This window comes from Neoarius graeffei, chromosome 2, assembly GCF_027579695.1.
Source record: "Neoarius graeffei isolate fNeoGra1 chromosome 2, fNeoGra1.pri, whole genome shotgun sequence".
Lineage (NCBI taxonomy): Eukaryota > Metazoa > Chordata > Actinopteri > Siluriformes > Ariidae > Neoarius > Neoarius graeffei.
In genome coordinates this window covers 51,116,117-51,260,295 of record NC_083570.1, presented here as the reverse complement: position 1 = coordinate 51,260,295, position 144,179 = coordinate 51,116,117, and the positions used below count along the sequence as shown (strand labels likewise).

Below are 144,179 nucleotides of genomic sequence, written 5' to 3'. Positions count from 1 at the left end.
CCAACACACAAAAAAAACCCTTACTACTGCCCTCTAATGGCCATCCCACTTCTGACACCAGTTGTGAAGGTAGCTGAGTGGACACTGTTGAGCGGGAGTGGATTTGGCCACAAAAAAATCAGTCAGTGTGAGAATGGACAATATAATTTAATATCAAGCTTAAAAAAATAAACCAAGCAATAAATGTTCATAAGCAAATTTCAAATCAATCAGTAAAATTACAAAAAGAAAAAACAAATAATCAAAATTCAGAAAAATTAAAAAAATCAGGAAACATACAAAATACTGCCAAATTCAGAATCTGCTAACCTCTAAAATGCAGAAGATTAATTGTAACACTCACAGAGCCTCAGTGCTCACATGCAATATTAACCATCAAGACCCCAGACATGAGACTAAACATATAGCAGGTGGCCAGCACTATTTACAAACAACAGTGAACACATAATCAATTAACACATAAAAAAAGAGACTCTGAGACAAAAGCACAAGTTCTTATACATGCAAACAAGCAGATTTACTCAATAAATACAAAGACATTCCATCCTAATAGCACATGAAAAGACACAATACAGAGGTGGTTTGATCAAGGCCACCTCTGTCATCCCCATGGCCACAACCAGGATGAACTAGCCCAATTAGGCCCAGAATCAAATAAATACTACATCGTTTCCTGCCGGCACCCTTTTACTGACGGACAGATGCTGCCAAACCGAAAACCGCAACAAACATCAACCGCCCAAACAGTAATCATTTTATGCTCAAAAACATTTCTTTTGCGCTCAAGTTTGCTCCCCTACTTAAGCACAATAAATGTCCACAGCATAATAAAGTAGTCTTGCGTGTTTCTTTCTATAACATGACATTTGTTAAAGCACCAGTCCAATGTTCACTCAATAATGTTATATGTGAACGCAAATGTAAAAGTCCATGTACAAGTATGGGCTTATGTGTGTGTATGCGAACGTCTGTGTGTGCACATTTATGAGTAGAACAGTCTCTATGGAGGGCTTCTCTGTGCAGTCACTTCATGACCGTCACAGACTTAAAAAAAAAAAAAAAACACGTCATGTCTTCAAGTAATGATGCCCATAACAAGCCCGTTATCATTGATCATTGATAGGAATAAAGACTCAATGAAAACTTGCAAGGCTGAATGTAAAAGGATTCAAAATAATCATCTGAAGGGTAAAACTTACAAAAAAAAAACCCTCTTATTTTAACATGATGGATCATTTGGAAAGCTCCCTATCTTGCATGAGCATTACATGCTCTAGCCTTGGTAGCAAGCATGCATGTGTTTTGGGTATGTGGCTTTGGGCTGAAGATTGAAAGAAAAGGATGAGTTTAAAAACAGTTTGTGATTCCTTAGATTAAATTTTACGCTACACCACTATGGCATATTTCTGAAATAAGTCAGTAAATATCCATATGGCAAATCATGATAACTGGTGGCTGCCACCCCATGTCATTCAGAATGTTCTTCAGAGCAGTGTTTCTCAACCACTGGGCTGTGGGCCACGAATTTGTTTTCAAGTTGAAGCTAATCTTTAGTAGGGCACAGCTGCTAAGTTGCATCCAACATCACATCCACCTCATTTGATATGCAAGACATGAAGTGGTGGTCAGCTAAACTCACTGTTCATATCTGGAGGGCCTTGCTAGTTGTTAAAATGCCCTATGCTTGCTTTATTTTGGGCTGTTTGAATTGAACAAACTATGAAACTGATAAAAGTTTCTTCTGTGTTCCCCGTGAAGTGATAAAAAGGGTAAAAGGGCAAAGGATTTTACCAAAAGATGATGAGAAAGGTGGCTCTTGAACCTTTTGCTGTGATGGAAGGGAGCTGATTCGAAGAACACCTGTGAAAAGTTTGTAAATTCCTCTGATTTATTTTGTTTGGATTCGCAAATCACTTTTCTTGACATTTTCCGTTATTTTGTGATGTTTTGAAGTTCAGGAGATGCTTAAATCTTCAGATGTCTTTTGATTTACTGTTGGATCATGGTCACCATATTGTAAATTAATGCATATATAATATGTGGAATACCCAGGTCTTTAAAGGTTTTTTTTTTTATTTTGTGGATCTTTGTGAATGATTTGTCTGGAAGAGAAAAGCAGGGAAGATTGAGGATCAAGTGGCTGTGATTTGTTTACACCTGATACCAAAACTTGTAACGTCCTCACAATCATCGCAAAGACGTACAAAGAGCCCCAAAATGCCTAATTACCTGTGTAAAAACGAAACAGGATTTATCATGTAATGTCTTGATCCACAGGTCTTTAACCCAGCCACATATAAAAAGTTGTACGCCTTCATGCTCTTCCAGGTTTTCATCTGTTTGTCTGTGTAGAACAATGTCTGCAGCACCAGGTAATTTGAGATGTCAGGGAACTCAACAGATGGATAATTTTCCAACTCATAGGAAAAATCCTTCTTTGTTAATGTGTAAGGATCTATCCAATTGAGTGATTTCTACATCCACTTATTTTGAATGTACTTCATGGTTTGAAAAACTTCATTGTTTGCTGTACACAAACATGGCAATAAGTTCTTGTGTTAACTGACCAGACTTCACTTTTGGATCATTAATCCCTTTTTACTGAGAATGCCCTGCATGCATGGTTTTATATTGGCTTCTGGCACATCAATACAGTTTCAAATACAATACCTACAATTAAAAATAGTTTGGTTTTATTGCATTTATTTAATTCCTGGACTCCCATCTGTAACAGAGTGATGTTGCATCTCATTAATACACTTTAACATGACAATGATATCCCCTAATGCCAATAGCCTCATTCAACTGTATAATGCATGCTGCCACACTGCAAAAAAAAAAAAAAAAGTTCAGGAATGGTTAGAGGAACATGACAGTGTTTGTGTTGATTTGACCTCAAAATTCCCCAGAATTCAATTGGCTAGAACATTTGTGGGATGTGCTGGACAAACAAAGCTGATCCATTGAAGCCCACCTTGCATCATATAGAATTTAAAGGCTCTGCTACTAATGTCTTGATGCCAGATACCATAGCATACCTTCAGAGGTCTTGTCAAATTCATGCCTTGATGGGTCAGAGCTGTTCTGGTAGCACAAGGTGAACCTACGCAATATTTGGCAGGTGGTTTTAATGTTAATACCTGATTGGTGTGTATATAGACAACCTGGTGGCTAGTTGAATTTATCAATCTTAACAAGAGCATATAAAAAAGCTTCTTTAACTGCACTTTTACAGTTACAGGCCTGTGTGGCTACTGGTTCTGTTCTACTATAATGAACTTTAAATACTCATGCAACACTTTGGACTAAATTGCAGTACAGTAATAAGAGACAACAGAAAGTAGCTTAGCAACAAGCTAACTAGTGGATCAAAGTGAAAAGTGTTTGCAATAAGCTTACCATCTAACATCAGTTCTAACTCTATTGTTGATGAGTATCTTCTCAAAACAGTGATTTATATTGTCAATGTTTAACTAATTTAAACAGTAGGTTTACCCAAGTAGTTTGTATGTATACAGTATTAATTGATCTAAAATTAAAACTGCTATAAACACATTTCAAAGTAGAGAAGGGGAATGTTCTGTCAGGTCAGTGCTGGTAATAATGATCTTCATGATCACTTGCACCTGTTTCATCAAATTAGCACTATTTTAGTTTAGTGTTTTCTCTGTTTATTTGTAAAGTTTTTATTGTGTGTCATGACATCTCTGGTTGTATGTTTTGTATCTCTTTTTTGTTTGTTTGTTTGTTTGTTTGTTTGTTTTGTTTTTTAAATAGAGTATCAGTCCAAAATTTGGACACATCTTCCCATTGAATATTTTTTTCTTTATTTTTTATTAATTAAAAGACACTCCATGTCTTAAAGGAACAGTCCACCGTACTTCCATAATGAAATATGCTCTTATCTGAATTGAGACGAGCTGCTCCGTACCTCTCCGAGCTTTGCGCGACCTCTCAGTCAGTCAGATGCAGTCAGACGCGCTGTCACTCCTGTTAGCAATGTAGCTAGGCTCAGTATGGCCAATGGTATTTTTTGGGGCTGTAGTTAGATGCGACCAAACTCTTCCACGTTTTTCCTGTTTACATAGGTTTATATGACCAGTGATATGAAACAAGTTCAGTTACACAAATTGAAATGTAGCAATTTTCTATGCTATGGAAAGTCTGCACTATAATGACAGGCGTACTAACACCTTCTGCGCGCTTCGGCAGCGCATTGATATCTGAGCTCCGTATCAATGCGCTGCCGAAGCGTGCAAAAGGTGTTAGTATGCCTGTCATTATAGTGCGGACTTTCCATAGCATAGATGACAACACACTGTGGCAGTGGAGCATCTTCAGATCCAGTCCATGAAAATCCAAACTTTAAATAATCGTGGTCATACTTCCTTCTTTTTCCAGTCCCCCAGGATTCTGCGGGCCTTTTCTGTGATTGTTGTGGGCTAAAATGTCTGATGTTGCGGGGGGTTTTCCAAAAAAAATTGCGATGAAAGTCGCAGTGTTTTTTAGGTTTTTGTTGCGATTACATTGTGGGAGGAAGTGAAAGTTGCGAGAAATTGTTGCGATTTTCTCTTTTTGTGATTAAAATTGAGTGATATGTTAAATATTAAGTTATTACTGAAAAACTATTGATTAAAAAAACAAAGAGAAATGGTCCAACTTTACCAATATAAAAGATTACCAGGACTACAAAAATGCAGAAAAATAGGCTTTACTTATCCAAATGCACCTGTTGGTTCAAAAGTTAAAGTGCATAGAACCTCACAGCACAACATGAAGTTCCCTTAAAATATAATATAAATGCCTCAGCTTTTATGTAAGAAAAAAAACTATTAATACTAGTACTGTGTGCAGGCAGTCTCTCCTGAAGACTAAATTAAACAATAATTATAAACTAATAAAATAAATGGCTCAGGCTTCATAGAAGAAAAAAACAATTTGAACAGAATCTCACAGTATGATGCTGAAGCTACCTAAACAATGGAAAATAAAATACCATTTTGGCAAAAATGTTGGCATCCATTAACTTCTTGTATTAAGTAAAAAAAATAATAAAGTGCACACAGTCCTTCACTGTAAACATAACACACTTTCAGTGTTGCCAGATACTGCTGACGTTTTCCAGTCCAAAATAAGTTCAAAACCCGCCAAAATGCACTTGAAATAGTCCAATCTGGCAACACGACGCGCATGCTGCTTCTCTTGAACACACGGAAGTCAGGCGGAAGGTAGTTTGTCGACGTCACCTCAAGACAATGCCAATGATTGGTCAAATTTGCAGGAAAGTTGCGGTGATTGGATATAATTGCAACACCGCCCTGAATTTACGGGGATTGGTTGAATTTGCGCTGAAGTTGCAAATCACAACATCCTGGAGGCTCTGTTTTTTTGCTTGGCCCAGACTTTGTCTCCTCACTCACTGTAGCTTTAGGTACTAAAAACCGATCCATTTTGTCTCTCACATTGCACCCCCCCTGAAGAACTCTGGCGCCCCACACTTTGAAAAGCCCTGTTTTAACAGATTAAAAATCTTGAGCCCCAGCATTCCATCAAGTTCAAAAACTGTACAACACTAACCTTACTCTCTGCTTACACAGTATCACCCTGAAACCATGCAAAGATCTCTATTTAATATATAAGCACACTTTAAACCTTTCGTACTCATAACTTTATTGCAGGATCTCACAAAACAGCTTTCAAGCCCAGCAAGCAAGGGGTCATAAATGATTTAGCCTTGAAAACAATAAAATGGAGAAAGCTTTAAAAAATACACTTTGCTTTTTCCTAATCAAATGAGGATCACCCACAGTGAACCTTTAATCCTGTGATTGATATTTATGTGCATGAAAACAATTAACTGGCATTTTCTGGTGTGCAGTTTTCCCAAGACAATTGCTGTGGAGTGAAGTCACTGTCAATAAACAACAATAAAATATACCCAAGCAGAAGGCACAAGGAGAGCTGGTGTATGCTGTGTTGTTAATTTGTGGAATGGTTCATGTTAACTGGTTCTTGTTGTGTCTGGATGCAGCCAGACTGGGTGAGAACAGTTTCCATGGAGACGATTAGTGTGTGATCTCTATATCTGGACCTGGTCTGAAGTATTACTATCATGCACACAACAGAAAAGCATGTTTTCTGTAATAAACTCCTTCACCTTTATCAATCCATTGTTGTAAATCTTATTTTAATTATACACTTTCTAACAATATACACTAGTCAGTGTCTGCTATTTCTATATAGATGAGTCATACGCAAAGAATATTCTTTAGCATAAAACAGAGGTACTTGTTTTGGCCAGACCTCTGAAGACTCAGGTACACTCTGTACTATTATGCAATTGAATAGTGTCTGGTCTGGGACATTCAAATGTAATAAAAATATATAAAATGCTATTTACATAGTAAAATGTTACATGGATAAACTTATATGCTCAAACATGACAATGTCCTTTTTAATTCATTAATCTGTGAAAGGCTGCCAGATATACAGTATAGAGCTGGAGCTAGCATAAAGTATGAGTGCATCTCAAAAAAATTAAAATATCATGAAACAGTTCATTTTTTCCCTAATTTAATTCAAAAAGGTAAATTTTCATATAGTCTATATTCATGACATATAAAGTGAAATGTTTCAAGCTTTTTTTATTTTAATTTTTATGATTATGGCTGATAGCTCGTGAAAATCAGAAATCCATCCATCCATTATCTGTAGCCACTTATCCTGTACAAGGTTGCAGGCAAACTAGAACCTATCCCAGCTGACTATGGGCAAGAGGCAGGGTACATCCTGGACAAGTCACCAGGTCATCACAGAAAATCAGAAATCCAGTATCTCAATATATTAGAATATTTCATTTTGAGTTTGAGTAAAACAGAATAAATACTGTGTATCTCTCAGTCTAGTTCAGTACATGCAATCACAATCATGGGGAAGACTGCTGACTTGAAAATTGTCCAGAAGATGATCATCAACACCTCCCACAAGCAGGATCAGCCACATGAGGTCATTGTTGAAAAGGCTGGCTGGAAAAGGTGCACAAGCAACAGGGATGACCACAACCTTAATAGGATTGCCAAGAAAAGTTGATTCAAGAACTTGGGAGAGCTTTACAAGGAGTGGACTGAGGTTGGTGTCAGTTCATCAAGGGGTACCACACACAGACATCTTCAGGAAAGGGGCTACATCTGTCACATTCCTAATATCAACCCACTCCTGACCCAGAGACAACATTGGAAGGGTCTTTCCTGGGCTAAGGAGAGGAAGAACTGGACTGTTGCTCAGTGGTCCAAAGTTCTCTTTTCAGATGAAAGTAAATTTTGCATTTCATTTGGAAATCAGGGCGGCACGGTGGTGTAGTGGTTAGCGCTGTCGCCTCACAGCAAGAAGGTCCGAGTTTGAGCCTTGTGGCCAGCGAGGGCCTTTCTGTGTGGAGTTTGCATGTTCTCTCCGTGTCTGCATGGGTTTCCTCTGGGTGTTCCAGGTTCCCCCACAGTCCAAAGACATGCAGGTTAGGTTAACTGGTGACTCTAAATTGACCGTAGGCGTGAATGTGAGTGTGAATGGTTGTCTGTGTCTATGTCTCAGCCCTGTGATGACCTGGTGACTTGTCCAGGGTGTACCCCACCTTTCACCTGTAGTCAGCTGGGATAGGCTCCAGCTTGCCTGCGATCCTGTAGAACAGGATAAAGCAGCTAGAGATGATGATGAGATGAGATGAGATGAGATCCTAAAGTCTGGAGGAAGAGTGGAGAGGCACAGAATCCAATGTGTTTGAAATCCAGTTTGAAGTGTCCACAGTGTGGAATGATTGGGGTGCCATGTCATCTGCTGGTGTTGGTCTACTGTGTTTTATCAAGTCCAAGGTCAATGCAGCCATCTACCAGAAGATTTTAGAGCACTTCATGCTTCCATCTGCTGACAAGCTTTATGGAGATGTCAATTTCCTTTTCTAGTAGGACTAAGCACCTGCCCACAATGCTAAAACTACTACCAAATGGTTTGCTGACCATGATATTATTGTACTTGATTGGCCAGCCAACTCACCTGATGTTTAAGGATATTTTTTAGGGATATATATATTTTTATGGGATATTTTTTATGACCAACTCAGCTGCAGAAAAGAACCTCTTGGTTGGAGCCCCAACCAAGTACTGAGTGTATAAATGAACATACTTTTCAGAAGTTGGACTTTTCTGGATTGTAAGTCCTTGTTTGATTGATCTTGGAAAATATTCTAATAATTTGAGATACGGGATTTCTGATTTTCATGAGCTATGAGCCATAATCATCAAAATTAAAACAAAAATGGCTTGATATATTTCACTTCATGTGTAATGAATATAATATGTGAAAGTTTACCTTTTTGAATTCAGTTCATTTTTTCATGACATTCAAATTTTTGGGGGGATGCACTATTATATTCAGTAGTACAACCCCGATTCCAAAAAAGTTGGGACAAAGTACAAATTGTAAATAAAAACGGAATGCAATGATGTGGAAGTTTCAAAATTCCATATTTTATTCAGAATAGAACATAGATGACATATCAAATGTTTAAACTGAGAAAATGTATCATTTAAAGAGAAAAATTAGGTGATTTTAAATTTCATGACAACAACACATCTCAAAAAAGTTGGGACAAGGCCATGTTTACCACTGTGAGACATCACCTTTTCTCTTTACAACAGTCTGTAAATGTCTGGGGACTGAGGAGACAAGTTGCTCAAGTTTAGGGATAGGAATGTTAACCCATTCTTGTCTAATGTAGGATTCTAGTTGCTCAACTGTCTTAGGTCTTTTTTGTCGTATCTTTTGTTTTATGATGCGCCGAATGTTTTCTATGGGTGAAAGATCTGGACTGCAGGCTGGCCAGTTCAGTACCTGGACCCTTCTTCTACGCAGCCACGATGCTGTAATTGATGCATTATGTGGTTTGGCATTGTCATGTTGGAAAATGCAAGGTCTTCCCCGAAAGAGACGTCGTCTGGATGGGAGCATATGTTGCTCTAGAACCTGGATATACCTTTCAGCATTGATGGTGTCTTTCCAGATGTGTAAGCTGCCCGTGCCACACACACTAATGCAACCCCATACCATCAGAGATGCAGGCTTCTGAACTGAGTGCTGATAATAACTTGGGTCGTCCTTCTCCTCTTTAGTCCGAATGACACGGCGTCTCCGATTTCCATAAAGAACTTCAAATTTTGATTCGTCTGACCACAGAACAGTTTTCCACTTTGCCACAGTCCATTTTAAATGAGCCTTGGCCCAGAGAAGACGTCTGCGCTTCTGGATCGTGTTTAGATACAGCTTCTTCTTTGAACTATAGAGTTTTAGCTGGCAACGGCAGATGGCACAGTGAATTGTGTTCACAGATAATGTTCTCTGGAAATATTCCTGAGCCCATTTTGTGATTTCCAATACAGAAGCATGCCTGTATGTGATGCAGTGCCGTCTAAGGGCCCGAAGATCACGGGCACCCAGTATGGTTTTCCGGCCTTGACCCTTACGCACAGAGATTCTTCCAGATTCTCTGAATCTTTTGATGATATTATGCACTGTAGATGATGATATGTTCAAACTCTTTGCAATTTTACACTGTCGAACTCCTTTCTGATATTGCTCCACTATTTGTCGGTGCAGAATTAGGGGGATTGGTGATCCTCTTCCCATCTTGACTTCTGAGAGCCGCTGCCACTCCAAGATGCTCTTTTTATACCCAGTCATGTTAATAACCTATTGCCAATTGACCTAATGAGTTGCAATTTGGTCCTCCAGCTGTTCCTTTTTTGTACCTTTTAACTTTTCCAGCCTCTTATTGCCCCTGTCCCAACTTTTTTGAGATGTGTTGCTGTCATGAAATTTCAAATGAGCCAATATTTGGCATGAAATTTCAAAATGTCTCACTTTCGACATTTGATATGTTGTCTATGTTCTATTATGAATATAATATCAGTTTTTGAGATTTGTAAATTATTGCCTTCCGTTTTTATTTACAATTTGTACTTTGTCCCAACTTTTTTGGAATCGGGGTTGTACACAGATGAGGCCTAGAGATAAATTCACCTGTTTAAAGGTCCAGAGAAATGACTGCTGTTAACAATGAATCCTGCATTATTGTGTGTTGTCCTCAGTCTCCTCTGCAAATTCTTCATTTTTAAATAAATCGCATGTTTTTTTTTTCTGTGTGACCATTTTTATTGCATATAGCCTGTGTGTGTGTGTGTGTGTGTGTGTGTGTGTGTGTGTGTGTGTGTGTGTTCCTCTATGGCTCTGGTTCTCACTTCTGCAGGCGCGGATCCAGGAAAATGGGGGGGTTCAACCCAGGAAGGCCAGGGGTCCAGAGGCCACCAGATGACCCCAGAAGCTCTGCAGTTTTTAAGTGCCTGGAGATGCATTTTGAGCTGCCAAAGACATGCTGTAAATGAAATCCCTTAAAGAAAATTACCATATCAAAAATATGTTTTAAAAGTAGGAACTCAAAATTTCAATAGGAACTTTTATTAGTCACTGAAAATTATATTGTCAGAGTTGCAGGTATATGCGTAGAACAAAATTACAATTGATATATGGTAATATTTATGAATGTTGCCTTGTCATAAAATGCATTACTGCATGACATACTACAGTGTAGTACACTGACCACAAAACACCTTATATCAACAAATTATTACTATTTTAGCAACTGCAATCTGAGCTTCTGCTCAGGACATTCAGTGTACATATAAGACAGTGAATATACCCAGGGAAACTGAGGTAATGTAAGTGGCCACTAAAGACAGAGCTTAATACCGAGATAACTGTAAACAAAGATTGCAAGAGTTCCATGTCTATAATATGAAGTCAGTAACTGCAATCTGAGCTCCTGAGTCTAATCGACTGAGATAATTATACAATGATTGTGTGAGTTGCATGTGAACAAGTCCTGTAATAAGACTTAATTCCCAAGATTCAGGGGATTTCAAGCAGATTTTCTTCAGAGCTGTTGCAAAATCAACATCTCTCACAGATCTATCCAGCCGCTGTCATAAAAGTTAAAGTGAGGCTCATCCCCAAAATGGTACATGTACCATGTACATACATAGGGTATAGTAAGTGCAGGAATACCCTATTAATGAATACAAGCAGTAGCCGGACAGCCAACACGTGTGTATGCAGTAAGCCTGCTGCAGCATCTTACCATTTTGGCTTGTGAACATGCGTGTTCATGATACCATAAACATAAAAGGATGGTGCACACCCTTTACATGTAGTCTACAGTGCAGTCTGGGAATACAGTATGTTATTATGTAGATGCACAAAGTTCCCGCGCCCTGTAAAAATCCAACAGGACTCACCCAGCTTGCTTTTCACTGCATTCGTGTCACAAGCCAAAAACCTAAGCTATCGGACATACTATTAAATGTAAATTTATACCATAAACTCTTCATCTCAATCCCACATAACTTATTTTGTTTATTTTTTAAACCTTAGGAATTAAAAAAAAAAAAAAAAACGGTGGGCATATCAGTATCTGCAATACAATCAAGTCACAATTCCAAGTAGCCATGTACGAAAACTTTTTTTTGATAGGGTGCACGCCTGGTCCACGCCAGTCCTGTGTGGACTTTCTCTGACATTTAGATGAGATAGTTGGGTGCATTCATTGTTGGCTATTGGAGCTTCGAATAACTTCTAGAGTAAGCTAAGTTTTCTGCATTTTGCCAATTGTTTTTTGTGATTGAAATACTGTGTGCTTTTCTGCTGCTTATACTTGTACCTGTCAAATACTCTGCTTATCTGCTGCTTGTTAGGCACATGCTACTCCTTGTTTACCTTGTGTTTACATCTGGTTTACTACTAGATGAGATTCGCCCATCAGTTTCAATTGTGCAAGCAATCAACTGTTTTTTACTTGCTAATTAGCTGGGCTTTCAGTGTGGTTTCAAGCGACTATATTAAATTGAGCTTACTGTTGGAGATCAGTTGAGTGCATTCATTGTTGGCTACTGGAGCTTCAGATCACTTCTAAAGCAAGCTAAATTTTCTGTGTTTTGCCAGTTATTTTTTGTGATTGAAATGCTGTGTGTTGCTTGGACCTGTTGAATACTCTGCTTGTCTGCTGCTTGTGTGTGCTATTCCTTTTTTACCTTGTGTTGACAGCTGGTTTGCTGCTAGATGGGTTGTGCCCATCAGTATCGATTATGCAAGCAATCAGCTGTTATTTACTTGCTAATTAGCTGGGCTTTTATCGTGATTTCGAGTGATGCTCCTTCCCAAAATTTCTTCCCCTCTCCTACATCTCACATAACCTGCTCATCATGTGCCTCAACTCCATTCCTATAGAGATCTTGCAGTCACGTGACCGGAAAGTACACAACCGCCATCGTGTCAGTCAAAAACACCGCTGAATACTGCTGCTGCACTCGTGTACAGAATGGATCAATTTCAACTGACGGACTACACGGTTCATTTTTCTAATGAACAGATAACTAGATATATGTCTAAAATAAACGATCTACAGATTTGTGACCCTTATGGCTTTCCGGACGGAGTTTTCACGACCGGATTTTGAACTGCCAGAGGAATACCCGGACGTGTATGATTACCTCATCAACTTTCCCTCTCTGTTCAGTGGTGAAGCACTGCGTGCTTATAAATCTCTGGACAGTTTTCTTTACAGAAATTCAGGATTTGTCAGCAACTCAGATGTGGCATCTTGTAAACAAGAAAATGATCCTCACTGGATGGGTAAGTCACTTAAGTATTGAGTATAGCACTGACCAGCCGATTATAGAATAGAATAAGGTAATTCCAAATCGTCCGTGTTGTTTACATGGATCTGGCGTTGGAGAGGTAGAGGCTTGGCAGTGGAGATTTGAGTAGCTGTTTTCTGAGCTTAGTCAACAGGCCGGCTCTGCCTGTAGCCTCGCTTTTGCTTCGGCTTCCGGCGCCGCCTCCTTCGCTTTGCTTCCAATAACAATCCACGGAGACCCCGCTGGTCTCGCAATCTGGTCTCGTCCGGAATGCTTTTTTTTTTTTCTCGTCCGGAATGTTGTGCATGCGATGGAAATCGCTACAAACCGTCATTTTCTGCTGGAAACCAATGTCCAGTAAGTCCATACGGTTGTAGTGGATATTGAAGTCCGGTACAGACGAACAACACGCAAAAATACACACAAAAAACATAAAAACCGTGCACAGGTAGGGAGAGCTTGTAGCCACAGCCATTGTAGTAGAATTGTATATAGTAGGGTTTTCCAGAAGAAAAGGTAGAAGTAAAAGCAGAAGTAGAACCAGAAGTAGAAGTAGAAGGCGGAATATGGCGTTTGACCAACAAAATGGCGTCTGTCACAATCTGGATCGGCTGTGACGTCACATGCAAGTGCTCCATTTGTTCTCTCACCCACAAGAGGTGCTTCCGTCATTATGGTCCCCCATGAGGACTTTGCCTCTCTAACCTCATCTACCCTTCAGCTACTTCCACTGATACCTTCTGGATCACTGCTGGACTATGGAATTGCCAGTCTGCCACATGGAAGGCTGACTTCATCTCTGCCCATGTCTCCCTTCTGTCCCTCCACATCCTTGCACTGACAGAGACCTGGATTTCACCTGACAACACCACAAAACCTGCAGCCCTCTCCACATCCTTCTCTCACACCCCTCGTCCATCTGGTCATGGTGGTGATGGCACTGGTTTGTTGATTTCTCTGCCGTGGAAGTTCTCACCTCTTCCACTCTCCCACCTCTCCATCTCCTCCTTTGAATTTCATTTTACAACCCCAATTCCAAAAAAGTTGGGACAAAGTACAAATTGTAAATAAAAATGGAATGCAATGATGTGGAAGTTTCAAAATTCCATATTTTATTCAGAATAGAACATAGATGGCATATAAAATGTTTAAACTGAGAAAATGTATCATTTAAAGAAAAAAATTAGGGGATTTTAAATTTCATGACAACAACACATCTCAAAAAAGTTGGGACAAGGCCATGTTTACCACTGTGAGACATCCCCTTTTCTCTTTGCAACAGTCTGTAAACGTTTGGGGACTGAGGAGACAAGTTGCTCAAGTTTAGGGATAGGAATGTTAACCCATTCTTGTCTAATGTAGGACTCTAGTTGTTCAACTGTCTTAGGTCTTTTTTGTCGTATCTGCCATTTTATGATGCGCCAAATGTTTTCTATGGGTGAAAGATCTGGACTGCAGGCTGGTCAGTTCAGTACCCGGACCCTTCTTCTACGCAGCTATGATGCTGTAATTGATGCAGTATGTGGTTTGGCATTGTCATGTTGGAAAAGGCAAGGTCTTCCCTGAAAGAGACGTCATCTGGATGGGAGCATATGTTGCTCTAGATCCTGGATATAGAGGTCTGCGCGGGTCGGATTTTTCAGTCCCGCTCCTGCCCGCGCCCGCATTGTGCAGTCCCACTCCCGCCCGCGCCCTCAAAGAATTATGATTTTCTGTCCCGCTCCCGCCCGCGCCCACAAAAAAAATTATGATTTTCAGTCCCGCTCCCACCTGCGCCTGCCATATTTTGTCCCACTCCCGCCCGCAAATCCCGCATGATGCAGACGTTCGAGTTATTTCTCAGGAAAGTTCTTGTCTTGACACAGCGTGATAGTGCCCCGCCCCCTACTTCGAGTGGATTTGAGCATAAATATCTACAGCTCACATTTGTTATCGTTTACCTTGTTTCTGAATTCAGCATGTAGTGTCTCTAATAATAATAATTAGTGCTGTCAAACGATTAAAATATTTAATCGCAAATTTATATTACATGAGAAACCATTGTAATTCTCTGATCAGCATAAAAAAGTGAATGGGCTTGCTTTGTACCAAAGTTTTGTTTTTTATTGCAAAGCAGAGCTAGTAAAAGAAGTGAATTGATTTACTGTTTGCGTTAGTCTACAACTTTAATCAGAGAGACATGTTACACAGTGACGGTAGGCTTGACTCAATGCTATCCCAGAAATCCTTCCTGTAATATGCAAATTTGGCCGCCTCTGATTGGACAGCCAAATTTGCATATTACAGGAAGGATTTCTGGGATAGCATTGAGTCAAGCCTACCGTCACTGTGTAACCTGTCTCTCTGATTAAAGTTGTAGACTAACGCAACAAGTAAATCAATTCACTCATGGTTCTCTTGTTAGCTGGGTGTGAACTGCGAGTGATTAAAGTGATCAAAGAATTTCTCCTTAGGGTGATCAATGGCAAGTTTAAGATACCATTTCTCACTCAATCTGGCAATCTGACTTTCTCTGCAAATTTTGCATCTTAGTGTTTTTATTAATGCCAAATAAAATATCCAGCACAAATTATATATGATAGACATAAATTAATAATTTATAAATTTTATTTCAAGCACGTTTTTAGTTAGCGGGACTGCAGCTTATCACCGCTCCCACCCGTGCCGCATATGTGCACTCCTGCCCATGCGTGCATATGTGCACTTCCGGTCCCGCCCACGCCCGCAATGAGCTTTCAAAATTTGTCCCGTGCCGCACTGCTTTGCGGCGGGTCCCGCGAGTCCCGCGGGACTCCCGCGGGAGTGCAGGGCTCTACCTGGATATACCTTTCAGCATTGATGGTGTCTTTCCTGATGTGTAAGCTGCCCATGCTACACGCACTCATGCAACCCCATACCATCAGAGATGCAGTCTTCTGAACTGAGCGCTGATAACAACTTGGGCCGTCCTTCTCCTCTTTAGTCCAAATGACACAGCGTCCCTGATTTCCATAAAGAACTTCAAATTTTGATTCGTCTGACTACAGAACAGTTTTCCACTTTGCCACAGTCCATTTTAAATGAGCCTTGGCCCAGAGAAGACATCTGCGCTTCTGGATCATGTTTAGATACAGCTTCTTCTTTGAACTATAGAGTTTTAGCTGGCAACGGCGGATGGCACGGTGAATTGTGTTCACAGATAATGTTCTCTGGAAATATTCCTGAGCCCATTTTGTGATTTCCAATACAGAAGCATGCCTGTATGTGATGCAGTGCCGTCTAAGGGCCCAAAGATCACGGGCACCCAGTATGGTTTTCCGGCCTTGACCCTTACGCACAGAGGTTCTTCCAGATTCTCTGAATCTTTTGATGATATTATGCACTGTAGATGATGATATGTTCAAACTCTTTGCAATTTTACACTGTCGAACTCCTTTCTGATATTGCTCCACTATTTGTCAGTGCAGAATTAGGGGGATTGGTGATCCTCTTCCCATCTTTACTTCTGAGAGCCACTGCCACTCCAAGATGCTCTTTTTATACCCAGTCATGTTAATGACCTATTGCCAATTGACCTAATGCAGGGATGGGCAACTGGCGGCCCGCGGGCCGCATGCGGCCCACCTCCTTACTCAGTGCGGCCCATAGATCATTTATTAATTATCAGGAAAAAAAATTAACCGCGGCCTTTTTTTTTTACAGTTCTAATTACATTGTTGACCGATAGAGGGCGCCTCCTTTAGCTCACGGTGCTAAAGGAAGCCACATCATTACATTGTTGTATACGTCATTACGTCGCTGTATATGTCAGTTACGTCGTTGTATACATCATTATGTCGCTGTATACGTCAGTTACGTTGCTACGTTTGCATAAACCTTGGCACGAATATCGAAGCAAAAACAACACGGAAGAAGCAGCAGCAGCAACAACAATAATAATAATGGATGACTTCGCATTTGTACAGCTGCTGCTTCTCGGCGCTTAAAAATGGCGATCTTTCGTGGTCTTGTTATTGTTGTTGGTCTTAACAACTCCGCCCCCCGCTGACGTAAGCGATTCTTTCCTCTGGCCCAGCAGAGAGTTGGTGCTAGCCTGGAACCGGTTTTTCTGGCCCCAGAGCCAGTTCTTTGTCAGTGGAAACAGAAAACCCGGTTCCAAACTAAGCACTGGCCCCAAACCAGCCCTGGAGCTGCTTTGGTGGAAAAGGGGCAACAGAGGTTTCGCAGGGCTCCTCCGACAGAGCGGGGTAAACTGCCCTATACTGCACTGTCTCATACATCAGGTGAGTAGCCTCATATTAACTGTGAGATGTAGGCCTGAGTTTGACATGGCAGGACAAAAATATTTTTTTAACATGCCATGCATTTTATCTCTCCAGGAAGCCCTCTGCGCGAAGACACTGAACTTTAGCCACGTTATGGATTTAGTGACCAAAGTAACAAATCTCATCAGAGGGGGGAACAGGTCCCTTTGTCACAGGAGGTTCATTGCCTTTTTGGATGAAGTGGACGCCGCATATGGGGGATTTACAAATGCACGCTGAGATCAGATGGATGAGTTGAGGAAAGTGTCTGGAGCGTTTTTTTGCGCTGCGCTCTGAACTACCAGTGTTCTTGGAGAACAGTATTAGTGGTGATACAAGCGCCTACTGCAGAAAACTCAAAGACACACAGTTTATTTGCGACATGGCCTTTCTGACAGACATCACCTCGCATCTCAACCACCTTAACACACACTTGCAGGGGAGAAACCAAACTGTTTGCTATCTGTATGCACACATAACCACATTCCAGCATAAACTTGACCTGTTCATAGAAGGATTTTCTTCCCATCGTCCAAATTTGGCACACTTTCCCGCTTGTGAGGAGATACGTAAAGATAACCCCAGGTGCAAGAAACTACTTCAGAAGTATAGGGCCGACATCAAAAAATTGCAGGAGCAGTTTAACGATTGTTTCCAAGGTTTTCATGTGATGAAACCACGAATTGTGCTATTCATGGACCCCGTCTCTGCTGCTGTCAGCGAGCAACCATCAGAACTGCAGCTCGAACTCTGCGAGTTGCAGTCAGATCCGTATTTTCAAGCAAAGCGCAATGAGAGGGGAATTTCATTTTGAAGACTGCTACCAGAGGCACATTTTCCACTCCTCAGAGATTTTGCTCTGTCAATGGCCAGCATGTTTGGGAGCACTTACATTTGTGAGAGCAGCTTTTCACCAATGAAGCACAAGTCAAAAGAGAGGAACAGATTCACGGATGATACTCTTTTTCATTTGATGCGGATTGGATGCACAAAGATTGACATTGATATCCAGTCTATTGTGCGCCAGCAGGTAAAACCACAAGTATCTCATTAAGTTGCACTTAATGTTGGGCCGCTGTTTTTTAAGTTTTGTGCCTCATTGAATGTGAGCCCTTTGCACTTTGTTTCTTTTAAAACAAATTTGTGTTTGTCGTTTAACAAGACGAGCATTATGTTAAAAATGCATTTCAGTGTGGAAAATATAAAATAAATGTATGTTGGTTCAATAAACATACAGACATAAGAATATACAAATATTTTGTTCTTATTTAAAATTCTTTTGTAACTTCTCTCATATCTGATTAGTTGAAGTGCGCGGTCATGTGGCCCTCTGATGGTGGTGATGAAAAATCGTGGCCCTCTTTATCATGCAAGTTGCCCATCCCTGACCTAATGAGTTGCAGTTTGGTCCTCCAGCTGTTCCTTTTTTGTACCTTTAACTTTTCCGGCCTCTTATTGCCCCGTCCCAACTTCTTTGAGATGTGTTGCTGTCATGAAATTTCAAATGAGCCAATATTTGGCATGAAATTTCAAAATGTCTCACTTTCGACATTTGATATATTGTCTATGTTCTATTGTGAATACAATATCAGATTTTGAGATTTGTAAATTATTGCATTCTGTTTTTATTTACAATTTGTACTTTTTCCCAACTTTTTTTGGAATCGGGGTTGTAAATAGTGTTGTCCTAAGAGATTTTTTTTTTGTCCTTCACTTATCAAACCATTATCACACAAGTGAAAGTAAGAGTTTGACATGCTTAAGTAAAATCTCAGGTTACCACTTTATATTTTAACTCTACATATTCTGTATTTAACTCTACATAATCTGTATTTTAGGTTAAGCTAAGAGAGATGAGACTGAGATGGTATGGGCACATTCTGAGAAGAGATGCAGAGCATGTGGGATGGAAAATGTTGAGGATGGAGCTGCCAGGCAAATGAAAACGAGGAAGGCCAAAGAGGAGATACATGGATGTGGTGAGAGAGGACATGAAAGTGACAGGTGTGGTAGAGAAGGATGTGGAAGACGGGTTGTATTTCAGTCTCTTCTCCTGTCAGCCTTTTTATCATTGTTGTTTATCACCCTCTTGGCCCTGTGGGATGTTTCTTTGATGAACTGGACATCCTACCCAGCTCCTTCCCAGAAGATGGCACCCCACTGGTACTCCTGGGAGACTTCAGTCTCCACCTAGAAGCCTCCCACTCTGCTGCCTTCCTTCCCCTACTCCATTCCTTTGATCTCTCCCTGCTGAACTCTCCTCCAACCCATAAAGCTAGCAACCTTCTAGACCTGGTCTTCCTCTGAAACTGCTTTGCCTCAGATCCCCCAGTTACCCCTCTCCATCTGTCTGACCACCACTTCATTTCATTCTCCCTCCCTCTTCCTCTCCACCCATCACCCCCCCCCCCCACACACACACACACACACTATTACAGTCCATCGAAACGTCCGCTCCCTCTCTCCCTCCTCTCTTGCCTCCTTGGTCACTGCCTCCCTCCTCCTGCTTGAATCCTTTGCCAGTCTCCCCACTGAATCTGCTGCATCCTCCCTGCTCTCCTCTCTCTCCTCATCACTGAACTCCTCTTGTCTCCAGGCCAGCAAGATCTTCTCCTTCTAGTCCCTGGATGTCTGAAACACTTTGCTCCTACAGAATCGGTCTCCATGCAGCAAAGAGGAAGTGGAGAAAATCTAGGGCCCCTGCTGACCTTTCCTGCTACCAGTCGTGCCTTGCTGAGTTTTCTGCCTCACTCAATTAAGCCAAGATTAAGTTTTATCTCTTCAAAATTCACACCTCTATCTCCAACCCTCATCAACTGTTTTCTGTTTTCTCCTCAACTCTCCACCACTTGCACCTCAGTCCTCCATCACTGCGGAGAACTTCACAGTCTTTTTTGAGGAGAAGATCATGGCCATCCACAGCGCATTCCCCATGCCTGCCTCACCCTCCCACCCCCTCCCCTCATCTCTTCCCCCTTGCTCTCTGCTTTTTCCCCCTCTTTCCACTTCTGATGTCTCCCAGCTCCTGCTCTCTCACCATCTGACCACCTGTGCCCTTGACCCTATCCCCTCATTTCTCCTCCAGACCATCACTCCTGACATCCTTCCATTTATCACATCTCTCATCAACTCCTCCTTGTCCTCCAGATACTTTCCCTCCAACTTCAAATGGGCCCACATCACCCATCTGCTGAAAAAACACTCACCTTGACTCCTCTGTCATCCAAAACTACTGCCCTGTTTCTCTTCTCCCTTTCCTGTCAAAGACGCTTGAATGTGCTGTTGCTAATCAACTCTCCTCTTTTCTCTCATGGAGCAACCTCCTGGATCCTCAGCAGTCTGGCTTCCAGCTTGTCAAGAAGTTCAGGGCTTTGTGTACCTGACTTTTGCACTCATTGTACATTGCTCTGGATAAGAGCATCTGCTCTTGTATGCCATGTAATGCAATGTAATGAGATGCAGATTTAGCTCTCTTCCATTTCTCACCTGGGTAAAGGCATGGGGATATATTGTATGTTCTAAAAAGTTTTTCTACTCTGCTGGTGCTGCTATGATTGAAAATTATATGATTGCATTCCTGCATGCTGATTGGCCAAAGCTTGAAATGGTGTTCGTGAACCTTACATGCTGTGCTGTTTTACCTATCAGTATCCCCCAATCAGTGCGCAGGAATGCAATCATGTGATTTTCAATCATGGTGGCGCCGGTGTAGTAGACAAACTTTTCAGCTTGATTCAGAAAATTGGCAGCAGGAGACATTAATATTGATTTGAAGTTGCTGATGTGTTGATTCGGGAAATTGTTTTGTGATCAAATGGAAACTAACAGATTGTATGTGGAGTGGACCATTCATTAATTACAGCTTTGGGGATTTTTCTGTGTCATAACTTGTAGGAAAAGAAGACTGAGGAGGATTGTGTATTGTGACATGTAGCAACTGTGTCCCAATCTGGATCACTGATCTGGAATGATCTGTGAAAATCCAGATTTTACAAAATCGGCCATAACTTAGTCAATTTTCAAGATTTTTTTCGATCTCTCTTTTTAATTTTGTTCAGCATTTCAGGGCCAAAATGATGTTCGCTAAGCAACCACAGCTATCTGTTACTATTCTGGATCTAGAGGTGTCCACAATGGCTGCTGTCAGGAAAAAATCAGAAATCGACCATATCTCGGAAAGTAATTAAGATATTCAAAATCTGTAAAGTTCTGCTTCACGCTTGCCGAAAAGTAGTTACCAGATGTTACACAAAAGTCCTATTTCTAACGGATCTTGAGCTACAGGAATCTAAAGAGTTTATTATTAATTTGGGCTAGTGAACCGAGCAAAGGACTATGTCATAGCTACTTAATAGACTTAAATTTGGACTGTATATGATAACTAATCAAAAATTACCTTGATTGACCTTGACATTGATTGACCATGCCCTTTAAATTTGACCTTGACAATCATCTTTATGGTTTGGACTATATCTGTATATTGTCATCAGCACATCATGAGATATGCAACTCAAGGACACAAAATGACCTTCACCTTGTCCTTCAATTGACAAAAGTCAGCTAGTGCAAATTACTGTGACTTTAGTCACAGTCTCTCTCGTTATTACTTTGCATTTGTATCTGAAATTTGTGAACTCCATCAGAGTATGTTTGAAACTCAAATAACAATTATCTGAATAAATAACGAGGCAAATGTTGCTCACATTACTTAATTTAGATATCTTTTGTAATAAATCATTCAAAATGATTGTAAATAGGAAAGTAGGGGAAAAATCCTCTTCTAAATCATTTATTCCATACATATGGGATTGAACTACCCATTTTCGAGAGAAATATTTAGAAATATCATGAACTTGTAATATTGCCTTTCTATCCATGTGATTGGTTTTGCTAAAATTAGTTAGGCAATACACACACATAGTTAGTGTCAGTAATGCTGTAGAGAGCGCCAGTCCAAAATCAACTACAAAGGTCTCAAGGTCTTTATGGTGACTTCCTGGCCAGTGCCCACTTCAGTCAAGGAGCTCCAATGCTTCCTAGGTTTCGCAAATTTCTATCACCATTTCATTAGAAATTTCAGTACTCACGCAGCGCCCTTGACCTCCCTGTTAAAGAAGGGACCAAAGCACCTCCACTGGACCCCTGCAGCCAAAGAGGCCTTCAACAAGCTCAAAACCACCTTCACCACAGCCCTGATCCTCCAACACCCTGACCCTACCCAACCTTTCATGGTGGAGGTGGATGCCTCTGAGATGGGTGTAGGAGGGGTCCTTTCACAGTGCTTTGGTGAGAAGTGCTCATTTTGGTGAGAAGCTAGTCACATTCTTCTCAAAGAAACTCACCTTAGCAGAGAGGAACTATGACATTGGGAACAGAGAACTACTCATTATCAAGCTTGCTCTGGAGGAATGGAGACACTGGCTGGAGGGAGCCACTTACCCCTTCATCATACTTATGGATCATAAGAACTTGGAACATCTCAAAAAGGCCAAGAGACTTAACCCACACCAAGCCCGATGGGCTGTTTTTCACATGCTTCCACTTTACAATATCCTATTGTCCAGGCACAAAGAACACTAAGGCAGATGCCCTGTTATGTGTCTTCAGCCCATCTCCTCATGACCCTGAACCTCACTCCATCCTCACGCCCGAATGCTTAATCCAAGCGATTTCATGAGACCTCGACAAGGAGATAAGGGAGTCACAACCACAGACTGCTCCAGCTATCAGCCCACCTGGCCACCTGTATGTCCCCAACCATCTCCGAGGTAAACTCATCACTTGGGCACATGCAGCTCCTGCCACCGGTCACCCAAGCAGTCATTGTACTCACCAACTGCTATGGAACAAGTACTGGTGGGAGAATATGTTGACTGAGATCATCCATTTTGTCTCTTTGTGCACGGAGTGCGCACAAGCCAAGGTACCTCAAACACCTCCCACTGGTAAACTATGCCCTCTCCCTGTACCTTAGAGACCCTGGTCTCACCTGGCCATCAACTTTATCACCAACCTACCACCATCCCAGGGCAACACTACCATCCTGGTCACCATCAACAGGTTCTCCAAGGCATTGAGACTCATCCTGTTACCCGGCATCCCCACAGCTTTCCAGACTGCTGAGCTGTTATTCCAGTATGTTTTCAGATACTTTGGCATCCCAGAGGACACAGTCAGTGACCGTGGCCCTCAGTTCATCTCTTGACTATGGGCCAGTTTCATGGAGCTGTTAGGTGTCTCGGTGAGCCTCACATCCGGATATCACCCCCAGTCCAACAGCCAGGTAGAGAGGGTTAACCAGGAGATAGGATGTTTCCTCAGAATCTTCTGCATGCAGAACCAGGGAGACTGGGCCCATTTCATCCTGTGGGCTGAGTATGCACAGAACTGCTGAAGCACTCTGCTATATAACTAACACCCTTTCAGTGCATACTTGGCTACCACCCCCCCATTTCCATGGGACAACTCACCCACATGGGTGCAGGCAGTGGAGGAGTGGTTCTCATGCAGCCAGTCAGTTTGGAAGGAGGTTCATCAATGCATCAAGTCTGTCAATGCCAAGTATAAGGAATACACCAACAAGCACAGGAGTGGCAACCCTGAGTTTTCTCCTGGTGACTGGGTATGGGTGTCTACTGAGGACCTCAAGGAACCCATTACTTGTAGGAAGCTACAGGCACGCTACATCGGACCTTACAAGGTGCTCCAACACGTCAACGAAGTCTCCTACAGGCTTGAGCTCCCACCGCACAGTCGTTTGTCACTCATGTATCATGTCTCCTGCCTAAAACCTGCCATCCAAGGTCCTCTGTCCACAAACACACTCACCCCAGACCACCCATCACCTTGTCCAGAAGGGGATCCCAACTACCAGGTAAACAGAATCCTAGACTCTAGGTGCAGAAGAGGTCAGCTTGAGTACCTGGTAGATTGGGAGGGCTATAGACTTGAAGAGCAAAGCTGGGTAGGAGCATAGGACATTCTGGACCCTCTCCTGACTCAGGAGTTCCACAGTAAACACACTGACAAGCTTGCACCCAGAGGGAGAGGGCATCCCAGGAAGAATGTAGCTCCTGGAGGGAGCTTCTCGGGAGTGAGGTTCTGTCAGTAATGCTGTAGAGAGTGCCAGTCCAAAACCAACTACAAACATGGGCACTCAGAACTACAACACCCACAAACCACAGCGCCCTCTATCACCTGTTTATTAAATACACCTGTCACTCATTTCCTGGTTCATCAGCCCCTGCTATATAAACACCTCTCCCACTCTCACTCGATGTGAAGTATCGTTCAGTGTTCATTCCTGTCATACTGAGCCTTTATTCTACTGCCTGCTTCATTGTGTTATAGACCCTCACCTGTCCCATGACCTTGATTCTAGTCTCATGTTTTGGCTTTGTTTCCAGTTTGCTTTCCCCGATCTCTTCTCCACATCCATCCATAAGTGCCTGCACCCTGACAGTTAGGCAATACCCCCCCCCCCCCCCCCACACACACACACACACACATACACACACATATGTCTCTCTTGAACTTCTTCACTTGATTTACAGTTTAACCTCAATAATATTTTGTCCTATTCTTGAATACCCAGGTCTCATTAACCCAATAGAGTGACTCACTGGACATTCTAGAGGCATGGCAATGTTTCCTCAAGGTCTCCTCCCTTTGGTTTTTGCTTCTTTCCACCTCTTGTGCCTACTTATTTAATAATTATGATTTTAGTTTCATATGCAGCCTAAGGAGGAGGACAGCAGTGAACATGGATATAACAGACAATGTGTTTGAAACAGACACAAATACAAATATGAATAAGAATCAAGGGTTTTGTGTTTATGAATTAATTTAGTTTTAGAAATCTTCTCTAGAGTTTAGAGTTGTGTATTATGAACTGGAGTGATGTAGCAGAGGTTGAGGAACAGTCAGAGTCAAAATTCACACACTATGCTGACACAGCTGACATTTCTACTGGTTGGATTCTGTTGGATACAGTGTTTCTGGGGGAAGACTGGTAGGATTCATTTAAAAATGACAGTGTCGCATTTTTTCAGCTGACCGATTCATTCCTGTTTGTAATTATTTACAATTATTAGTTGTAATTATACTTCCAATATTTTTCATTCAAATCTGGAACAACCATTCAACCATGTCAGGTAAAAGGTTGTGGGGTTGAAGGTTTTGTTCAAAAATGTCTAATAATAATAATAATAATAATAATAATAATAATAATTATTATTATTATTATTATTATTATTATTATTATTATTATTGTTGACCTAGAAGTGATTAAGTAATTCAGAAAGTGATAGGGAAACAGGAAGAGGTTATACAGTAAAGTTAGAGCAGTGATTCTAGAATTCAAAATAACCAACAGACAGATCAGAACTGGGAACAACAACAACAACATTCAGGAATTTCTAAACTAAGAATATGCAAATATAAATAGCATAAATTGCAAGTGGAAAAAAAGACTGTAATTTCCTTGGGTTCTGTTTAATTATAGAAATAAGCCACATTACATACAATTTGCATTCTTTCTCTCTCTTGCTCATTTCTGTGGGCCTGCCTGACTGTCTGGGGGAGTGTGTTTGTATGAAATTGACTGGCAAGGGGAAGGAAATGGCAGAAGGACTAGCAGTCCTCTCACCTGCACATTATTACTACATAATAATAAGCAGCCTTTTATTTTTCATGGTCACATAAGCAGACGTCTGTGAAGATTGTCAATCATCCAGGTCATAGTAAAACCATAGGTGCTAAAGAAGGCAACTGGATTTACTTGAAATTTTTGAAGGCATTTCACCTCTCATCTGAAAGGCTTCTTCAGTTCTGTCTAACTAGTGGGGAGTTCCAGGTATTTATTCTCTAGTGGACCAAAAGCAACCCTAAGGAGAGTCGTTGAATTCACATGGGTCATTGAGTCATTCTGTAGGTGTAAGTCACTGGGGACTGGGTGTGAATGGTTTTAGCAGCCTAGAGAGTTGTTAGGGTGATCTGTGGCTCGTTGGCACTCTCTGCCATCATGTGAGTCATTGAAGTCAGCTGAGGCCCTGTCCACACGGCAACGGATTCAGGTGAATCTGATAAAATTGATTATCATTTCGGCCTGGCGTCCACACGGCACTGGCGTTTTGGGTGCCCCAAAACGCAATCTTTTGAGAACGGGTTCCAGAGTGGAAAGATCTGGCAACGGCACTGTTGCGAAGTCGTCTGGATGAGTAGAATGGATTTGTTTACGATGACGTCACAACCACATGACTGTCAGTGCTTCATGCCGGGTAGAAGTGTAACGAACTCGATGCGAGTTGTCAACAACTCCTATAACTTGGTTCATGAAACGCGCTTACAAAATATTTTCACTGTGAATATTTATTGTATAATGGTGCAAAGTGAGAGAGAGAGAGTGAGAGACTCTGCCCTTAGGGCAGAGTCAATCCCGCCAGCAAAAATAGGGAAAAAAAGGAGCGATCTCACCTCTTCAGATGTTGGTTTAAGTCCTACAATACATTCCTCAAAAAGGGCGTAGAAGAACAAATTAATCCATCAACGTGTAGCATTCAATTTATTCCGGACCATTAAAGACGCCGCCTTCCACGTAGAATCATACATCATCCTTGCCGCCATATTGGATGGGGCAAAGAGGAGAATAAAGATGCCTCATTCATGTGCTGCGTTTAACTGTACCAACAGCTTTACCGTCCAAACGAGATCACATGGGATTACCTTTCACAGGTGAGACTGGAAAAATACTTTTCATTGTATTTGGTCATTATAACGTAACTTTACGAACAGATTTTTCTGACTTTGTGGCTAATATGAAGTCTCGCGCATAATAGTTTATGCGCATGCGTCCTTACTACTTCTATTGTCCTGGTGTCTCCGATGGGACCGTCTTACAGCGCACCTAGAGGTGTGGCATGTGTATTGCATCATTTTCAGCAAGCGTTGCGTTGCCATATGTACCTGATATTTTACTGATCCGTTGCCCATGTGGACGCGATATTTTTTTTAATAACATCTCGTTGCCGTTGTCGTGTGGATGTAGCCTGAGTCTTGGTGTGGATGTGTATTCAGTTTTTTAGGAAGTGTGCCAAGGACTGCATTGTAGGTGGCTGATAAGTGGTGTCTCAGACCACCTCCTTTGTTCAATGATGGTCGTTCCAGGTTGACGAAGATGGCTTCTTTTACTCCTCTTTCAAACCACTGGTCTTCTTTGGCTAAAATGCATACCTTGCAGTCCTAAAATGAGTGTCCTTTGTTACTGAGATGAAGATAGACTGCAGAGTCCTGGTCTGAGGAACTGGCTTTCCTGTGTTGAGCCATGCTCCTGTAAAGTGGTTGTTTCATTTCCCGAATGTACAGGTCCGTGCATTCCTCACTGCATTGAATTGCATACACTAGGTTGTCCTGTTTGTGTCTGGCTATTCTGTCCTTAGGGTGGACCAATTTCTGCCTCAGAGTGTTACTGTGTGTGAAATGTACATGAATGTTGTGTTTGTAGAAGATCCTCCTGCATTTCTCAGATAGTCCAGAAATGTCAAGCTAAGTCAAGTTTATTTTTATAGCACTTTTAACAATAGACATTGCCACAAATTAAGCATGAGCTAATTTTATCCCTAATCTATCCCCAGTGAGCATATCTGTGGCAATGGTGACAAGGAAAAACTCCCTCAGATGACATGAGAAAGAAACCTCGAGAAGAACCAGACTCAAAAGGGAACCCATCCTCATTTGGGTGATAACAGATAACATGATTATAAATAACTTGCTTCTATAACAGTGTCCTATATAGTCACAAAGTATAACTGTTAACCAGGAAATTCATTATAGTTTTAACATGAAGTCTGTTTTGGTGAAGTTATAAAGTATAGACAATAAAAAAATAGCAATTGGAGTATTTGTGGACCTAAAAAAAGCATTCGATACCATTGATCACAGTATATTATTAAGTAAACTAGAAAAGTGTGGTGTTAGGAGAGTTGGGTGGAGCTGGCTGCTGAGCTATTTAAGAAATAGGCAACAGTTTGTGCAGATAGGTGACCATAAATCTGATTTCATGAACATTACATGCGGGGTACCGCAGAGGTCAATATTAGGTCCAAAATTATTCATATTATATATCAATGACATATGTAGAGTTTCACAAGTACTGAAATTTGTTTTGTTTGCAGACAACACCAATATTTTTTGTTCCGGTGAGAATTTGCAGCAAACTTTGGAGACAATCACAACTGAAATAAATAAACTAAAACTATGGCTTGACAAAAATAAATTATCATTAAATCTAAGCAAAACAAAGATCATGTTGTTTGGGAGACACAAAATAGATTGTAATGTAGATTTGATAATAGACAATACTAAGATAGAAATGGTACAGGAAATTAAATTTCTTGGTGTGATTTTGGATCATAAAGTCTGCTGGAAACCTCATATAGGATACATACGAGCAAAACTGGCAAAGTGCTCGGCAATTCTGTGGAAAACAAAATATATTCTTGATTGCAAATCTTTGCGTACTCTATATTACTCGTTATTTTTGCCATATCTGATTTACTGTGTCGAAGTCTGGGGAAACACCTACAAAACCACTCTGCAGCCGATATGTACAATACAGAAAAGAGCAATAAGGACAATAAACAAAACAGGATACAGAGATCAAACAAACCCACTATTCATAAAATCACACATGTTGAAATTTATGGATCTGGTCAAATTCAGAACAGCACAAATAATGTACAAAGCGAGGAATAATCTATTGCTAAAAAATATACAAGGAATGTTTAGTGAAAGAGAGGGGGAATATAATCTAAGGGGAGACCTAAATTTTAAAAAAACAAAGGTTCCAACAAATATGAAAAGCATGTGCGTATCGAGCTGTGGGGTGACTTTATGGAACAGACTGGAGACAGAAATAAAACAAAGTGTAAATATAAATCTGTTTAAAAAAAAGGTACACAAAAATATTTTAAAACAAGTACATGGAAGAGGAAGTATGTTAACGGAGGATGATGAGGGATAAATCTATAAATAGAATAGGGTTGATTGTTATATTAGAACTAACTTAGTATATGGTATATATGGTATATATTTATTTATGGGAATAGTTTATATATTTACAGGGATATGTATGTAGTATATATTTATTTTTGTAATTATATATTTATATAGATATTTATGAAGTCTATATATGGTATATAGTATATATATATTTTTGTAGTTATTTTCATAAATATCTATATAAATATATAACTACAAATATATATATATATATATATATATATATATATATATATATATATATATATATAAACCATATATATATATATATATATATATATATATATATATATATATATATAACCCATATATACAGTACACTTCATAAATATCTATATAGTGTATATATGGTATGTAGTATATATTTATTTTTGTAATTATATATTTATATAGATATTCATGAAGTGTATATATGGTATATATTTATATAGGTGTATTAATGTAGTTAGGATTTTGGGGTAGTTAAAAAGGGGTGGGAAATTAAAAAAGTATTGTACTTCTTCCCACTCCTTTTTCGAACAATGTGCGGTGTTTTGTAATGTCTTAGCTTTTTATGTTATTTTATTTTTTTTAATTTCTCGTTTTCTTTCTTTTGTATGTACAAATAGTTACATTTTTTATACATGTTCAAAATAAATAAATTCATTCATTCATTCATAAATTGTATAAACTGTTGATAGAAACTTGAGTGCAAAACTATTCATGACAACAGTCTTAAAGTTAGCAAGTTACCTGTATTTCTCAGCCATAAAAGCATTACTGTAAGCGTCCAGAGCCATCTTCCAAGTGTGACTTTTGATTGTCCATATGAGGCTGTCCTCCACAGGAGGAACATGATGAGACTCCAGCCAAATGTAGGGCATCAGGATGTATCAGGCATTACATCTGCTTTCCCATTTAAACTAGCCAGCCCTACAGACCACCCCAGTGGAAATTAATTCCAAGAGAGTCAACACTTGGATGAGTCTATGAATGACTTCATGTACTGCTAATGTATCATGAATCATTGACTTATCAAAGCCCACATAGCCTGTGAGTATTTGAACACTGAGAAAGTAATTGGCTGCAGTGTCTCACATTTTAGACCCATATGAATTTAGAAGTGTTGTGCTTAAATGGTTTTGTAATCCAGCTTGAACTAAAATTTCCCACCAAATGCACAAATGTTTCTGTAACTAAGCTTTTTTTAAAATGCATGTGTGTGTATGGTGATAAATGTCATTAACCTGTAAAGTATGACATATATTCACAGAACAGCTGACATAGTGATATCCACAGAATTCGAGAAAAAGGTCTCCATGAGCTGAATGGGGAAGACCACAATATAGCAAGAGTGGCTCCCAAGTCTCCTAAATCTTCAAGTTATGCCAGCTCCACCATTGAAGTACATCAGCTACTACAGATACGGGCAAGCTTTTCCTCCTGTTACAGGACTCTGTCTTTTTTTTTTTCCAAATTAAATGACAAATCCTACTAGTCTTAATTTTATTCATTTTTATGGAATCCTTGAACATGAAGCAAACTTTTATTAAATTTGTGTATTCAAATGAAATAAATAAGCAGTTTAAACTGGATCACATTTGTATTTGCTATATTACAATTTTGTACATGGGTGGCACGGTGGTGTAGTGGTTAGCGCTGTCGCCTCACAGCAAGAAGGTCCAGGTTCGAGCCCCGTGGCCGGCGAGGGCCTTTCTGTGTGGAGTTTGCATGTTCTCCCCGTGTCTGCGTGGGTTTCCTCCGGGTGCTCCGGTTTCCCCCACAGTCCAAAGACATGCAGGTTAGGTTAACTGGTGACTCTAAATTGACCGTAGGTGTGAATGTGAGTGTGAATGGTTGTCTGTGTCTATGTGTCAGCCCTGTGATGACCTGGCAACTTGTCCAGGGTGTACCCCGCCTTTCACCCGTAGTCAGCTCGCCTGCGACCCTGTAGAACAGGATAAAGTGGCTACAGATAATGAGATGAGATGAGACAATTTTGTACATTTATAAGTAATTATTCTCCATTTATAACCTGACTGACAAAATAAACACAACACAATGACTATTTTCTTTCACTGAAGAGACTTGTTTATGTTGACATAAATAAATGATATATGAAGTGCTGGAATAGGCCATGATGCATCAGGTAAAAGTTTCAGATGAGGAAGGTAAGAAGCAGCAACTGGGAATGAATGATAGTCATTATTATTGAGAGGAAAAAAAAATACAGCCATAAGCAGCTTGTAGTTCTGCATGTAAAATGTATAAATTACTGATTGGATAATAGGGAACTACTTAAACTGTTGCTGTGTATTAACCAGTCTTCAGTGGTAGGCAAGAGTGACTTAAAGGAAAACAAAACCCAAAAATAAATGCCATTTGCCAATCACGGCAAGTGCCTTGATGTGCTCCCCGCACACTTAAATTAAAAATAAAACTTTATAAAAATAATTAGACATTTTAAGAGTTATGATACAGCTAAAAATAGGTTTACCAGGATGCAACCATTTGTGCTGAAACCAGATATGCGCTTGTGACTGTGGCAGCGGGGGTGTGGCCAAGCGTCGGTCTGTGAATGGAGGGCGGAGTCAGGGAAGGTAAGTGGTGGAATCATTGCACCTGATGGGGATTAACCTGTGTTTGTGTGTCTTCCCCAGTGACTGCACCCTTTAAAAGGAAAGGAGAGCAGAGAAAGGGAGCTCTCCCCAACCAGAACACTTGTGTGTGTGTGTGTGTGTGTGTGTGTGTGTGTGTGTGTGTGTGTGTGTGTGTGTGTGTGTGTAGCTAGGAAATGAGTGAATGAGCTGAAAAGCCACACATAGTGTTAAAAATAAATAGTTCATTGAGAACTCAGTTCTGGCCTGCCGTGCTTCTGTGCTCCACCCACCTGGTCCAATACCACAGTGACATAACAGGATAACTAGCATGCCTTCGTTACACAGAGCCATCAAATAAAAGCTTCTAATTCTAAAAAAAATCCCCAGGCACCACTGCTCTCTCTCTCTCTCAATGGGTTTCCTCTGGGTGCTCCAGTTTCCCCCACAGTTCAAAGACATATGGTTAGGTTAACATGGGGCGGCCTTGGGCTGAAGTGCCCTTGAGCAAGGCACCTAACAACCAACCGCTCCCTGGGTGCTGTAGCAAAGCTGTCCACTGCTCTGGTTATGTGTGTGCTCATTGCTCACTTGTGTGTACATGTGTGTGTTCGCTGCTTCAGATGGGTTAACTGCAGAGGACGAATTTCACTGTACTTGAGTCTGCCTGTGACAAATGAAAGCGTCTTCTTCTTCTTCTCTCTCTCTCTCTCTCTCTGTGTGTTCACTGCTTCAGGTGGGTTAAATGGAGAGAAATAACTTCACTGTGCTGTCATGTATATCTGACAAATAAAGGCTTCTAATTCTAAAAATTTAATCAGAAATTTTCAGTAACCATGCTATTCTTATTGGCAACAAAATCCATGAATCAACAGACTTCACTTTTATGAAATTTAAATCTCACTCGGCTAGATAGCACATACCTGTCAGAGTGCAGGCACTTACAGATGTAATTGCAGGAAGAAGCGACAAATAAACAGCATAGAGCCAAATTGAAAAGCAGAAATTGTAGTTAGTAGGTGGGCGAGGGTCGGTCAATCAGCAAATGGAGCAACATAGACAAAACCAGGAAGAAGAAACGTGAGAAGGATAGTGAGAGTCAAAATAAGGAGCAATCAGGCAGAGAATACAAAGTCTTGGTATGAACTGGGAAAGCAGAACAATACTTTGCACTGAGGCAGCGTTAGAGAGGGGCTTAAGTAGTGTGGTGGTAATTGACCTACTGACAGACAGCTGAGTGACAGGGGGCTCTGTGACAGGTGACAGGGGGCTCTGTGAATCTTGGTCATTGTAGTCTTTGGCGGCCATGTTTGTAGTTTGGTTAGTGCTGTTGGTTTCAGTACTCCTACTGACAGACCCCCCCGAGGAGCTCCCTCTGGGAACTATACTTTTCTTGGGGAGCTCTCTGCCCCTAGGTGCAGGTTTGTCGGGATTTTGAGCGTGGAACTCCTGCTTCAACAGGGGATCGAGGACATCCTTAGGACATACCCAGCTTCTCTCTTCAGGCCCGTAGCCTTCCCAATCTACCAGATATTCAATCTGAGCTCTTCTGTGTCTGGAGTTTAGCAGTTGATTTATCTGGTAGATGGGTTCTCCCTCCAAACTCAGTGGTTGTGTTTCTTGAATGAGAGAGTTCTCAGCTAGTGGGCCTGGGATGGCTGGCTTGAGACAGGAAACATGAAATGTTGGCGATATCCGACTCTGCGGGGGGAGTTCTAACCTGTAGGAAACTTTGTTGATTCGTCTCAGGACCTTAAATGGACCAATGTACCGGGCTTGTAGTTTTTGGCAGGTGTTAGATGGTCTGAGATTCTTGGTGACGACCCATACCCTGTCACCAGGTGCAAAGTCTGAGTTGTTACCCCTGTGTTTGTCAGCATATTCTTTGTATTTTGCGTTGACTGTTTCAATGTGTTGATGTACCGCTTCCCAAATGGCTTGGCTGCATGTGAACCGGTCCTTGACGGCTTGGACTTGCATAGGCATATTATCCCAGGGGAACAAAGGGGGCTGGTAGCCAACTATGCACTGGAAAGGAGTCAGCTGTGTGGCAAAGCATTTCAAAGAGTTTTGTGCATACTCAGCCCATGGAATGAAATGTGCCCAGTCCCTTGGGTTCCTCATGCAAAAGATCCTTAGGAAGCATTCAATTTCCTGGTTGGCCCTCTCCACTTGTCTGTTAGATAATCAGGTCTACCTGATTGATACCCTGATGTGAGACTGACCAGTACTCAAAGTCACTCTATGAAACATGGCCATAGATGGGAAATGAATTGAGGACTTCTGTCGCTATGTCCTCGGGAATGCCAAAGTACCTGACTATGTACTGAAACAGAAGTTTGGCAGTCTGGAATGCAGTTGGGATGCCAGATAACGGAAAGAGCTTTAGTGCCTTTGAAAATCAGTCCATGATCACAATGATGGTGGTGTTTCCCATAGAAGGTGACAGGTCTGTGATGAAGTCGAGGGCTATGTGTGACCATGGTTTCTGTGGTGCAGGAAGTGGACAAAGCTTACCCACTGGTGGAGTATGAGGCACCATGGCCTGGGCACATTCTGAGCAAGATGCAATGAACTGGTGGATCTCTGTGGGCATATTTTCCCATCAGTACTTGCTGCTTAGTAACTGGTGGGTTTGTTGGCTACCTAGATGTTCTGTAGTGGGAGACGTGTGGGCCCAGGTGATGAATCGTCCTCTGAACTGCTTTGGAATGTAAATAAGACCAGGTGGAAGGCTCACTGGAGCGGTTCTGGGTTGAGTGTTTTGTATTTGCTGGTCTAAGTCCCAAGTGATAGATTGAACAAAGCACTTGGGTGGAAGAATTGCGGCAGTGGTGGATTCTTGCTGTGAGGAGGTGCATGACAGAGCATCTGCCTTCATATTTCTTGACCCTGGATGGAATGAGATGGTGAAATTGAATTGGATGAAGAAGAGGGCCCATCTGGCTTGGCGCAGATTGAGATGTTTAGCTTTTTTGAGATATTCTAGGTTCTTGTGGTCCATGAGTATCATGAAAGGATGAGTGTCTCCCTCCAGCCAGTGTTGCCACTCCTCAAATGCAAGTTTGATGGCTGAGTTCACGGTTACCTATGTCATAATTTCGTTCTGCAGATGTGAGCTTTTTAGAGAAGTAAGTCACAGGGTGAAGTTTGTGCTTCTCTCCACAATGTTGGGACAAGATTCCTCCACCACCCATGTCAGATGCCTCAACTTCCACAACAAAAGGTTTGGTTGGGTCAGAATGCTGCAGAACTGGGGCTGAGGTGAACATTTTCTTTGGCCGGTTGAAGGCTTCCTCCACAGAGGGATTCCATTGCAGATGTTTAGGTCCTTTCTTCAGCAAAGCCATTAGCAGTGTGGCAATGGAGATAAAACCTCGAATGAAGCATCGATAGAAATTTGAGAACCCCAAGAAACATTGAAGTTCTTTGATCGAGGTGGGTACTGGCCAAGACATAACTGCAGCTACCTAGGAGGAGTCCATGCTGCTCTGACTCCTTCAGAACTAATGATGTGTCCTAGGAATGATATTTGCTTCTGATGGAATTCACACTTTTCGGCTTTGATATAGAGGTAGTTCTCCAATAAACATTGTAGAACTGCTCTGACATGTTCTCGATGGCTTTCTTCATTGGGGGAATATATCAAAATGTTGTCTATGTATGCTATGATGTAGTGGCCTAGCATGTCCCTCAGCACATCATTGATCAGACATTGGAATACAGTGGGAGCCGAAGAAAGGCCATATGGCATTACCCGGTATTCGAAGTGACCAGTGGTGGTAGTGAAACACAGTTTTTCATTCATCACCCTTCTTGATTTTTATCAAGTTGTATGCACTGCACAGGTCAAGCTGGGCAAACATCTTTTCTGAGTGGAGCTGTTCTAGAGCAGATGGAACCAGAGGCAAGGGATATGGGTATTTAACTGTTAATTTATTAAGCCCTCTATAATTAATACATGGTCTAAGGCCGCCACCTCACTTCTCAACAAAAAAGAAGCCTTCTGAGGCTGGCGACTTGGAGGGATGGATGTATCCCTGATTGAGGGCCTCTTGAATGTACTCTTCCATAGCCATGTGTTCCTTCTGGAAGAGAGGGTAAATATGCCTATGGGGAGGTGACATACCTGGTATAAGGTTGATGGCACAGTCATACACTCTGTGAGGAGGTAACCCACAAGCTTTCCCCTTGCTAAAAACCTCTTGCAGGTCAAGGTAGCACTCAGGGACGTTCTTGATGGAGTCTGGTTGGGGGCTTTCCACCAATATGGAAGCCATCCTGAGTTGTGGGTGCACAAGACAGTTTTGGAAGCAAGTAGGTGACCATTGCAGAATTTCCTTGTTATGCCAGGAGATCAGAGGATCATGAAGTTGTAGCCAAGGATACCCCAGAATGATATTGTGATGTTCAGTAGAGGTTACATAGAGAGAGATTTGTTCAGAATGGAGTGCTCCTACCTGAATGTGAATGGGAGCAGTTCTGGAGGTTATCTTGCCTTCACCTATGGGTCTTCTCTCAATAGTTCGGATGCTGATGGGGCTTTGTAGAGGGATGGTGGGTAGGTTGTAAGTCTGGATGATTGTGTCATTGATGAAATTTCCCTCTGCCCCCGAGTCTATGAATGCAGACAAGATGTGTGTGGAAGATACCAAATTTAACAAAACAGGCACTTTAAATGACTGTGCATTAAGTTTTCGATCAGGACTCACTGCCTGGGAGGTGGGTTCTACGAGCTTGGAATGTGCAGGTTGGATGGGACATTGCTTTATCTGATGAGCAGAACTTCTGCAGTAGAAACAGAGACCCTCTTTCTTTCTCCTTTCTTGCTCCAACCTCTTGAAGTGAGTGTGAGAAACTTCCATGGGTGCACCTTCCTCAGTGTGTGGAGCAGACTTGGAGGTTTCTTTGATAGAGGGCAGCTGGTAAGCAGATGGTCCAGCTGGATGGTGAGGTCTATCAGGGAGTCCAGTGTCAGGTTGACGTCCCTACATGCCATTTTGCTAAGTATTTCAGGACAGAGGCGCTGATGGAAAATGGCTTTCAATGCTGGTTCATTCCATCCACTGGCTGCAGCAAGCATCTGAAAGTCTAAGGCGTACTCCGCAACTTTTCTAGAGCCCTGCTTCATGTTGAGGAGACTCTCTCCAATTTCTATGCCCTCGGGTTCATGATCAAATACTTGCTTGAAACACTTGAGAAAATTTTCATATGAAGTTGTATGTTCACCTCCTTTACAACATACAGCACTGGCCCATTGTAGCACCTTACCAGTGAGAAAGGACAAAAACTTGGCAATCTTGTGTTCATCTGAGAGATGAGGCATAGTGGAGAAGTAAAGCGAGCACTGAAACAGAAACCCTTTACAGGCAGTGGTGTCTCCAGCATACTTCTCGGGAACAGGAAGTTGTAGCATGGCATTCGAAGCTGTCTCAGGGTGTGGAAGGAGGGCCTGTGACATCACAGTTGCAAGTTGTGTCATCCGCATGTTGAGATCAACAAGCATCTGTTGATGTTCTCCTAACAATCTTCCCTGAGCATTCAGAGTGGTCTGTTTGGCTACTTCCGCTACATCCATTCTATGGCAAAGTACCGTCAGAGTGCAGACACTTATAGATGTAATCGCAGGAAGAAGCGACAAACAAACAGCGTAGAGCCAAATCGAAAAGCAGAAATTGTAGTCAGTAGGCGGGCAAGGGTCGGTCGATCAGCAAATGGAGCAATAAAGACAAAAACAGGAAGAATAAATGTGAGAAGGATAGCGAGATTCAAAATAATGAGAAATCAGGCAGAGAATGCAAAGTTTCTGTATGAACTGGAAAAGCAGAATGATACTTCGCACTGAGGCAGAGTTAGAGAGGGGCTTAAGTAGCATGGTGGTAACTGACCTAATGAAAGACAGCTGAGTGCAGTACCCTGGTGATGGGGGGTGCTGTGAATCTTGGTCATTGTAGTCTTCAGCGGCCATATTTGTAGTTTGGTTAGCGCTGTTGTTTTCAGTGCTCCTACTGACAACACACAGTACTGACACAGATACTAGCAAACAATCTCACTATAGCAATGCAATTCTTGCTGTCTAAAAAGATCGCTTTTCTCAGTGAATGAAAACAAGCAAAAGCATGTCACATAAAAATTCAAGGAAAATTTTAATTTTTTGGAGGGAAAAAAACACCACTGTGAGCAGCCGGTGATGGAGTTTATAGGCAGCAAACAGCCTCTTGGCTGGGTATGTGTTTGCTTACTGTTTACTTGTGTGTGTAAAAGGTGTATGGAATATAGTATATAATGTGTTACAGAATACAGTGTAGAATCTGTATTAGGGCAGTGGGCATGTGGCATCCTTGACCCCCATGCAATGGAATAGTAAGGTGTCTTCTTCCCTCCACTAGCCTGGGGTGGTGCCTTGAGCAAGAACTAGCAACCCCTCGCTCCCCCTGGTCAGGGTTATGACCGAGGACTGGACTCAGCAGACCGCATGGAGGAGACCACCAACTGGTGGCTCAATGGGCAGGAAGGTGGACCCAGCAAAGCGTTTGTGGAGAGCGATCAGGGCACAGTGCAACACATAGAATACTGTTGGCCATCCACTGCATCCCAATCTAGCTACAGCCATCTTGATTCTGTCTTGCCCTTGGACCCAATTAGGTTGGGATGAGAGAGTGAGACTGATGGCAGCACAACTCTCCCTCACTCTAATCCAAGTCACGTGCAAGTCATGACTTCAAATTCAAGTCCTGTGGTGATGGGCAAGTGTTGAAGCAGCAAGTGTGGAAATACTGGAAGCTTTAGTTGTGAACCTGCACACAGGTGGCCCAGGGTATAGGGGCAGCTATGTCCACATTGGACATATGTTCTCTGCTGGAATGAAGCAGCAGCAGAGTTCGGCAGCCCCCTGGTTGTCTGAGCAGCCCTATTTAGGATTCACTCTGCTCACTTCCATAGAGGAAGGGGCTAGAAAAGTTGCCCCAAACATAGTCTGCTTCAACTCATCCTGGCCAGCACACTGTGGCTGGTGGGGATCCCACTCAGCAGTCAATTTACAACAAATAAGAAAATAAATAAGATAGCGAAGGTACTCAACCTTGGCATGTGGAACATGCACACTCTACTGGATAACATCAAAGCAGACAGGCTGGAGAGAACAACTGCACTAGTCAGCAGGGAACTAGCTCACTACAATGTGGACATAGCTGCCATCAGTGAAACATGTCTAGTGGACAAGGGCCAGCTCATGGAACTTGGTGGTGGTTATACCTTCTTCTGGAGTGGTCGTAGTAGCACTGAACGGCAAGAAGCAGGCGTTAGATTTGCTGTAAAGTCCCACATAGCCCAGAAACTTACCAAATTCCTGGAGGGCATCAATGATCACCTGAGGACACTTCAGCTGCCACTTGGAGGCAAGAAGAATGCGACATTTATTAGCGCTTATGTTCCCACAATGACTAACTTAGAAGGCATTAAGGATAAATTCTACAAAGAACTTGACTTCATCATTGCAGCAGTCCCACAGTCAGAGCATCTCTTTGTTCTCAGAGACTTCAATGCCAGAGTGGGGTCCAATCACCAGATCAGGGAAGGGATCATAGGAAGACATGGCATTGGCAAGTGTAACAGCAACGGCTTACTGCTCCTCAGAACGTGTGCTGCTCATGATCTTATCATTACCAACACTCTATTTTGACTCCCGACCCATAACAAGACATCTTGGATGCACCCTCATTCCAAGACATTGGCATCTGATTGATTATATTATCACCAGGAAGAGGGACAGGCAGGATGTGAGAGTGACAAAATCCATGTGTGGCACTGACTGCTCGACTGATCATTGTCTCATTGTATTCAAGTGCAAACTTTGCATTCTGTCCACTTGAAGACTCCAAGGCCAGAAGACTGCAAAGAGAATCAACGTCTTCAGGCTGACGAACAGCAAAATTGCAGTGGAATTCACCAGTGACCTGAATAGCAGGTTACTCAATATATCTTTAAATCAGGCCAACATCGAAGAGCAGTGGGTGGCCTTTAGAGATACAGTCTTCTCTTCCACTCTTGAACACCTCAGACCAGCTACCTGCAAAAACCAAGATTGGTTCAATGAGAATGACAATGAGATACAGTCATTACTGTCAGAAAAACATCAACTGTTCAGAGCTCACCAGAATGAGCTCTCTTCACAAGCAAACAAAGACATTTTTGCCAGTGTAAGGCAAAAAGTGCAGAAGAAGCTCCATGAGATGCAGGATGCCTGGCTCAGCATGAAGGCCGATGAAATCCAGGGCTATGCAGGTAGCCACAATAGTAAGTGATTCTATGATGCCCCGAAGGATATCTATGGTCCCCAGCCATCTGGATCTTCTCCCCTCCTCAGTGCAGATGAGACCCAGCTACTGACAGAGAAGCAGGTCTTGGAGTGGTGGGCTGAACATTTCAACCATGTCCTCAACTGTCTTGCTGACGTCAACAACGAGGCCATTGCACACCTACCACAGATGGAAATCAACATGGACCTCAACAGCCTCCCCAAAGAAGATGAAGTCAGAAAGGCCATCAAACAGTTTTCCTGTGACAAAGCACCAGGATCAGATGCTATCCCTGCTGAAGTTTACAAAGCAGGAGGCCCAGCTATGATGCAGAAACTGACTGAGCTCTTCCAATCTATGTGGAATGCAGAACAGGTCCCACAACAGTTTAAGGATGTTAATATATTCCACATCTACAAGAGGAAAGGAGACTGCCGGTCATGTGATAACTACCATGACATCTCCCTCCTGTCCATAGTGGGAAAGAACCTAGCTCATGTAATGCTCAATTGCCTGCTCCAAAACCTCGAGCAGGGCCTCCTTCCTGAAAGCCAGTGCGTCTTCCATGCTGAACAGGGAACAGTGGACATGATATTTGCTGCATGCCAGCTCCAGGAAAAATGCCAAGGGCAACACAGTGACCTATTCATGACCTTTGTTGACCTGACAAAGGCCTTCGATATGGTCAGTAGAGAAGGCCTATGGAAGATAATGGAGAAGTTTGGCTGTCCCAGCAAGTTCATCAGGACAATGTGGCAGTTTCACAATAGCATGATGGTCAAAGTACTGGATGATGGTGATGAGTCAGAGAAAATCCCAGTAACAAACGACATGAAGTAGCACTGTTCTTTCCCTTACACTCTTTAGCATGGTCTTCTCAGCTATGCTGACAGATGCCTTCCAAGATCATCAGGATGGGATATCCCTCAGATATGGGACTGATGGCAGTCTGTTCAACCTGAGGCACCTGCAGGCCATCACCAAGGTGAAGGAGACTGTCATCCGAAACTTTCTGTTCGCTGATGACTGTACCCTCAACACCTGTACAGAGCAGAAGATGCAGCAAAAAATGGACTATTTTTCACAAGCCTGTGACAATTTCGGTCTCACCACCCTACTTTAGGCCTGTGAGACCTGGACTATCTACAGCAGACACACTAAGCAGCTCAATCACTTCCACTTGACCTGCCTCCACAAACTCTTTCATATCAAGTGGCAGGACAAAATCCCAGACATGAAGGTCCTAAAATAGGCTGGACTTCCTAGCATTAACACTCTTCTGCAGAAAGCCCAAGCCAGATGGACCGGCCATGTTGTCAGGATGCCAGACAGCCAACTGCCCAAACAGTTGTTGTATGAAGAACTGTGCTAAGGCAAGCGCTCATCTGGGGGGCAGAAGAAACGCTTCAAGCACAATCTCAAAGTGCCCATCAAAACCCTAGAAATCAATCTCAATTCCTGGGAGTCGCTTGCTCAGGATCATCCAGTATGGCAAGAAAAGCTCACTAGTGGTGCATGTGCAGCAGAGATGAAATGCATCACCAAGGCCAAGAAGAAACAAGCTGCATGGAAGGCTCAAACTATTGCCACCCCCATTACAGCACCTACCCACGTCTGCCTGACATGTGGGCATACCTTCAAAGCTCAGATTGGCCTCATCGGTCACCTCCGGACCCACAACCAACACCCACCAAATTGAAGTCATGGTCATTTTCGATCCTGAAGGACGAACATCAGTGATCATGTGTGTGTGTGTGTGTGTGTGTGTGTGTTCACTGTTTCAATAGTCTGCCTTATTTTTACAGCCAAACATTTGACACTTGGCCATTTTCAAGGTTGTTTACAACAATTTAGAAGTGATGTATCCACTACATCTCAACCTGGGTAAGTCATGTAGTAGGTAAGTGACGTCATAATCTGACATGTGAGCACAATATTTGAACTTCGGTTAGAGTAAGATGTCTGTGCCCAGGGACATTTTATTTTAAAAGAAAAACAATCTTTATTCAGTATACAGGTACAAATATGAGCAAGTGAACATTCAACCATGTCTTGTGTGGATATTATCTGTCAGTATAAAGGAGTTTATTTTTTGGGCTTTGTTTGATTTTAAGTGTAAATGAAGCACTATTCATCATTAATTTGTGTTACTCCCTACATAGTTAAAGGAGAATTCCAGAATAAAACTAGAATTTAATATGTTATTTGTCATGATATGTAGTATTCTGTTGCAAGGGACTATATCGCTTACTCCGGTTTATCAGAATTCATTATTTTATTATGTTTTTTTATTTTCTTGAATGCTACAATACCCAGAATTCAATACGTCAATAATTCAACTTTTGGGAGATCCTACTGTGGTCGACCAACGATGACCTCTGAGTGAAACTTTTGTCTTTTATATCTCATGTGATATCAGTTCAAGAATGGCATTGTAAACATAGCAGAGTGTGGAGGCGGAGGCATGGTTGAGCATCTGTTTGTGAATCGAGAGCAAGGCCAGGGGAGGTGAGTGGCAAAAGTGATCACACCTGGGTTTGTGTTTGGCTGATGAGTGGGTGTGTCTGTGTGCCTCCTCTTTTTCAGTGAGAACAGGAGAGGAGAGAGAGAGAGAGAGAGAGGCATGACCTGCAGAGCAGTGTGTGTATGTACACTTGTGTTCAAAATAATAGCAGTCCAACATGACTAACCAGATCAATCACTGTTTTTGGTGGAAATTATATTACTACATGGCAAATAATTTACCAGTAGGTGTAGTAGTCATAGAAAACCAACAGACCCAACATTCATGATATGCATGCACCTGAGTCTGTGTAATCGAATAATTAAGTGAAAGGGACGTGTTCAAAATAATAGCAGTGTGGAGTTTAATTAGTGAGATCATTCATTCTGTGAAAAAACAGATGTCAGTCAGGTGGCCCTAATTTAAGGATGAAGCCAGCACATGTTGTACATGCATTTCTCTCTGAAAACCTGAGAAACATGGGTCGTTCCAGACATTGTTCAGAAGAACAGCGTGCTTTGATTAAAACGTTGATTGGAGAGGTAAAACGTATACTGTAAAGGCCCGGTCACACAGCGCTTTACGGCTTTATCACGGCCAAAACCCGTCAAAAAGTGCTCTCCCGTGAAGCAGACGATGTTGTTCGTGTTGATGTCGAACTTAAGACGTGTTACAGTCGATATACAGACGTGACAGGACGCAGGGGAAAATCGGAACGGCGTCGGACGCGGCAAAAAGTTTTGGACTGCTCAAAACTTTAGACCGCGGACAACCACGGCCGGCACACGTGGTAAAGACGTGCAACACACGTGAAAAACACGTGATAATCAGTGTCCCGGCCGTTATTAAAACTTGGGGAGACGTGGTAAGACGCGAAAGTTTGGCGGTCTATCACGGGCAGAGCACGGTCATCGGACGGGTGTTACGCGTTGGTATCACGGGATATAGCGTGTGTTTAGCGGCTTATCACTGAGAAATGGATTTTTCCGCGTACATACCACTGTCTAAGCCCGTTAAACGACGTCTCAAACAAGTTCTAAATTCGATTGATCACTGTCTAATCACTTCTGCATCACTTCTGATTTGCGGCATGTAAATACCGTAATTTTCTGAGACCTCGGCACTTGCAGTCTAGATGTCAAGGGGTGAACATGAACCCTCAACGCTGTGATGTCCTCATCTTAATGCTCCAGCACCAACAGAACCAACTGATACAGGCTCAACATATCCTACCGCTTTTATATGCGCAGCAAGCCGCTCTTCCAACGATGCTGAGCCGCGGTTACCCGTGATTTGACAGTGCTGCAGCAGTGAAACAGCCGCCGACGGCCATACCCCGTACAAAGCACGGCAAAGCCAAAAATTGACCAAAAATTACCACTTACGACCACGTCCACCAGATTTTTGTATCTTTTTGTACGTGATATAGACGCGGAGTGCTGTGTGACCGGGCCTTAAAGAAGTGCAGAAAATGATGGGCTGCTCAGCTAAAATGATCTCCCGTGCTTTAAAATGAACAGCAAAGCCAGAGAGACGTGGAAGAAAACAGAAGACTACCATTCGAATGGATCGAAGAATAGCCAGAATGGCAAAGACTCAGCCAATGATCAGCTCCAGGGTGATCAAAGACAGTCTGAAGTTACCTGTGAGTACTGTGACAATTAGAAGATGCCTGTGTGAAGCTAATCTATCGGCAAGAAGCCCCCGCAAAGTTCCACTGTTAAAAAAAAGACGTGCTGAAGAGGATACAATTTGCCAAAGAACACATCGACTGGCCTAAAGAGAAATGGAAAAACATTTTGTGGACTGATGAAAGTAAAATTGTTCTTTTTGGGTCCTAGGGCCGCAGACAGTTTTTCAGACGACCCCCAAACACTGAATTCAAGCCACAGTACACTCTGAAGACAGTGAAGCATGGTGGTGCAAGCATCATGATATGGGAATGTTTCTCTTACTGTGGTGTTGGGCCCATTTATCGCATACCAGGGATCATGGATCAGTTTGCATATATCAAAATACTTGAAGAGGTCATGTTGCCTTATGCTGAAGAGGAAATGCCCTTGAAATGGGCGTTTCAACAAGACAACGACTCCAAACACACCAGTAAGCGAGCAGCATCAGGGTTCAAGACCAACAAAATGAAAGTTATGGAGTGGCCAGCCCAATCCCCAGACCTTAATCCGATAGAAAACTTGTGGGGTGACATCAAAAATGCTGTTTCTGAGGCAAAACCAAGAAATGCAGAGGAATTGTGGAATGTTGTCAAATCATCCTGGGCTGGAATACTTGTTCACAGGTGCCAGAAGTTCTCAGAAACTGTGGATATACAACTAAATATTAGTTTAGTGATTCACAGGAATACTAAATCCTTAAGATTTTTTCAGTTTATACAGTATATATTTGGAGTTTGTAATGAAAAATGCAGACACTGCTATTTTTTTGAACAGCCCAATGTTCATTTTTCTTCATTTTCTGTAAAGTAATTAAAATATTCATACATTTTTCTTCATGTTTTGATGTAGAATATAATGTGCAGTGTTCCCAATGCATGGAAATAAAAACTATTATAAGGATTTTGAGCTTTACTCACGTTTTTAAACACACTGCTATTATTTTGAACACAACTGTATGTCTCAGTGTGAGTGTGTAAGCTGAAAAGCCAAGTAAAAATAAAACACCATCTAAAGTATCCTGCCTCTCCCAGTCCTTCGGTGTCTGACTTACGTCAGTAAAGTGTTACACAGGGCTTTAGTGATTTTTAAAAAACAAGCGAGAATGATTTTATTTGTAAAATGTCACATTGTGCACACTACAGAACCAGACATGTTTCCGAGGCAAAATGTGTTTACTGGCAGTTCAGAGGGATAATGCTGGTCCAAGTTACTCCGTCTTTGCAGCCTCTATTTAATCTCAGATTGTAGTGAACTAACAGTAAATTTGGTATGCTAATTGAGAATTTAACAGGCTTGAATTGCTAGTTAACAGACATGTCGAGTTTGTATAGCTTTAGCAAAACCTTTAAAAGCTCTACATCAATGACGTTCTTATTGAGGAGTTGCTTATAATGGCCGTTTAGCAATTGTACTTCACATTACAAAAGAGTTCATAGCATCTACTGTGACTGTGCATCTGTACAAACATCCTTAATGTTGTAATCATAAGACAAAATGTGTCATGCCATTTATAAATAAATATACCATTTATTTATTTGTTTGTTTGTCCGTCCAGGAGGATATATATGTCTGGGCATTGCAGACTAGACCACTGTTAAGCATCATGTAGCCACTGACAGGATGCCAAGCCATAAAAACCTTCTAGAGTTACACCATTTTAAAGTGTCAATTTAGCTAAATAACACTCCCTGTGGCGGCACGGTGGTGTAGTGGTTAGCGCTGTCGCCTCACAGCAAGAAGGTCCTGGGTTCGAGCCCCGGGGCTGGCGAGGGCCTTTCTGTGTGGAGTTTGCATGTTCTCCCCCTGTCCGCGTGGGTTTCCTCCGGGTGCTCCGGTTTCCCCCACAGTCCAAAGACATGCAGGTTAGGTTAACTGGTGACTCTAAATTGACCGTAGGTGTGAATGTGAGTGTGAATGGTTGTCTGTGTCTATGTGTCAGCCCTGTGATGACCTGGCGACTTGTCCAGGGTGTACCCCGCCTTTCGCCCGTAGTCAGTTGGGATAGGCTCCAGCTTGCCTGCAACCCTGTAGAAGGATAAAGCGGCTAGAGATAATGAGATGAGATGAGATGAGAACACTCCCTGTCGTGGCACGGTGGTGTAGTGGTTAGCGCTGTCGCCTCACAGCAAGAAGGTCCGGGTTCGAGCCCCGTGGCCGGCGAGGGCCTTTCTGTGTGGAGTTTGCATGTTCTCCCTGTGTCCGCGTGGGTTTCCTCCGGGTGCTCCGGTTTCCCCCACAGTCCAAAGACATGCAGGTTAGGTTAACTGGTGACTCTAAATTGACCATAGGTGTGAATGTGAGTGTGAATGGTTGTCTGTGTCTATGTGTCAGCCCTGTGATGACCTGGCGACTTGTCCAGGGTGTACCCCGCCTTTCACCCATAGTCAGCTGGGATAGGCTCCAGCTTGCCTGCGACCCTGTAGAACAGGATAAAGCGGCTAGAGATAATGAGATGAGATGAGATGAGAACACTCCCTGTCTTTTCGAGCTAATTGATTTTAATCCATGAATGCTATTTTAACTAATGCCAATCCTAACATGAGTTAAAAAAAATTAAACATCATAAATAAACATTTCGATAGATTCTTCAGTCAGATTATAATCAAGCAGCTTATTTGTTTATCACATCTCATTTTCAGGTTGGAAATCTCTTTTTGCTTACAAACACTAAAGTGGTCTCTACACTCTTTAAAAATGATGGATATTTATGAGTGTATAGTCAGCAGTTCAAATCAGAAGTTTGAACGTGAAGCTGCTGGATCTTCCAGTGAAGAAGACACTAAAGAAAATGGTGTTTCTCTCTGTAATTCCTCCAAAACAGAAAGCAGGGAAACTCTATACCCCCCCCCCCCCCCCCCCCAAAAAAAAGGAGCTGAACTGAGGCAGGAGAACTAGCTAATCTCTACGAGCAAATGCTTCTCCTCACTCATGTAACTACTAGTAAGGTGAGTAGTAAATTCATTAACACAAAGGTAATCATATAACATTACTAACCAACATTCTGTTTTTGCTAACTTCAGTTATTTGGCTCAGTGTAATTTGAAAGACATACGTACAGTTGTTCTGTGCTTGCCTCCTGTTTCTCTGGTGCAGTTCTTCTGTATATTCTGGCTCAAACATGTACAGTTGGATGTCACTGTGTAACAGTAAGTTAAAAAAAAAAATCCTCATCCACTGAGTCATTTTTATTGCTTGAGTATCTTACTCCCCGACAATACTCATTTTTTCAGTTTTGCAAAATTTGCATCCACCTCCAAGATACATGATCAGTAGGGGGTTTTGTCAGTATTCAATCAGAAATCTCAACTACAGAGCCCGCTGTGTCATTGTTGTAAGACACAAGTAGGCATATTTACATCAGCTATCACTGACTAAAGTTTAGATTTTCGCCAGATTGTCCCTTTAACCATGGAATAGTACTGTAAAGTGTTACTAAGTGTAAGATAAGTATTGAGGCTCAGACTGCAGTTCCTGACAGACAGTGAATGGGATTCTGTATATTCTTGACAACTTTCTATCCATTTCATGTATTTGCTTACTGATATTTACTGTAGAATTGCCTGGAATCAGTGAATATTGTAAACTCCACCCTGTTGCATAGTCATTTTTATTAATTTCCTTCCATAACATAGAATATATGCATGTTTTCTTTGTTAACCTATGGTGTCCTGCTGTCTGCTGCAGGACAAATTCTGTGGTATGTAATGTTGAATAAAAGTGCTTTTTGTATTCCTGCTCTTGTTTTCTCGGTCACAAACAGTCTCTGCCAGTCAAACATAATCATGATGAAAGCATTTATTTGATTGCAAGGCTCTACATATACTGATACAGCTTTCACTCTTCTTTAAGCATCCAGAACTTTCTCTGGTTGTGAAGTTTAATAATTAAATAACTCTTTAGAGATGTTAATAAAGCAGGAAAGAAAGAAAAAATACTTCATTGACTTGAAAGAGGGAGTCAGAGAGGCATCTGCATGATCTAAGCTTGTGTGAATCAGTCTACTGGTAATTCAAACACAAAACAGTAATTTTCCATTCATCAGCTAAATGAATTCTCAGTGTCTCTATGTCTGCTGGCTTTTATGCCATTTTGTGAGACAGTGAGCATTCTCCAGAGTTCATCTCACTTACTTTCATTCCAACAGAAGAGATTTTCTCACCCAGAAGATCCCTCCTTCATTTCTGTCTAAATAATTGAGAGCCCACCAGAGCTGATGACTTGTTTTTAGCCAGTGTGTGAAAATATCCCTCCAAATACATTTTTGTCTCTTTCTTTGTCAGGCTGACCAAGGAGCTTGCCATTAATGCCGTTTTAGCTTACAATATCATAGCTGTACTTATAAAATAGTAGCTCTGCTATACAGTGCTAGTCAAAGGTTTGGGCATATTATGAATGAATAAGTGTGTCCAAACTTTTGCCTGGCACTGTACATGTTAACATATTCATAAAAGGTTGTACATGATAATAAACACAGTCATAATTTAAAAGATAGCAATATTATAAAAAAGCAAACAAAGAATAAACATCCTAGACAAAAAAAAAAAAATTCACGTCACCCATAACAGCACCTTTTCATACACTCTCAAAAGGTTTCGCATCTACATGACTGTAACTTCAATGGATGACGATAGCATAAATCCAAATCCAGATTACCAGTTGTTGGCCTGCCACATATATACACTTACTGGCTAGTTTCAGAGGAATAAATGTACCCAATTCATACAATTATCCAATCATGTGGTTGTTATGGACAGGAAGTTAGGTTGGATACAAATGCAGGTAAAAGGGTTTATTTATCAAACAGGCAGACAGAATCCAGCAATGTTGGAAAAATTGTGGTCAAAACAAGCAAAGGTCAGGGCTTGGGTGTGAGCATAGGCATGATACTGGGGGCCACCATGTCGGTCTCTGGCCTGGGCATGGTCATGACATGATAGACTGCCATGTCAGTCTCTGGCACAGGAATAGGCATAGACTCAGGCGCAGGTATGGACTCAAGCATTACATTATATTACATTACACTATAGGCATTTAGCAGATGCTCTTATCTAGAGCAACATACAACAAGTTCAACAATTTTTATCTCATCTGCATGTCTTTAAAGTGGGAAGAAACCCACGCAGACATGGCGAGAACATGCAGATTCCTCATAGACATGGGTCTGAACTCCAGCATAAGCATGAGCATGAAGTCAGGCATAGGCATGGGCACCAAACTGGGCATAGGTATGGGTATGGACTCAGGCATGGACACGGACATGGACCTGAACTCAGACATGGGCAAGCACATGGAACAAGACAAGGGCTCAGTCATGGGCATGAACTTGGGCATGGGTATGGATCTAGGTATTGGACTTGGGTCACTTTTTCCAGATTCAGCAAATGGAGTAGCAATGATGCCCTTGTAAATGTTAGGAGGCAGAGTTACAACATCATTCTTGAAGCCAGGAGGTGGAGAGAGCTCAGGAGAGGGCCTTGTCAGCCTTTAATAAGAGCTCAGGAAAGGAGGCTGCCCTGTCAGCTTTGGGTGAGAGCTCAGAGATTAGGCTACCCTGTCATCTTCTAGTGAGAGCTCAGGATAGGAGGCTGCCCTGTAGGCCTCTGGGTTGTCCATGCATGCTTCATCCCTCCAATTTTTTTTCTAGAGGTTCCTCCTTCTGGAAGGCTTGGAAGAGCCATTTTGGCATACCCCCGGCATCTCTAATGGATACATACTCAATGGTGATCAGATACTCAGCCCACCCGTGTGCTGGCCCAGTGAGCCAGTACATCATGCAACCCATCCATGTTCTCTGCAGGCCTGGTCTCCACCAGGCTCTCATAAAAGAACTGGCACTGGAGAAGGAACCCATCAGGGGGTAATCAATGCCATTAGAGGGAACCGGAACATCCATCCATGTTGGAGGAAGCATGGAGATTTATAAGCCGGCCTGGAGGACTCAGCATTGCACCGTTCTTGTTTACCTGCTGCATCCATATTACATGACAAGATATTCTGTCATGTACAGGAAGTAAAGCAGGTAAAAGGGTTTATTTATCAAACAGACAGAATCCATAAACAGTGGCAAAATCATGGTGAAAACAAGTAAAGGTCAGGCAATTGGCAAACAATAATATCAGGACAAAATACAAAAACCAGAAAATAGGGCAGGATCAACAAATAAAAAAAAAGCAAGATCAAAATACAAATGGCTGGGCAGAGACACGCTCATACAGTGGTGCTTGAAAGTTTGTGAACCCTTTAGAATTTTTTATATTTCTGCATAAATATGACCTAAAACATCATCAGATTTTCACACAAGTCCTAAAAGAAGATAAAGAGAACCCAGTTAAACAAATGAGGCAAAAATATTATACTTGGTCATTTATTTATTGAGGAAAATGATCCAATATTACATATCTGTGAGTGGCAAAAGTATGTGAACCTTTGTTTTCAGTATCTGGTGTGACCCCCTTGTACAGCAATAACTGCAACTAAATGTTTCCGGTAATTGTTGATCAGTCCTGCACACCGGCTTGGAGGAATTTTAGCCCATTCCTCCATACAGAACAGCTTCAACTCTGGGATGTTGGTGGGTTTCCTCACATGAACTGCTCGCTTCAGGTCCTTCCACAATATTTCAATTGGATTAAGGTCAGGACTTGACTTGGCCATTCCAAAACATTAACTTTATTCTGCTTCAACCATTTTTTGGTAGAACGACTTGTGTGCTTAGGGTTGTTGTTTTGCTGAATGACCCACCTTCTCTTGAGATTCAGTTCATGGACAGATGTCCTGACATCTTCCTTTAGAATTCGCTGGTATAATTCAGAATCCATTGTTCCATCAATGATGGGAAGCCGTCCTGGCCCAGATGCAGTAAAACAGGCCCAAACCATGATACTACCACCACCATGTTTCACAGATGGGATAAGGCTCTTATGCTGGAATGCAGCGTTTTTCCTTTCTCCAGACATAACGCTTCTCATTGAAACCAAAAAGTTCTATTTTGGTCTCATCTGTCCACAAAACATTTTCCCAATAGCCTTCTGGCTTGTCCATGTGATCTTTAGCAAGCAGCAATGTTCTTTTTGGAGAGCAGTGGCTTTCTCCTTGCAACCCTGCCATGCACATCATTGTTATTCAGTGTTCTCCTGATGGTGGACTCATGAACATTAACATTAGTCAATGTGAGAGAGGCCTTCAGTTGCTTAGAAGTTACCCTGGGGTCCTTTGTGACCTCGCCGACTATTACACACCTTGCTCTTGGAGTGAACTTTGTTGGTCGACCACTCCTGGGGAGGGTAACAATGGTCTTGAATTTCCTCCATTTGTACACAATCTGTCTGACTGTGGATTGGTGGAGTCCAAACTCTTTAGAGATGGTTTTGTAACCTTTACCAGCCTGATGAGCATCAACAATGCTTTTTCTGAGGTCCTCAGAAATCTGCTTTGTTCATGCCATGATACACTTCCATAAACATGTGATGTGAATATTAGACTTTGATAGGTCCCTGTTTTTTAAATAAAACAGGGTGCCCACTCATACCTGATTGTCATCCCATTGATTGAAAATACCTGACTCTAATTTCACCTTCAAATTAACTGCTAATCCTAGAGGTTCACATACTTTTGCCACTCACAGATATGTAATATTGGATCATTTTCCTCAATAAATAAATGACCAAGTCTAATATTTTTGTCTTATTTGTTTAACTGGGTTATCTTTATGTACGACCCTGATTCCAAAAAAGTTGGGACAAAGTATAAATTGTAAATAAAACCGGAATGCAATAATTTACAAATCTCAAAAACTGATATTGTATTCACAATAGAACATAGACAACATATCAAATGTCAAAAGTGAGACATTTTGAAATTTCATGCCAAATATTGACTCATTTGAAATTTCATGACAGCAACACATCTCAAAAAAGTTGGGACAGGGGCAATAAGAGGCTGGAAAAGTTAAAGGTACAAAAAAGGAACAGCTGGAGGACCAAACTGCATCTCATTAGATCAATTGGCAATAGGTCATTAACATGACTGGGTATAAAAAGAGCATCTTGGAGTGGCAGCGGCTCTCAGAAGTAAAGATGGGAAGAGGATCACCAATCCCCCTAATTCTGCACCGACAAATAGTGGAGCAATATCAGAAAGGAGTTCGACAGTGTAAAATTGCAAAGAGTTTGAACATATCATCATCTACAGTGCATAATATCATCAAAAGATTCAGAGAATCTGGAAGAATCTCTGTGCGTAAGGGTCAAGGCCAGAAAACCATACTGGGTGCCCGTGATCTTCGGGCCCTTAGATGGCACTGCATCACATACAGGCATGCTTCTGTATTGGAAATCACAAAATGGGCTCAGGAATATTTCCAGAGAACATTATCTGTGAACACAATTCACCATGTCATCCGCTGTTGCCAGCTAAAACTCGATAGTTCAAAGAAGAAGCCATATCTAAATATGATCCAGAAGCGCAGACGTCTTCTCTGGGCCAAGGCTCATTTAAAATGGACTGTGGCAAAGTGGAAAACTGTTCTGTGGTCAGATGAATCAAAATTTGAAGTTCTTTATGGAAATCAGGGATGCCGTGTCATTCGGACTAAAGAGGAGAAGGACAACCCAAGTTGTTATCAGCGCTCAGTTCAGAAGCCTGCATCTCTGATGGTATGGGGTTGCATTAGTGCGTGTGGCATGGGCAGCTTACACATCTGGAAAGACACCATCAATGCTGAAAGGTATATCCAGGTTCTAGAGCAACATTTGCTCCCATCCAGACGATGTCTCTTTCAGGGAAGACCTTGCATTTTCCAACATGACAATGCCAAACCACATACTGCATCAATTACAGCATCATGGCTGCGTAGAAGAAGGGTCCGGGTACTGAACTAGCCAGCCTGCAGTCCAGATTTTTCACCCATAGAAAACATTTGGCGCATCATAAAATGGAAGATACGACAAAAAAGATCTAAGACAGTTGAGCAACTAGAATCCTACATTAGACAAGAATGGGTTAACATTCCTATCCCTAAACTTGAGCAACTTGTCTCCTCAGTCCCCAGAAATTTACAGACTATTGTAAAGAGAAAAGGGGATGTCTCACAGTAGTAAACATGGCCTTGTCCCAACTTTTTTGAGATGTGTTGTTGTCATGAAATTTAAAATTACCTAATTTTTCTCTTTAAATGATACATTTTCTCAGTTTAAACATTTGATATGTCATCTATGTTCTATTCTGAATAAAATATGGAATTTTGAAACTTCCACATCATTGCATTCCATTTTTATTTACAATTTGTACTTTGTCCCAACTTTTTTGGAATCAGGGTTGTACTTTTAGGACTTGTGTGAATATCTGATGATGTTTTAGGTCATATTTATGCAGAAATATAGATTATTCTCAAGGGTTCACAAACTTTCAAGCACCACTGTATGCACTAAACAATACCTCACCATGAGAGTGTATATACCGAGTCCTTAAGTACTGCGTCCCTAATGAGCCATGATTGTCCAGAATGTGGAATGGGTGTGTGTAGTGAACAGGTGCAAGGGTGAGTTCATCGTGCATCCTGGGGACTGAGGTCCAGACAAGCCATCCAGTTCCCATTTCCATTCAGCTGTGCTAAGTTTTCAAGGTGTGTAGTGGGTCAGTGGGTCCCATACTAACACCTCTTACTTGGGAGTAAAACCTGGAAGCTCTGGTAATTTTTAAAATAATTTAAATGAGTCGATCCTTTTCCAATCGCACGTATTGGATCGAGGTTTTACTCTAATGTAAGAGGCATTAGTTCCATCAATTCATTGTTCATACACACCTTTAGTGGGTTTCCTTGACCACAGGCTGGTATTCCAGGACATGATCCTCCGGGATTCCATCATGTTGAAAATTTTTAGTAAAATGACTTCAGCAATTTCCATGACAATGGGGAGATTTTGTGGTGGGACTAATCATCAGGCCATATAAAAATAGTCAATAATTATTTCAATAAAACTTTTGGAGACAGAAAGACCAGTGATAAAATCAACAGTGATATAAGACCAGGGAATATAAAGTATGGGAAGGGGATGAAGCAGTCTAGTGAGTAGATGGTTCTTCTTGAGCTCTCATGGCAGAATGGTTTGTTCACTTGTCTTCTCTTGAGTTCCATCATGAAATCTCAAAAAGGCATAGGCTTTGGTATTCTTGAACACTGGATGGTAAATCAGTTTCAAATTCTAAATGGTAGGTATGAGTAAATTTTTAAACTGTGTGAAGAAGAGAATCTGTCTGTCCTAACACTGGTTTGACCTTATTTTGCTGATTTAACATATTTCAGGTGTCAGTGGTCAGTTAGGATTAAGAATTGATGTACTGCTCTTTCCAGCCAATGCCTTCATATGTCTCAGGTTGCCCTAATTGCTAGGGGTGCTTTGTTTCCTTTGTAAAAATACCTTACTGCTGGGCATAGCTTCCTCGAATAGAAAGTTCATGGGTTCATTTTTGAAGGGTTTCCATGGTGTTGAAAGAAAAATCAGGTGAGGTGTCTTGATGGAAGGAAAGTGTCCACTTGTGAATTAGTTTTTGAGCATTTGAAATGTCTTGGATTTTCATTTTGGAAGTGAGGTTAATGGATCTGATATTTTTCTCCACAAAGATGATAATGGCTGCAGTTGGTACCTCCTATTTGGCTGGAATGCAAACTTGCAGCTATACCAGCCCTTTGTGGACATGACTGAAGACCCATGCAGTAGTTTGATCACTATAAAACGGTGGTGTAGTGGTTAGCGCTGTCGCCTCACAGCAAGAAGGTCCTGGGTTCGAGCCCCGGGGCCGGCGAGGGCCTTTCTGTGTGGAGTTTGCATGTTCTCCCCGTGTCCGCGTGGGTTTCCTCCGGGTGCTCCGGTTTCCCCCACAGTCCAAAGACATGCAGGTTAGGTTAACTGGTGACTCTAAATTGACCGTAGGTGTGAATGTGAGTGTGAATGGTTGTCTGTGTCTATAAAGCTCCTGTATAAAATGTAAATTAAAAACAGAATACAATGATTTGCAAATCCTTTTTGACCTATATTCAATTGAATACAATACAAAGACAAGATATTTAATGTTCAAACTGATAAACCTTTTTTTTCTAAATATGCACTCATTCTGAATTTGATGCCTGCAACAAGTTCCAAAAAGTTGGGACAGGGGCAACAAGACTGGGAAAGTTGTGGAATGCTCAAAAACACGTTTTCAAGATTCTACAAGTAAATAGATCAATTGGTAATTGGAAAGGCTTAGTTGTTCACAAGCAAGGATGGGGAGAGGTTCACCACTTTGTGAAAAACTGCATGGGCAAATAGTTTGACAGTTGAAGAACAATGCTTCTCAATGTACAATTGCAAGGAATTTATGGATTTCAACATCAACAATCCATAATATATTCAAAAGATTCAGAGAATCCAGGGAAATTTCTGCACATACTGTAAGGGGCAAGACTAAAAATGAAGCCTGAATGCTCATGATCTCCAATCCCTCAGGCAGCACTGCATTAAAAACCAACATGATTGTACAGAGGATATTACTACATGAGCTCAGGAACAATGTTCATCTACTGTGCAAAGTGAAAGTTATATATTGACAACATCCAGAAATGCCACCGAATTCTCTGTGCCTGAGTTCATCTGAAATGGACTGTCGCAAAGTGGAAAAGTGAGCTGTGGTCTCACAAGTCTTCATTTTTGACATTGGAAATCATGGAAATTCTTTCCTCCAGGCAGAAGAGGAAAAGGACCATCCAGATTGTTATCAGCACAAAGTTCAAAAGCCAGCATCTGTGATGGTATGGGGTGTGTTAGTGCCAATGACATGGGTAACTTGCACATCTATGAAGGCACCATTAATTTTGAAAGGCACATACAGGTTTTGGAACAATATATGCTGCCATTCAGATGATGTCTTTTTCAGGGACATCCCCGCTTATTCCAGCAAGACAATGCCAAGCCACATTCTGCATGTGTTACAACAGTGTGGCTTCATAGTAAAAAAGCGTGGGTGCTAGACTGGCCTGCCTGCCTCTCATTGAAAATGTGTGGTGCATTATGAAGTGCAAAATACAAAACGCAGACACCAGACTGTTGAGCAACTGAAGTCATATATTAAGCAAGAATGGTGAAGAATTTCATGCTGGAAAATGATTAGTGTCCTCAGTTCCCAAACACTTACTGCGTGTTGTTAAAAGAAAAGGTGATGTAACAGTGGTAAACATACCCCTTTCCAACTTTTTAGAATGTGTTGCAAATATTACATTCAGAATGAGTGTATATTTACAAAAAACAATAAGGTATATCTGTTTGGACATTAAATGTCTTGTCTTTGCATTGTATTGAAATGAATTTGGTTCAAAAAAGGGTTTGCAAATCAGTGTATTCTGTTTTTATGTTTTACAGAGCATCCCAACTTTTTTTGAAATCACACTTACAAAAACAAACCATTAAAAACTGTCAATTAAATTGCTTTTGAAACTTCAAATTCAAGTTAGACGGAAAATGAAGATAGGAATGAAAACCATAAGCTTTATGTCTAAAATAACAGTCAACAGTACTACTCCATTGTTTCTGACCAAAAGTACATCTTCCTGTCAGCCTCCTGTGGATCTCATTCCTCTCAGTTGTGAACAACAAGCAAAATTAAGAAAATGCTCTGTGACTAATCACCAGCTTTGCCCAAGTGAGTGATGTATACCCAGTTTACAGATGACACTCTTAAATATATCCCTGTAAAGAGAACATACTCATCAGTCTCTAAACCACTGTTTGGCGAGGTAAAGAGTACATTCAGGAATTACTACTGAAAAGCTGGATCATTAAATCCAAACCCCTGTATTTGGCAACAGTGGGGTGCATAATAAATAAATAAATAAATAAATAAATAAATAAATAAATAAATGGGACCGCCATCCAAGTTTGTCAGTCCAAGGGCACTGCACAAGATTGCCATGCAACATTGAAGGGGCTTGTTAACCACATAACCTCAACTTTCCCTGATGCCTGCAGCATTTCTGGCTAAATTACATCCAAAACACCACATATTTCTCACATTGCTTTAAGAAGGGAGGGTATGTCTACTGGATGAAAGAGTTCCTCAAAGTGCACTTTCCCTCACTCAACAATATTCCCAGTAGTGGGCAACACTACCCCACACTTGCTAAGATGTTGAATGCCTTGTTAGAACATCATTGGGGGCACCTGAAATTCTTTTTCCATGGCCTCTATAAACTCTTCCAGTGCTCAAGCTTTTGCCTCTGCAACTATTTTGCCACAGCTCTTCTGGATCTCTTATATGTCTCAATTGAATCAGGAGAGCTCTCTGTGAGCAGAAAGCCTCCTTCTTCAACTTTATAGCTCCCCTCACTACTGGTGTCTACCAGCTATGATAGGCACAGATAGCCCTCCAGCCACAGCTTCTTGCAGCTACATATATGACTGAGGCTTTTAACATGGTCCATTCAGAGCCAATTTCCTCACCCTTACAAAGTACACAGGAGAAGTCTTTTTGGTGGTGTGACTTCATTGTGTCCCTCACTGAAGCTTCTGCCAGATGTTCCCAGCAACTCAGAAAGCTCTCCTGGGTTTTACAGAAAAATCTGTTTGGTGCCCTGTGCAATGTGTAGCTCTCATCACCAAGCGGTGATCAGTTGACAGTTCTGCCCCTCTTTTTTACAAGAGCTTCCAAAAGTCTCAAGTCTTATATGTACAATCACAAAATTAATCACTGACCTTTGGCCTAAGGTGATCTGGTACCAGTTACAGTTATGAACAATCTTGGAACAAAGTGTTTCTTATTGACAATTCATGGCTTTGACAGAAGTCTCTAGTCCATCTAAGACTGTTCATCCCATGGCTGCCACCTGACTACCACTGTACCTGAGCCCTTCCCTTCATCTTGCAGGTGGTGAGCCCATAAGATGGCTCCATGTTGCCATTTCAGGATGAGCCCAGCTGGGTTATATAGGTTGGTTCAGGCAGGGTACTCTTATCATTTTTGTACCTTTCATAGGGGTCATTAGGATTGCTCTCTGTCTGACATCTCTCCTGAGGTCTGTTCACCTATTGGAAATATAAACCTCATGATGGCATAGCACTGAAGGTTCACTGAAGCTCCTTCACAAACATAGTCTTGTTCCTCAAGGAGCTAATAATATTGTACATATTTTATGTTATATTTTCCCATGTTATGTGTCCTATTTGTTTACAATATATTATATCAATTTGAGAGCAGGGAATAAGGTCGTACCTGGGATTTTAAGATATTGAGCCATAAAGTTTTTCATAATTCATGTGGTACAAAATGTTTGTTCTACCAAAGATTTAAGTACTTGAGTTGAACCTGCAAAAACATGATTAAAAAAGCTCAACATGGCTAGTAGATGACATTTAAATTATCATGAAGCTCCACTGTAATGAAGAACGTGGTGGGTGTATGACAGTAATGCATCTAGCACCCTTTTCCAAACGCTAAAGGCACTGAGTACAGCTATGTGAGAACTCATTGTCACTTTGCAGGGAGCCATGTTGTATAACTACCCTGCCCTCACACAAGCTGCTTCATGAAACTCATCAGTAAAAGCAATAAAATTGACTCATATCTCTTAGCAAAATAAGATTTAAAATCCTAAAACTTTATAATCATTAACAACACATTCTTCTGGCAAACATTATGTTCAGAGGCTCTATTAACAAAAATGTAAGAAACTTAGCAGTCTTCCTCAGCTCATTCCCCAAAAATCGCAGAATAAAATCCAACAATTTCTCTTTCAGATAAGACATTTTGAGATGAGGAGATTTGGATGGAATTTTGGATTTTTTAAAAGGAAGATAAATGAATTTTATATTCTGATGGTAAATAAAATTTACACAGGTATTACTGCAGTAACTGCTGTGAGACTGTACAACCGGCACCTCACCAAGCACAGCACCAGACACTCCTCACAATAATGAACAATACTGTCCAGATCACTTCTACATCCACAGAGACCCCTCTGAATGTATACTGTGTTCACTGACTATCAGCATCAGTACTTTACAACAAACTGCTAGCTACACACTGATAAAATGGCTCCTGTGCAATATACCTACTTATTTGTGCAATACTACTGGTAATTCTACCTGTGCAATACTTACACATGCAATACCATCTGCATAATACACTTATGTTAACTGTATATTTGCAAACCTGTTAATTTATGTTAATTTGTTAATTTTATCTTCAATTTGTAGTTTATTTCTTTTCATACCTTTTTTGTATACTTGGTACTTTTTGCACTACTCCTTCACTGTCTTATCTTCTTTCTTTCCATATCTTGCTGCCTTTTTGCTGCTGTAACAATGTAAATTTCCTCTTGTGGGATAATAAAAGGCTATCTTATCTTATCTTATCTTATCTTATCTTATCTTATCTTATCTTATCTTATCTTATCTTATCTTATCTAAAATTGTGTTTACACATTTTGTTAGAATTCTTCCAGTCACTCAGTGAATGTCAACTGCTAACACACTGTGTGTTCCTGCAAAGTAAATCTAAGCTGATTAGTGAGGTCACAAACAAATTAAATTTGTAAAAAAATGCAATTTGTGTAATTAAACATCCTACTTTTTTTAACTAAATGATTTTCATTATAGTAATGATTGGTTGAATTGTTAAATCAAGATAGGCTTTTTTGTTATTTTTATGAAATCTCAATAGCGTTTAATACAACATACCATATTTTCAACAATTCAACATCAATAAAACGGTTAATTAAAATTAAAAAAATGCATATTACCTTTTATTGCACAAAACAATCAGAACATTTTTTTTTTTTTAATATTTCAGATTTCCCCCAATATAAAAGATTGTTGTGGACCACATTATTTAACAACTTCGGATATAGGTAGAAAGAAATTAGTACATAGCATTTTCTTGGTCTTATCTGAAGGGGAGGTTGCACAGGATGAGCACAGTAGGTTTGCAGGTTTGAAACATAAAAAGTATCAACAAATGGCATTATAAGGTTTCTGAGCATCTCACTTCTGTATGTGAATAGAATTTTATTTTAAATTTATCCACATAAGTGAAACCATCTGTGCTCCTCCATCATCTATGCATCCCATCAGTATAAGAACACCAAAATAATAGCTCTGGCATTTAATCCACTTTGTCTATAAACCGACAGTCAATCCTTCTTTATCCCCCTCACATCCACAAAGCTCTGACAACCACATTAAAAGACTTTCACTTAGGTAAGAACATCACACACATATACTGTCCTGAAAACCCAGAATCATAATCAGTATAATTTCATTATCCACTCTTTAACTACTTGTGCAACTCATATTATTATGGAAAAGTATTTAATTTTTACAAGTTATATTTAAAAAAAAAAGTTGTTTGGGAATGTTTATTCAAACAGTGACAGATTGAAATTTAAACATTTTTAAACAAATCAGTCATTTTTGGATCATAAGACTGTAACAAATTTGTACAGACAACATGAACATCAGGGTTGTCAAGCACATTAACTTTTATGAAATTAATGCTTATCCATACTCACACACTCAGTAATATATCTGCTACAATGATGAAATTGTAAAGCTTTTAATCCAAAAATAGTAACCAGGAGATGTCTTATGTAAAAATAAAATGGTATTAATAAATGCCAAAATAGAACTGGTGTCACTCTGTCATTTCAGGACCAAACATAGCATATATAGCAACTTTTGTAAGTTGGCTAATATATCATAATTAAAGGTGCTGCATAAATGAATCATAAAACCATAATATAATACATAATACAAAAATATGGCTCCTTTAAGCTCCTTGAATTTTGTTAGATCCATATTCTCTTAGCTAAACTTTTTCAGCAATGAAATATTAAACAGAATAAGCATTATTATTGCCTATGCCACTTAATTAGATGCAAAGAAACAATCATGATGGCCCTTTTTCATTAACATTGTCCATAAATGAGTGCAGACATCTAAACTGTTCTTTTTCTGATTTTTGAAAGTTTATAGGTTTATAAGTTTTATTTTATTTTAAGGTTTTTTAAAACTCTATTTAATGTGTTTGCTCTTTATGTATATTTTATGTTCTTAGCTTTTAGTAGTTTTCAGTACACTACTATTGCCAAAGATGGACACAGAAAAAAGCAAGAGGCAAAGAAATTTCACTGAAGATGAGCTGGCAGGATGAATCCAAGTAAAAATGTATCTTTTTGGTTGTCTCAAAAATTACTGCATATTCAATCAAATTAGGATGAGTAAAGCTAAGAGAAGCTAAAGGAAATGTAAAAAGCCATTTTACAATTTAAAAATACCTACAGTATGAGCTTACTCACACCTGTCCCCTTCCTCTGATAAACCTATATTATTATCAAAGCTGCAAACAGCATTTTGAACAAAATAAAGCTCTGCATGTTTGAGTTTCAAGTTGATGGGATTCCAGTGGCTCATCCACAGCTCCTTGCAGATGTGTCAGATGAGTTTACTTAGTCACTTATATATTCCACATATCTCTCATAAAGTCTCTCATTAGCAATAAGTAGGCAGAAAGATTATGGCCACATGACAGCATGAGTCATAGTGCAAAATATTTCTGTCCACCATGACACATCAGTGATTGTAATGTTAATGCAGCAGTTCCTATTATAAGACAGACTGAAACAACATACTGCAATATTATGAAACATTTCCTTTTACCTCTCATTTTATTCATTCTATTATATAAGAACCCTAGCTAATGTTACATTGACTTTTCAAGCTTGCTGCTCTGTCTAAATAGTTAATGTTAGCCTTATCAGCTACTAGTCAGTGACAGATGTTAACTAGCATTCAGATAGAACTCAGCAACAGTGTGCAATCAGCATAACAGAAGGCAGCTGTGACACTTTTAGGTAAAGTACCTTTTATCTTGTATCTGTACGTAAATACAGTTTAATTTGTTAAACTCCAATTTGTTGCTTTGCATTTCAGTTGCTTTGAATTCAGAATGAACCTTTTATAGAAGCCTATCACTGTCTGCAAAAAAAAAAAAAATCATTAAAACTGTCCTAAATTCAATGCACCCTCCAATCCAATAAAATATTTTTCTTTACACTAGTTAGAGCAAGGCTATTTATATTGCTCTTTCACAACACTCACAAGCATTGCATGAATATATTAGCTAGGCTAATATCTTAAAGATTTATCTCAGGTTTATGTCAAAATTCATAAGATGAATTTTCTTGAAGCATATTGCTTTGTCTTTACATAAAAGAGGGATAAGAGAAAACCCTCAATTACCATTATGCCTTGAGTTTTTATGACCATATGTAAAAATTGTTAACCTTATTTTGGAAGTCATGTTGTCTTTACTAATAACACATTCACTGGAATATTCATGAAGTCTACCACCTTTCCTTTTTGACAGGTATACTTACTTTATCTACTTTCTTCTAGAGTAGGATGGAATTGAAAACTTGTCAACTAAAATGGTGGTCTATTTACTTTCAAAACTATTATGAAGCACTATTCTTCACTACTTCACTGATTTACAAATCTCATATGCCAGTGAAATTAATGATTTTTAATGTCCTCAAACAAAAATGTGAAACAATTATAACGCATATACGTAAGCACTGTTTTGGATAACTTTTAGACCTGTCATGAATGTGCTGTTTATAAGACAAATGGTATTTTTTTGTTGTTGTTGTTCTTTGTTTGTTTTAGGTAAAACTAAATAAAAAACTCTGATGTCACCTTAGAGTTGAAAGGAAGTTTTTATCTGACTTTTATCATAAATATTTTATAAATTCTCCATCACGGCTTTATACAATAACTTATGCAATGCTTATGAATGTGTTACACATTACCTATGCAATTTCCAAATGTACAAATAGTGTTATCGAGTTTAACTAGTTCTAACACTGGATTCACACATCTGAAAATGAGCTTCCTCTCTAACTGTTGGGAAAAGGTATAGTCTCCTGTAATTCATGCACCCCTCTGTAATTTGCATGGCCTGTATTTGCATATTGGAGCCTAATAGGCTTTTATAGTCTGTGACATACTAACACTTGCAGTGTTCCAGTGCTGCAAAAACCTCTGCAAATACATGTTCCTTGCTTTACAGAATATTTTTGCTCAGAAAGGAATTTAAAAGTATGTAATCATGTAGGTATGTCAAGGACGAAATTATTGAATACCCATACTGCCTATACAATTTGCATATTTTGAGTTTACATTCAATTTCCAAATGTGTAATTGACCAATGCATAGTCCAGGGCTCACAGAGCTGAAAAGAAACCATACTGAATGGAAATCAAAAGCCATGCAGCTTCATTATATTGAGGAATCTAGTGTGATGGCACCACATCTGGCATCCTGTAGGAAAAGCTGAAGGTGCTGAACACAGCCATGCGAGAGATGATTGTCACCTTGCAAGGAGCCATGTTGTGTGATTTGAAAAATTAAATTTCAATTGCCTTAAGGTCGTGTGATGTATCAGTGGATTCAGACTTCAATTTTTTATTCTCAAAACTACACAGATATATAAAACTGATTTTTAATTTATGCCAACTAATTCAAACATGGTGATTTCCAGCTATACAGTGGATATAAAAAGTCTACACACCCCATTAAAATGATAGGTTTTTTTAATGTACAAAAATGAGACCACGATTTTTTTGTACAAAAATGAGACAAAAATGAGACCACCATAATTTCAAAACTTTTCCCATCTTTAATGTGACCTATAACCTATACAATTCAATTGTAAAGCAAATCTGTTAGGGGGAAAAACATTTTTTTTTAAATGTACAATAAGCTGGTTGCATAAGTGTGCACAACCTTAAACTAATACTTTGTTGAAGCACCTTTTGATTCAATTACAGCATTCAGTGTTTTGGGGTACACACCTGCCATCAATTAAAATGAATCTGATTAACCCCAAATAAAGTTCAGACATTTACTCAGTTGCATCCTCCAGCAAAAGCCATGGTTCGCAGAGAGCTTACAAAGCATCAAAGGGATCTCATTGTTGAACGGGATCAGTCAGGAGAAGGGTACAAAAAAATTTCCATGGCAAATTTCCATTGGCATACCATGGAGCACAGTGAAGACAGTCATCAAGAAGTGGAGAAAATATGGGACAACAGTGACATTACTGAGAACTGTATGCCCCTCCAAAATTGATGAAAAGACAAGACAAAAACTGGTCAGGGAGGCTGCCAAGAGGCCTGCAGCAACACTGAAGGAGCTGCAGGAATTTCTGGCAAGTACTGGTTGTGTACTACATGTGACAACAATCTCCCATATTCTCCATAAGTCTAGACTACGGGGTAGGATCAAAGAAAAACATCCAGGCCCAGCTAAATTTTGCAAAAAAAAAAATCAACTCTCCCAAAAGCATGTGGGAAAATGTGTTATGGTCTGATGAAACCAAGGTTGAACTTTTTGGGCATGATTCCAAAAGGTATGTTTGGTGCAAAAACAACACTGCACATCACCAAAAGAACACCATACCCACGGTGAAGCATGATGGTGGCAGCAAGATATTTTGGGGTTGATTTTCTTCAGCTGGAACAGGGGCTTTATAAAGCCAAGGTGGAGGGAATTATGAACAGTTCTAAATACAAGTCAATTTTGGCCCAAAACCTTCAGGTGTCTGCTAGAAAGCTGAAGATGAAGAGGAATTTCATCTTTCAGCATGACAATGACCCCCAAAAAAGTTTTGGAATGGCCCAGCCAGAGCCCAGACCTAAATCCAATTGAAAATCTGTGAGGTGACTTGAAGAGGGCTGTGCACAAGAGATGCCCTCACAGTCTGACAGATTTGGAGCAGTTTTGCAAGGAAGAGTAAACAAATATTGCCAAGTCTAGATGTGGTAAGCTGATTGACTCCTAGCCAAAACCACTGAATGCTGTAATTAAATCAAAAGGTGCTTAAACAAAGTATTAGTTTAAGGGTGTGCAGACTTATGCAACCAGCTTATTGTAGTTTTTTTATTTTTATTTTTAATGTTTTCCCCTCTCACCGATTTGTTTGTTTTTCAATTGAATTGTATAGGTTGTAGGTCAAATTAAAGGTGGGAAAAGTTTTGAAATTATTTATTGTGGTCTTTTTTTGTTGCTTTTTTTCCATCAGAAAAACTTATCATTTTAATGGGGAGTGTACACTTTTTATACCCACTGCACTTTTTTGTGTCTCTACACATGTTAGTATTACAAATGTAATTAAAAGGAAGGAATAAAAAATAATAATTTTCAACTGAAAGTAAAAGGACATCAAGACAGTGTCTTGAAAAAATGCTCTGTACAGTGTATGTGATAGTGCAGTATTTGACTTGGATACCAACAGTATTCAAGGAGTATGGCAGTGATCATCTGAAACAAATTATATTTTTAGCATAGCACTGAACTAGTTAATGTGCTCATCAACCCAGAAACGTCTACTGCTGCTGTATGATAAAATTATCTTAGTTTGAATATTGAAAAGAAATCATACAATAACACATAATGCAGGCAAAAGGACAGCAAAGAGGACAATGATCTTTTGTGTTTTGGCGGATCACATGAACATTGAGAAGGGTTCATTAGTCTTTTCCTTTTGCCCATAAAATTCCACTTGAATGTTTTACAACAAAATTGTCTCTCAAGAAGTGGTCCCTGAAGGCCAAGCAGAAAATGCCATCACAGAGAAATGAAGTATTTTTCTCCTCACTTTTCAACATCAAACACACATCATTAACACTTCCTCTATAAGCACGTTGCAGGATCCAGTGGTTAGTCAGGGTGGGTTTCATATTTTACTCACAATCATTCAGTGTTTACTGTCTTTTACACTCCTTGCATGGATTAAATCATTTTCATATTAAATTTACGAGGTGCATCAGCATTACCACTGCTTAGTCCTGCATCTGATTTACGTGGTACGTACTCAATCTCGATGTTGTGTTTAGTGTTACCTTTACCCCGGCTCCACAGGAATAGCAGTACCAAACAGAATAATACCACACCAAGGAAGGAGATGAATCCCATGGTGGTGGCAATGATAAGAGTCTTTATATCAAAGGGGAAAGGAACAGTAGCTTTTGTCTCATTGGCTCCGCTGTCAGTGGGCTGATTAGAAATAAAAGCAAAGGTTTTGTTGGACTGGTTGAGCAAGTCAGGAGAGTAGCTGTGAACATGAAGGTGAGCAACAGCAGTGTCATTTCCACCTGCATTACTTGCAATACACACATATGTCCCATTGTCTTGGATCTGAGCATAGCGCACCTCCAAAGTACCATCAGGAAACATGGTAAGTCTTCCTATAGTTTTTGGGGTAACTAACTGTTTTTGTGGAGAAAGCCACATGATAACTGGGGCCGGATCGCCATCTGCCTGGCATGCAAAATGCACAGTGGTTCCCTCATCTACATACGTCTGCTGTGCTTTGCGGTCCCGGATTCTTGATTTGCGACATGTAAAATAATTAGGCTGTAATATGTCAGGGAAATCTTTGAATTCTTTTCCTTGAACAAACTCAGGTGAGGCGCATGTGGGTTGCTGGCGGTTAAAGTTGAGCCTCCATCTGCGACGGAATACCCAGAGAAGCCTACAGTCACATGCCAGAGGGTTGCCATATAGCACCAGTGTCTCCAAGTTCCCCACTGAGTGGAAAGCTGATTCTTCCAATGTAGTTAGAGCATTGCCTGACACATTCAGGATCTTTAGATAGTTGAGTCCTCTAAATGAGTATGGCTCTATTATAGCCAGTCTACCACCAACCAAGTGAAACTCCTGCAGTCTAAGCAGGTCATGGAGCTTGTTCCCCTCAATGATTACAATGGGATTGTAAGACATATTTAAGAATCGCAGGTAAACCAGGTGCCGGAGTGCCACATATGGGATTGAAGTTAAATTCGCATTGGTGATTGTTAACGATGTAAGATTCAAACCATATAAACAGTTAGTAGTCATTGTGTCTAGGTATGGCCAATTAGCGATCTCCAGAACTTTGAGACGGGAGAGGCGTTTGAAGGAATAATCTCTGATGCTGTTAATGTTGAGGTTGCGCAGACACAAAATGTTGAGGCTGTGCAAATGAGTAAAGGCCTCTGTGGGAACAGAGGTCAAGTTGCACTTTTCCAATGTCAGGTGTTCCAGGCTGTTGAGACCATGGAATGCTCTGTGGGATATAAACACAAGGTCGTTATCACCCACTTCCAGAGAGCGTAGATTATAGAGATCCTGGAACATGTAATCTAGCAGGATAACTATTTTATTCTCACTGATATCCAGCCTTGTAAGGTTGCTGAGGCCTGTGAAAACACCCAGCTGAATAAGTTTAAGCTTGTTGCTGCGCAGCCCGAGAGTCCGAAGGCCATACAAGTTGTTAAAGGCCCCAGGTTCAATGGTGGATATGGTGTTTTCATTCAATTCCAGCTCCTCCAAGTTGGGAAACCCAGAGAACTCCTCTGGGTTAATTGTTTTAATGCGGTTCTTACTGAGGTCTAGGAACCTTGTCTCAGATGGAATACCCTCAGGAATTGACATCAACTTTTTACGGTGGCACACAACAGCACGCTCCGGGGCATTACACTCGCAGCGGGATGGACAGCCTGTGGTAGAGCCGGATAGCACAGTGGCAAGCATTAAAATTAGGATGGGCTGCCAGCATGCCACCAGGTAGCTGTGCCCACTTACTTCCACTGCCACCATCCTACCGGTTACCTGCACAAAAAAGACAGTGGTGGTAAGAGGGGTATTCAGCATTATCTAACAAAGAAACTTTTTGGTGTAGTTCATGTATAAAAATAGTAAAATATTGATTAGTTTTGTTTAACAACAAGAGTTTGGAATATAGTCTTTCTGATTTTGTGTTGGAAATGCTACAAAATTTTGCAAATTTACAAAAAATTACAAAATTAGCAGGTTTTAAAAATGCATTTAAACAATCTCCTCTGTGTTAAAACAGCAAAGATAGTTCAAAGTTTAATTAAAATGACATAACAATAGTGTGGCACAGCGGTGCAGTGGTTAGCACTGTCGCCTTGCATTAAAAAAGTTCTGGGTTCGAACCTTGCAACCGACTGCAGCGTTTCTGTGCAGAGTTTGCATGTTCTCCCTGTGTCTGCGTGGGTTTCCTTCAGGTGCTCCAGTTTCCTCCCACAGTCCAAAGACTGTATCCATAGGTGTGAATGTGAATGGTTGTTTGTCTTTGTGTTAGCTCTGTCATAGATTGGTGTACCCTGCCTCTTGCCTGAAGTCAGCTGGGATTGGCTCCAGCTTCTCCCATGACCCTGACAGATAAGTGGTATAGATCAGCGTTTCTCAACCTTTTTTCAGTCACGGCACCCTTCAGAAGTATGCAAATTCTCAAGGCACCCCCATATAAAATATACGCAATCACGCTGACCATACGCTGACCCCGGCAGTGACGTTGTGACATGGGAAAGGGGGCCATGAGACAAATTTTGATGATGCATGAGGCGGCAATGATCTGCATTAGTGTAACTATCGTTTTTTGGAATTTTAATTCATTTTATTTATTTCAATGTTAGAATATAAAATTTTTTGATGGCACCCCTAACGAAGCCAGATGGCACCCCAGGGTGCCACGGCACCCCAGTTGAGAAAGGCTGGTATAGATAATGGATGGATGGAATATGTGTATAAAATTATTGTTTCAAAGTTTGTTCAATAGCATTTTATTCAGAAACAAACTTGCAGATGTATGATTCATGAAATTAAATTCTTGACATTTCACTGAAACATTCATTAAGACGAGGCAGGCAGGAACAGTGTGCGTGTGTGTGTGTGCACGCACACATCATAGTAAGGGCTGGCATATTTGGATTTTGCCTCAATTCTCTGTGAAGTTTAACTTCAAAGGCCTTCTCCACACAATAGTTGTAGTAAGAATGAGAACACTGCGTTACCATTATAGCATATGCAGTATATGACATACCTAAAGCCATGGTGTAGCTGAACAGTTCAAAACAGGAATTTAGTAATACTGTATCCCAAATTATTTGTGTCCCCTCTATGTACCTCTTTTAAACCAGAGCAGTGCTCAGCAGTTCTGAATCTGTTCATATAAAACAATGGTATAATATGGTATGCAATGCTAATGTTGCCAGCAATTTCAGAGAGTAATTAATAATCTAATTCATGCAGTGTGAAGCTGCATGTATGGACGAACAGCTGTATCATGCACCACCGCATCAACTCAGCCAGAAAGGAGAAAGAATGGTATTTTTTCCAAAAATGCTAGTGGTGATAAATGTGTCACTGCAGAACAGAACTTTTACAGCTACAGACAGCTGGCTGTAGATATACTGTAATTTGCAGGCAGAGAGATTGATCTGCCAAGTTAAGGGCATTATAATTCATATCACATATTACATATTTGTTCAGCATAGCTTTCAGTAAAATACTTCACAAAATGTACATTGTTATTGCTCTTTATAATAGAATGCCATAATAGAATGAAAATTACAAAGATACAAACCATTGTTATGTAGACCAAAATACGTCATATTTTACAGGGCAGAGGAAATTAAACTACAGGTGACCTACAAAGAACATTAGGAGCATGCTGGCTTTCTTTAGTTAGTTTTTTTTTTTTTTGGTAAGTTGGTGCGTGCTGTGAGTGAAAACTCAATGTCATTGGGTCAGTGTGATTGAACTCATACACCACAGGGGTCTATTTACAGTTTGTGAGCACAAAACATAATGCAGAATAAAATGTCAGACTGCCTATTACATTTTGTTCCACTTTCACTGGTTTATAAAAGTATTTTCTCCTTACAAGCAAATCAGAGAACTGTTTTCAAGAAAGGTGAATTTCTATTTCTTAACTGGACCTGAAAAGAACTTCTTTAGTCAGACTTACTGCATGTGTCTGATCCCTGCAGTGTACATGCAGAGTTCACTAAAATCATCATTTCTAAAAGCTGCTGTGAATATTTAATCACCACAGATGGACCGAAGACGGACAGAAGTAGTGAGAAAACCCCCCAATACATCTCCTACTCAGCTTATTGTTTTCATAACAACATGAACTGTAGTGCCTTTAAAATCATTTAAAATAAACAAACACATTATGGATAGTAGAGCAGCACGATGGTGTAGTGGTTAACACTATCGCCTCACAGCAAGAAAGTTCTGGGTTTGAGCCCAGTGGCCAACGGGGGCTTTTCTGTGTGGAGTCTGCATGGGTTTCCTCCGGGTGTGCCAGTTTTCCCCACAGTCCAAAGACATACCTAACATGCAGGTTAACTTGTGGCTCTAAATCAGTGGCGGCTGGTAGTCTTTCAAACAGGGGAGGCTGGTCGGTTACAATATTTCCAGATTTTAAAAGAAAAAACACATCAATTTTGCCCATACTCTTGCCTCTGATCTGGCTGAATGTTGGCAGGGTCACAAACTGTGAAATAACAGGTTCTTTTGGCTCATTAGCCTACTGTCCAATATACATGATGGTGGTGTTGGGGGGGTATATTTTAACATTTTATATTTTAAAATTGTGGCATGTGGCATGTTGTTTAAAAATTGATCATTATTGAAAGCAGCTCTTTGTCAGGAACCTCAGCAGTAACAGCAGAGTGTTCTGGAATAGGCACAAGCACTGACCTTGGGGAGCCAAACATAGACCTGGGTGCCACACATTTCATTCAATGACACTTTCCCTATATTTTACTTATTTTGACTGAGAAATGTTTTATTGACAATTTTGATAACCCTTCACTTTTAATCCAGGTCTGTAGTGTGAAATGTTCTCGGCTGTGTTTTTGTTTCAAAATGTTTTCCAAATTGTAGCTGTGTTTAATTCATATCCAGAAAAATATATATTCCAATATAATATACTCAGCATAAACATTTTAAATAGATTCTATATTTTTGGTCCATCCATGACATATTACTAAAGTAGCCTATTTACTGTTGTTGATGTGGGTCACCACCATATCAGTATTATTTAAAAGAAAATTCTGCCCTCCTTTCTTTTTCTAGAAAATGTTCAGTTACCCTGTCATACCAGGTGGGAGTCTTCTCTAGAGACTTCACTAACTTCCTCTCAATTGCAAGTAGAGCAAGGTTGCTGAGTCGACTTTGACCCATGGTGTTTCGGCTGTATGACTTCACCTGTTTCAAACAGGAGAAGCTCCTCTCTACGCCTGCCGACGTAACCCCAATGCTTGGCATCCGTGCGCAGCTTTCTTGCTAGCTGACTAGCCCCCTCAAGTTCAAGTTCAGTCACTCAAACGAAATTTCTGGAACTAAGATAGCAAACTTGACAACACTATATTTACACTTTATTTACAATGAAAATATATACAAACTAAAAAAGCTGGTAGAAACTGTATGTAATGAATGAAATCGAAATGTAAGCTGATCTCTTACAATACACCACACCACTTGCGAATCCGCATGGGACAGAACAGAAATTCACCGCTGCCTGTCTATATTTGAAACGAGCTGTCAATCAAAGAAAATATCCAGCCGCTTTCACCAATCAGCAGTCTCCTCGCGGAAAGCTTTGCCATGTCCCTCTCATTGCCTCCCACTGTGAGGCTGGGAGTCCGTGGGAGTCCGTGGGCGGGCGTTTTCGCAGTATTTGTTCAATAATCGTCTTGCATTTTGATATTGAAAAGCGCATAGCTCCCAAATGCCATTGAAGTCCACTGAGGCTGGGCTGCATCACGCTGTCACGAGGGGGAAAAACTCACGCACACATTAGGCGAACTGGGGAAAGTTATAACGGAATGATTTCGCACTGTAGTTGGGTTGAGCACATATATTTCTATGATTCTGGATCTGAAATAGCAATGTTATAAAGTCGGCTATAACATAAGCCTAGCGCAATTCATCCTACACGATGTTCGTCATTTTTAGAGGAGGCTGAGCCTCCCTCGTTGTCTTAGAGCAATCGCCCGTGCTCTAAATTGACTGTAGGTGTGAATGTGAGTGCGAATGGTTGTTTGTCTCTATGTGTCAGGCCTGCAATGACCTGGCGACTTGTCCAGGGTGTACCCTGTCTCTCGCCCATAGTCAGCTGGGATAGGCTCCAGCTTGCCTATGACCATGCGCAGGATAAGCGGCTACGGATAATGGATGGATGGAAAAACATTATGGACAGTAGGGTGGCACGATGGTGTAGTGGTTAACACTGTCACCTCACAGCAAGAAAGTTCTGGGCTTGAGCCCAGTGGCCAACAGGGGCTTTTCTGTGTGGAGTTTGCATGTTCTCCCCATGTCTGCGTGGGTTTCCTCCAGGTCCTCCGGTTTCCCCCACAGTCCAAAGACATACCTAATATGCAGGTTAAGTTAACTGGTGGCTCTTAATTGACTGTAGGTGTGAATGTGAGTGTGAATGGTTGTTTGTCTCCATGTGTCAGCCTTGCAATGATCTGGCGCCTTGTCCAGGGTGTACCCTGCCTATCACCCATAGTCAGCTGGGATAGGCTCCAGCTTGCCCACAACCCTGCACAGGATAAGTGGTTACAGATAATGAATGGATGATGGACAGTAAATGTATGCTTTTCATACTTTATTAACAAGGTCACTGAACTGTAGCAAAGGTCATAACAAGACATTCAAAAGTCCTGACACCAGTAACATTTTTTGTTTGTGACAGATGTTTTGCTGTTCCTGGCATTCATAAATTGAGCGAGGGAAGAGAGATGATGTGTTGAAAAAGAGACTGGCCAAGGGCAACAGGCATTTTACTCACTGAGCCATGCCAATCAATTATCAAACATTAGTACCAAGACAGCGATATGGGTGGATGCTAATGATACCAAAAAAAAAAAAAATCACTTGACTGGCAGGTTGACATTTGTCCCCAAAAATTATGCCAGAGTTTCTACTGCAAACCATGCTGTTTATGGTAATCCAAAAGAAATAAAATGCACCATCTGTGAGAAAACACAAGTGACAATCCCTCTTAAATGCTCTAGCTAAATATGTATGATCTGCTTAGAAATCCCTCTAAGACTTCTGTCACTGCTATTAGTGCTAAGAGTTAAGAACCAAAGCCATGACATTTTCACTCACACTTCTCACAATCTCTAATCCTGCAAGAGTTTTGCATCATTTTTCATTTGCATGGCTTTGAAGCTTCAGCCCCCGTGTAGTGCTCATATGCAGCCTGAGTAAGATTGACAAATTAATTTCAACACCTACCATCCTTTATTGCCCTTACATTTTATCACTTCTACTTTTCTCTCTTTGTGGCCCAGCACTATAAGAGAGAATCCATTCTCAGTTTGTATTTAGTTTTGTACTCTTGTATTTGCCTCCTGTTTTAAACAGAGCTTAAGACTGCCCAACAATTTTTAAAAAGGTTCTAGAACAAATGCATATGTCAAAACCGATAACAGCGATCTTGACAGGGATGCCTCCGCCACCAAGTCTGCTCCTTCTTGTTACTAATGGATAGTCCAGAAATACCCTTTGTAGAACTTTGCACGGGTGGGTGGAGCACAGAAGCACGGCAGGCCAGAACTGAGTTTCCAAAAACTCTTTATTTACTCTTTTCAGTGTTTTCACTCTCCCAGACACTCAGACACACACACATCAGCCATCTGGTTGGGGAGAGAGCTCTCTTCCTCTGCTCTCTCTCTCCTTATATCGGGCGTGGTCGCTGGGAAGACACACAAACAGAGGTTAATTGACATCAGGTGTAGTGATTCTGCCACTTACCTTCCCTGACTCTGCCCTCCGGTCACAGACCGATGTTTGACCACACCCCCGCTGCCACATACCCCCACCGCCAGACTCAGGCCGGGCAGCCATCCGGCCTGCAGCCAACTCCCCCCCCACCCCTTGATGGGAGAGGAAGTCCGCCACAACCATCTGCGCCCCCGGCCTGTGGATCACCTTGAAGTTAAAGGGCTGGAGTGCCAGATACCAACGGGTGATCCGCGTGTTGGCATCCTTCATGCGGTGGAGCCACTGGGGGGCACGTGGTCCGAACAGAGGGTGAAAGGGCGTCCCAGCAGGGAGTAGTGGAGGGCGAGGACCACCCACTTGATGGCTAGGCACTCCTTCTCGATTGTGCTGTAGCGCGCCTCATGCACTGACAGCTTCCTGTTGATATACAGCACAGGGCGATCCTCCCCCTCCACCTCCTGGGACAAAACAGCCCCCAGCCCTCTGTCCGATGCGTCCGTCTGCAACATAAAGGGGAGAGAAAAGTCAGGGGAGTGTAACAGTGGCCCCCCACACAGTGCAGCCTTCATCTCAGAGAAAGCCCGCTGGCATTGCTCTGTCCACTGGGCCAGATCTGGTGCCCCCTTTTTAGTGAGATCAGTCAGCGGGCTGGTGACGTCCGAATAATTAGGTATAAACCTACGATAGTAGCCAGCCAGCCCCAGGAACTGTCTCACCCCCTTTTTGGTCTTGGGCCTCGGGCAGGCCGCAATCGCTGCTGTCTTATTAATTTGGGGATGCACCTGCCCATTGCCCAAGTGGAAGCCCAGATACTGTATTTCCACCCGCCCAATTGCACACTTCTTCGGGTTGGCCGTGAGACCTGCTCACCTCAGCGACCCAAGGATGGCCCTCAGGTGCTGCAGATGCCTCGGCCAGTCATTACTATAGATTATTATGTCGTCCAAGTATGTGGCCATGTAGGTGGCATGGGGGCGGAGGACCCTGTCCATGAGCCGCTGGAACATAGCGGGCGCCCCAAACAGCCCAAAAGGAAGTGTAACAAATTGGTGTAAGCCAAACGGTGTGGAAAAGGCCGTTTTTCTTGGGATAATGGAGTCAAGGGGATCTGCCAATAACCCCTTGTCAAATCCAGTGTCGAATAAAAGCGAGCCGTGCCTAGTCGATCCAGCGACTCTTCAATGCGAGGCATTGGGTACGCGTCAAATTTAGACACCGTGTTGACTTTTCTATAGTCCACACAGAACCGGACCGATCCGTCGGCCTTGGGAACCAAGACCACCGGGCTGCTCCAGTCACTGTGGGACTCCTCGACAATGCCGATTTTGAGCATGGCCTCGAGTTCTTCCTGAACCACCTTTTTCTTGTGCACTACCACCCCCGGGGGTGTCTCAATGTGGTGTTCTATGAGGCGGGTGTGGCCGGGCTGGGGCGAGAACACATCCGAAAATTCGGTCTGCAACTGGGCAACCTCCGTGAGTTGGGTCAGGGAGAGGCGGTCTCCACAGGGGACCGGAGAGGTAAGCAATGTCAATATTCCTTTTTGAACCTCCGGACCCAGCTCCGCCTTCTCCGGAACCACCGACACCAACGCCACGGGGACCTCCTCATTCCAGAGTTTAAGCAGATTGAGGTGGTAAATCTGTAGCGCCCCACCCCTGTCCGTTCGCCTCACTTCATAGTCAATGTCCCTGACTCGCCGTGTGACCTCAAAGGGTCCTTGCCACTTGGCGATCAATTTGGAGCTCGACGTGGGCAACAGTACAAGTACTTTATCTCCCGGTGCGAACTCCCTAAGGCGCGTACCCCTGTCGTACAGGCAGATTTGCCGTTCTTGAACCTGCCGCAAATTCTCCTGGGTTAGGTGTGTGAGTGTGTGGAGTTTTGCGCGCAGGTCAATAACGTATTGAATTTTGTTTTTGCTCGGTGAAGGTTCCTCCTCCCAATTTTCCCGCAGTACATCTAGGATGCCGCGCGGCTTACACCCATATAATAATTTGAACGGGGAGAACCCCATGGAGGCTTGTGGGACCTCTCGCACTACGAATAACAGGGGTTCGAGCCATTTATCCCAATTGCGTGCGTCCTCACTTACGAATTTTTTAATTATATTCTTGAGGGTGTGGTTGAACCGTTCGACTAAACTGTCCGTTTGTGGGTGATAAACGCTGGTGCGGATTGGCTTAATTCCCAATAACCTATACAGTTCGCGCAGTGTGCATGACATAAACGAAGTGCCTTGATCAGTCAGAATCTCTTTGGGGATTCCGACTCGGGAGATGACGTGGAAGAGTGCTTCCGCAATACTGTGTGCTGAGATATTGCGAAGAGGCACTGCTTCCGGGTATCGTGTGGCACAGTCCACCAGAACTAAAATAAAGCGATACCCTCGTGTTGACCGATCTAATGGCCCGACGAGATCCATCCCAATTCTTTTGAACGGGGTCTTGATTAATGGTAGAGGGTGCAAAGGTGCTTTTGGAATGGCCGCTGGATTTACTAACTGGCATTCGCGGCATGCCGTACACCACCTACGGACATTGCCGCGAATCCCTGGCCAGTAGAACTGGGCCATTATTCAGGCTACTGTCTTATCCTGCCCCAAGTGTCCAGCCATGGGATTAAAGTGAGCCGCCTGGAATACCAATTCCCAGCGGCTCTTTGGGATCAAAAGTTGTGAGACCGTCTCCTTAATCTGAGTGTCCTGCGTCACTCAGTATAATCTATCTCTCATAATGGAGAAATAGGTGAAGGATGGGGTGGCATTTGGCTGGAGCATTTGACCATCAATTACTCTCACTTGGTCAAACGCATGCAGCAGAGTCTCGTCTTGCGACTGCTCTAACGGGAAATCTTCAAGGGATTCCCCGAGAGAGGGAGGAGGAGCCTGCGGCTCCTCACTCTGATGTGAAGATGACGTAGATGGCTCTGTGACAACTGCTCCTGCCAATGCCACTCCGGGTCCTCCCCCTGCTGAACTATGGCAGGACCCACTCTTTACTAAATGAGTCATTAATTCCCGAAATCCCGGCCAATCAGTCCCCAAAATTATCGAGTGGGTAAGGCTAGGATTAACCGCCGCCTTTAAACGAGATTTCTCCCCTCGAAATAGAATGTGGACCGACACTAAAGGGTAGTTGTGAACATCCCCGTGCACACACAACACCTTCACCAATTGTGCTCCCCCCAATGCCTCGCCTTGCACCAGGCTTTGGTGGATTGAGGTCTGATTACAGCCAGAGTCCACCAAAGCCTGATACGTATCCCCTTGGACACTCACTGGTATGTGATACGCTCTGGCCCGACTGAGGGTGGTTCCTGGCACGTCGGGGATCTGGACCACCGCGCCCACCTCCATTACTGAGCACTGATGCTGGAGGTGCCCCGGCTCCCCGCAGCGCCAGCAAACTGGCCCAGGCTTTCTCTCTGCACCGGCGCTCTGGGGCTCACTCACCTGGGGGGGGGGAGACAGACACGGAAGCAGGAAACGGGAGGGCACTGCGGGTGTGGCGGGCCGGCTGGGGTGGAGCCGGCCCCCGCCTCCGCGGTGGGGGAACGGGGCGAGGACGAGACACAGAAGGGGAGGGGGAAAGAGAGAGAGAGGAGAAGAGGAGATCTGCTGTCCTGCCGTGGGAACAGCCACCAAATGATCCTCCGCCAACTTGATGGCCTGATCCAGCGACGCCGGGCGATGGCACTGGACCCACTCCGCTGTTCCTTCGGAAAGCCGGATGATGAACTGCTCCAGTGCCACCAGATCGATGATTCCCTCGGCGTCGCGGCTGTCAGCCCTCAGCCACCGCCCGCAGGCGTCCCGGAGTTGCTGGCCAAACGCGAATGGCCGGCTGACCTCCTCTAGGCGTAGAGTGCGAAAGCGCTGGTGTTGCTGTTCAGGGATGCGCCCCACATGCTGGAGGATGGCCTGGCGCAGGTACGCATAGACCAGCCGGCTGTCGGCGGGGAGCTGTAGCGCGACCAGCTGTGCCTTGCCTGTTGTTCCACCGGCCAGCACGAGGCCTCTGCTGCTTGTTCGAATAGTGTGAGGAAGGCCTCGGGGTCGTCGTGCGGGCCCATCTTCGTTAGGGTGAGGTGGGGTGGGCCTGCCGCGGTGGAGCTGGTGGACCCCACCAATGCGAGGAGGTGCCGGAATGCCTGACGATCTTCCTGTTGTGCCAGCACCAGGGCCTCGAACCGTTGTTCTTGCTCCTTTCGGAGGCCAAGCAGCGCCTGGTGCTGGCTCTGTTGGGCCGTAGCGAGGGCGTGGATCAGGTCTATGAAGGGGGAGGACTCCATGGGGCTGTTCTCCTCTGTGCTCTGATCCCGGGTTTCAGCACCACTGTAGAACTTTGCACGGGTGGGTGGAGCACAGAAGTACAGCAGACCAGAACTGAGTTTCCAAAAACTCTTTATTTACACTTTTCAGTGTTTTCACTCTCCCAGACACTCAGACACACACACATCAGCTGTCTGGTTGGGGAGAGAGCTCTCTTCCTCTGCTTTCTCTCTCCTTATATCGGGCGTGGTCGCTGGGAAGACACAAACACAGGTTAATTGACATCAGGTGTAGTGATTCTGCCACTTACCTTCCCTGACTCTGCCCTCCAGTCACAGACCGACGCTTGACCACGCCCCCACTGCCACACCCTTAAATATATTTCAAAGGTGAAACTATTGAAGGAAAATTATTTCATACATTTGACCTTGTTGTGACCTTGACCCTGTTTGGATCAATTACAAAATCTGCTGGTTACAATGATAATTCTCCATAAATCCACCACTCGTTCTTGAGATATTTTGTGAACAAGAATCTTAGATGGACAGAGAGATGGACAGATGAGCAGATAGACAACTTGAAAACATGCCTCCCCCACTCAGTGGCAGAGGTGTAAAGATAGAAAAGAGAGAAAGGTCCAAGTACTTGCCCTGAAGGCTCAAAGCATGGCACAATGTTTTCTCTAGTTTAACACAGCTGAATGAACTAGTCACCTAAATATAGTGCCCTGTATGAGTTGAGTCATCAGTTAGAACAGGGGAAATATTACATTGCCCAGGAACTGTGACCCTCCAGGAATGCACGTTTACACCTCTGCTGTACAGGCAGCTTGCAGCTGTTATGTGCAGTGATCACAATTAGACAGGCCAGGTCAGTATGCATGTGTGTGTGTGTGTGTGTGTGTGTATGAATATTTCTCATCAAAAATTTCCCATGTAGGGACTGGCCAAGGAAGGATGGCTCATGTGACATACAACCCCGATTCCAAAAAAGTTGGGACAAAGTACAAATTGTAAATAAAAACAGAATGCAATAATTTACAAATCTCAAAAACTGATAATGTATTCACAATAGAACATAGACAACATATCAAATGTTGAAAGTGAGACATTTTGAAATTTCATGCCAAATATTGGCTCATTTGAAATTTCATGACAGCAACACATCTCAAAAAAGTTGGGACAGGGGCAATAAGAGGCTGGAAAAGTTAAAGGTACAAAAAAGGAACAGCTGGAGGACCAAATTGCAACTCATTAGGTTAATTGGCAATAGGTCATTAACATGACTGGGTATAAAAAGAGCATCTTGGAGTGGCAGCGGCTCTCAGAAGTCAAGATGGGAAGAGGATCACCAATCCCCCTAATTCTGCGCCGACAAATAGTGGAGCAATATCAGAAAGGAGTTCAACAGTGTAAAATTGCAAAGAGTTTGAACATATCATCATCTACAGTGCATAATATCATCAAAAGATTCAGAGAATCTGGAAGAATCTCTGTGCGTAAGGGTCAAGGCCGGAAAACCATACTGGGTGCCCGTGATCTTCGGGCCCTTAGACGGCACTGCATTACATACAGGCATGCTTCTGTATTGGAAATCACAAAATGGGCTCAGGAATATTTCCAGAGAACATTATCTGTGAACACAATTCACCATGTCATCCGCCGTTGCCAGCTAAAACTCGATAGTTCAAAGAAGAAGCCGTAGCTAAACATGATCCAGAAGTGCAGACGTCTTCTCTGGGCCAAGGCTCATTTAAAATGGACTGTGGCAAAGTGGAAAACTGTTCTGTGGTCAGACGAATCAAAATTTGAAGTTCTTTATGGAAATCAGGGACACCGTGTCATTCAGACTAAAGAGGAGAAGGCCGACCCAAGTTATCAGTGCTCAGTTCAGAAGCCTGCATCTCTGATGGTATGGGGTTGCATTAGTGCGTGTGGCATGGGCAGCTTACACATCTGGAAAGACACCATCAATGCTGAAAGGTATATCCAGGTTCTAGAGCAACATATGCTCCCATCCAGACGACGTCTCTTTCAGGGAAGACCTTGCATTTTCCAACATGACAATGCCAAACCACATACTGCATCAATTACGGCATCATGGCTGCATAGAAGAAGGGTCCGGGTACTGAACTGGCCAGCCTGCAGTCCAGATCTTTCACCCATAGAAAACATTTGGCGCATCATAAAACAGAAGATACGACAAAAAAGACCTGAGGCAGTTGAGCAACTAGAATCCTACATTAGACAAGAATGGGTTAACATTCCTATCCCTAAACTTGAGCAACTTGTCTCCTCAGTCCCCAGATGTTTACAGACTGTTGTAAAGAGAAAAGGGGATGTCTCACAGTGGTAAACATGGCCTTGTCCCAACTTTTTTGAGATGTGTTGTTGTCATGAAATTTAATATCACCTAATTTTTCTCTTTAAATGATATATTTTCTCAGTTTAAACATTTGATATGTCATCTATGTTCTATTCTGAATAAAATATGGAATTTTGAAACTTCCACATCATTGCATTCCATTTTTATTTACAATTTGTACTTGGTCCCAACTTTTTTGGAATCGGGGTTGTAAAATAGTTCCACCATTGATGAAGCAATGTATCTTGTGACATCAGAAAAAAAAAATGGATATGGTGTGAGTCAGTCATGGTATATCTTGGATATACTACAAACTGACATCACAATTGACAGAGAACACTGCATTATAGAGGAATGTTAGCGTGGAATTCTTTACCCTGTTTTTTGGTTAATGAAGTAAATGAGAAAGCTTTTAAAATTAAATTAAAACTGTATTTGTTTACTCAAAATATATGATTATTTTCTGTTCCTCTATAAATAGGATATGTGGTACGATGACTAATTGATGGGACCAACATATTTGAAACAAATTTATTTCCTCTTTTGTTTTTGTTTTTATTTTATGTTTTTGTTTGTACAGTCTGTAAAAATGCATGTCTATGTTAAAAAAAAAAAATTTAAGGAATTGTAAGTTTGACCACAGGGAGAACAGCACCCTTCTGTGAAGGGGAAGCTGATGTGGATCAATATCAATAAATAAATAAATAAATATAAATAAATAAATAAACAATTTCAAGCTATATGGCTGACTTGAGTCACAGCTATGGCTCCGTGAGCATTTTTGTGTGAATAGATCTACGTACAGTATCATGATCATACCTAGCGAGGCAGGTGATAGCATGGTACACTGTATATGCACAGGTTGAAAGCCACTCTGATGTAAACAACAAACATGGCTGCCTCCAGTGAGTTTATGCCGAGATTCAGTCTTAATACTTTTAGTTTGTAGTTTTTGATGAGGGATATAAATCAAATATACCATGCACTGAGAGGCACCGGTAATTATGGACTCTCTTCGGTGACTGGCATAGTACTATTTTCTTTGGGGTTGTGCCTCTCAGAAAATAGTACAAAGCCAGTCACCTCAGAGAATCCATAATTTCAACTGGAGCCTCTCAGTGCATGGTATATTTGACTTATGTTCATTTTATACATGAAAAAGCAAGTACTGTACACCCTCTTCCAGTTACATGGCTTTACCAATCAAGACATAACAAAAAAATCATCTGAGCTTTACCAGGTCCTAAAATTATGCAAATCTAACCTCAGCTGTAAAGCAACACACAACAGATTCCACTGTGTCATTATTTATTTAACAAAAATTAAGTGAAAATGCAGAATCCATGTGTGAAAAAACAAGTACACCCCATGATTCAATAGCTTGTAGAACCACCTTTTCCAGCAATAACTTGAAGCAATCATTTTCTGTATGATTTTATCAGTCTCTCACATCATCTCATCTCATCTCATCTCATTATCTCTAGCCGCTTTATCCTGTTCTACAGGGTTGCAGGCAAGCTGGAGCCTATCCCAGCTGACTACGGGCGAAAGGCGGGGTACACCCTGGACAAGTCGCCAGGTCATCACAGGGCTCTCTCACATCATTGTGGAGGAACTTTGGCCCACTCTTCTTTACAACATTGCTTCAGTTCATTCATGTTTGAGGGCATTTGTGTATGCACAGCTCTCTTAAAGTGCATATCATGGGTAAATTCAGGAGCAAGATCAATGTAATTCTCCTATTTTATATTAAACTTTGGTCAAATATCTGTCACATTTTGCATTTTGTGCAATTTTTTTACCTTGCACAATACCAGAAAAATTCAGTTGAAATCAAGCCATTTGAGGCGAATTGGTCCGCCTCTGAAAAAACTTGGCATTTGGATTTCCCAGCAAACATTGATCTTCGTGATGTCACGTGCCGGATGCCTACTTCTGAATCCTACGTCAGTGCTGGTTTGTTTATGAGAAAACGACCTGGTGGGTGCGAGGCACCCGGAAGCCGAGGACCAAAGCAGAGCCGAGAAAAAGACCAAGAAAATCGGCGATTCACAAGTTGACTGTTGCCAGGGTAAGAAATAAGAGAGACTATACTCTAAGTTAGGTGTTCCTGTGTTTGCGTGGTACACGGATAATGTTATTTATTGACACACACAAAAGTAAACAACACGAAAGCGCTGGGCGATAATACACTTACTTCACATGTATCAAGGGATATGTGTGTCAGGGTTTGAGATCTTGGGACCTGTCAAACACAGTAAATGTATATACAACCCTGCTTAGCCGATTCCATGTGTGTAGCTTATGAAATCTTTCTCCTACAGTAGCCAGTACTCTTCTAAATGAAGAAATATATAAACACATAATAGTAATTAGAAAAAATATGATTTATGTAACAATAGATAGATGAGCATTGATACATGAATCCATGGGTTTAGAAGCTCAGGCGACAATTCCATATTTCAATGCAAAATCGCTAGCTGCTAAACTTGGTCTACACAGACTGTGCACTGAAACCGTGCAAGCTCTCTCAGCCTGCTGGCGGATTCGCACGTGATGTCACGAATCTGGCTCCAGACTCCCTTGGGATTTTTTCCAGACGCGTTTTGTTATTTTATTTTTTTCTGCTGTAGACAGATAGCCTTGTGCAAAATTACCCTTCCAGATGAGTGTGTAAAGGGACATACTTTCATATGAAAAAAACACGAAATTGGTCCAGGATATGCACTTTAAGGTCCCGCCACAGCATTTCAATTAGGTTGAGGTCTGGACTTTGACTTGGCCATTCCAACACTTTGATTCTTTTCTTTTTCAGCCATTCTGCTGTAGATTTGCTGGTGTACTTGGGATCATTGTCTCATCTCATCTCATTATCTCTAGCCGCTTTATCCTTCTACAGGGTCGCAGGCAAGCTGCAGCCTATCCCAGCTGACTACGGGCGAAAGGCGGGGTACACCTTGGACAAGTCGCCAGGTCATCACAGGGCTGACACATAGACACAGACAACCATTCACACTCACACCTACGGTCAATTTAGAGTCACCAGTTAACCTAACCTGCATGTCTTTGGACTGTGGGGGAAACCGGAGCACCCGGAGGAAACCCACGCGGACAACATGCAAACTCCACACAGAAAGGCCCTCGCCGGCCCTGGGGCTCGAACCCAGGACCTTCTTGCTATGAGGCGACAGCGCTAACCACTACACCACCGTGCCGCCTGGGATCATTGTTCATGACCTAATTGTGGCCAAGCTTTAGCTGTTGGAGAGATGGCCTCACATTTGCCTCTAGAATACTTTGGTATACAGAGGAGTTCATGGTTGACTCAATGACTGCAAAAGGTGCCCAGGCCCTATGGGTGCAAAACAAGCCCAAATCATCACCCCTCCACCACCGTGCTTGATGGTTCATATGAGGTGTTTGTGCTGATATGCTGTGTTTGGTTTGCACCAAACATGACACTGAGCATTATGGCCAAACGTTTCCACTTTGGCCTCATCTGTCCAAAGGACATTGCTCCAGAAGGCTTGTGGCTTGTTCAGATGCATCTTTGTAAACCTAAGCCGTGCTGCCATGTTCTTTTTAGATAGAAGAGGCTTTCTTCTGGCAACCCTTCCAAACAAGCCATACTTGCACAGCCGTTTTCTAATTGTACTGTCATCAACTTTAACATTTATCATGCTAACTGTGGCCTGTAGAGTCCTAGATGTAGTTCTTGGGTTTTTTGCAATTTCTTTGAGCATTGTATGGTCTGACCTTGGAGTAAATTTGCTGGGATGTCCACTCCTGGGAAGATTGGCAACTGGCTTGAATGTTTTCCACTTCTGAATAATCTTTCTCATAGTAGAATGATGGATTTCAAATTGTTTGGAAATGGCCTTATAACCCTTCCCAGACTGATGTGCAGCAACAATTGCTTCTCAAAGATCATTGCTGATGTCTTTCCTCCTTGGCATTGTGTTAACATACACCTGAGTACTCCAGACCAGCAAACTGCCAAAACTGCTTTTTAAGAGGTGGCCACACTTGCTGATGATCAATTAATCAAATTCCTCTGATCAGCCACACCTGGCTGCTAATTGCCTTCATAATTTTTATGGAAGCAGTAAGGGTGTACTTAATTTTTCACACACTGCTACTGCATTTTTGGCTTACTTTGTGTTAAATAACTAATGACAGGGTGAATATGTCATGTGTTATTGGTCATCTGAGGCTATATTTGCCTAATTTTAAGACCTGGTAAGGACCAGGTGATTTTTTATTTTTTTATTATGTCCTGACACTTAAAACCTAGATGTGAAAGAGGGTGTACTTTCTTTTTCACATATATATTCACATATATATTAGTGCTGTCAAAAATGTCGCGTTATTATCGCGTTAACTTGACTCAATTTTAACGGCGATAATTTTTTTATCACGAGATTAACGCTCTGTGACATGATGTAGGTTTTTCATAAGCTTTTGAAACTGCCAGGAACTTGGAACAGAGACTTTGCTTAGAAAAACGATAGCAGCTAGACTGTAATGCCACGCCCCACACAGCCAGAGTCCTCTGCCCTCCCCCCAAAGAACCAGCGCAGGCAGGGCGCGCTAGCCCCACGCCTCGGGACGAAGAGCCACGGTGCTCGGCTTAGGTTTCGTTTTCCCATCGGCGGCTCCAGCCCGACTTTGCAGTGGCTGTGACAAGACGTGTTATGCTCTGCAATAAAAAAAAAAAAAAACATTGGTACAAAGCAAGCCCATTCACTTTTTTATGCTGATAAGAGAATTACAATGGTTTTTCATGTGACAAAAATGTGCGATTAAATTGCGATTAATCGTGAGTTAACTATGACAGTCGCAACATTAATCGCGATTAAATATTTTAATCGCTTGACAGCACTAATATATATATATATATATATATATATATATATATAGAGAGAGAGAGAGAGAGAGAGAGAGAGAGAGAGACACACACACACACAGAGTCATGTGAAAAAGACAAACTTTTGATGTTTGTCTTGTCACTTTGTGTAGTTGTTGTATTGTGTTGGCAAACGTTGTAAGATGTGCTAAATCCTCACAGTATGTGTGTTTCTTGTACTTTCTGAAGTGAGTATTAAGGTGTTGGCAGGTGTTACTGTGATTGAGATGGACCCCTAGTGGGCTGGTTGAATGCAGTGTGATGTGTAGCAATTTAAAGTAGAGCTGTTGCTGGACAGATGGAACAACCTTTAATCCCCAGCCTGGAGCTGCTGTTTGCAACAAGGTTCAGAGTTCCAACAGAGGGCAACTGCTTCATATACATACTAAACTGTATCAACACACACACACACACAAATGAACATGAACACACATACCCACACAGCTCTCCACACAATGTTTTATGATCATTAATATTCTTTCTCTCTTCCTGCCTTTTCACAGAAAGTTTTTGACCTCTATGCCATCTTTTCAGCTGGCACAAACTGTAAACTTGCAAACATCCAGTAAAGAGTAAAGCTAAATTAGATTTTTCACCATAAATCTCATTTTCTTTTAATAAACATAAGGAAACATTTCATATTAAAGGTGTAATACAAATATTATATTTTGGTAATTTTGACTTCAGAGTAAAGTATGAGGTAGCATAAAATAAAACAACAAAAAGTAGTTTTAGCACCACCTACTTTTATAATTGGCTCTCATAGATATATGCACGTTCACTTGCCTCCTCTATATACAGTATATTGGATAATATATTTGATGCATATTCTTGAATTCTGTGTGATGTCACATGACATAATCCCTGCCATTTTGAAGACTGAATAGGGGACTGACTTCATCAATGTAATTGTGTCTGTGTTACATTAAAAAGAATAATTTTTATTTATACTGATAATCAACTACCTTAATACACTTCACTACATATCTTCAAGAAGCAGCAGTGCAGCAGCTCCTCCCTGTCATGCCAGCTATGCTAGCTAAATAGTTATATTGGGGGACAACTGAGAATTTCTTCTCAGGAGCAAGTATTGCTAACGTTAGCAAATGTTATGTAATATCAATTGACCCTTCCAATAATGAAACAAACAAAAAACAGTTGTTTTTTCACCTCTTGATAAAATATCCTGGGATGCGTATTACCCACATGGTCTTGATAGGCTTGATAGGAGCTGATAGGCTCTTAAATGCTTTGAGGCACTCTATAAAATAGGGGGAGTTGTGCATGAGATAACTATATAGAAAGGGAAAGTACATATGCATCACTTTATCAAAGTACCTTTCATCCTCTTCCAAAGTAATGTGAGTCATTATAGCCATCTTTCTCTTCAAGCTAGCAGTACATCCGGAAATTTGGACCCACATATGGCGACAACCAACCAATCAAATGTCCTCGACATTACTGTGCCATAATCACATTCAACTTGTGTGTGCAAATTGACTGTTATATACCAACATACAATAAAATCATAAAAGTATGATAAAGCAAATACATAAACAATATGGCTTCTATTCTGAAGTAAATAAATAATGGAAAGAAAATTCCCAAACTATTAAGAAAAAAAACCCCATCTTGAACAGTACAAGGCATAATAAAGGGGTGATAATTGGTCCAGAACTGGTCATCGGAATCTTAGACTAAAAAAACCCAAAACCCCTCACTTAAAGCAACACATACATTGCTCAGCGTAAATGAGTACACCCCCTTTGAAAAGTAACATTTTAAACAATATCTCAATGAACACAAACAATTTCCAAAATGTTGAAAAGACAAAGCTTAATATAACATCTGTTTAACTTATAATGTGAAAGTAAGGTTAATAATATAACTTAGATTACACATTTTTCAGTTTTACTCAAATTAGGGTGGTGCAAAAATGAGTACACCCCACAACAAAAACTATTACATCTAGTACTTTGTATGGCCTCCATGATTTTTAATGACAGCACCAAGTCTTCTAGGAATGGAATAAACAAGTTGGTGACATTTTGCAACATCAATCTTTTTCCATTCTTCAACAATGACCTCTTTTAGTGACTGGATGCTGGATGGAGAGTGATGCTCAACTTGTCTCTTCAGAATTCTGCAAAGAAAATAATTTCTTTACACCACAAAGGTGAAGGCTACAAGAAGATCAGCAAAGCTTTACTTATCAGTCAGAATACTGTAGCAAAAGTGGTACAACAATTTAAGAAAGATGGAACTGCAACCATCTCACAGAGACGTCCAGGTCGTCCACAGAAGTTAACACCTCGACAGGAGCGTCTTCTGATGAGAAGGGTTGAAGAAAATCGGCATGCAAGTTCACAGCAGTTATCTAAAGAAATAGAAAGCTAAACTGGGGTGACTATTTCCCGTGACACAATACGGCATACACTGCAGAAGAATGGCATGCATGGATGCCATCCACGAAAGAAGCCTCTCCTAAAGCCCAGGCACAAAAAAGCCTGCCTAGAGTTTGCCAGGGCCCATGCTGACAAAGATGAAGACTACTGGGACTCTATACTCTGGAGTGATGAGTCCAAGATAAATGTTTTTGGAACTGATGGCTTCAAAACTGTATGGTGTCGCAAAGGTGAGGAATACAAAGAAAAATGCATAGTGCCTACAGTCAAACATGGTGGTGGCAGTGTCCTTATGTGGGGCTGCATGAGTGCTGCTGGTGTCGGGGAGCTGCATTTCATTGATGGCATCATGAATTCACAGATGTATTGCTCTATACTGAAAGAGAAGATGCTACCATCACTCCATGCCCTTGGTCGTCGTGAACTTTTCCAACATGACAATGATCCTAAACACACATCTAAGGCCACTGTTGGATTTCTGAAAAAGAACAGGATGAAAGTGATTCAGTGGCCAAGTATGTCTCCTGATCTGAACCCAATCGAACACCTATGGAGAATTCTGAAGAGACAAGTTGAGCATCACTCTCCATCCAGCATCCAGTCACTAAAAGAGGTCATTGTTGAAGAATGGAAAAAAGATTGATGTTGCAAAATGTTGCCAACTTGTTCATTCCATGCCTAGAAGACTTGGTGCTGTCATTAAAAAACATGGAGGCCAGGGGCGCCGTGGCTCAGTCAACTAAGGCGCCATACCATAAATCCGGGGACCCGGGTTCGATTCCGACCCGAGGTCATTTCCCGATCTCTCCCTGTCTCTCTCTCCAGCTCATTTCCTGTCTCTACACTGTTCTATCCAATAAAGGTGAAAAAAGCCCCCCCCCAAAAAAAAATCATGGAGGCCATACAAAATACTAGATGTAATAGTTTTTGTTGTGGGGTGTACTCATTTTTGCACCACTCTAATTTGAGTAAAACTGAAAGATGTGTAATCTAAATTTATATTATTAACCTTACTTTCACATTATAAGTTAAACAGATGTTATATTAAACTTTGTCTTTTCAACATTTTGGAAATTGTTTGTGTTCATTGAGATATTGTTTAAAATATTACTTTTCAAAGGGGGTGTACTCATTTACGCTGAGCACTGTATGTGAGAGTTTATATATATATATATATATATATATATATATATATATATATATATATATATATATATATATGGGTCTGTCTCAGAAACTGGTCTTTCATTTGGGACATTATGGTCAAAAAATACATTTTCTAATTTTACTATTTTTTTTGCATTTACAGTGGTGCTTGAAAGTTTGTGAACCCTTTAGAATTTTCTATATTTTTGCATAAATATGACCTAAAGCATCATCAGATTTTCACACAAGTCCTAAAAGTAGATAAAGAGAACCCAGTTAAACAAATGAGACAAAAATATTATACTTGGTCATTTATTTATGAGGAAAATGATCTGATATTACATATCTGTGAGTGGCAAAAGTATGCGAACCTTTGCTTTCAGTATCTGGTGTGACCCCCTTGTGCAGCAATAACTGCAACTAAACGTTTCCAGTAACTGTTGATCAGTTCTGCACACCGGCTTGGAGGAATTTTAGCCCATTCCTCCATACAGAACAGCTTCAACTTTGGAATGTTGGTGGGTTTCCTCACATGAAATGCTTCCTTCAGATCCTTCCACAACATTTCAATTGGATTAAGGTCAGGACTTTGACTTGGCCATTCCAAAATATTAACTTTATTCTTCTTTAACCATTCTTTGGTAGAACGACTTGTGTGCTTAGGGTTGTTGTCTTGCTGCATGACCCACCTTCTTTTGAGATTGAGTCCATGGACAGATGTCCTGACATTTTCCTTTAGAATTCGCTGGTATAATTCAGAATTCATTGTTCCATCAATGATGGCAAGCCGTCCTGACCCAGATGCAGCAAAACAGGCCCAAACCATGATACTACCATCACCATGTTTCACAAATGGGATGAGGTTCTTATGCTGGAATGCAGTGTTTTCCTTTCTCCAAACATAATGTTTCTCATTTAAACCAAAAAGTTCTATTTTGGTCTCATCCGTCCACAAAACATTTTTCCAATAGCCTTCTGGCTTGTCCACATGATCTTTAGCAAACTGCAGACGAGCAGCAATGTTCTCTTTGGAGAGCAGTGGCTTTCTCCTTGCAACCCTGCCATGCACACCATTGTTGTTCAGTGTTCTCCTGATGGTGGACTCATGAACATTAACATTAGCCAATGTGAGAGAGGCCTTCAGTTGCTTAGAAGTTACCCTGGGGTCCTTTGTGACCTCAATGACTATTACATGCCTTGCTCTTGGAGTGAGCTTTGTTGGTCGACCACTCCTGGGGAGGGTAGCAATGGTCTTGAATTTTCTTCATTTGTACACAATCTGTCTGACTGTGGATTAGTGGAGTCCAAACTCTTTAGAGATGGTTTTGTAACCTTTTCCAGCCTGATGAGCATCAACAACACTTTTTCTGAGGTCCTCAGAAATCTCCTTTGTTTGTGCCATGATACACTTCCACAAACAGGTGTTGGGGAGATCAGACTTTGATAGATCCCTGTTCTTTAAATAAAACAGGGTGCCCACTCACATCTGAATGTCATCCCATTGATTGAAAACACCTGACTCTAATTTCACCTTCAAATTAACTGCTAATCCTAGAGGTTCACATACTTTTGCCACTCATGGCTATGTAATATTAGTTCATTTTCCTCAATAAATAAATTACCAAGTATAATAATTTTGTCTCATTTGTTTAACTGGGTTCTCTTTATCTACTTTTAGGACTTGTGTGAAAATCTGATGATGTTTTAGGTCATATTTATGCAGAAATCTTGAAAATTCTAAATGGTTCACAAACTTTCAAGCACCACTGTACCTAGCACTCAATGTTTCTTTTGTTATGTTGAATAAGAATAAAGATACTATCTTCCTTTATTTGGCCTCCACTGTGGAAAATTTTTTTGATTACAATTCAAATGCTTTTATAAAAATGATTTACATATAAAATAACTACATCATGGGCGGCACGGTGGTGTAGTGGTTAGCACTGTCGCCTCACAGAAAGAAGGTCCAGGTTCGAGCCCCGTGACCGGCAAGGGCTTTTCTGTGCGGGGTTTGTATGTTCTCCCCGTGTCTGCGTGGGTTTCCTCCGGGTGCACCGGTTTCCCCCACAGTCCAAAGACATGCAGGTTAGGTTAACTGGTGACTCTAAATTGACCGTAGGTGTGAATGTGAATGTGAATGGTTGTCTGTGTCAGCCCTGTGATGACCTGGCGACTTGTCCAGGGTGTACCCCACCTTTCGCCCGTAGTCAGCTGGGATAGGCTCCAGCTTGCCTGCGACCCTGTAGAACAGGATAAAGCGGCTAGAGATAATGAGATGAGATGAGATAACTACATCATGAAGAATTAAAGCCTCTCCTTCACAGATGAGTGAAAATATTGAATAAATTTCCTCTTTTTGATTACTTGGGTTAAAAATGCCAAGTTATGATGACTGAATTGATTATTCACTTAAATATGAATAATATGATACATTTTGGGTATTTAATATGGCAATATAGGACACAATGGAAAAATCAAGAACACACCAGAAAGATGAGAATAGCGGCGGTGGTAAAAGAACAGTGACTGTACTGGCTGAAGGTCACGCGGGTCTCTGCTGTGGCACGCGAGCAATGGGACATCACTACCGCACCGGATGGAGCGTGAGGTGGGGGCAGGGCAAAATGACTGGCCGTATATTTTATCAAAAGTTCGATCTAAATTGACCATGGTTGCAAAATATTGGCCAAAAATACGCAAACACTACAAAATATGAAAGTAAGATGAAAAAGAAACATTCTATTGGCTTATACTGCAAGACTAAAACAAAATAAAACTGTCAAAACTCACCTTTTCAATGATAATGTCCAAACAGATCACCCGTGTAACAGAAAGAACGCAAATAGAAGCACAATCAACTTCTAACTGTTGGAGTGGAAAATTCCATTCTACACATGCAAATTGTTAACGTGTGTCCTTCCCCACACACAAATAACACGCTACAGTAAAAAAATAGACCACAACTCATTTTATAGCTCAGAAATTCATACAAGTCCAGTTACCATTGTAACATATTCTGTACGAAACATATTCTATACCTAACTTTCAGCTTTAATTTTAAAAAACAAAATCGCAGATTTATAACTAAATTTTTATATGGCGTAGTGATTTTAAGTTACTACTTTTGGTAAGGTAGTGATCTTGACCCTGAGGCTTTCCGTTTAGATCAAAACACACAATCGTATTGGTTTTGGGTATGCGGAAAATGGAGTTACAATGGTGATCAAATATTTTGCATGATGTTTTATTACGGTTATGATTATTCTGTGAGTGCACCAATCCTTAGGTGTATAAAGTTACAACTTAAAATGCAATTAGTGATAACTGTAGTCTTTTCAGTGGACTACAACCTTTTTAAGGGAATGTGATGTAGTCAACCATTTATCATGTCCCAGATCAAGCCGCCATTTTTCCACAAATTTGCAGAATTTTTGGCAAATTCTGAATAGAGTATTCACATCAAAGATTTAGTTTTATCTGTATTATTTCTTTCATCATTTTATTTCAAATTAAAACCAACATCACCATTCAAAACCGTATAGTTTATTGACTGTGAGTATATTTATTGGGGTGCCCCCACAGTACCCAGTTTCTGAGACAGACACATATATATATATATATATATATATATATATATATATATATATATATATATATATATATATATAAATTTTTTTTTCTCAGGCATCTAGCACCATGACACAGTTTTGCTGTCATTCCCCCCTTGCCGTTAACATTATTGTGAGGGACAATATTGTCCCCATGAATTTATCACAAATAATATAGAATGATGTTATCATTTCCATTTTTTTCATGCACACCAAACAAGTGGCAAATGTATTTATTTAATTTATTTTGGTTCATGTGGATCATCACCAAATGTACCCAAATTTCAAAGAATATGATTCTATAAGCAGATTACTCTGAAGTAATAAGTGCTGCTACGGTACAAGGAAGAGTGGACTAGTGGGAACATGTCAAATGAAAGAGATTGTGGAGTGGCAGGTGTTGTTGCTGCCATTATAAATGCATTGCTTGTGATTTACCCATTATGAGCAGCATTATTCATTCCGCTAACTGCTTAACATTCAGCTTCCCTTTCCAAATCACCATGTGTTCTTGGATGAGATATGCAATGTCAACATGAGACATGGCATGTATGACAGTGCACTTAAGCTAACTTACAAAAGATTGTTATTTGAATTCCCACATATTTATGTAGAAATTTTGTTTTATGTTTCAATGTTCTTCTAGTACATAATGGATTGTGCTCATTTGTTTAACTGGGTTCTCTTTGTCTACTTTTAGGACTTGGGTGAAAATCTGATGATATTTTAGGTCATATTTATGCAGAAATATAGACAATTCTAAATGGTTCACAGACTTTCAAGCACCACTGTATATCACAGGCTTTGGGACTCTCATGATGTATCCTTAAGAGTGAAGGTTGCAGTCTATAATCCAGTTGTCCTTACATCTCTTTTATATGGTGCTGAAACATGGACCTTATACCGTAAACACATCCAACAACTAAATTCTTTTCACATGAGGCGTTTGTATGAACTCTGTCACATAAGGTGGTCTGATAAGGTTAAAAGTAGTGAAGTTCTCAGAAGGTGTAATATCACTGGCGTTGAAGTCATTCTTATGACTATTCAACTGTGTTGGGCTCATCACCTTGTTCAAATGGATGACTCAAGTATGCCTTAGCAGCTCTTTTATGGCCAACTAACAAATGCCACTCAGTGAGTCAGTCGACCACTCCTTCACTATAAGGACAAGCTAAAAGACAATCTAAAACGCTGTAACATTGAACCGAAATCTTGGGACAATATGGCACGTGACTGTCTGAAATAGAGAACCACTTGCTCCAAGAAGGCTATGCATTTGAAAAAGATCGGCTTGACCATCATGATCTCTTATAAGCTAAAACAAAGAAGAGGCATAGCAAACCAACAGCCCATGCACAGTTCACATGTTTTTGTGGTTTCAATGCCCGGAGTAAGGCAGGTCTTGTCCATCATGAGAAAAACATGCTCGCATGCCCTCCAGAGATGACCATAACACTTGTTCCCTCTGCAGCAAAGTCTGTAAGAATGAAAGGGATCTGAAGTTCCACATGAGAATCCATAAGCTGTGAAGTTTGTCAAACCCTTGTTCATCGTCCTCGATGAGAAAGTCCATCCATCTGTCTCAGAAACTGGGTACTGTGGGGGTACCCCACTAAATAGTCAATAGTCACAGTCAATAAACTATACGGTTTTGAATGGTGATGTTGGTTTTAATTTGAAATAAAATAATGAAAGAAATAATACAGATAAAACTAAATCTTTGATGTGAATACTCTCATCATCATCATCATCATCATCATCATCGTTCTTCCCTCATGGCGCACAATTAGGGGCCTTGGGGCGTGTCTGCTGGATTGAATTGAATGTCCAGCAGTCGCATTACTCGATTCAGAATTTGCCAAAAATTCTGCAAATTTGTGGAAACATGGCGGCTTGATCTGGGACATGATAAACGGTTGACTACATCGCATTCCCTTAAAAAGGTTGTAGTCCACTGAAAAGTCTACAGTTATCACTAATTGCATTTTAAGTTGTAACTTTATACATCTAAGGATTGGTGCACTCACAGAATAATCATAACCGTAATAAAACATCATGCAAAATATTTGATCACCATTGTAACTCCATTTTCTGCATACCCAAAACCAATACAATCGTGTGTTTTGATCTAAACGGAAAGCCTCAGGGTCAAGATCACTACCTCACCAAAAGTAGTAATTTAAAATCACTACACCATATAAAACTTTAGTTATAAATCTGCAATTTTGTTTTTTAAAATGAAAGCTGAAAGTTAGGTATAGAATGTTTCTCACAGAATATGTTACAATGGTAGCTGGTCTTGTATGAACTTCTGAGCTATAAAATGAGTTGTGGTCTATTTTTTACCGTAGCGTGTTATTTGTGTGAAGGGAAGGACACACATTAACAATTTTCATGTGTAGAATGGACTTTTCCACTCCAACAGTTAGAAGTTGATCGTGCTTCCATTTGCGGTCTTTCTGTTATGCGGGTGATCTGTTCGGACGTTATCACTGAAAAGGTGAGTTTTGACAGTTTTATTTTGTTTTAGTCTTGCAGTATAAGACAATAGAATGTTTCTTTTTCATCTTACTTTCATATTTCGTAGTGTTTGCGTATTTTTGGCCAATATTTTGCAACCATGGTCAATTTAGATAGAAACTTTTGATAAAATATACGGCCAATCATTTTGCCCCGCCCCCACCTCATGCTCCTTCCGGTGCGGTAGTGATGTCCCATTGCTCGCGCGCCGCAGCAGAGACCCACGCGACCTTCAGGCGGCACGGTCGCTGTTTTTTTACCACCACCGTTATTCTCATCTTTCCGGTGTGTTCTTGATTTTTCCATTGTGTCCTACTGTCCTATTTCGCCATATCAAATACCCCAAATATATCATATTATTCATATTTAAGTGAATAATCAATTCAGTCATCATAACTTGGCATTTTTAACCCAAGCAATCAAAAAGAGGAAATTTATTCAATACTTTCACTCATCTGTGAAGAAGGGGCTTTAATTCTTCATGATGTAGTTATTTTATATGTAAATCAATTTTACAAAAACATTTTAATTGTAATAAAAAAAAAATTCCACAGTGGAGGCCAGATAAAGCAAGATGCTATCTTTGTTCTTATTAAACATGACAAAAGAAAAATTGAGTGTTAGGTAAATGCAATAAAAATAGTAAAATTAGAAAATTTATTTTTTGACCATAATGTCCCAAATAAGAGACCAGTTTCTGAGACGGACCTATATATTAGTGTCACTGGGAGAAAAATCTAAAGCAAAGAGTAGAGCAGCTGTTTAATATTTTTGTGTTTGTGTAAATTTTAATGTAATAAATAAATTAAACCTTGAACATAAAAAATGCACATTGTAAATACACTGCACATGAATGCAATGGAAACCCTTGAAATTCATATAATTCAATATATAATTCATTTTCTGATGGTGGCTTAACTGTGGTAAGAATCGAGTCAAGCTAATTACACTGGGAAAAACCAGGAACTATATGAAAGTCAACAGAAATTTGACATAGCAATTACACACAAATACAAGTTCAAAGACATATGGTTAGGTTAATATGGGATGGCCTTGGGCTGAGGTGTCCTTGAGTGAGGCACCTAACTCCCAACTGCTCCCCGGGCGCTGTTAGCATGGCCTATTAGCATGGCTGCCCCCTGCTCTGGGTATGTGTGTGTGCTCATTGCTCACGTGTGTGTGTGTGTGTGTGTGTGTGTGTGTGTGTGTGTGTGTGTGTGTGTGTGTGGCGCGGGCCAGCAGGTGCGTGAGTTTTCTGACTCTGTACCGAGTGATGGCAAACTAACAAAATCTTAGCACCGCACCCGTTGTAACTGCCGTCGTTAATGCAGCAGAGGTAATATCCTTCGGGAAACTAGTACAGAATGTGCCTAGTCACAGCGTTGCGATCAGCTTTCAAACAAGCTTTGAGAAGTGGCCGCATATACAAACTGCGGCAGCAAGTCCACGACCCGGCCCCTCGGCTACCACTGAATGAAGCACCACTGTGCAATCTAAACACCTACGTGCGCCAACTCCACCAGCATGAATGGGAAGCAGTCGAGATCCACGAAAGACAGTTTAGAAAGACATTGGACACCAAGCTGCTACAAGAAAGAACTTACTTTGCGTGCTCCGGAGACCCAGCCAAATGGAGTAAAGTCATGTCCATCCTGGTTGGAGTATTCTTCCGTAACGGGATATTCCAAACAACGCATACCAACGGGAAAAGTTTTGGATTGCCGTTGCTGAAGTACGCGCTGAGAATACTGAAAAAATTCCCCCTGACAGATAAACATCTAATGGAATTAACACCGGCATCTATCACTTCCTGGATTGAAAAACAGCTGATCCTCGTGAGAGACGTCATCCAACCATCGCTCAGGCAACCGAGAGCTCAGAAACACCAACGACCAGTAAGCAGAGAAAAACTTTCCTATCTATGGCAGCATCGCAGGACAAAGGCAATCGATATAATTCTAAATAATAGTTTTTTCCCCTCGCCACCACCAACTGTTAACAACACCAGCGATGTTTATAATTACTATATGGCCAAATGTCAATCACCCCCGTCACTACCGCTAACCCCGCCCCCATGGTCCACTAGTGTACAGACAGCAGCTCCAACACAATACCCATCCACTGCTCACTTCACCCCAGACGAAATTGAGAAGGTCATTACTCACCTGCCAAACAATAAAGCTAGTGGATATGATGGGGTGACATATGAATCATTTAAAGCCACAAAATCCTGGTCAACACAAATGCTGACCAATATATTTAATATTTGTTTAATAAATGGAAAGGTGCCAGATTCCTGGAAGGGGGCCCTCATTCACAGAATCCCAAAAAAGGACAATATCCCAAATGACCCATCCACATGGAGAGACATCTCTCTCCTCCCCACTGTTTACAAGGTCTTTATGAAGTGCATACTAGCTCGCATCCTCCCATGGCTCGTGGATGCAAACATTCTGTCACCCAAACAAAAAGCCTACATAGACAGACAAGGCATGAATGAGCATGTGTTCTGCCTAAAAACAGCCATTGATGATTTTAAGCATGAATCCTGCAAATTCTACACTGTCTTTCTGGATTTTCGAGATGCTTTTGGGACACTTTCTCACAACGTCATGCTTCGTGCATTGGAGGAAATCCATCTACCTCAGCCCTTCCTGGACATCATCACAGATGTATACCAGGGATCTTTCCTACAAGTCATCTGTGGGAAGCAGCTGACAGAGCCAATACCTCTACAGGTGGGAATAAAAACAGGCTGCCCCTGGAGTGCTGTGAACTTCATCCTGGCCATCAACCAGTGGCTGAAGTGGCTCTGCCAGTGTGCACCTCCCCAACTAAGGTCCCCAAACCCTGTGCAAGGATATGCTGATGACGTCCAGATATCATCCAGGGATGAAAGTGTCATCACAGACATGCTAGCCCGCACTGACAAATTCCTCCAGTGGTCAAAACTGGAAGTGAAGCCTTCCAAGTGCGCAGCTTTATACGAGCGCCGCAGCGGTGGCAACCGCTGGTATAAATCCAAGAGCGACAAACCCCCCTCCTTTACAATCACAGACCATCAGAGTGTACTCACGCCATGAGACATACACTTACCTTGGCCACAAGTTTAACATCGCAGGAGAGTGGAGTGAACAGGTACAGGAGTTGTCCTGTGCCTATAAGACCCGAATCTCTTTGATTGACTCCTCCCCACTAACAATTGTTATGAAAGTACAGGCCATTAGGGAGGTGGCCCTCGCAAAGATTCAACACCTGTTTGCTAATGTCCACATTCCCCAAAATGTCCTGAAAGACCTGGACAATACAACTGTGAGTGCTGTCAGGAAATGGCTGGGATTAAACACACACACCACGCAGGACATTATCCATCTGTCTCACAGGGAGGGGGGCCTTGGTGTGCCTAATGTTGAGTGGATATACAGTGCAACAAGGCTGACACATCTTCTCAGCATGCTCAATAATGATGATGCTGCAGTGAGAGAGTTAGCAAGATCCTCCCTCCTCCTGGACCTACGGAAGAGAAAGGTGCCCCCAGCTATGGGCAGCCAAGATGGCTTCCTTGGTTTCAGGAGGAAAAACAATGGGAAACTTGACACACAGGCCACAGGTTTTGGGGTCCGCTCTGACTGGCCGGACCTAAATGACCTGTGCAACAGGATGGACGTCAACCTGAAATGGACAGAGGGTAATAACAACCAAGCTGGGCCACCTGACACAGTGGTCACAGACCCATCCATCTCTGTGGAGGCCTCTGTCTACAATGATGGATTACATCAAATTCTCCATACAACATCAGCGAGGAGAGTTCTCCTCAACAATAAGCAGATGTCAATAAAACAGCACTGGGCAGGATTGAGGATGCAGGGAAAGCTGGCTGCCCTTGACTCTGCTGACCACTCTGTGTCCCATTGTATGTACAGGAACGCCTCTGTGGGGGAGGACATCCTTTGTTTCATACTCAAGGCCAGGCTGCAGGTGCTACCAACAAAATACAACTTGGCAGTGTGGTACCCAGACCACCATCAACCACACTGCATTATGCACCCTGGGCATGACGTGCACCCTGAATCAGTTGCCCATATCATGAATGGATGCAGCATGTATAAACCGCTCTACATTGCACGCCATGACCGCATTGTGGATCTTATTGCCAGTGCTGTTGGACCACTCTTCCCAAGCAATGTTGCCATGCACAAACACTCACGCATAATGGCAGAGTGGTTCAACAGCACTGAAGATGTGTTTAATGACATCCCTAACACACCAGACATTGTGTTTCAGGATATGGACAGAAGGCAGGCTGTACTACTGGAAGTAGGTTGTGTCTTTGACACGTATATGAACATGGCTTTTCAGGATAAAATGGCCAAATATCAGCCCCTACTGACAACCATCACCAGTAGTGGCTACTCCTGCAGACTTATTGTCCTAATATTTGGTAGCCTGGGGCATGTGCATAAACAAACTGTAAGTGGACTGAGAATGGTGGGGCTTCCTAAAGCAAGAGCAAAACAGCTTGCAAAATTTTGCTCAATATCAGCTGCAATAGGTAGCCTTGCTGTGTGGCGTAGGCGATGCTATTTGTACCCATGATTTCCTGTGTGTTGCCTCTGACAACTATTTGAATCCTGTATATATATATATTTTAAATTGTGGGTTCAAATAAAAGAATTCAAATGTTCACTGCTTCAGATGGGTTAAATGCAGAGAGGAATTTCACAAGTCTGTGATGAATAAAGTTGTGCTTTCTTTCTTTCTTTCTTTCTTTCTTTCTTTCTTTCTTTCTTTCTTTCTTTCTTTCTTTCTTTCTTTCTAAATATGGGCATATACACCTTTAAAAAATGAGGGCCCAGGTTTAAAATGCTGTAGCACATCAGTCGACAGATTAAATCCTGCCATGGTCAGCAAGATGGGAGATGATCTACAGCTACAATCCTATTAGTGCAGGATGCTGTACTGCTCCAATTATTCTAATGGGAGACCAGACACTACAAGGCAACACACATACTGTTTTATTTCTGTTCCCACCATTTACACTTACTGAATAACCACAATTTAGATAACTAACTTTAATCTACCATTCATTTCACCTTCAGAAAAATGACAAGCAGTGAACAAAATTTAAAATTCAATTTTGCTTCTTTGCCAAAATGGTGGAGGAAAAACACAAGCAATTTGCAAATCAGTTGCTGATTCATGGCTAGAGAATTTAGTGCCTCTTGAATGATATAAAACTGCCTCAGCAAAGTCAATACTGTTTACTCATTTAAAATTTATCCCCTCAGATGCAGCTGGTTGAAAAAAAAACCATAACTGCTCGTCTTAAAATGGGAAAGGGCAATAAATTATAACATTAGCCTATAAAAAGACCGCATGATAAGATGGCAAGAAAGACAGAGAGACAGGCAGAGGGAGGCCATACTGACTGGAATGAGAGCAAAACTGATGTGGAGGTTATAAAAACAATTCTAGTTTAATCCCACCTTTCTGAGCTAAGATATGCAGAAATACCAACATCTACAGTTTAGCTGGAGAATTTATGATTTTTGACACCTTTCTATGGTGATACCAAAGATACATGAAAACTACACTCTTCTGCTATCTCAGCTGAAGCAGCAGTCAGACCAAATGCAAATAATATTTCTCTCTGTGAATTCACCACAAGAGAAAGGATGTGGAAAGACATACATTTTCTTCTTATAACAGTTACTTTTGTTTTATGCCAATGTTATTTTTGTGAACTTTGAGAAACAAATTTATGACCCTTGGTCTTGTGAGTCAATAGAAAAGAAATGTGGGCTCTGGACAGCAAACAAATGAATGAACTTTTTATTACAGTGTTTCAGTGAAATTTTGCCTGACTGTTTTCTAACTATTGCTTGGCACACAGCTTTTAGCTAACTGTTGTTATCCCTATATTATCTCCAAAAAAATCACTTCATTTTTAATCTCAGACTAGGAAAATAGTGTGGTGAAAATCCAGTGTAGCAGCTGCCTAACACCTGCAGAATATAGATGCGTGCAACTAGATGGTATCACTTGATCAGTTAGACTGCATGCTACAGAAAGTCTGCCTGGATCTGAGTGGGAGAACCTGATACATTTTATAACTGTAGACAAAAATGGCAGAATGTGCTTGTTTGTATGTTCATAGTAATAAAAACGCAAGGTGGATTGTGTTGTGCATCATCATTTAATATTTTCTTTCTATGTACAAGCTATTGTATACTTTATGCATTAAAAAAATAATAAGCATGTTGTGTACCTATTTGGGCAGTCAAGTTGTTTGATTTAGTCAATGTTTTCTTTTCATGTCTGTGATTAGCATATAAACCTCATTTCTTTGGCCAACAGAACAAATGTTTCACTTGAGTTGTAGACAGTTAATTACAGTATAATATGCAACATCTGAAACGACAAGTCTGTAGACTGAACATGCATTCAACTGTGCAATAATAGTTATAACACTTTGGAATTCTCTGCGCCTGAGCTCATCTGAGATGAAATGATGCAAAGTGGAAAACTGTGCTGTGATCTGAAGAATCCACATTGCGATTTGTTTTTGGAAATCATGGAAATTGTGTTCTCCAGGCTAAAGAGGAAAATGACCGTCCAGATTGTTACAAGCTCAAAAGCCAGCATCTGTGATGGTATGGGGGTGTGTTAGTGGCCATGATATGGGTAACTTGCAAATCTGTGAAGGCACCATTAATGCTGAAAGGTACATGCAAGTTTTGGAGCAACATATGCTCCCATCTCGATGATATCTTTTTCAGGGATATCCCTGCTTATTCCAGTAAGACATTGCCAAACCACTTTCTGCATGTGTTACAACAGTGTGGCTTCATAGTAAAAGAGGGTGGGTGCTAAACTGGCCTGCCTGGCTCCCATTGAAAATGTGTGGTGCATTATGAAGCACAAAATATGACAATGGAGACCCTGGGCTGTTGAGCAACTGAAGTTGTATATCAAACAAGAATGAGAAAGAATTTCACATTCAGAATTTCAACAATTAATATTCTCAGTTCCCAAATGCTTACTGAGCATTGTTAAAAGAAAAGGTGATTTAACACAGTGGTAAACATGCTGCTGTTGCAACTTTTTTTGGAACATGTTGCAGGCATTAAATTCAGAATGAGTGTATATTTACAAAAACAATAGTGTTTATCAGTTTCAACATTACATATCTTGTCTTTGTTTTGTATTCAAATGAATATAGGTTGAAAAGGATTTGCAAGTCATTGCATTCTGTTTTTATTTACGTTTTACACAGCGTCCCAACTTTTTTGGAATCGTGGATGTACCGGTAGTTATTCCTATACTATACTATTATTTACCTTGGACTGAGTACAGTTACAGTGGCATTGTAATCCCTTGTTGTCAATGATTATCATAAAGGCATGATAATCAAGGACAATATACTGGGTACAGGCTGTTATTTTCACTCACCTAGCATTGCCTATAGACTTTTTCCCCTCCCAACCAGAATTTGTTGCTGTGTGCCACTAAAGATGCACTCCTGCTCAGTTTTATGTTTAAGATGAGGTTATTGGTATTGTAAGAAGATGCAGTAGTTCCTCCTTTTGATATTTTCAGAACACAGTTTGCTTTGTTTTACTTGACCTCACTAAATGTGAAATCTGCTCAGATTGATGTTATTTAGTGTCATCTGTTATTAACCATGACAACATACAATACAGTGCAACTTTACATCATATAGTATTACCTGGTATAGGATCCCTAATAATAAACAATGTAAGAACATACCTAAGTTATAGTATAATCTAAATGACCATTAAATTAAACTCTTTTTTCTTTTTTTCCCGTTTTTTAATTCAGAGAAGACATTACTCTTTTAATTTGCAGAGGAACAGCTGCACCCTTGATCTGACAGGGGCTCAGTCTGTCTCTGAAGCCTGTGTGTGTTCTTCTCTGGAACTGCCTAATGCTATTGATCACTGTGGGCTATTCTATTTCCCTGGACTGGGCTCAACTCTTTCATTTGCATTCTTCTCTTTCACATCCTTTTCTATCTCCGCGTTACCAGGAAGAGGGCAAGGCCAGAGGAGTTCAATCATTTCACTCTGAGTGTGGCTGGGGAGAAAAGAGGCCTTAATTAGACCAGACTGTCCAGGAAGGGGTTATTGTTACATGCTCCTGAGTACTTACTGAAGACCTGACACAAAGAGAAAGAAAAGTCAGAATGAAAGAATAAGAATGAGGCTGCAGCAGATCATCCTCATCTCTCATCTGCTCTGAGGGCCTCTTTTACAATCTTTTATACTTCAGCTAAGAGGCTTATGAGGGAATGCTGATACACATGCTATCAATAATTATAAGCTGGAGGAAAATGACAATAATGCAACTGCAATTTGCTGGGTGAAAAACACAAGGGAATTAGAACTAATTAAAGATGAAAATGCTCATCTCAGCTGCCTCATGTCCTTCTGAGCTACCTTTCTTCTAGTTCTTCTCCACCCTCATTATTCAGAGAGCTGAGGTCACTGAAACAGGGCTGGGTAATGGTGGTAGTAGGTAGTTTTGAGGAACCTTGGTCATCAAGTTGTAATAATCTAGTCCAGTTCTGTTTTTAACTCAGGGAACTTATTAGTGTTTTTGTTTGTTTGTTTGTTTGTTTGTTTGTTTGTTTGTTTGTTTGTCCCATATGCAAGACAGGCAAGGTGACCAAAGTTAGGTGAGGTTCAGCTTTGTCTGTGCACAATCACACTGATCTCACAGACGGTCCTGAGCTCAGGGTTAGTGTCTATATGGTGTTTAGTGTATTTTTCCTGTGTTTGTATGGATTTCCTCTGGGTTCTCCAGTTTCCTCCCACAGCCCAAAAAACATGTTGGTAGGTGGATTGGCTTTGCTGATTTGCCCTTAAAGTGCATATTCTGGACCAATTTCGGTTTTTTTATATGAAAGTATGTCCCTTTACACACTCATCCAGAAGGGTAATTTTGCACAAGGCTATCTGTCTACAGCAGAAAAAAATAAAATAACAAAACGCGTCTGGAAAAATCCCAAGGGAGTCTGGAGCCAGATTTGTGACGTTACCTGCGGAAGCGCCAGCAGGCTGCGCGAGCTTGCACAGTTTCAGTGCACAGCCTATGTAGACCAAGCGCTCCTATTTCTCTCTCATTGTCTGGTCTTTTGGAAAACGATGAGCACTAATCCCATCAAGATTGGTGTTGCTTCACCCTCCTACGATACATTTGTTAACCATTTTAATAATTACGTGATAAGGTTGAAGAAATTTGCAGAAAACCACCAGGTCGTTTTCTCATAAACAAACCAGCGCTGACGTAGGATTCAGAGGGAGGCGTCCCACATGTGACGTCACGAAAATCAATGTTTCCCGGGAAATCCAAATGGCAAGTTTTTTCAGAGGCGGACCAATTCGCCTCAAATGGTTTGATTTCAACTGAATTTTTCTGGTATTACGCAAGGTAAAAAAAAAATGCACAAAATGCAAAATGTGACAGATATTTGACCAAAGTTTAATATAAAATAGGAGAATTACATTGATCTTGCTCCTGAATTTACCTGTGATATGCACTTCAAGGTATGAATGTGCAGTCCCTGGAATGGACTGGTGTTCCAGCTACAGTGTATAAGGGTGTAATTTGTTATTCTAAATGAAGTGTTTTCTGTATTCATTAGTTTAGTTGAAGTCCATCTAAAATGCAGCTGTGGTGATATTTGAGTTCACAACTGAGCTAATCTGTACCCCAATTCTGAGTTCTGGATTTGGAGTTTTGCTCCTTTTTTTAAGCAAAAAATTATGAACTAGAGCAGAATAATATTTGACATTAGCATATCAGCCAAAATCTTGGCCTGGGGCAATTGCATTATGACTAGTGACATCCAGTTTTTCAATCAACACTGGCTTCAATGATTTGGAGAGATCACAACATGTGAAACTAAAAATGAAATGGTGAAAATGGAAGTGTAGTGTATTGTTTATTCAAGAAAAAAATAGGAAGACTGTCATAACTTCACCTACAATGCTTCTTGCATCAACAGAAACCTCTAGCTGCTGCTTCTTCTCCTCCTCTCTGAGTACATTAATCTACAGCACTTCTTTAAAGACTGAAACAATGAGTGTACTGTCTATAAAATAGACATCTACAGTCTTAAGTCATTTTAGGTCTTGATATTCCTTTAATCAATCCTTAATCAAAGGTTGCCACTGTCACTGAAATAGACAAAGATGGTCACCATTTCATTTGTTCTAACACTCTCATCAATGCACCCCTCTCTCTTCACTACATTTATTTAAAGTCACACACTGTCCAGTAGTCATTAAAGCTAACACATGCTGACTGAAATGCCAGGGTAAAAGAGAAAACACGATGTAAACAGATAAATATGGTTGCATATAAACATAGAATTTTACTTTTTCCCCAAACCCAGTATGTACAGCGGACATTTTCTGATTATGCTATTTCATTCCTAATTAAGCACAAGAACTCCCCTCCCTAAAAGTGAAAGAACACTGTAATTTTTTTTTCTTATAGTAGAACACTCATTTTTCAGTATTTATATTACAACACTTCTATGTCTAATTTACTGAAATAAGTTGGCTAAGAATTGTTATTGACCAGTTACTGTGAGTTACTGTGAATTGGCTAATTGAATTTCTACAGTGAAAAAGACATGCATTTAGCATAGGGTGACAAGATTTCCCTAGTCTGAAACCGGGACAGGATAAAGCGGCTAGAGATAATGAGATGAGATGAGATGAAACCGGGACACTTTTGCGCGCGACCATGCTCGTGCACGCACACCTTTTTTTTACGTAAACATGACACTCAGAGAGGTACTCTTATCATTTTGTTGAAGCTCACATTTATCAACATCTCACATGAAATAAAACAAACAGGCATTTTGTTATCTAGTAGCATAGTGGTATACAGATCAGTTAAATTATGGTCAGACAACAGATTTTGTAATGGCTGAGAATAGGCCAGGCTATGTCCATAGGCCAAATTTAAACTGATTTATTTCACCTGTTTGTGAGAACACCAAGAAGAATGCATATGCACATGTAGGCTATCTCATCTCATCTCATTATCTCTAGCCGCTTTATCCTGTTCTACAGGGTTGCAGGCAAGCTGGAGCCTATCCCAGCTGACTACGGGCGAAAGGCGGGGTACACCCTGGACAAGTCGCCAGGTCATCACAGGGCTGACACTTTAGGGGTGTTCACACGGCACATATTTGCATCGATGCTGCACCGATGTATTTTGTTGTGATATATCTTACACCGGTGTAAATTTTGTGTAGCGTTCACACGTCACAAACCTGCTTACTAGAGAGAAGCGTGTTAGCACTGGTGCAGCCCCACTTGCGTTCACATGGCAGTTTTTGCGACCGTGCTATACGATAGTAATAATGCGGAAATGAAATATGTGCATGCGTGAAAATGTACTTCCTTTTCCCGGTTATCATGGCATCACCAAGCGCCGGGAAAACAACATGGATGAAGACACCAGTGTTGCCAGATACTGCTGACGTTTTCCAGCCCAAAATATGTTCAAATCCACCAAAATGCACTTAAAACCGCCCAATCTGGCAACACGCCATTTTGGAAGCGCAAAATACCAGGATGCAAATTATGCAATGCCCGTATGTAATCAACTCTCCTCACGCGTAGCGAGTCTACCCCTGTAGCGTTCAGATGTCCCATTTTATATCGGTGCTGCCCCACAAACTAGCATTTACTCCGGAGTAAATTTCTTAAACCACCTCCCGAGCAGGGTTAGATTTGCACCGGTTTAAGCAGCTTTCAGGGGCTACACCGGTACACTTTGTACAGTGTGAACGCTCTACCGGGGCAGCCCCGGTGCTACACTGGAGTAAAAGTTGCCGTGTGAACACCCCTATAGACATAGACAACCATTCACACTCAATTTAGAGTCACCAGTTAACCTAACCTGCATGTCTTTGGACTGTGGGGGAAACCAGAGCACCCGGAGGAAACCCACGCGGACACGGGGAGAACATGCAAACTCCGCACAGAAAGACCCTCGCCGGCCACAGGGCTCGAACCTGGATCTTCTTGCTGTGAGGCGACAGCACTAACCACTACACCACCGTGACGCCCACATGTAGGCTATATTTCTAAAATTGTATGCACTATAGCACAGGCGATTGCTCTAAGACAACGAGGGAGGCTCAGCCTCCTCTAAAAATGACGAACATCGTGTAGGATGAATTGCGCTAGGCTTATGTTATAGCCGACCTTATAACATTGCTATTTCAGATCCAGAATCATAGAAATATATATGTGCTCAACCCACTACAGTGCGAAATCATTCCCTTATAACTTTAATGTGTGCGTGAGTTTTTCCTCCTCGTGACAGCGCGATGCAGCGCAGCCTCAGTGCACTTCAATGGCATTTGGGAGCTATGCGCTTTTCAATCTCAAGATGCAAGACGGTTATTGGACAAATACTGCGAAAATGCCTGCCTACGGACTCCCAGCCTCACATGGGAGGGACATGGCAGTTTCCGCGTGGAGACTGGTGATTGGTGAAAGCAGCCGGATATTTTCTTTGATTGACAGCTCGTTTCAACTATAGACAGGCAGCGGTGAATTTCAGTTCAGTCCCATGCGGATTCGCAAGTGCTGTGGTGTATTGTAAGAGATCAGCTTACATTTCGATTTCATTCATTACATACGGTTTCTACCAGCTTTTTTAGTTTGTATATATTTTCATTGTAAATAAAGTGTAAATATAGTGTTGTCAAGTTTGCTATCTTAGTTCCAGAAATTTCGTTTATTTGAGTGACTGAACTTGAACTTGAGGGGGCTAGTCAGCTAGCAAGAAAGCTGCACACAGATGCCAAGCGTTGCTGATTTAATTTTGGCGAAGCCATTTGCCAGTCTTCCTTTCGAGGAAAAAATTAAAATTAAAGAGCAGGGTAGACCAACACCTCAAATTGACTTGGTGAAAAAGGTAGGGAATAATACTCGTTCCTTTCAGCTCTCCTGGTACAAGAAAGTGAATTGGCTAACAGCAAGTGACCCACATCAACAACAGTAAATAGGCTACTTTAGTAATATGTCATGGATGGACCAAAAATATAGAATCTATTTAAAATGTTAATGCTGAGTATATTATATTGGAATATATATTTTTCTGGATATGAATTAAACAGCTACAATTTGGAAAACATTTTGAAACAAAAACACAGCCGAGAACATTTCACACTACAGACCTGGATTAAAAGTGAAGGGTTATCAAAATTGTCAATAAAACATTTCTCAGTCAAAATAAGTAAAATATAGGGAAAGTGTCATTGAATGAAATGTGTGGCACCCAGCTCTATGTTTGGCTCCCCAAGGTCAGTGCTTGTGCCTATTCCAGAACACTCTGCTGTTACTGCTGAGGTTCCTGACAAAGAGCTGCTTTAAATAATGATCAATTTTTAAACAACATGCCACAATTTTAAAATATAAAATGTTAAAATATACCCCCCCAACACCACCATCATGTATATTGGACAGTAGGCTAATGGGCCAAAAGAACCTGTTATTTCACAGTTTGTGACGCTGCCAACAATCAGCCAGATCAGAGGCAAGTGTATGGGCAAAATTGATGTTTTTTCTTTTAAAATCTGGAAATATCGTAACCGACCAGCCTCCCCTGTTTGAAAGACTACCAGCCGCCACTGCACTATAGCATTAACTTAAAAAGTAGATATGTGACCTCAACATATTCTAGGTCAGAATCAACCTTACTAACCATTCCCCACAACTGAATGAATAAAGCAAGAAGATGTGTACACTTTAATGGAAGGTGCAACAAGCTGTTCAACACAGCAATATGGCCAAACTGTCAGAATGGTATGTGTAGTAAGTTCCCTATGGGTGGGTGGAGCACAGAGGACGGCAGGACAGAGATCAGGATTCAATGGAGGCTTTATTGCCGCACTTTTCAGTAGACAATTCAAATAGCAATCAGAGACAGAGACAGACACACACACTGTAGTCTCGTCCGGGGAAGCTCTCCCTCTGCCTCCTTAAATAGGGCGCGGTCACTGGGAAGACACACAAACACAGGTTAATTGCCATCAGGTGTAGTGATTCTGCCACTCACCTTCCCTGACTCCGCCCTCCTGTCACAGACCGGCGCTTGACCACGCCCCCGCTGCCACATACCCCCACCCCCCGACTCAGGCTGGGCGGCCATCCGGCCTGCAGCCGACTCCCCCCCCCCCCCCCCCCCCCCTTTGACAGGAGAGGAAGTCCGCCACGACCATCTGAGCCCCCGGCCTGTGGACCACCTTGAAATTGAAGGGTTGGAGTGCCAGATACCAACGAGTGATCCGCGCGTTGGCATCTTTCATGCGGTGGAGCCACTGGAGGGGCACGTGGTCCGAACAGAGGGTGAAAGGGCGCCCCAGCAGGTAGTAATAGAGGGCGAGGACCGCCCACTTGATTGCTAGACATTCTTTTTCTATGGTGCTGTAGTGCCCCTCACGCACCGACAGCTTCCTGCTGATGTACAGGATGGGGTGGTCCTCCCCCTCCACCTCCTGGGACAACACCGCCCCCAGCCCTCTGTCCGACGCATCGGTCTGCAACACAAAAGGGAGAGAAAAGTCAGGGGAGTGTAATAGTGGCCCCCCACACAGTGCAGCCTTTACCTCAGAGAAAGCCCGCTGGCACTGCTCCGTCCACTGGACTGGATCTGGTGCCCCCTTTTTAGTGAGATCAGTCAGCGGGCTGGTGACGTCCGAATAATTAGGTATAAACCTACGATAGTAGCCAGCCAGCCCCAAGAACTGTCTAACCCCCTTTTTGGTCTTGGGCCTCGGACAGGCCACAATTGCTGCTGTCTTATTAATTTGGGGACGCACCTGCCCGTTGCCCAAGTGGAAGCCCAGATACCGTACTTCCACCCGCCCAATCGCACACTTCTTCGGGTTGGCAGTGAGACCCGCTCGCCTCAGCGACCTAAGGACGGCCCTCAGGTGTTGTAAGTGCCGCTGCCAGTCGTTACTATAAATGATTATATCATCCAGGTATGCGGCCGCATAGGTGGCGTGGGGGCGGAGGACCCTGTCCATCAGCCGCTGAAACGTAGCAGGCGCCCCAAACAGCCCAAAAGGAAGTGTGACGAATTGGTGCAAGCCGAACGGTGTGGAAAAGGCCGTTTTTTCCCGGGATAATGGAGTCAAGGGGATCTGCCAATATCCCTTCATCAAATCCAGTGTCGAATAAAAGCGAGCCGTGCCTAGTCGATCGAGCAGCTCGTCAATACGAGGCATTGGGTACGTGTCGAATTTAGACACTGCGTTGACTTTTCTATAGTCCACACAGAACCGGACCGACCCGTCGGCCTTGGGTACCAAGACCACTGGGCTGCTCCAGTCACTGTGGGACTCCTCGACGATGCCCATTTCGAGCATGGTCTGAAGTTCTTCCCGAACCACCTTTTTTTTGTGTTCGGGTAGCCTGTAAGGTTGGCTACGCACTACCACCTCCGGGGACGTCTCTATGTGGTGCTCTATGAGGTTAGTGCGACCGGGCAGGGGCGAGAACACATCCGAAAACTCGGTCTGCAATTGGGCGACCTCCGTGAGTTGGGTCGGGGAGAGGTGGTCTCCACAGGGGACCGGAGAGGTACGTGATGCCAATGTCCCTTTTTGAACCTCCGGCCCCAGCTCCGCCTTCTCCGGAACTACCGACACCAACGCCACGGGGACCTCCTCGTTCCAGAGTTTAAGCAGATTGAGGTGGTAAATCTGTAGCGCCCCAACTCTGTCCGTTCGCCTCACCTCATAGTCGACGTCCCCGACTCGCCGTGTGACCTCAAAGGGTCCTTGCCACTTGGCGATCAATTTGGAGCTCGACATGGGCAACAGTACGAGTACCTTATCTCCCGGAGTGAACTCTCTAAGGCGCGTACCCTTGTTGTACAGGCGGGCTTGCCGTTCCTGGGCCTGCCGCAAATTCTCCTGAGTTAGGTGGGTGAGCATGTGGAGTTTTGCGCGCAGGTCCATAACGTACTGAATTTCGTTTTTGCTTTGTGAAGGTCCCTCCTCCCAATTTTCCCACAGCACATCTAGGATGTCGCGCGGCTTACGCCCATATAATAATTTGAACGGGGAGAACCACGTGGAGGCTTGGGGGACCTCTTGCACTGAGAACAGCAAGAGTTCGAGCCACTTATCCCAATTACGTGCGTCCTCACTCACGAATTTTTTAATAATAATTTTGAGGGTGCGGTTGAACCGTTCTACTAAACCGTCCGTTTGTGGGTGATACACACTGGTGCGGATCGGCTTAATCCCCAACAACCCATACAGTTCATTCAGTGTATGTGACATAAACGAGGTGCCTTGATCAGTCAGAATCTCTTTCGGGATTCCAACTCGGGAGATGATGCGGAAGAGTGCCTCCGCAATACTGCGTGCTGAGATATTGCGCAGAGGCACTGCTTCCGGGTATCGCGTTGCATAGTCCACCAGAACTAATATAAAGCGGTACCCTCGTGCTGACCGATCTAATGGCCCGACGAGATCCATCCCAATTCTCTCGAACGGGGTCTCGATTAACGGAAGAGGGCGCAAAGGCGCTTTTGGAATGGCCGCTGGATTTACTAACTGGCATTCGCGGCATGCCGTACACCACCTACGGACATCGCCGCGAATCCCCGGCCAATAGAATCGGGCCATTATTCGGGCTAGTGTTTTATCCTGCCCTAAGTGTCCAGCCATGGGATTAAAGTGAGCCGCCTGGAATACCAATTCCCGGCGGCTCTTCGTAATTAACAGCTGTGTGACTCGCTCTTTAGTTTGAGTGTCCTGCGTCACTCGGTATAATCTATCCTTCATAATTGCGAAGTAGGGGAAGGATGGGGTGGCGTTCGGCTGGAGCGTTTGACCATCAATTACTCTCACTTGGTCAAATGCATGCCGCAGAGTCTCGTCTCGCGATTGTTCTAATGGGAAATCCGCGAGAGATTCCCCAATAGAGAGAGGAGAAGCCGGTGGCTCCTCACTCTGATGCGAAGATGACGTAGACGGCTCTGCGACAGCTGCTCCCGCCAAAGCGACACCGGGACCTCCCCCTGTCAACTGGCAGGACCCACTCTTTAATAGGTGCATCATTAAACCCCGAAATCCCGGCCAATCAGTCCCCAAAATTAAAGAGTGGGTAGGGCGAGGATTAACCGCCGCCTTCACTATAGATTTTTCCCCTCTGAAAAATATGTGGACCGACACCAAAGGGTAGCTGTGAACATCCCCGTGCACACACAACACCTTCACCCCCTGTGCTCCCCCCAATGCCTCGTCTTGAACCAGGCTTTGGCGGATCGAGGTCTGATTGCAACCAGAATCCACCAATGCCTGATATGTAGCCCCTTGGACACTCACCGGTATGCGATATGCTCCGGCCTGATCGAGGGCGGCCTCTGGCGCATCGGGGATCCGTACCACCACGCCCACTTCCATTGCCGTGCATTGTTGTTGCAGGTGGCCCGGCTCCCTGCAGCGCCAGCAAACCGCCCCGGGCTTTCCCTCTGCACCGGTGCTCTGGGGCTCATTCACCTGAGGGGGGGGAAAGACAGACACAGAAGGGAGAAACGGGAGGGCACCACGGGTGCGGCGGGCCAGCTGGGGTGGAGCCGGCCCCCATCTCCGCGGTGGTGGAATGGGGCGAGGACGGGACACAGAGGGAAGGGGAGAGAGAGAGAGAGAGAGAGAGAGAGAGAGAAGAGGAGAGAAGGGTTGACGTCTTCGGCTGTCCTGCCGCCGGAACAGCCGCCAAATGATCCTCCGCCAGCCCGACTGCCTGATCCAGCGACGCCGGGCGGTGGCACTGGACCCACTCCGTGGTTCCTGCTGGTAGGCAGGCGATGAACTGTTCCAGTACCACCTGGTCGACGATTCCCTCGGCGTCGCGATCGTTGGCCCTCAACCACCACCAGCAGGCATCCCGGAGCTGCTGGCCGAACGCGAACGGCCGGCCGACTTCCTCCAAACGCAGCGTGCGGAAGCGCTGGCGCTGTTGTTCCGGTGTGCACCCCACGTGCTGGAGGACGGCCCCATGGAGGTCCATGTAGGCCAGCCGGCAGTCGGCGGGGAGCTGTAGCACGACCAGCTGTGCCTCTCCCGTTAGCAGGGGGAGGAGGCGCGCCGCGCGCTGCTCCATTGGCCACCCTGAGACTTCGGCGACCTGTTCAAACAACGTGAGGAACACCTCGGGGTCGTCCTGCGGGCCCATCTTGGTGACAGTGAGGGGGGACGGGCCCTCGGTCGGAGCGCTGGTGGACCCCGCCGACGCGAGGAGATGCCGGAACTCCTCGCGACCTTCCTGCTGGGCCAGCACCAGGGCTTCGAAGCGCCACTCTTGTTCCTTTCGGAGTGTGACAAGCGCCTGGTGCTGGCTTTGCTGAGCCGTGGCTAGGGCGTGGACCAGGTCGGCGAATGGGGAGGAGTCCATGGGGCTGCTGGGTTGGTGCTCCACTGTCCCGGGTTTCGGCACCACTGTAGTAAGTTCCCTATGGGTGGGTGGAGCACAGAGGACGGCAGGACAGAGATCAGGATTCAACGGAGGCTTTATTGCCGCACTTTTCAGTAGACAATTCAAATAGCAATCAGAGACAGAGACAGACACACACACTGTAGTCTCGTCCGGGGAAGCTCTCCCTCTGCCTCTTTAAATAGGGCGCGGTTACTGGGAATACACACAAACACAGGTTAATTGCCGTCAGGTGTAGTGATTCTGCCACTCACCTTCCCTGACTCCACCCTCCTGTCACAGACCGGCACTTGACCACGCCCCCGCTGCCACAGTATGTTAAACAGAAACAAAAAAGAGACAAGTGATTTGAGAATATACACTCAAACAAAACAGCAATAAAGGAGGAGAGAGCGACAGCCCGAGGAAAGCCCCCACAGGAGCGTACATCATTTGCAACATAGGCTACCCAACTCAGTACAAGAACAAAGCACAGGAACAAAGCTAAGGCGACTGTCAATCCACCCACCCTAAACAAAATGCATTAGCCTACATATATTTACAAGAAGAGTGAATCTTTTCCAGTAGGAAAAGTAGCCTCGCTTGTGTTTAGCCGTTTTAATGTGAGCCTGTATATTGGCGTTACCACCATGGGCTACGGAGAAGGAACACTTACAGTGTGTGTAGTAGGCTTCGTGCGCATTGTTCTGCACCTCTCGGAGGAAGGGGTAGGTGCCCTGTAAATCTTTGGAAAAGGTACATTTTCTTTTCGGCATAATTGCTGCGGCATTACTGCTGCTAGCTGCTCGACAAAGAACATTCGCGCCAGTTAATGTTTATTTTATTGTTGCATGGCAACACGTTCTGTTGTCTGGAATAATGTGGCTAAATAAACACCCATGCCACAGGGCCAGGGGGCAGTAACCAGGAAAGTTTGTGATTCCTGTCAATTCATCAAAATAGTAAATGCAGACATTTCTCCGCTAATGATTCCCACGCTGCTCAGTCGCAAACATCGCGAGTGGCGAAAACCGGGACATAGCCGTGTCCCGACAGACTTTTGTTGGGACTCGGGACACACAACCCCAAATCGGGACTGTCCCGGTAAAACCGGGACATCTGGTCACCCTAATTTAGCAGGCTGATAAGTGCTGATAAAAACAGCTGTATTTATTACCTTAAAACCATGGCTGGTACCTTGAGGATATACAGTGGATATACAAAGTATACACACCACTGTTGAAATTGCAGGTTTTTGTGATGTAAAAAATGAAACCGAGATAAGTCATGTCAGATCCATTTTCACCTTTAATGGGATATAGCAGCTAACAAAATATAAGTGAAAAACAAATAGGAATGTTTGAGGGAAAATAGGGGGGAAAACCTTACAATAAAATGGTTACATAATTGTGCACACCCTTTAATTGATAATTAATTAATTAGAAAGTATATTTTGCTTGTAATATACAATATTTGGATCAGAGTCTACCAACTTAGCACATCTTGGCAATTTTATTACACCACTGCTTGCAGAAATGCTCCAGATCTATCAAATTGCAAGGGTATCTCCTGTACACAGTCCTCTTCAAATCATTCTACATGTTTTGATAGGATTTAGGTCTGGACTCTGACTGAGCCATCCCAAAACCTTGACCTTTCTTCATCTAAAGCTATTCCTTTGATGACTTGGATTCACACTTTGGGTCTTTATTATCCTAGAAGGTAAAAGTTCTCTTTATCCTCTTTATCATGTCTGAAAGAAGCATGCAGGTATATTGCCTACAGTCCGAGTCCCAGCTGAAGAGAAGCAGCCTCATGGCATGATGTTGCCACCACCATTCTTCACTGTGAATACAGTGATCTTTTGATGACAAACTGTCTTGTTGTTTGTTTGTTTGTTTGTTTGTTTGTTTGTTTGTTTGTTTGTTTGTTTGAACCAAATATATCATTGAGAATTATGCCCAAAAAGTTCTACCTTGGTCTCATCAAACCATAAAACCTTTTGCTAAATGGTTATGTTGCATGACTCACATTACATGATTTATCTTGGTTTCATTTTTTTACATCACAAAAACTTAAAAAAACTTATACAAACTTTTTTTTAATATATATTATAAAAATATATATTTTAAAAAATGCACAATCCAATACAATCTTATGTGACAAAACACTGGTCCTAGTTTTCATTCTATAATACATTGTTATGTTGTGGCTTTTTCTTTTCTTTTTTCCCCCTTTTTTTTCTTGGGGGGCACTACTAGTGTTATTCCTGGCTGAAAATATCAAAGTGATACACCATCATACAGTGTAACATCTAGGGCCCCGTGCATGTGACTTTTATTTATTTATTTATTTATTTATTTAAAATCCAAACACACATTTGCAATATGTACTTGCTTTTTACTAGGCTGTTTACCTAATCTAACGTCTTCAGTAATGGTGAGTTTATATGTAATACTATTCTCTCTATATTACATTGTGGCAGTGGGGGCATGGCCAAACGTCAGTTTGTGAATGGAGGGCATGTGAGTGGGAAGGTGGGTGGCCAAGTCGTTACACCTGTTGTCAATTAATTTGTGTGTGTGTGTGTGTGTGTGTGTGTGTGTGTGTGTGTGTGTGTGTGTGTGTGTTGCAGTGATGGTGAAGCATAAAAGGAGTGGGAGAGCAGAGAAGAGGCCCCCAGGACCAGAACACGACTGTGTGTACGTACGTGTGTCCTAGAGTTGAGCAAGTGAAGCTGAAAAGCTTAAATAAACATGTGTGTGAACATTATCTCCCACCTGCTGTACTTCTGTACTCCACCCACATCAGGGAACCCATTACAGTGGTGCTGAAACCTGGGAGTACCGAAGGGAGCCAGCCCCATGGAGTCCTCACCATTCAAGGACTTCATCCATGCTCTCGCTAACGCTCAGCAGAACCAGCATCAAGCACTGACCGCCCTCCAGAAGGAGCAGGAACAACGCTTTGAAGCCTTGGTGCTGGTCCAGCAGGAAGATCGCCAGGCGTTCTGGCACCTGCTTGCGTCAGCGGGGTACTCGACCACCACTGCAGCGGACCCTCCCTACCTCACCCTCACAAAGATGGGCCCACATAATGATCCGGAAGACTTCCTAGCGCTCTTTGAGCAAGCAGCCGAAGCATGGGGGTGTCTGGTCGAGCAGCGCGCAGTGCACCTACTTCCACTGTTGACTGGTAAGGCGCAGCTCACTGTGCAGCAGCTCCCCACTGACAGCCAGCTCATATATGCCGACTTGAAGCGAGCCATCCTACAACATGTTGGCCGCTCCCTGGAACAACAGCATCAGCTCTTCCGGATGCTGAAGTTGGAGGTTGGCCGACCATTCACATTCGGCCGACAGCTCCGGGATGCCTACCGGTGGTGGCTGAGGGTGGATGACTATGACGCTAAGGGAATCATCGACCTGGTGACACTGGAGCAGTTCATCGCACGACTTCCGGAAGGATGGGCAGAGTGGGTCCAGTGTCATCACCCGGTGTTGCTGCAACAAGCCATCGAACTGGTGGAGGACCACCTGGCGGCAGTACTGATGGCAGGAGGATGTGTCACCTCTTCTCTTTTTTCTCTCCTTCCCCCTTCCTCTCTTCTTCCCTTCCCTGCCATGTTACCCCATGGCGGAGGCATGGGCCGGCTCCCCCCCAGCTGGCCCGATGTACCCGTGGTGTCCTCCCATTTTTCCCTTCCGTGTCTGTGTCTTCTCTTCCTCAGGTGAGTGATGCCCATAACACTGATGCAGAGGGGAAGCCTGGGCCAGTCTGCTGGCAGTGCAGGGAGCTGGGACATCTTCAGAGTCAGTGCTCTTTGATGGAGGTGGTCCAGATCCCTGACCCGCCAGAGACCGCCCTCGATCGGGCCAGAGCATATCATATACCAGTAAGTGTGCAAGGGGATATGTATCACGCATTGGTGGGTTCCGGCTGTAATCAGACCTCAATCTACCAAAACCTGGTGCAAGGTGAGGCACTGGGGAGAGCACAAGTGGTGAAGGTGCTGTGTGTGTATGGGGATGTTCACAACTACCCATTAGTGTCTGTCCACATTTTATTTTGGGGAGAAAAGCATAGAATAAAGGTGGCAGTTAATCCTCATCTCACCCACTTGCTGATTTTGGGGACTGATTGGCCAGGGTTCAAATAATTGACGGAACACATAGTAAGAGGTGGGCTCTGCATTAGTACATCACGGGAAGATCTCAGTGTGGCATTGACTGGGGAAACTGTCACAGAGTCGTCTATGTCAGCACCGCATCAGGGCGATATGAGCAGTGAGGAGCAGCTCACCCCTCCTCCCTATCTTGGGGGTTCCCTTGAGGATTTCCCATTAGAGCAGTTGTGAGACAAGACTCTGTGACATGCGTTTGACCAAGTGAGAGTAATTGATGGTCAAACTCTCCAGCCAAGTGCGACACTGGCCTTCCCATATTTTGCTATTATTAAAGACAGGTTGTACTGAGTGACGCAGGACACTCAAGCTGGTGAACAAATAACCCAGTTGTTAATCCCAAAAAGCCATAGGGAACTCGTATTCCATGCGGCTCACTTTAGTCCCATGGCCGGACACTTAGGGCAGGATAAAACACTAACCCAAATAATGGCCCGGTTCTATTGGCCAGGGATTCACAGGGATGTCCATCAGTGGTGTGTGGTGTGCCATAAGTGCCAATTAGTAAATCCCGTGGCCATTCCAAAAGTGCCTTTGTACCATCTCCCTCTAATCCAGACCCCTTTTGAGAGAACTGATATGGATTTCGTCGGGCCATTAGATCGGTCGGCACAGGGATATCACTTTATTTTAGTTCTAGTGGACTATGCAACGTGATATCTAGAAGCAGTGCCTGTCCGCAATATCTCATCACACAGTATTGCGGAAGCGCTTTTCCATATTATCTCCCGGGTCGGAATTCCGAAATAAATCCTAAAAAACCAAGGCACTATATTTATGTTACACACACTGCAAGAACTGTATGGGTTATTGGGAATTCAGCCTATCCGCACCAATGTCTATCACCCACAAATGGATGGCTTAGTGGAGCGATTTAATCAGACACTCAAAAACTTAATTTGGAAATTTGTGAGGATGCACAAAATTGGGATAAATGGCTTGAGCCCCTGTTATTTGCAGTATGAGAGGTCCCGCAAGCCTCCACAGGTTTTTCACCATTTTAGTTATTATATGGGCATAAGCCGCATGGCATTTTGGACGTGCTATGAGAAAATTGGGAGGAGGGACCCTCACTGAGCAAGAACGAAATTCAGTACATTCTTGACCTGCATGCAAAACTCCACACCCTCATGCACTTAACCCAGGATAATTTATGGCAGGAACAAGAATCTCAGGTCTGGCTGTACAACAGGAGAACACCACATTGAGATGCCCCTGGGGGTGGTGGTGCATAGCTGCCCTTACCGCTTGCCTGAACACAAAAAAAGTTGGTTCGGGATGAACTCAAAGCCATGCTTGAAATGGGCATCATCGAGGAGTCCCACAGTGACTGGAGTAGCCCAGTGGTCCTGGTTCCCAAAACCGACAGGTCGGTCCAATTCTGTGTGGTCTGTATGGTTCTGTGTGGTCATTGCGGTGTCTAAGGCCAAGTTTACATTAGACCGTATCTGTCTCGTTTTCTTCGCGGATGCACTGTCCGTTTACATTAAAACGCCTGGAAATGCCGGGAAACGGGAATCCGCCAGGGTCCACGTATTCAATCCAGATCGTGTCTGGTCCGGTGCTGTGTAAACATTGAGAATACGCGGATACGCTGTGCTGAGCTCTAGCTGGCATCGTCATTGGACAACGTCACTGTGACATCCACCTTCCTGATTCGCTGGCGTTGGTCATGTGACGCGACTGCTGAAAAACGGCGCGGACTTCCGCCTTGTATCACCTTTCATTAAAGAGTATAAAAGTATGAAAATACTGCAAATACTGATGCAAATACTGCCCATTGTGTAGTTATGATTGTCTTTAGGCTTGCCATCCTTCCACTTGCAAGTGGTAAGTGACGCGCATCCCCGATATGCACTAGGATCACACACACAGCGGCTCAGTCCCGAATCACTGCTCGTGCACTTCACTCGCGCGCTCTGTGAGCTGCGCAGGGCCGAAGTGTGCACCCTCCAGAGGGCACTCACTGTTTAGGGCGGAGTGATTTGGAGCGCAGGATGTCTGCGGAGCCGAGCGTATCCATGTATTGGCGTTGCTGTGTGCATGCGAATCGTGTATTGGCATTGCTGTGTGCACGCTAATCGTTTTCAAAACGTTAATCTGATGATCCGCTGATATGGTCTAATGTAAACCCCACCTAAATTTGACGCATGCCCAATGCCTCACATTGATGAGTTGCTCGATCAGTTAGGCGCTGCTCACTTTTATTCAACACTGGATCTAACAATGGGATATTAGCAAATCCCCTTGACTCCTCTTTCCCGAGAGAAAATGGCCTTTTCCACACCGTTTGAGTTACACCAATTTGTCACGCTTCCTTTTGGGTTATCTGGGGCTCCCGTTATGTTCCAGCAGCTCATGGACAAGATCCTCCACCCTCACATCACCGACACAGCAGCATACCTCAATGACATCATTATTTATAGCAATGATTGGCCGTGGCGCCTGAAACACCTTAGGGCCATCTTAAAGTCGCTGAGGCATGTGGGTCTCACAGCTAATCCAAAAAAGTGTGCAATTGGGTGGGTGGAAGTACGGTATCTGGGTTTCCACTTGGGTCATGGCAGGTGTGTCCCCAAATTAACAAGACTGCAGTGATTGCGGCCTGCCCGAGGACCAAGACCAAAAAGGGGATGAGACAGTTCCTGAGGCTGGCTGGCTACTCTCACAGGTTCATACCTAATTATTTGAATGTCACCAGCCCGCTAACTGATCTCACTACAAAGGAAGCACCAGATCCAGTCCAGTGGATGGAGCAGTGCCAACAGGCTTTCACTAAAGTAAAAGCTACACTGTGTGGGGGGCCACTTTCACACTCCCCTGACTTCTCTGTCCCTTTTGTTTTACAGATGGACACGTTGGACGGGGTCTGGAGGCCATTTTGTCCTAGAGGGTGGAGGGCAAGGAGCGTCCTGTGCTGTACATCAGCCACAAGCTCTCGATGTGTGAAAGCAAGTACAGCACCATCAAAAAGGAGTGTCTGGCCATAAGTGGGCAGTCCTCGCCTCCAATACTACCTGTTGGGGCACCCTTTCACCCTCTGTTTGGACCACATGCCCCTCCAGTGGCTCCACCGCATGAAGGATGCCAATGCGCGGACCACCCATTGGTATCTCACCCTCCAGCCTTTTAAATTCGAGGTGGTCCACAGGCCGGGGTCGCAGATGGTGGTGGTGGACTTCCTGTCCCATCGGGGGAGTCCACTGCAGGCCTGATGGCTTCCCGGCCTGAGTCGGGTGGTGGGGGTATGTGGCAGCAGGGGCATGGCCAGGCATCAGTTTGTGAATGGAGGCCAGGGTCAGGGAAAGTGAGTGGCCAAGTCGTTACACTTGTGCTCAATTAATGTGTGTGTGTGTGTGTGTGTGTGTGTGTGTGTGTGTGTGTGTGTGTGTGTGTGTGTTTGTTGCAGTGATGGTGGAGCATAAAAGGAATGGGAGAGCAGGGAAGAGGCCCCTGGGACCAGAACACGACTGTGTGTGTGTGTGTGTGTGTGTGTGTGTGTGTGTGTGTGTGTGTGTGTGTGTGTGTATGTGCATGTGTCCTATAGTTGAACAAGTAAAGCTGAAAAGCTTAAATAAACATGTGAGTATGAACATTATCTCCCGCCTGCCATACTTCTGTACTCCACCCACATCAGGGAAACCATTACATGCATAATTTACCAACCAGGGAAAATTTGTTTATATTATTTCAAATAATGTTACTTATTGCAGTCCAGAACAGTATATTAATTTATAGATACCAGATCACTTTTTTCTGAACATCTCATCAAATTAACTTTTCTTACATGAGTGTATGTTACAACCTTGGAGGAAAGACATACAGATTTAATTTCAGGTAAACATGAAACCAGTTCTGTATAGTTGCTAGTTCCCTGGCTTTCACATACTGCAGTGTTGAGGGATTAGTCAGTATGCTTAATAAGTCATACTGGAATACAGGACCTGAGTTGAATATTGCATTATAATATTGCTGATTACTGAAATAGCGGTGGCACAGTGGTGTAGTGGTTAGCATTGTCACCTCACAGCAAGAAGGTTCTGGGTTTGAGCCCAGTGGTCAACAGGGGCCTTTCTGTGTGGAGTTTGCACGTTCTCCCCCTGTCTGCATGGGTTTCCTCTGGGTGCTCCGGTTTCCCCCACACTTCAAAGACATGCAAATTAGGCTAACTGGGGGCTCTAAATTGACCGTAGGTGTGAGTGTGAATGGTTGTTTGTCTCTATTGCTGCTTTTCCACTACCAACGCGGCTGAGTTGGGCTGAGCCGTGCCGTGCTGAGTTGGGCTGAGTCGAGCTGAGTGGGGCTGTTGGAGTTGCATTTCGACTACAACCGCACTGAACCGTGCTGGCTGGAAGTGGGTGGACACATTGGGTGGAGTTAGCAAAAGTGGGTGGACGTCACGTGATGTCGTTAGGCGGCGCAAACAGTGACATCAGTGACCTTTTAAGTGGTAGTCTCACAACCCGGATAGTAAGCAATAAACATGGAGGACATGGAGTCGTTAGTGTTGCTAGTCTTGGTGCTGTGGCTTGTTGTCACCGACAACGCCAACAGATACTGGCAAGAGTGTATAGATGAGGCGAGGCGCATAAGGCTTCAGAAATTCTCGTAATTCTTCTTCTTCCGGGTTTACGGTGTTTACAGATCCCAGCGTGCTCACGGGGCGTATGAGGACACTCCTCCTCACCAATCAGTGCACAGGGGAGTGTCTCCTCACGCCCCTAGCCCCACTCGGCTCGGTTTGGCTCGCTTCAGCCCCACTCCAAAACCGTGCGAGTTTTGGGAGCTGAGTAGGGCTGAAGCGAGCTGAGTCGTGCTGTTCTGAGGTAGTCGAAACGCGAGCCGTGTCGGGCTGAAGTGAGCTGAAGTGAGCTGAAAAAGGGTAGTGGAAAAGGGCCATATGTGTCAGCCCTGCGATGACCTGGTGACTTGTCCAGGGTGTACTCTGTCTCTCGCCCATAGTCAGCTGGGATAGGCCCCAGCTTGCCCGCAACCCTGCACAGGATAAGCAGTTATGGATAATGGATGGATGGATGATGACTGAAATATAGGAATATGTATCTTCTCACTTTCTGTCTTTATTTCTCTTGTCCTTCAAATATCTGTAAATGGAACATCTTTAAATACTCTTCCAGTGCTCCCAGAGGGCTTTGGGGAGCACATTTATGTACATGGACACACACACACACACACACACACTTGGTTCAATTTTCACCAGTAATCACCATTGCAACTCTGTGGTTCTATTCCCCAGAGGACATCTGACATGGCTTAGTGTGTCATCACATCACTCTCTATCTTTCACATTGGCTGTGCTTAAGCAGAGACATTTTTTTCTCCAGCCTCTTCTCCAGTAACCACATTTCCTGTCTTCTACTGCTCCATTCACAAACTCTCTCTCTCTCTTTCTCTCTCTCAATTTGTCTTTGCCTTTCCTTCTCATGTAGAGTTTATAAACCCACATTACTTATTTAAAAAAAAAAAGAGGTGGAAACCTCCTTGGAAGTGGACATCAGAACATATTATGCAGAGCATGATGTAACCACAGGAACCTCTACTAGGACAACAGTGACTGCACAGATAAACCATGCCTTTTAGAGTGGTGCATCTGAAAATAAAAGTCCTATCATTAATTGCAATATGACCATATGTGCGGGCGGCACAGTGGTGTAGTGGTTAGTGCTGTCGCCTCACAGCAAGAAGGTCCGGGTTCGAGCCCCGTGGCTGTCGATGGCCTTTCTGTGTGGAGTTTGCATGTTCTCCCCGTGTCCACGTGGGTTTCCTCTGGGTGCTCCGGTTTCCCCCACAGACCAAAGACATGCAGGTTAGGTTAACTGGTGACTCTAAATTGACCATAGGTGTGAATGTGAGTGTGAATGGTTGTCTGTGTCTATGTGTCAGCCCTGTGATGACCTGGTGACTTGTCCATGGTGTACCCCGCCTTTTGCCCGTAGTCAGCTGGGATAGGCTCCAGCTTGCCTGCGACCCTGTAGAACAGGATAAAGCGGCTAGAGATAATGAGATGAGACGAGATGAGACCATATGTGCTTGTTACGACCCTGGTGCCAGGGGTCGTGTGTGTGGTTATGTGTGGGTGCGTGTTTTCTTTTCTCTCTTTCTCTCTCAGGTGGACGCCCCTTTCTCTTATACGCAGCTGTTCCCACTCACCTCATTAAGGGGCCATGTTTAAAAGTGAGAGGGAGACGCCTTTCGAGAGGTGTGTGAGCCGGTGGGCTGTGGCGGTGACAGTTAGGAGAGAGAGAGTTGTGAGCTACGTCTAGCGAGTGTGCGCTGCTCCTTTAAGGGAAAAGGAGCGTGCGTAATCCCGGACCTGTTTGGTTGTGGTTTGTTTGTTGTCGTTTTGGTGAGAGAACCTGGCTCTTGTGTTTGTTTTTTCTTTGTTTGGAGACCAGTGCTTTTAGCTGTTTTTCTACTATTGTGTGAATAAAAACGGTTTCCATTTTGGCCTTGAGTCCGCTTCCTTGTCCTCTTTTTCCTCCCGGGTTTTTCTGGTTTATCTTTGTTGCTTCCCCCCATCCCCTAGTTGCCGCAGGGAACATAACAGTGCTATACAGTGATTGTACAGTGTAGCAGGATTTGGGCTTGGACTCAAGCCTGTATTTATGCCTGGCTCATCTCACCAACCCTGACTATGTGGTGGAGGCTCTAATTAAGGGCTAACGCTTGAAGGGTCTCCCAGGTTTGCTTGAAATGAGCAGTAAGACTGTACTGAAAGGCCCCCCTATTGTGACTTGAAAACAGGGCTGCAAAATAGGCAAACTTGAATGTTAAGTTTTTAAGAAGCGGATCAAAACACACATTGGACTTTTCAATGTCAAGAGGCTTGCGAATTTTAGAATAATTAAAACCGAGTTAATTACTAGAGGGGGTGAACTTCTGCTGGATTCAGGGATTAATTTCCTTGAAAGAAAGCAAATCCTTAATGCATCTTAATGATCTGTGGTAAATGGCCATCCAAATAAAATCCCCCCCACCCCAAAAAAAGAGGTCCTGCATGTGTAAAATATATGTCTACATGAGGAACACATTTAAAGCACAGAATAACAAAGAAAACCACAGAGGCATTTCAAAAAAGCCCCTATTAATGCTTTCAGAAATGAAAGTAAAGTGTGGGTAGCCATTAGAGAGGACCCAAGTATCATCTTTGAATGTTATGTCATTCATGTCTTGTTGACAGAGGGCCAAAGAGCTTGTGTGTGTGTGTGTGTGTGTGTGTCCATACTGTTATCACCCTCCGATAGTGACTAAAAAGATATTTGCATGGCACATAAATGGGGTCTGAGGGGAACTTGGAGAAATCCTACTTGTACTCATCCAAACATGTGCGTGCGTGCGCGCACACACACACACACACACACACACACACACACACACACACACACACACACACACACATTGGCTTGACACTATCAACTGCATATAGCACTGTCAGTTTCAGCTTCATGCAACTCTTGCTGATAGCATGACCAATTTACACTTTGCCCCTCCCCATGTCTATTCCAATTAAACATTGATGCATTATAAATAGTGATCCTGTCAGGGTGACATATTTAGGGTGCAACACAAATCAGAATGACTGCTGTAGATAAATAAACAAATCCAATTAAAGAATGTGTCAGTAAGACTGTGCTTAGCTCAGCTCCTTTCCTAAGCACGCGCACACACGCACACGCGCACGCGCACACACGCACACACAGAAATGAGCTACAAACAAACTCCTTCTGGCCTAATGCTGATTGATGAACCATCCCAATCCTGTGTAATTTACAACCTCTCTGATCTACTAAGCATGCACGTCAGTCAGTCTGCCCCAAAATGACAAATGTTTCCTTGAGATTCTCTCAGCAAAAGGACAGCTATTGATTGGTTTATTAGACCATCCTGTTTGCCAAAACTTCTTTTACTCGGCAGGATTCTTAGTAAGCTTTCCTACTCACAATAATTAGCTTAACTGGAATATGTGTTAGTGGAAAAAAGAAAGAGTATTCCAACCATACAGCAATAGTCTCAAGAATCACAAGTTTAAATGTCAAATGAGCTTGAATATTTTCCATTTAATTATATTTTACTAACAGCATAATAGAGCCTGACAGTACAATAAAGACTGATCAGGTTTGGAAACAGAAAGAGAGAATATTAAATTATATTAAATCCAGCATAATAACCTGATGTATTTTTCAGGTGTTTGTTTGCCCCCCCCCAGAAATCACACTAAAGTTTGGTTTTGATGTGGCAATTGGCAAGCAAGTCCTGATTTAATTAATTTAATTTGGATATTTGAAACCTAAAGTGCCGACCTCAACATACAGCAATTTGCATTGCAGGCAAGTAAGTTCATTAAAAAAAAAAAGAATAGCAAAGCCACAGGACTCTGCTGAATTGGTGAAGTATATTTTGTTTAAAAATTAGCCATAAGCTGCTCCATCTCTCTCTTGCACTCTCTTTCTGTCTATTTAAGGTTACAACTGTAAGCCTTTTGGCTTTCAATGTGGGATTGACCTTTCAGAACAGGATAATATGGCAAGACTGAAAATCAATGCAGACACAGATAAAGATCTTTGCATTGAGAGACCTTTCCACTAAGAGACCTTTCCACTAGCTTTAAATGAGGTATTACTGTCATAATTGCAATTGGGACTTCTGTTCTGTAGTGTCCCTTTTTCCAAAGGCATTTTTTTTTCAAACCTGAAGTGATGGAACTCCCCTCAGAGCAACACTACATGCCTCCCGACCCCTTCCCCTCCATATCCCCTCAGGCTTTGAGTGTTTGGTGTGGGAACTCTGGAAGATCTCTGGGAGATCTGCACTGCATGGCTCCAGCATAGCAGCCATGAAGTACAGCACCCTGAAATTAACCTTCTTTCAAAGTGTGGCTTCAAGTGTATGTCTGCTTGAAGATGCCACATCAAGCGCCTGCTGGTGCTGTAATTTAAAGAGGGTACTTGAGGATAAACAAATGTACATGGTGAATAGAAGTTGAGGATCCACTGCAAAGCAGTTGCCCTCACTTACAGCTTCAGACCTCTGCTGTAACTCTAAACACTACATCATTTAACAAAAGATGCACAAATTATTTTTAAAAAATGATTGTAAATTCATATAAAAATGTTTAATTCAAATCTACCTTCTACAATAATGAAGGATGTTGGAAGCAGTTATAAAAGCATATGGTGGGCATAGAAGGGTGGTCATTCTCTTATTAGATAAAATGTATATCAACAGAAAGTAAACTTCTGAACTGATGTTTTTTTGACTCTGTGGCATGGCATAGCAGTGGATAACATTACGGCAAAACAGATCCAGCTTCCTGGGTTCAGTCCTTAGCATAGATTACTCTCTGTGTGGAGTTTCATGTTCCCACAACTTCATGTTGGTTTCTGCCAGGCTCTCCAGTTTCCTCCTACTGTCCAAAGATATGCAAGTAGGCAGACTGACTATACTACCTTGCCCCTAGCTGTGAAAGATTGGATGTGTGTATGATGGAGCCCTTAATTCTCCAGCCTTGCCCCAAGTGTTCCCATAAGCTCTGGAACCACTATGACCCTGACCTGGATAAAACTGAAGATAAATGAATTAATGAATTATTTGGACTTTTTCCACTATAAACATACACTTTGACCATTTCTGCTAAACATTGTATTAATTTTCTTATTATTTGGGTAAGGTTCTCTATGCTGAAGTGGTGTGACAAATGGAATGCATCACAACTGTAGTTCTTTGACTAAGCGGTGGATTGACAAGGTGTTTTTTCTTTCTTGCTTGCTGAATACTAATAGCATAGTTGTGCCCTCATGACAAAAAAAAAAAAGCTATTCAGACTAGGTGTGAATGGTATTCATGTTTTACCATAGCTGTGGAACATCAAAACCAGCAGCACTTTATTGACAGAACATCCCATTGCATGCACTCATTCAGCACCATTGGCAGAACTGTGCACTTCTGTGTTTATGAATGAGATAGTGAAAAATGCTAGCCAATACTGATCACAGTTACTGCGACGTCCATAAATGCACAAATAATTCATGCAATTATCTGTATTCAAGGTTTCACTCATTTCCCACCAATGTGCTTGTAAGAAAGAAATGGCACTGTGCTATTCACCAGAATGTATGTTGTCTAGCAATGCTTTTTGTTTGTTTGTTTGCTTGCTTGCTTTTTTTGACAAATACATGGGATAAAAAAAAGCAATTTTACAACCCTGTCATGATGGATAATAATTTACTGCAACACAACATCTGCATGAAGCCTATGTTATGCTTGTCCTCTGGCTATTCGTGTAACCCCAGTAGACCCAGATGGCCCTGGTCTGTTCCTCACTCAGGAGAACCACAGTTACAACATGTAATCTTCCACCCTACCTGTGGTTACTGCCAGTGCAGTTTCCTTTGGAACTAGTGGAGGCTGTATATCAAAGTTGTCACAAAGATAATATGTACAAATGGTGCATCTCACCAGAAAATAACATACAACATTCCTAAATACTACAAAATGCCATAATATGTCATGCCATGTGCTATCTTATCTTTATGTTTCCTAAAGGTTTGCAAACTTAACTCCACATAAAAGACAGTGGGCTGGGTGTTTGGTGCCAGCAAGTACTTTGCCATAAACCATGTTTCTTTAAAGCAGACAGCAGCATGAAATATGATTTATTCATTGTTAACACAATATAGGATTTTGAAAACCATTACTAGTAAACACTGCAAAGTGCAAATGCACTTTCTAACCAGTCAGCAGATGTTTTCTTATGTGCTGTGAGCATTGAGACCAATTTCACCTGTTTCTCTCAGGTGATAATCTCCATTTCTCCTGAATCTCCCAATGGCCAATCCAGGCTTGGCTAGTCTTCGAAATAGCCATATTCATATAGAAATGGAGCAGTGTTCAGCATTTGTCATTCCTATATGTAATTTGTCTATCCTTTTCACTGTCTACTGCACATGCATCAAAGCCCTGTCCAGTATGACTTTTTATTCCTAAAGTGGTCTAATGTCGTTAGCCTACCATTTAGTAAAATATGGGGAATAGGTCCTGCAATTTAATGGAAAAAAAATCACCACAATGAGTACTAAGAGATAACCAATAGCAATTGAATTTGAATTGAAGGACATTCTTGAGCATTTATCAATCAATGTTAGCAGCCTAAGAAGCAGCATCCATTGCACTGACTGTTCATGGAAACAGAATGAGGTAAATCTAAAAGATGACATATGTACCCAGATAGGTTTTTAGTAAGTTACCATTCATTTCAGGCAATAATTTTATGTCCTGTTTCCTTCTCAACATAAGTACAATTTTAATAAAGCGTTTAAATATGGTTTAGATCTTGGCTTATGCCTGTCTATGAACACATAGATCTATGATGGAGATGTGTATCAATATATTGCTTTATATCTGCAATACCCTGCTCTTAAGCATGCTGTTTTTCCACAAACCAATACCAGTAGACACTTTCCCAGCCTTTCCGAGTTAATTATTTGGGTTAAAGTAATTGCTGATGCGATTGGGAAGTTCAGAGCTGTGGATACTAAACTAGTCCAATTTGGTCTAAACATGTGACCCTGGCAACCCTTATGGCTTACAAAAATCAGAAATGTGTGCACACCACAGTTAACATGTTTTCCATGCAGGTTTTACAATGTAGCAGTGGTGGAAAATCTGGCAATGCTGTACACCAATGAAAGCCTGGGCAGAAAGCTAATGTTTAATCAGCCATGTTTTAATTTTGTTACATTCTAATGCACAGCCTTTGATTCATTAGTGCTTGTTTCTGCTGTATTGAAGAAAAAAAAATATTGTCTCGGGATACCACCATTTACTTATATTTTGTGTATTATTACACCTCTAAGCAGCAGTCATGGGACTGAAACATAGGGCTTCTTGACAGTACTTTGAAGTGTCTATGATAAACAATAGTGTGCATAAATCATTAATCAAAACCTGCATGTGTTGTAAGATATGAATGTGATATAAGAGATCTTTGTGATATCCTGAGAAGTCAGACCAGATTGCATGGGATATTACCCACTTGCCAATGAAACAGACTGACCTTTCTGCCAGTGAAATTTTTTTTTTTTAATGCCTTTAAATACACCGATGCAGAGTACTAACAAGGTTGGCATGTTTATTACCTATTTCAGCAAACTGTATTCTCATCATTAACTGGATGGAAGGTGTCCAGGAGAACCATTTAATATTATGTCTACCTGCCCCATGATATAAAACACCCTGTCTAATTTTTAAGTGGAATGATATCAAAGAGTAATGACAATGGCTTCAGACTCTATAACAAGAAAAGTTTGTATTCTTCTGAAAATACACATATGTGCATCATGATACAGAGAGAGAGAGAGAGAGAGAGAGAGAGAGAGATATGTTGTGGGGTGGTGTCACACCAAACATTTTTTTTTTGGGGGGGGGGGGGGGGGGGGTCTTTTTTATTTTGTTTTCAATTGCATAAATTGCGACATCCTAATTTTTTCACATTTCTTGGGGTTTGCTTTGTGTATAATAGAAGAGTGAAATGCGACAGTTAACGTTTTTTTCGCAATCATATTCTTCCAGTGGCGCAATGACAAACGAGCTACAAACTCGCAGCGTTCCGCGTTATCGGCTACTGAAACAAATCTGAAAAACTGACATGGTGGAAAATGACTGATAAAGATAAAGTGAACAGAAATGGGTCTCGTGTAATGACGTTTATTCAACCCTAATGACATTTAAACACCCTTGAAAGCGGTATCGCCTTCGGCCGCTTTATCAGCCATTCATCTGAACAGCGACAGCACTGAGGTCGGCAAAACGACGTGCACCACAATGAACGATGCTATATCGTTTGCGTGTCCCCATTCTGTCCGATCGCCTTTTAAACGTGTTTTTGAGCGCGCGCGCCTGTGCGTGTGTGTCCGTGTGTACTCACCTACCGCCGTTCGTAAGCATCCTCAAGGGGTTCACACTCATACACAGCGGCAACTCCCCGCGTCGAACGGACCGACTGCACTATCTCATTTCCATCGCTGGACACACCAAGTGCCAAGCAAACAAACAAATAAATAAATAGATAAATAAACGAACGTTTTCGGTTCCCGTTATTGCGAACAAATTGTTACGAGCATCATTTTGTCGGCGTGGTTCGTTTCTGTTCCGGACAGCAGGTCGACTCGAGAGAGAAAGGGTTCCACACGCGCCTGCTGCTGCCGCGAGCTTACAAAATGAGGCGTGGAGAGAGAGAGAGAGAGAGAGAGAGATTGATTCTTCTGGACCGGAATTCAGTTAGCTCAGCTGGCAGACTAACACACCACACCACACCTCAATTACATATTATTATTATTATTATTATGATTATTATTATTATTATTATTGTTGTTGTTGTTGTTAACAGCCATACCAATAAAGGTATCTCTACATTTCATTTTCCAAAAGAAAACCCAGACAGTAATATTACTGATTATTATATTAAAAAAAAAAAAAAAACTAATCAAGAAGCTATTCATCACTCGTTTGAAATCTACTGACCCTGTGCAGTGTATCAAATGCTGACGGTCAGAGGTTACATATAGGGCTGCAATTCTCTAAACGAGGACCTGGTGGCACTGTTGGACTCAAATACGTTATTATGAAAGGCCATACCTTTAACTCTTGCACAAAGCTCTCGAGTAGTCAGGAACCATCTCAGGAAAACTATAGTAGCATGCTGCATTATAAGGCCCACCAGACGCACAGCTTGTGAACAGGCAAGGCAGGCAACTGCTTGGGGACCCCTGGCCCAGGGGCCTGAGAGTCGGAGCCCGAGGGCTTATTTATTTTGTTTTTTATTGTTTTTATTGTTCTTTACCATTGTATTTTCACATTTGGAATTTTAAAAAACTTTGGTTTCATACATTTTTCGTTGGTGTCAGATTATTTATAACATATTGGTGATGAACACTGGTCAGAAGGGCCCCCTGGAAATTTTTGCTTGGGGCCACAACAGACTCTAGAATCACCTCTGAGGCCCACTCAGATAAAACAACAGACATGCATCCTGATCAATGTTGCCAATCTTCTGTTTATGCATCCAAGCAATGTTCATGCATCAGATGCACAAACATGCCTCCCTTATCTGGTGTATGTGTTTGAGTGTGTACTATCCTACTGCCATTCGTATGCATCCTCACGGGCTTCACACATACAGCGGTAACTCCCTGTGCAGTGTGTGTGTGTTTATCTGTTTATGCAACACAGTGTATATTCACAGGAAAGCCTATCTCCTATCTGATGTTTTGTGTGGGTGGTAGATCATTCAGCACAAAAGCTCTAAAAATCTTTCCCTTAATGTATTTGTGCCTGTGACAGCCTCACATCATTCAATGCTCAGGTTGAAAAACACATCTTCATACAATGCTGTAACCCTCCCATCCTAACCTACAGTAGATCCAGCCTTGCATCCATCACATCATCCTTACATGCCAGACAGCAAGTGTTTGTCTTTTCGTTGGAGTATTAGAATTCTAGTTGGAGTATTAAGTATAGTTTGATGTTTTAAAAATGCATAAAAATAAATCAAGTTCTAGATATAAATGCTGCAAAAATGCTCTCATGCAAATATCACATGATAAAATATGTCATTGTCATTATAAATGACGCTGCCATTAAAGATTTTATGCAATAAATAGCAGTCATGGTGAAGGTGGAGGAGCTTCCTGAAGTTTACAGGGACAACATTATTAAACAACACTACAATGGAAAAAGCTACAGAACATTAACAAAGATCTTAAATCTCCCTGTGAGTACTTTTAATTGGTTTGATTATATGCAGGCAGAAAGTTAATTAAATCACAACTAATCATCTCCGGTCAGGTTCACCACACAAGATTTCACCAGACTAATGATAAGGAAGGTAAGAGAGAAACCAGTAGTCACTTGAAAAGAGTTGCAGGACAATGTGAAAGCAGCAGGAATAGCAGCTACATAGAGAACAATAAGCAATGAACTTCACCACACTTACAAAAACTCCTTTGTTAAAAACAGTACACACAGTGAAGCATGATGGTGGGAGCATCGTGATATGGGGCTGCTTATCTGCAAAGAGTACTGGGGCATTATATGCTATTGAAAGACACATGAATGGAATGATGTACTGGGACATATTAGAGAACAATGTAATCTCACTGGCCAAGAAACTGAATCTGGGGAGAAGAGACAGACTTCAAGCATACATTCAAAGTAACTTAAGAAGGCCTTGCATGAAGGGCTAACCAATCTCCTGCCTTGAATTCTTTAAAAATTGGAGGATTTGAAATTGCGAGTCCATCAAAGGAACTCTCATAAACTTTGGGAACTAAAGATGATTTGCCAAGAGGAATGGGCTAAAATGTCTTGAAACTATAACTGTCAACAAGAGCTATGGAACAAACTAATGCTGGTAATTTGTGGTGTCCAAATACTTTTCTTTATTAATTTCATTTATTAAACATATCTTTGTTTATGAATCCATATTTTATAAGTATATTTTAACCCCGGCGGCACGGTGGTGTAGTGGTTAGCGCTGTCGCCTCACAGCAAGAAGGTCCTGGGTTCGAGCCCCGGGGCCGGCGAGGGCCTTTCTGTGTGGAGTTTGCATGTTCTCCCCGTGTCCGCGTGGGTTTCCTCCGGGTGCTCCGGTTTCCCCCACAGTCCAAAGACATGCAAGTTAGGTTAACTGGTGACTCTAAACTGACCGTAGGTGTGAATGTGAGTGTGAATGGTTGTCTGTGTCTATGTGTCAGCCCTGTGATGACCTGGCGACTTGTCCAGGGTGTACCCCGCCTTTCGCCCGTAGTCAGCTGGGATAGGCTCCAGCTTGCCTGCGACCCTGTAGAAGGATAAAGCGGCTAGAGATAATGAGATGAGATGAGATTTTAACCCCTTTGGACATAATGTGTACAGTTGTACACATGAAGTTCCATAGCATTTTTCCTTGTGTCCGAAGGGGATAAGTACAAAGCCAATTGACATTATGTATGTATTCAAGTGCCAGAAGTATATTAAACAACAAAAAGTGTTAACATACTTATGTCTCCTCACTGTGTATCCACAGTCATGAGCTTGTGATTTAGCAAAAGTGCGTATAGCTTTTACAACTATGAAATAATTCTTCCTTCAGGGAAATATGCTCCAGCTTTAGCTCTAGTTCATTGACTGAATTTAATTGCCCAGTCAAGTCAACAGCTCTCTCAGCCACACTGAGCACTAACTAGAGGAAGACAGTCAGAGAAATTCCATAATGAAAGCTCTAGATCTGAATTATGATGCCAATGTGATCATTGAATACAGCTTTTTCCTGGGCTTTGATACTTCATTTGATTTTTTTTCCCCCCCCTCACAGTATTATTAATTGCTTCAGAAGCAGATTGATCTGTATTCATGATCGCAAGGTAATTGAAAGTCCACAGGGGTGTCCCACAAATAGCATCTCATCTCATCTCATTATCTCTAGCCGCTTTATCCTTCTACAGGGTCGCAGGCAAGCTGGAGCCTATCCCAGCTGACTACGGGCGAAAGGCGGGGTACACCCTGGACAAGTCGCCAGGTCATCACAGGGCTGACACATAGACACAGACAACCATTCACACTCACATTCACACCTACGGTCAATTTAGAGTCACCAGTTAACCTAACCTGCATGTCTTTGGACTGTGGGGGAAACCGGAGCACCCGGAGGAAACCCACGCGGACACGGGGAGAACATGCAAACTCCGCACAGAAAGGCCCTCGCCGGCCCTGGGGCTCGAACCCAGGACCTTCTTGCTGTGAGGCGACAGCGCTAACCACTACACCACCGTGCCGCCCCCCACAAATAGCATGTTTATTTATTTGTTTGTTTATTTTTTTAGACTAAGCAGGACCACTCTTGAGTTCACAATTTAATAATTTGCTGCTAGAATCTAAATGACTGATATGTTGTATTAGCTGTGCTACTGCTTGTTTGGTTTCAGACACTTGCCTTTTGCAGATAAGCTTAGCCATCTCTGATTTAATTAAAATGTAATTAACTAGGAACAAAGGAACAGAATGGACCCCATAAACAAACATGAAAAAAAATAGTCAAAAGATAATATAGAAATAAAAAAGCAGAATGCTCTGAATTTCAAAATATACAATATATGGTTAAAAGTTTATGGCCACCTGACCATCATACCCAAATATGCTTTTTGAACACAACATTCAGATTTATTCCCTTTTTGCTATTATAATAACCTTCACTCTTCTCTGAAGACTTTCCACTATATTTTCAAGTATGGCTGTGGGGATTTGTGTTCAGTCAGCCACAATAGCATTCATCCCAAAAGTGTTCAGTTGAGTTGAGGTCAGGACACTTGAATTCTTCCACACCATCCTTGGCAAACCATGTCTTTATGGACTGCACTTTGTGCATAGGAGCATTGTCATGCTGGAACATGTTTAGATCCCTTATTTCCAGTGAAGGGAAATTGTAATGCTACAGCATACAAAGACAAGGTAACAGTGTGGGGACGGCCCACTTCTGGGTGTGATGGTCAGATGTCCACAAACATTTGCCCATATAGTGTATCTTGGATCGTAGGTTTAGTGGACATATTTAAATTGTTCAGTTTCATCAACTTGGACAATGAACACTGGGCACCAACACCTCCACAGTATGTGGGCCATTGTGTGACACAGATATTTCCTTCATACTGTATCCAACAGTCTTATTAGTCCTTGTACCTGTGAGTGCCAAATCACTGTACTGCAGTGTTTTTCAGACTCTTTCCTGAAGTATCCCTTAATTGCACACTTTAGTTTTTATTCCCTACTTTAAGACACATGGGAAGAATTCTTAATTAGCTGGTGATTTGTGTCATGTATGTTGAGAGCAGGGCGGCACGGTGGTGTAGTGGTTAGCGCTGTCGCCTCACAGCAAGAAGGTCCTGGGTTTGAGCCCCGGGGCCGGCGAGGGCCTTTCTGTGTGGAGTTTGCATGTTCTCCCCGTGTCCGCGTGGGTTTCCTCCGGGTGCTCCGGTTTCCCCCACAGTCCAAAGACATGCAGGTTAGGTTAACTGGTGACTCTAAATTGACCGTAGGTGTGAATGTGAGTGTGAATGGTTGTCTGTGTCTATGTGTCAGCCCTGTGATGACCTGGCGACTTGTCCAGGGTGTACCCCGCCTTTCGCCCGTAGTCAGCTGGGATAGGCTCCAGCTTGCCTGCGACCCTGTAGAAGGATAAAGCGGCTAGAGATAATGAGATGAGATGAGAGATGAGATGTTGAGAGCAGGGAAAACATGAAAATGTGAGATACAAGAGTATGCTTGTTGTATTGTACAGGTTAGAAAAATTAATGCCAAAGACTTGAACCTATGCTCACTTTAGGGTACAAAATTTCAGAGTGACTAGTATAAAAATTAAAATTGATTAAAAATAAATTGGACCTATCTCAAGGAGTGAAGAGCAAGTGGTAAGGATACATGCATACAAATTCCTAAAAGGGCTTTTGGTAGGTTTAAAAGTTCTGGATGCAACTCTGAATCTGAATGAGTCATGTGGGTTTTATCGTCGTGTACTTGAAAAGTCAAATCCATAAAATCAATACAAAAAATTCCCGGTTTCCAAATTGCATTGCCGTACATGGTTGTGTCCAGATTAGTCTGTATCATCACAATACCTTGAATATTCTCTATCATCAACACTATTATGGAAAGACAGATATCAAAACAACTTCCTAATGGGGACATTGTGAAGAACTTAATATAAGTTCCTGGTGATTTTCTCTTTAGAGTGGTCCAAACATACTTAGATGATCATTTTTCCTATCCACCCTTTTATTGACATGTTTAACCAGGCTGCCCTGCTGCAGATATGTGCTCTCTCTCTCTCTCTCTCTCTCTCTCTCTCTCATTCACACACACACACACACACACACACACACACACACACACACACACTGACTAATGTGTTCCCTGTGTGAGCTTCCATTACCTTCACCTCCAAGCCTTGAAGCTGCCAGACATTTCTCTCCCAGCCAGACTCAAACAATGCCCACCACACAGCTATTTCCTCCCTCCCCAAGACCACAATTTATCGTGACTCACAAGCCGTCACCTTCTCGCAGAGACAATAGCCCATTGATGCCAGGAGCGGCTATAAAAGATGTTTCCAGCCAATCTCAGCCCGGAACTCATCTAATCTGAAGCCAATCGAATCTCATCCTCTTATTTCTCAGGCACACCAAGGGGAGGCTGGGTGACACTCACATTAAGCACCACCACACAGATCACTCATTCAGAGCCTGTTCAAGGTTTTCAGTTGAAATGCAAATTCATGCACATAGCCTCAAGGACAGACAGGATTACAGACTTCTAGTTGTAGAGCTCTGCCTATAAAGGGAAGTCAGGTCACATGTCACAGAAATAGCTGAGGAGCTCCATATACACAGTATCCATTCACTATGCTTGTTTTTATATATTTATTGAACAAAGGACAAGGAGAAACATACAAAAATACCAAAATGATAGGTTAAATGCACCACTCCAGATTCTATTTCCACTAGACCCTGAAAATTTGATCATTAGTCAGGAGAGTGTGGTGGTATCATTTCCAAAGAATGCTGCTATAAAATCTCTATTTGTATGGACTTGTGCTAACTTGTAAAGTGTTGTCATTGTATGCATGTTTGACATACATTATATGCAGTATTGTGTTTAAGATCCTAAATGTACATACATGCTGAACTCATATAGTCATAGGCATGCAATCAGAAATCCAGAATGTTTGCCAATACAAAAAAAAAAAAATGTTTTTGCACAATTCTGTGTAAACTCTAGAGAATGTTGTGTGTGAAAATCAAAGGATATCAGCAGTTTCTGAAATATTCAAACTTGCCCATCTGGCACCAAAAACTATGCCACAATTAAAGACACAGAGATCACACTTTTTTCCCCATTCTGATATTTGATGTTACTGTATTAACATGTACAGTTGTAATGCATTAACTGTATTAATGTACAGTTGGAGTGTAGTAGCAGTAACTGAAGCTCTTGACCTGTATCTGCATGATTTTATGCATCATATTGCTTTTGCATGATTGGTTGATTGGTTAGCTACATAAATGTGCAGGTGTACCGGTATTCCTATTAAAGTGGACAGAGAGTGTACATGTTTAGTATCAGCAAATAGTTTACTGGTGCAAATACAGCATGTGCTCATGCACTTGGTCTAAATTATTTCCTATTATCAAGTAAAAGTGTGGGAAATTTACTTTTACTTTGGATAAGATGGCAGTCACTACTTATACTGTATGGTCAAGGATGCGACAATGAGAGCCAACTTCTATTGCTCTTCTTCTTCTTCTTCTCTTCTTTCATTTCTGAGTGATACTCCAGTTAAAGCGAGACTGCCTTTTGATTTCATAAAATCGGTGAAATTTAGTTTCCTCTGAAATTTGGTCATTGTGATATATGTTTATTTCTGTAATATCTCACAAAATATCAGGCCATTCTGTAGTTGGGAAGTTATTTAATTTGAAGGGATTCCCTAGGAAATAACGTGCATGAAATTGCCCACTTCACACAGTCAAGCAGACAGAGGAAGTCCGCGTGCGCATGCGCAGGTTTACCTTGACTGTGCACTGACAGTGACATCTTGTCACTAAACGAACAGCTGATAACATCGTGGTGCTCGCTGACGACCGATATTAGTTTGGTCCTGCATTTCCTTTCCTTCGAAACATAACGTCTTTTCTTCTTGCTTTCCATTACTGTAGTTGGTCTTCCACATTTCATTCGCATACTCATGTCCTCCATTTTTCTCTCCTGTTTCAAATTTGTATCCCACAATGCCTTGCATGAATGGGGAAAGCCCACCACCTGATGCATGACATCATATCTTGAATTGGGTCATATTGAAGCAGGCAAAAGTAGCAGAGAATTTAGGGAAATTCATTAATTCTCTCTCTCTCTCTCTCTCTCTCTCATTATCTCTAGCTGCTTTATCCTTCTACAGGGTCGCAGGCAAGCTGGAGCCTATCCCAGCTGACTACGGGCGAAAGGCGGGGTACACCCTGGACAAGTCGCCAGGTCATCACAGGGCTGACACATAGACAGACAACCATTCACACTCCCATTCACACCTACGGTCAATTTAGAGTCACCAGTTAACCTAACCTGCATGTCTTTGGACTGTGGGGGAAACCGGAGCACCCGGAGGAAACCCACGCGGACACGGGGAGAACATGCAAACTCCACACAGAAAGGCCATCGACAGCCACGGGGCTCGAACCCGGACCTTCTTGCTGTGAGGTGACAGCGCTAACCACTACACCACCGTGCCGCCATTCATTAATTATTTTTTGAAAAATATATGCAAATATATACGCATTGTTCCAAGACCTATTGTTCCATACATGTTGAAATGACTGAGATTCCGAGAACAGTCCCATTTTATGCATGTCCGACACAGTCTGTAATCCTTTCATTTCACTGTATGAACAATGAATATATGCAGGTAAACACCAGCAACTACAAGATTTTTTTTTCAGTAAACATAATCTATTAGCAAAACCTGAAGCTAAAACTACTAATCATGCAACATTACTTATTTGTTTCTCATTAGTTTGGAATTGATGAATTTTCCTCGTAGTGCATCATGTCACTACGAGTCTAGCTTGCTAATGTGTTTATTTCCAGCAAAATGGTTTAATGTAAATCAAGCATTTATGGTTTTGTCAGTTAAGTATCTCAAAAACTAGATTCTGATTGTTACTTAACCAAATGCCTCTCCTGCTATATGCTTCATGGTGGTACCAGCTGACAATATGGGACTTTCAAAGCTAATCCAAGAATATTTCTTGTGGCTAGAGTCTCTAGAATTGAACTGGCCATCATTAGAACTTTGATGATGATGATGGTGATGATGATGATAGATTAATTAATTAATTAATAGATCAATTAATGATCGATCAATAGATCAATAAATTAATACATTATGGGCAACATATAGCATTGTAGTCTCACAGCTCCAGGGTCCCCTCTGCATTTCTCTTGCTTGTACAAAGCCTTTGTAATAATTGCTTTTGCTGCTATTTACTTCTTTCAATAAAGGAATCCAATTTTCTACAGCTTGCCGCTTGTCTGTTTTCCTGTTTTACAACTGACACACAATTGATCGCCTTTCATGTATGTGTGTGGCACCATTTAGATATCCTGTCACCAATTTAAAGTGTTTAAAGGGATTCGTATGCTACTAAAGGGCCTTTATGATATAAAGGGTATAAGGTGGTGTGTCATGAAGCAACTTCCTTCTCCATTACAGTAAACATTTTTTGTCGATGAGTTATAGATTTACTTCTGTCAGCTCTGTCTCAGAGGAGAAAAGCCATCATCATAAAGTGCAGCCTAGCTGTAATGATACACTTTACAACAGTGCACAATTATTGAGCTAACACTGGTTAAATGCTACAATCAGTTGGATGATTGATCTTTTTTCAGTTCTGTCTGATAAATAATTAATGATTTTTATTATTTTTTGACCTTGGGTTTAAGATGATAGTTCTAACCTGAACTATTACATATTTTTAAAAGAAAGAAAGAAAGAAAGAAAGAAAGAAAGAAAGAAAGAAAGAAAGAAAGAAAGAAAGAATCTACCACTGCCAAAAATTTTAGCATTTGTCAAGACAAAATATTGTTATATAATCTATTAGTGTGTACATTGCATGATGATATGAAAAGGTCATATGAACATTCAGAGTTAGGCTCATTGACTTGAACTGATTTTACAGCTTTGACTATTTATTTATTTATTTATTTATTTTAACAAGAACAACATGTGACGAAAGGAATGAAAAAAATAATTTTCACTCCGGTGAAGTTCTTGAAAAAACAAAACCTTGAATTTAAACTATATTTTCTGGAATTTTTTATTATTTCTGACTATTTTATTGTATTTAAAAAAGGTGGTTTGGCCTTAGAGAGAAATCTTTTCAACATATTTTACAGCTGAACTCCAACATGTAATTGTGACAGAATTGGAGCCATCATCTTTCTTTTTTGTGCTGTTCAAGGTTTTCTTTAATTTGCTCTGCTCACTACACATAACTGTCATTCCTTAACTGAGAGTTGAGCTTCTTCTCAGTGCTTTCTCGTTACGAGTAAGCAAATTTTGAAAAGTTTTACAAATTATCTGTATTGGCCAATCAGATTATTAGGAACAGGTGGCACAGTGGTGTAGTGGTTAGCACTGTCGCCTCACAGCAAGAAAGTCCTGGGTTTGAGTCCAGTGGCTGATGAGGGCCTTTCTGTGTGGAGTTTGCATGTTATCCGTCTGTGTGGGTTTCCCCCACAGTCCAAAGACATGCAGATAAGGCTAATTGGTGGCTCTAAATTGACTGAGTGTGAAGGGTTGTTTGTCTCTGTGTGTCAGCCCTGCGATGACCTGGCAACTTGTCCAGGATGTACCCTGCGTCTTGCCCATAGTCAACTGGGATAGGCTCCTGTGACCCTGTACAGGATAAGTGGCTACAGATAATGGATGGATGATTATGAACATGCAATACTATTGTATAGGCTCAAATAAAGCTTATTTTTCCACATGTTGTTTTAAAAGAAGTGTGTCTTAAACCAGTGCTAGTCATAGCTCTTCAATTCTACTACTGCAGAGCACCATTACTCATCATATAAACTTATGAACTTACAGTGTGGGTTCGTATTTTGTATAGCTTATATTCCTTTTAAATTGTCGTGGATTTCTCTTCCAAAATAATAAATAAATAAATAAATAAATAATTGCACAGATGCAAAGAGTCCTTCAGGTGCCCTGCAGAGGTGAATTGATTGTAGTGTCCAAAATCCAAACGAATGAGATAATAACAACAAAATATAAAGCTGCAAGTGATGATGATGGGGCCTCACAACTTTAGTGCTATGACCAGATTAACACCAGATTGGAATTAATTTTTTTAGGAAGCATGCGAAATGTCTCCTGACATCAGTGAATTAACAACACCGCTAAAGTGTTCTAATCACATAAACCAAAATGACGACCCTTGTCTGGAGTGCAGTTCAATTCTCTGGTGTGCCCTTGTTCATAAAAGTGGCTAAATTATTATGTAAATTCAAGTGCTGAGGTATTGGCAAACAAACACAAATATCCCTGTTAAATTCATGTTCACGTGCATCTTTAGACAAGATAAACATCAGTGTCATGATTCCAAATAAAACTATGAGAAAAAGGAGAAGCTTTTTAACACATATCTCATGCTCAATGACTGGATACACTGATACTAAATTTTTACACTTCACCTATTCATGCAACCTGCAATGGTTTCATAACCCCTTGCAGCAGCGGGTGTGTGGTTGAGCATCGGCTGTGAACTATGAGGAGTCAGGTTGAACCAGTAGGTAACATGTGATGAGGTTCACCTGTGTCTAATTACTGGCTGTCTATTAACCTGTGTCTCTATGTATCTTTCAGACAGCCAGGAGTGAGAGAGAGAGCTGTAACACCCCATCACACATGTGTATGTGTGTAGTGTGTTGACTGAATAGTAAACACCACTGAAAAGTGTAAATATAATTGCAGCTTACCTTGAATTACAGCATCTGCTTCCAGTTCCTGATTAACCACCCCCACAAAAGTGGTACACTGGTGCCAAAACTCAGGAGCTTTGAAAAACAAACGCTGCCATGGAGTCCATACCAGTCCGAGAGCTCCTCCAGACCCTCACGGTGAACCTCCAATGCCAGTACCAAGAACTGCTTGCCTTTTCCACTGATCAGGTGCAGCGCTTCCAGGCCCTGCTCGATGCCCAGGTGAAGGACCGTCAGGAGATGCGCAGCTTGGTCCAATCAGCAGGTACTCCAGTGGTCGCTTCTGTTGCCAGTGTTTCTGTGCAGCTGGTGAAGATGGGGCCACAGGACAACATGGAAGCCTTCCTCGAGCTGTTCGAGCACCTCATGGAGGCAAGCTTGTGGCCAACCTTACAGTGGGCAGCTTGCATATTGCTGCTCTTGATGGGGGAAGCCCAGCTCGCAGCTCCCCGCCACCAGCATGCTGGAGTATCTGGACCTGAAGTGGGCTATACTGCAACAAGCCAGCCACACCCTTGAAGAGCATTGCCAGCTATTCTGTGCACTGGTCTACAGTGAAGTTAGCCAGCCATTTGCATTCACGCAGCAGCGCCAAGATGCCTGCTGACAGTGGTTATGGGCAGGTGAGTGCAGCTTGGAGGACATCATTGACCACGTGAAGATGGAACAGTTTGTCACCCAACTGCCGAGTGAGACATTGATGTAGGTCCAGTGTCACTGAGCGACATCACTGGAGGAGGTGGTTCGGGTGGCAGAGGACCACCTGATGGTGTTTCCAGGAGAAGGCTCCACAGCTTCTCCTCTGCTCTCTCTCACTTTCATTTTCTCTCCCTCTCTGCTGTTCTCTCTTTCCTCACCCTTCCCCTAACCCAGCCCCATGGAAATGGGGGCCAATTCCCCCAAAACCTGCTCCCCACACTCATGTCTGTCCTCATGTTTCTCCTATCTCTTCTCCTTATGTGTCTGTGCCACTGTTAATCCCCTTTCTCTCTCCATAGGTAAACTCATCCATGCCCACCAGAACCAGGAGCGAGCCTGGGCAGGTCTGTTGGCATGGAAGGAAGGCAGGGAATCAGCATTTCTGCAAGGAGGTGGGGCTATTGATTCACATCTCTGATGCACCACAGGCTTCCCTTGAGTGGGGGTGTACAGGACAGCATTGAATGGGGGTGTACAGGACAGTTGTGAGTATTCAAGGGGGTACACATCAGGCTTTGGTGGATTCTGGTTGTAACCAGACCTCCATGCATCAAAGCCTGATTCAAGGCGGGACACTGGGAAATGCACAATTGGTGAAGGTCAAATGTGTGCACAGGGACATTCACAAATATCCGCCAATGTGCCTCATCATTCACTTCCAGGGAGAAAAGCACAGTGTGGAGGTGGCAGTTAGTCTGAGACTCACCCACCCACTGATCCTGGGAACAGATTGGCTGGGGTTTAAAACATTAATGAAACAGTTAGTAGTGGGTGGGTCCTGCAATAGCACATCGCGGGGGAATCCTGCTGCAACATTAGCTGGGTAGGCGATCCCAGGGCCATCTGCGACATGATGACACAGAGATGGAGGAGAGCTTTCCTCTTTCTCTGGGGAATCCCTTAGGGGATTTCCCATTGGACCAGACGTGTGATAATTCTCTGAGACACGCTTTTGACCAAGTGAAAGTAATTGATCGTCAGATTCTCCAACCTAAAGTTGTGCTCTCCTTCTCATATTTTTGTATTATTAAGGATAGGCTATATTGAATAATCAATACAATCAAACTAAAGAAGAGATGACACAGTTGTTGGTCCTGAAGAGCTGTAGGGAACTTCTATTCCATGTGGCTCATCATAATCTTATGGCTGGGCATTTGGAGCAGGATAAAACACTCAATCATCTCATGGCCCATTTCTATTGGCCAGGGATTCACACTGATGTTCGCAGGTGGTGTGTAGCATGTTGTGAATGCCAGATGGT

The 144,179-nt window shown here is 42.2% G+C and overlaps 1 protein-coding gene across 2 annotated transcripts; it reads right to left on the bottom strand.

The window, feature by feature from the left end:
* Positions 1-65,336: 65,336 nt before the first annotated feature.
* Positions 65,337-130,834, bottom strand: lingo1a (leucine rich repeat and Ig domain containing 1a). 2 transcript variants are annotated; one of them, XM_060908149.1, is made up of 2 exons: positions 130,581-130,834; positions 65,337-67,804 (listed from the first exon to the last, which is right to left on the bottom strand). In XM_060908149.1, the coding sequence occupies exon 2, from the start codon at positions 67,790-67,792 to the stop codon at positions 65,945-65,947; it is 1,848 nt and encodes a 615-aa protein (XP_060764132.1). In that variant the 5' UTR covers positions 67,793-67,804; positions 130,581-130,834; the 3' UTR covers positions 65,337-65,944. The 2 variants fall into 2 exon arrangements, with proteins under 2 accessions (XP_060764132.1, XP_060764141.1); XM_060908158.1 differs by having other exon boundaries at positions 130,585-130,834.
* Between the last annotated feature and the right edge of the window lie 13,345 nt (positions 130,835-144,179).

Excerpts from the sequence above, each read along its gene's own strand:
- lingo1a (XM_060908149.1), bottom strand. The coding sequence starts at position 67,792 with ATGGTGGCAGTGGAAGTAAGTGGGCACAGCTACCTGGTGGCATGCTGG.